The sequence below is a fragment of the Strongylocentrotus purpuratus genome, unplaced genomic scaffold (genome assembly GCF_000002235.5).
Source record: "Strongylocentrotus purpuratus isolate Spur 01 unplaced genomic scaffold, Spur_5.0 spur5_scaffold_7, whole genome shotgun sequence".
Lineage (NCBI taxonomy): Eukaryota > Metazoa > Echinodermata > Echinoidea > Camarodonta > Strongylocentrotidae > Strongylocentrotus > Strongylocentrotus purpuratus.
The window spans coordinates 11,554,150-11,698,328 of record NW_022145613.1 but is presented as its reverse complement, the minus strand read 5'-3'; the positions used below and the strand labels follow the sequence as shown (position 1 = coordinate 11,698,328).

At 37.2% G+C, this 144,179-nt stretch overlaps 3 protein-coding genes across 4 annotated transcripts; 2 read left to right on the top strand and 1 right to left on the bottom strand.

Moving 5' to 3' along the window:
- Positions 1-60,643: 60,643 nt before the first annotated feature.
- Positions 60,644-70,115, bottom strand: LOC586661 (ribose-phosphate pyrophosphokinase 4). Of its 2 annotated transcripts, XM_030974996.1 has the most exons (8): positions 69,893-70,115; positions 68,412-68,544; positions 65,167-65,239; positions 64,042-64,135; positions 62,805-62,923; positions 62,092-62,282; positions 61,377-61,453; positions 60,644-60,881 (listed from the first exon to the last, which is right to left on the bottom strand). In XM_030974996.1, the coding sequence occupies exons 1-8, from the start codon at positions 70,046-70,048 to the stop codon at positions 60,654-60,656; spliced, it is 1,071 nt and encodes a 356-aa protein (XP_030830856.1). In that variant the 5' UTR covers positions 70,049-70,115; the 3' UTR covers positions 60,644-60,653. The 2 variants fall into 2 exon arrangements, with proteins under 2 accessions (XP_030830856.1, XP_030830857.1); XM_030974997.1 differs by lacking the exons at positions 65,167-65,239; positions 69,893-70,115 and having other exon boundaries at positions 68,412-68,520.
- A 2,489-nt stretch (positions 70,116-72,604) lies between these two features.
- On the top strand, positions 72,605-118,581 carry LOC100892171. The gene is made up of 22 exons (XM_030974021.1): positions 72,605-72,702; positions 76,880-77,075; positions 92,123-92,244; positions 94,922-95,070; positions 95,972-96,180; positions 96,821-96,991; positions 97,563-97,703; positions 98,356-98,490; positions 99,399-99,525; positions 99,829-99,966; positions 100,374-100,377; positions 100,791-100,950; positions 102,009-102,265; positions 103,746-104,974; positions 105,718-105,896; positions 107,602-107,778; positions 108,421-108,546; positions 109,132-109,266; positions 109,883-110,082; positions 113,102-113,235; positions 114,278-114,418; positions 117,393-118,581. Exons 1-22 carry the CDS (start codon positions 72,683-72,685, stop codon positions 117,575-117,577), a joined length of 4,335 nt encoding a protein of 1,444 aa, XP_030829881.1. The 5' UTR covers positions 72,605-72,682; the 3' UTR covers positions 117,578-118,581.
- A 7,787-nt stretch (positions 118,582-126,368) lies between these two features.
- Positions 126,369-138,575, top strand: LOC585018 (WSC domain-containing protein 1). Its single transcript, XM_030975003.1, has 4 exons — positions 126,369-126,797; positions 134,551-134,730; positions 136,098-136,301; positions 138,112-138,575. The coding sequence occupies exons 1-4, from the start codon at positions 126,491-126,493 to the stop codon at positions 138,474-138,476; spliced, it is 1,056 nt and encodes a 351-aa protein (XP_030830863.1). The 5' UTR covers positions 126,369-126,490; the 3' UTR covers positions 138,477-138,575.
- The last annotated feature ends 5,604 nt before the right edge of the window (positions 138,576-144,179 follow it).

The following is a 144,179-nucleotide window of genomic DNA, read 5'->3' as shown; positions in this document are numbered from 1 at the left end:
AAAGGAGGTTTGTAGACAAAACCTATTGGCCCGAATTCACAAAGCAAGGTTTGAGCTCAGACCAAGGTTTGAACTCAAACCTACTTTTGTTTCGCCAAACCTCCTTTTTGTTATTTACAACCTCCTTTTGTTTCGCCAAACCTCCTTTTGTTATTTACAAAAGGAGGTTGGCAAAACAAAAGGAGGTTTGAGCTTAAACCTTGCTTTGTGAATTCGGGCCAATATGTTTATGTGCGTCATTATGACGCGTCATATGAAGCACATAAATCTAGATTTGTCGACAAACCTCCTTTGTAAATTCGGGCCAAAACCTCCATGGGTGCAATGTGACCTGTGTGGACGTTGGCTCCACCTATTTTGTGTTTTGCTCAAAAAACTATCCACAAAAAGGACAATGTATGCCCCTTTTGTGAAGCGACCTATCAATATTAATGTTCACATATCAGTCCCTTTTGGATTGTCCTCCTCCCCGTCCCCCCCCCCCCCCAAAAAAAACTTTTTTTATGACATTGTTACATGTGTGCATGTGTCAACCTTACGAAAGTGGTGTTTTCATAATGATTATTGACCTCCTTTAAATTCATATTTATATGGAAGACTTAAGAAGACAACTGTTTACAGTCCAACTAAGAGTGTAGAGCATGCCGTGTAGACTAAAATGTGCAATGTTGTTCAATTTCTGAATTCTTTGTTTAAAAAACTTGCTTGCTGTCAATAGTGGATACATTTTTTATACATTTTAAATGTCTAGTCCGGTTAAAAAATAGCACGTAATGATTTCATTATTTGACACGTACTTCACATTTATTTATCTTATCGATAAGCGAAACGATTTGCTTTAGTATCATATAACAAATATAACAGTAATGACAAGTATGGTTTTCCTGAAAATTGCATTATACAATGTACATTCATCGTTATGGAAAATGTTGTATAATATACAACAATGGGCATTAACATTTTCCAGACCAAAGATTTAATTACGTTTAATATTGAATCTGTTGCCCTTTGTATATACATGAACTTTAAATAATAAGTAGCCTTGAAAGTGTCGCAATAAATCATGTGTGAGTGAGCTTGAAGTTTGAAATCAAATCAAACTGAGTGATGTTATCGTACAACTTAAAGGGGCATGTTCCCCGTAATCCAGAGGGCGTTCAAAATACGTACCCGCTGACGGACGGTGCTAGCTGCCTATTAACACCAACAGAATACGGCTCTTACGCAGATGGCATGTTCCGAATGCCCGCACAATGCCGATTATCGCATACATGTGCCGAAGAAGTAATACAATCGCAGTTCGGCTCTAAGATTCGGCTGCTGTTTACGCCCACTTTCGTGACGTCACAATCGGCAGCGATCAGCTGGCTTGGCGAAGGCAGGCCAGGACGCGCGTACTTTGAAATAGCTGTATGCAAATAAGAAGTCGATCTTCGGAACCAAGATGGCGATGACTAGAGCAGCGATAACTACACTGGCGGGAAGCGTTATTTTTTATGCGGCACAGATTAGGGCTTTTTTTAAAAGGGGTCTTGATTTACAGACTAATACTGGTCGTGTGCGTACGAGACAGTATAAGTAGTAGAGGTCTGTTTTTACATTTAATCCACTACCGTATGGAAAATCATTACATCAACAATTAAAATCAAATTGGAAAATCTGAAGAGGAGGCAGAACGTCAATAAGGAGAACATCACAATAATTAGCAATCAAAAACTGAACTAACTTAAACGAACAGGAATGTTATCTAAACACATAGTTCGTGATGGATATACAAACTTCTTCGCAGCGCTAATGCGCTAGCTAACATGACTAGTCTCACGTACGTGCAGACACTATTCAGAAGGGAAAGAACGTACTTCCCATAGGTTTAACACGCGCCATGCCCCCAATCTGTGCCGCAAAAAAAAAACGCTGGCGGGAACGTGCCCTTTAACAATATCAATCTTCTGTTCTCCTAAATAAGCCTGGGAAACTTGAAAATTGCATTACAATGTGAATTCATGGTCAGTGAAAATGTAATACAATACACAACAATGGGCAAATAATTGTTTCCAGACCAATGATTTAAGTAAGAAGAACTTACATTTATATTGAAACTGTTGCCGTTGTATATACATCAGGCGCAGATCCAGGATTTCTTAGGGGGGGGGGGGGGGTGGCAAAATTTGAAATTATGCGAGCCAAATATTGGTTCGTAATGGTGACCAGCAGTGACGTAATTTGGGGTGGGTGGGTGCAGGGAGGGGCGAGTTTCCCCTCCCTCCTCCGCGAAACGCGGAAGCTTTGACATTTCAATAAATTATTAGAGAAAGAAGACGATTTGTTGTACCGTTCCCCAAAAAATAATCCTCGTCTGAATTTAGTTTTCCCCCTCCCACGCTAAGCGGAAGCTTACGTTTCATTAAATCAATAGAGAAAGAAGACGATTTGTTGTGTCATTATCGACTCTTAATCTTTGTCTAAATTAAGTTTTCCCCTCCCGCGCGAAGCGCGGAAGCTTTTACGTTTCAATAAATCATTAGAGAAAGAAGACGATTCTTATTACCATTCTCGACTCTTAATCCTTGTCTGAATTCAGTTCCGCCCCCCCCCCCCCTCTCCTGCGCGAAGCGCGGAAGCTTTGACGTTTTATTAAATTATTAGAGAAAGAAGACGTTTCGTTGTACCGTTCTCGACTCTTAATCCTTGTCTGAATTTCAAATTTTTTATTCGTCTACTCCCTTTTTTTCCTACGTTCTCTTCCTTCCTTTTGCCCGCCCCCCCCCCCCGCCCCCATCCACAAGTTGTTGGCGGGAAAATTGCAACTGATTTCCCCTTTTTTTTCTTTTCTTCTTCCTCTTTTTATCCTTTCCTGTATCTTCCTTTTTCTTTTCCTTTCCCTTCTTCCTTCTCTCTCTCTCTCTCTCTCTCTTTTGCGGGGGGGGGGGGGGGGGCAAGGACCGCTCGGTCCCCCTGGATCCGAGCCTAGTAGTACCGGTGCACGCTGAAGCCCAATATCTGCTGGAGCTGGAGACGATCGCGCAAGGACTCAAACATGGAGAAGTTTTTCGTTGTGAAAAGTGTGAATCCTCTGAAATCTGGTTATTCTAAAAGACCAGCAAATAATGTAACTCGACCAGTAAATCAATATTGAGAAGAAGATCACCAAAGATGTTGCAGGGGGGATCTAGGCGGTTTAGCTAGGGGGTTTAACCTCCCCCTCCCCTCCCCCTTGGGCTGCCAAGTGAAATTATGATGTGCATAGAAAAATGTTATCATGTGTCCAGACCTACATAGCATTAGTAGATATCAGTAGATGCCAGGAAATCACTAACGGGGGTTCAAAATAGCACCCCAAAAAAAAAATCGCCTCGACGCTTCGCGGCTCGTCGACGATGCTCCGCATGTTAGAATAGTAGATGCCAGGAAAACACTTACGGGGGTTCAAAATAGCACAACAAAAATCGCCTCGCCGCTACGCGGCTCGTGGACGATGCTCCACATCGTTTTTGAGTTACCCCCCCCCCCATCCTTAGCAAAAAGCTACATCCGCCCCTGTGTTTTGGATGGATATAGTAAAGACTAAAAGTAAAGAAAGAATGTAAATGAAGTTGCTCCGAATAATGAGGAGGACATAATATGTGCAGAACGGGAAGAAATGGAGAGAATGTCATCACGGGATAAAAGTCAAAAAACAGCTATGTAACAAGTAAATTTCGAAGAGGGAAAATGCCGACTTGAATAAATGATAATGATAAAATACCAAGGAATTTAGGAGTTTCATGGGTACCAATTCAAAAGAAATTTGTATTAAAATAAGAGCCCCCCCGTCAGCACTAAAAGAGCCCCCGTGAGAAGGCTCACGGGGGCTCTTTTTTGGAAGAGCCCCCGTGGACAAACAATTAATTTGAGCCCTTCGTTTCTGGGATGGGAAAGTTGCCCCCCCCCCCGACAGTTATTTGACCCAAAACAAAAAGATACCTGACATTTCATTACGTGAGGAAATTATTGCAAAATTTACCGTTAAAATTAAAGGCCTACCGCTGTTTCTTTTTTATCGTGCAGAATACCATCTCGAAATCAAAGACATAAAATTTAAAAGGTTAGAAGAGATGAAAAAGCTAGATGATCATGCAGTCGCCCTTGGCACCCACCCCCATCACTTGCGGTAAATTCTTGCTGAAATTAATGCATGGATCACAAGTGACTCGGATGTTTTGCCCTCTCCCCCCCCCCCCCCCCCCCCCCCCCCAAAGCATAGGTCCAGCTATGCCACTGTGCACCCTGCATCGCACACAACGTTTTAACCAAGCAAAGAATAATTAGACATTTCCAGTTCGTCAGAAAAGTACTTTGATTAGAAAATCAATAATCATTACATAATCTATTGAAAATGAACTGCTTGTGAATGATGACTACTAGACCACTTACTTCTTTAGTAGGCCTAGTCATGAGAAAATGGAAGTAACGTACACCTATTATGCCTCACATTTTTGTACGAAGGGGGGGGGGGGCGATACTTATCGGGATTTTCAAGAACAATGACAACTTCGGGGACATTAAAGAATAAACTACACAAGAGGCTAAAACGATGCAAAACAGAATGCATTTCTGATACGATTTGAAATATTAAAACAAAATGTTCATGTTGACTATTGATACAACGTTAAGGCCGTTTTTATTCGGAGTAGTGGGATGGGTTGTGTAATTTATCCCCCCCCCCCCAAAAAAAAAAAAAAAAAAAAATAAAAAATAAAATAAAAATAAATAAATAAATTTTTTTTTTTTTTTAAATAGACCATTATGCTTGATCAAACTTTAGAAAGAAAAAATACCCATTGTCAAGATGACATGGCAACACGTTGTAATTTTGTTATTTTTATCATAAAAGTTCTTTCATCGTCATTGCACCGCCATGAATGCCTACTGCACTGTGCGTGTCAATAGTCAAGACTTGTATCACCATTATTATCATCGGTGACGTCACCATCATAATTATTATCATCATCGTCGTCGTCACTGTCGCCATTGCCTTCATTCCCATCATCATTCTCATCCATCATCATCATCATCACCACCACCATCATTAGTATCTTTATCATCACCATCATTAGCATCATCATCACCATCATAATTATCATCATTATTATTATCATCATCCATCATCATCATCATCATCACCACCACCACTATCATCATCACCATCATCATTGGTACTGGTTCTAGAGGGGTTTAGGGGGCTCAAGCCTTCCCTACCCCCTCCCCCCAAAGAAAATTATATATATATAAGCCACAGGGCATTACAGATAATGAATGCAAGTGAACCACCAACATCATCATCATTATCGTCATCATCAAAGTTATTGTCAATGTCGGCATGGTTGTCGTCGTCGTCGTCATCTCATCATCATTGCAAGAGCCATCAAATCAGTGAAAACCAGCGTTAATATTCTACATCTTCATTCCAGATATCTCAAACGACATAATCCTCAAACCATGAATCAAACCAAACGAAAAAATATATATCAATAAAAATAGAAATTTATTAAATGTTATTAATATGATTTCTCTAAATAATGAACTATAATTTATAACATTGTTATTTTAGATTTGTATGTGTAATGTATTGCGATGTACGACATGGCCTTTATAAAATTAACAGATAACAATTTTCTTTGATGTGCAAATAAATAAAAATATGCTTAATGTACAGATTTGATTATTGGTCCCAACTTGGGTGATATCGAACAGGGTAACATTGTAATTTTCTTCAGTTTGCTAATTTACCTGTTGCTTACTTCCCAGTTGTCGCATGATCATGCGTCGTAGTAGGCCTATAAGACTATTTCGTCCCATACGTTAATATTAATAATTATAGTGGGTTCTTGTATAGCGCTCATGTCTGTCAGACTTACACCCCGGCGCTCCACAATATTATACCCCGGCTTTAACATGGCTGCCATTATGGCGCTCTAGCATTTCAAGAAATTTTTCCTGCCAGGTACCCATTTACTTCACATGGGTCGAGTGTGGAAAATGTAGATTTTAATGTCTTGTCAAAGGACATTAGTGCCGCGGCGGAACTCGAACCGCGGACCTTGTGATTCACATTCTGGTGTCGTATCCACTCGACTTTGAAACCTCTACATCGACCGACCCCATCAATAATTTGAATAACAGATAACTGTCATAAGTTAAGTTGATAGCAATGTATGGGACACGGAATAATCAATTAATCTAGACTTGTGCTTTGCGCAATATCATGTTAACAGTTTCTTCCACATTTTGTTCCTATTTTCTCTTCTTTCATTAGCGTAGGTTGACACACATGCGCTCTCTGATAGCACGCTACATACTATTCTATAAAAACAAAGTATTCATTTCAAATAGGAACCACTTTTGTACCCAATAAAAGACAATATTACAAGACAACTTTAAAAGACAATTACAAAGATAATACTAGACTTTAATTCGTCACTTTGACGAATTAGGTGATACGAATGCTAATGATTTACATAATGAAGAATGCATTTTCACGATGTCATATTGTTATGTAAAATGCTTCTCCCATTATCATCTATCCATATGTCAAGTTTCTACTGTTTAGCCTAGATCATTATGGATGTATGGAAGATATATTGAGACAATTTGACCATTGACCCTAATTAACATAATGAGACCTACACATACACATTACATATTCCGTGGTAAGAATTAAGTAAGCGAGGGAAAATGAAGGCAGTGACAAACGAGTGAGAGAGAGAATATGGCCAGGTTCAAATTAAGTGTTCTTTAATTATTAGACCCAGTACTGAGGATCTTTTTATCTGCCATGTTTTTGTTATTAGATGGCTTTTGAAGCTACATAGAAATGCCGTCTTTTGTCACCAAATATTGTTCAAATAGCATTGTAGAGACGATGAATAACTACTAACGCAAAGTAGTAAGCCATGAGAATGTCAATTTCTATCTCGTTCTGCTAAATAACCCGAACAATATAATCACCCAAGTGGAATCTACTGTTAAACGAATTTATCATGAGTTCCGAAATTTCAATTTGGTACTGCACGTCATAATAGTATTAAAGAGCAGCAATGGCGAACGATTGTCGCTAAAATTCAGAAATTGGTTCTTAGATTGCTTAAATTACCATGAGACATCAAGCTTCATAGACTTATGATCGACAGACATGATATTGTTTTGAAAACAGTCTGAAAAATTGGAGGTAGAATGAATAAGAGATAATGTGGTCATGTAAACAAGTGCATTATGTCCATGTTAATCCCCTAGTTCCAAAATCATGATTGTATTCTCTATTTATTTCTCCTATATAATTTATTTCAATTGAAAATAGAAATTCTAATGTTCCTTCTTTTGGCTTGATAATATTTCAGCAACGAATTGACAGTTTTGGGAGACATCTTGGATGTATCATAGCAATAAATTCTTGGCACATGACGTATTGTGTATACGATAATAATGATAAGAAGAAGAAGCATACAAATAACTATAAGAATAATAACAATAACACATACTTACTATAATAATGATTATAATTACGATATTTACTATAATAATAAATATAACAATGATAATAATAGTGATTATTATGATACTACTGCTATTACTACTACTACAACTACAACTACTAAGGAGAAGTAAATGAAGAAAAAGGGGTAGGAGAAGAATCATTTCAGCAATATTAGTGAGTATATTCTCAATGATTGAGGCATACAAGTGCATACACATTACATATTCCGTGGTAAGAATGAAGAAAGCGAGGGAAAATGAAGGCAATGACAAATGAGAGCGACAGAGAGAGACAGAATATGGCCGGGTTCAAATTAAGTTTCCTTTAAATCAGACCCACGGTACTGAGGATCTATTTGTGTGCCATGTTTTCGTTATTTGACGGCTTTTGACCCTACATAGAAATGCCGTCTTTTGTCACCAAATATTCTTCAAATAGCATTGTAGAGACGATGAATAACTACTACCACAAAGTTGTTAGCCATGAGAATATAATTTTCTTTCTATTTCTGCTAAATAACCCGAACAATAGAATCAACCAAGTGGAATCAACTGTTAAAGATGAAGTTGAGTTCTGGTCATGCGATTGCATTGTGAAAGAAACGGTGTGGAACCGAACAGAAAAGCTTGATCATCTAGCATATTAGAATTTGTGTGTATTGCAAGTTTCTTGGTAAAGTTACAAAGACTTGCACAGAAAGATGTATGTGGGACTACATGAACACGTGGTGTAAAAAAGCTGCCCCCCCCCCCCGATTTTTACGATGTTACATGCATATTTAGAATATGAAGGCATTTGAAGAGCCATGCTTTTCAGGGAACATGTCTTAACAGATTTTCTTCCACACTTGCATAATAAGAATGAGTAATGCTCACAAATTATTTTTCACCTCTTCCCAGAACTCAACCTTCTCTTTAAACGAATTTATCATGAGTTCTGAAATTTCAATTGTTACTGCACGTCATATTAGTATTAAAGAGCAGCAAAGGCGAACGATTGTCGCTAAAATTCAGAAATTGTTCCTTAGATTGCTTAAATTACCATGAGACATCAAGCTACATAGAACTATGATCGACAAACATGATATTGTTTTGAAAACAGTCTGAAAAATTGGAGGTAGAATGAATAAGAGATAATGTGGTCATGTAAACAAGTGCATTATGTCCATGTTAATCCCCTAGTTCCAAAATCATGATTGTATTCTCTATTTATTTCTCCTATATAATTTATTTCAATTGAAAATAGAAATTCTAATGTTCCTTCTTTTGGCTTGATAATATTTCAGCAACGAATTGACAGTTTTGGGAGACATCTTGGATGTATCATAGCAATAAATTCTTGGCACATGACGTATTGTGTATACGATAATAATGATAAGAAGAAGAAGCATACAAATAACTATAAGAATAATAACAATAACACATACTTACTATAATAATGATTATAATTACGATATTTACTATAATAATAAATATAACAATGATAATAATTGTGATTATTATGATACTACTGCTATTACTACTACTACAACTACAACTACTAAGGAGAAGTAAATGAAGAAAAAGGGGTAGGAGAAGAATCATTTCAGCAATATTAGTGAGTATATTCTCAATGATTGAGGCATACAAGTGCATACACATTACATATTCCGTGGTAAGAATGAAGAAAGCGAGGGAAAATGAAGGCAATGACAAATGAGAGCGACAGAGAGAGACAGAATATGGCCGGGTTCAAATTAAGTTTCCTTTAAATCAGACCCACGGTACTGAGGATCTATTTGTGTGCCATGTTTCGTTATTTGACGGCTTTTGACCCTACATAGAAATGCCGTCTTTTGTCACCAAATATTCTTCAAATAGCATTGTAGAGACGATGAATAACTACTACCACAAAGTTGTTAGCCATGAGAATATAATTTTCTTTCTATTTCTGCTAAATAACCCGAACAATAGAATCAACCAAGTGGAATCAACTGTTAAAGATGAAGTTGAGTTCTGGTCATGCGATTGCATTGTGAAAGAAACGGTGTGGAACCGAACAGAAAAGCTTGATCATCTAGCATATTAGAATTTGTGTGTATTGCAAGTTTCTTGGTAAAGTTACAAAGACTTGCACAGAAAGATGTATGTGGGACTACACGAACACGTGGTGTAAAAAGCTGCCCCCCCCCCCCGATTTTTACGATGTTACATGCATATTTAGAATATGAAGGCATTTGAAGAGCCATGCTTTTCAGGGAACATGTCTTAACAGATTTTCTTCACACTTGCATAATAAGAATGAGTAATGCTCACAAATTGTTTTTCACCTCTTCCCAGAACTCAACCTTCTCTTTAAACGAATTTATCATGAGTTCTGAAATTTCAATTTGTTACTGCACGTCATATTAGTATTAAAGAGCAGCAAAGGCGAACGATTGTCGCTAAAATTCAGAAATTGTTCCTTAGATTGCTTAAATTACCATGAGACATCAAGCTACATAGAACTATGATCGACAAACATGATATTGTTTTGAAAACAGTCTGAAAAATTGGAGGTAGAATGAATAAGAGATAATGTGGTCATGTAAACAAGTGCATTATGTCCATGTTAATCCCCTAGTTCCAAATCATGATTGTATTCTCTATTTATTTCTCCTATATAATTTATTTCAATTGAAAATAGAAATTCTAATGTTCCTTCTTTTGGCTTGATAATATTTCAGCAACGAATTGACAGTTTTGGTAGACATCTTGGATGTATCATAGCAATAAATTCTTGGCACATAATGATAAGAAGAAGAAGCATACAAATAACTATAAGAATAATAACAATAACACATACTTACTATAATAATGATTATAATTACGATATTTACTATAATTATAAATATAACAATGATTATTATGATACTGCTGCTATTACTACTCCAACTACTACTACTAGGAAGTAGAAGATGAAGAAGAACGGGGAGGAGGAGAATCGTTTCAGCCAAATTAGTTGTTATATTCTCTATATAATTAAGATTGAGGCATAGACTCAGATTTAAATTATAATCAAACAGGCATCTGAAGTTTTTAGATGCCTACTATTTGCTTCATGTTGTTGAGAACCGCCCCGGCTGGATCGCACCCTGCTTCCCTGAATCAACAAACAAACTTTGAGAAAAGATTTGTGTCTCCCTTTAATTTAAAGTCGTTTTACAAACTTTTGACCATCGAATAATACCCGCATTCATTCAGGCTAATTGTTTATCGTGTATTTTGTAGAAAGATACAAACCCTCGTGTAATATAAATAACGTTGGAAATTTGGAATTGAATTGGGGCCTTGAGCAAAGAATACACGTTAAGATGACCAAAAGTGCGAGGTAGTTTCCACTGCCTGTGGGATTATAAAATATGTCATCTAAATCGTTTGCCTGTAGGTCTGGAGTATCAAAGGTCGATAAATTTAAGATCAGACCTGCGAAGGGTCATTTTATCCAATTTTGATCTGACAAATTTGAAGCATAAAAAAAATCAAAAGCATTTATAGAAAAGACATCTCCAAGTCTCCAGCGGTAAGACAATTAATGACGAGCACAATTGAAGACCAATCTAAGACGCGTTTATAGTGACGGCAGACTTCTGTGGGACGTTTAAAATTTTACTGCGATCATTTGAGTTCGATCGTCATCACAAGTGCATGTACAAACTGAAGTTTGATTTGGACTCGTCGTCTTTGACTACAAATTTCGTCATGATCCCGTCAAAAAAATGGAAAATAAATGTCACAAGTAATTTAAAAAATAACCTCAGCAACAACACAATCATTTTTTTGAGAAATTCGAATAAAGATGAACGATATATGGTCCAACGTGCATTGTCATTAATTACTTAATCAATTAAAATTAAAAGCTTTGACTTGAACGAGCAATATGATGATATCGGAAAATCCGATAAGCCAAAAAGATGTATGGAATAATATATACAACTCATACTCAATCCACTTATTAAAAGAAATTGGATTATCCGGGCACTTATAGAAGTTATGACCTATTAAACATAGGCATGTTTTTGTTTTGAAATTGCAAATGTGTGCGCGCGCGTGTTATTATCTTTGACGCCCGCTTATTCCATCATTATGTGTCAAAATTGACTGAAATTAACAGGTATTGTTGAGGAAAGTATCAGAAATCCAAAAAATGCAAAAAAGGAATTTCTCCGCTCCACGTACGTTATGCGCGCAAATACGCGCGCACCGACCCGCACGCGCGGAAATTTTTGAAACGCTTAAAATTGTCTGAAACGTATAGAAAATTACTTGGTTTGGGGTTTTAAGCACTTTAAATTCTTATTTCTTTTTGACGCGCGCGTACGCGCACGTTTGAAATGGAAGGCGCATGTGTGGGCTAAAATTCTGACGCATGACCTGAGCATGATTTTATGCCAAATTTGAATTGAAATTGATATTGCATGGCTGAGGTACGACCATTAATGACATTTCACATACTGACGTCATGATGACATCACGATGACCTGGCGTCGCTGTAAAGTCAGGCAGTTCTAAGTTGGACTAAGATCTATCTTCAGGCCAAGTTTCATGACAATGGCTTGTTCCATTATTGAGATATCCTGCGAACAAGTTCATGGAAGAATAATAATAAATTATTCCATACAGACACAAAAAATACTAGACTTTAATTCGTCACTTAGACGAATTAGGTGATACGTATGATTATGGTCTACATAACGAATAATGCATTACACGATATATTATTTTGTAAAATGCTTTTCCCATTCATATGCTTCTCCCATTATGATAAATTCATATGTCAAGATTAAATTGTGTCTCCTTGATCATCATGGATCTAGGGAAGATAGATTGAAACAATATATGACCTTTGACCCTGTGCAGTAACCAGTTACACATTTGACTCTAATTTACATCATGAAGAACACCTTTTGACGATTTTTATCTTATTCAAAGAAATGAAAATGTAATTGATAAATGATTAGCATCATTATGATAATGATGATCGTGATGATCATGATCATGATCATGAGCGCGATCATGACATCTTATTGAAAAAATGAGGGTTGATTTAGATAGCATATAGTCTCAGCTACAACATACTCAAAAATCAACAAAATCCAAGCCGAAATAACGGCGATATTGCTCGCAAAAGACAGGAATGTAGACTCCAGATTTGAGAAAAAGTCATTTCCCATAGGGATTACACGCAAAAAGTAATGGATTAAGTGAAAATAGGGTAATAATAGAGTAAAAAGGGTATTTATGACATTATTTGCGAATCTACGTGTTTAAATAATCAAAGGAGATGGTACAGTGAAGGTCAAAAGGAAAAAAAAAAAGTGAAAAAAAAAAAGTGTTGGAGACACCCGGACTCGAACCAGGGATCTCGAGGTTGGAAGTCAAGTGCGTTACCGATATACCAAAACATCTCCCATAGCGATTACACGTAAACAGGAAATGGAATTCAGAAATCCTACTTTGCAAGTGAAATATGAGCATGAGCCCGGCATCTAATCGAAAAATAAAGGGCACACTTTATGATAGCTCATTGTCTCAGCTACAACATATCCGAAGCTCAGCGAAAACGAAGCTAAAACAACGGAGATTTTGCTCGCGAAAGACAGGAGTGTAGAATCCAGTTTTGAGAAAAAGTCATGTCCCATAGAGAATACACGCAAAATGCGAAAAATTGACATGCCTCCTTTAATCGCAAAAATACACCATGATACTTTTGTCAAAAATAAAAATTGTGAATATTACATTTGTAGAAAATTGTCTCAGCTAGAACATATCAAAATTAAAAAGAAATTGATCCATATTTACAGAGATACAATCAATTTTCCAAAAATATGCTGACGTCATAATATGCAAATTAAATTTGAGTTTGGAGGCCATTATGATGACGTCATGAGTAAATTGAGGATCAAATGAGACATGAAATCATATCTCCGACCATAATCTATCCAAATATGACAAATATTAGGAGTTTCTATCTATTCTAAAGAGTTACAATGAATTTTATATAGGCATGTTTTTGCCCATGTATTGTGGATAAAGATAACGCAAATCCGCGCGTGCTGTCAACTTTGACGGACGCTCATTGCGTTAATAAAAGTGACAAATTATCAAAATGCTTGGAAAATGTACCGAATATGATGACAGAAAAAAATCGGCGATTCTATGTTGCAAAATGCCAGTACGCGCGAAAACGCGCGCGCATGCGCGTGTGCGTAATTTTTTTATCAAATGCTCCATATGGCCTGAAACGTATGCAAAAAAAAATTTGGGATGATTTAGAGCATTTTTAATTTTTGCGCGCGCGTAAACGCGCGGACGAGCGCGCACGCGCGCATTTACGCACGTTTATTGACCTCAACTTGACCGGACGGATATTGATCTTAATCATGATAAATATGAATGAAAAATTACTATTCGTTATAAAGATATGATCATTAGTTGATTTTCACAAAATGGCGCCTGGATGACGTCACGATGACTTTGAGTCTTTGAAAATTCACGCAGTTCTAAGTTAGACTAAGATCTATCATCATTGAAAGATTCATAACAATGGCTTCATTCAGTCTTGAGATATCCTGCGAAAAATTCGAGGAAGAATAATAATAAATAAATAAATAAATAAATAATAATAATAAAAATCTTGACGAAATCAAAAGGTGATACGTCTACGTACGTATCACCTAATTGCTAAATATTCATAATGAAAGACACCGTCACCCAAAAGAAATAAAACAAACTTAGTGTCCCTAACTATCTTATATAAAACTTGATTTTTGAGAGGAAAAGGTTTATAATGATAACCAGCGAAAACTTTAAACATAATATTATCAAGCCCATGTCTAACTTAATTGTACTAATTTTTTCACATCAATACGAAATTATTATTGATATATTTTGGATTGAAATGGTGGTTAAAAAGGTTAGAAAGCCCTAAAATCCACCAGCTTCAGGGGGTTTCGCCCCTTTCTCCCCCTCGGGGCTTCGCCTATGGACCCGATCCTTTTGAGGCTCGGTCGCTACGCTCCCTCGCAGCACAGTCAAACATACAGGTTGGCACTTAAACCACAAATTATTTTCGTTTTAGCACTTCCAATAAACAAGTTGAGAAGGCCTAGAGTAAGCATCATTTACTGGACTCTCAAGGTACCCTTTGTTGTTTCCTAGCAAGGAATGCTACCTTTTGACGTTCAAATATTTCTTTTGCCTTTTCATATATGACTATATCACCTCGAAGAGCTTCGTACACCTTCGGGTCTTCTTGGAGTTCTCTTTTCCAGTCTAAAACGGTCTCAGTCCTGTTGACTTCTTTATTGTCTGCTAAGTTTTGGTAATTACTCACGTTGATTTCGCTCCCCGTACACGTCTTCTGAAATGGTATTTGATACACTTCTTCGAGCATGGCGAGTGTAAGGTCGTACTGATCGGTAATTCCTATGACCGAGAACCACTCTTCGAGATGCTCTACGCAGTAAGCCAGAAGGCTGTCCATTTGGGCTGGGGTCAGGGACCGATTCAGAATGACCTTCTCTCGGAACCAGCAGGGAGAACGCAAGAACGTGGTCTTTTGGGAATGAGGAATACCGATAAGGCCTAACTTGGCATATTGGGGGTTTGGTTTACAGAACCAGGCTTTCATGAGCAACTGTCGAAAGAAATAACTGCCTTGATGAACGGCCCACTCCTTGAGGGTAACGTCCCAAGGGCTTAGACCTTGGCAGGTCTGGTCCATACCGGCTCTCCTGCAGTATGTGAATGACGATAGTAGCCTTTCGTATGGATCCCTCAAAACAGTAAAATAAGAGCAATTTTCATCCCTGGCTGCATCGCATATTCCAAATGCATACCCTCCCATCAAGATATTGTACTTTGATCGATTTTCCAGCTTGCTCTGGACACGCAGTCTTGCCATGTCGTGCAAGACGACCACGGCGCCTGCAACGGAACGTTTGTGGGCCACCTTGGACAGACACGTCTTAGTCGTGGAACCAGCCGCTTTGTTGAGATGCACGTAAACGAGCATGCCATCCCTGTACCTCCGTTCATCCTCCGCAGTGTTGTCTCTCATCGTGAAGTAATTGGGTAAAGTGTTGTTTACATCGGGCAGCCATTCCTTGATGGAGTCGTCGGTGATGGCGAAAGTTGTCGGTGCAGCCGCGTGGATGTTTAAGCGAATCGTCGTCATAGCTGCTGTGCTTGTCTTAGAGATGTTGCGTGATCTGTAAAGGGGGATTCAAAAGCACAAAAACGTACATGTTAGTCGCAGCTAACTCGAAGTGTGGAGATTTGAGACTGTGACATCTTCATTTCTTGCCAATGCCATGTGTTTGACGACAATGCCTGATTCAACTTGTATTAACTACATCCAACTTAGACCTAATTTGATAGACAACAAAGCGAAAAGGGCATACTAATTTGTGTGAGAAAATACCCAGTACAAGCAAGACAGAATGCAAAATAGGTTACAACTTATTAAGCAAAAATTACTTCTATCAAACAGCCCACAAGCTGGATTTACGGGGCTAAAACGCTCCTTTCTCTTCACCCCATTATGAAGGAAAAACAAGGAGAATGGTGGTGGAAAGAATGAAGCTAAAGATATAGAATAAGAACAAAAAAACAGATGAATTTAATATTTTGGAGGGAAAAAGAAAAGAAAATTCATAACCAAAATTGTGTATAATTTGCACAGTATTCGCGACAACATTTCAGTCGGTAGGGGCTATTGGATCACCCCCCCCCCCCCCCCCCCCCCTCTTTTCACCATATTCAATTCAGGCGCATGTGTTCCGTGTCCAGCCTTCTTCCTTGTAGATCCTATTCTCTTCCTTTCCCCTCTAGTACGCTCTCTCTTTCTTTCTTTCTCTTACCCCTCCTCCTTCCTGCTCTTTCACCTTTCACCTTCTCCTTCTTCTTCGTTTATTCTATTATGTTCACTTTCCCTCACTGTCATTGCATAAAACTCATTATTTTTCCCCTTTTTTAATTTTTGAATACGAGTTATATATTTTCCATAAAAGAGGATCTATAGCTTCAGAAGCTCTGCCTCCTTTACAGAATCCTCCAATTTTTCTCTCAAATTAAGATGTAATTAAGAATGATTATATTTTCTACAATAATCTTTGATAATGATGCAATGTATTATGTTCACTAAAAAAGTAAATATATCATTCAATAATTGCAACATTATTATTGTACCGAATTTGGTAATGCACTGCTTTGTTTTGTTTTATGTTATTATATATTTAATATGAGAAAGTGGAAATGAATTTGAACCATTGTTGTACCATTGCGGATAACGATTCCAAGAATGATCTGAGATGAGCGAATGTTAGCTTTCAAGTGATATAAAAATACGATATTATTGTCTTTCCAAGCACACCTTCTATGAAACCGTGCTGAGAACTCTCATCGTTTGTCAAGGAGAAGAGCATGACATTACAATAGGCTCGAGACTTCAACGCGAAACCCTAAGGACACAGAGTGCTAATTATTTTCTGGAAGTATTCTCTGCAAATCTGGCTCCAGATATTCATTATGTAGCACTCGGCAGATTAAGTCACAACCTCTATTTCCCTTGTTACGTATACGTGAACGTGAGCTACACTAGTCTTCATGGTTCAGACCTTTTAGAGAGAGAGTTTACTGAAATAAACATTATGATACGTTGTTGACCATAATTAGAGGTGAAACAATTTTATACTCAGCCAGAAAGAAAAAAAGATTGGTAAATTTAAAATATGATTTAGAGAAAGAAATTATAGCTTTGGAGAAGGCATTGATATAAAAAACGGACAAAAATAGAGCTTTAGTCATATTAAATGAAAAGAAAGTTCAGTTAGAATCACTAAGAAAAGAAAAAATGGAAGGAATAAAGATGAGGTCTAAAATTAAATGGATGGAATATGGCGAGAAACCATCAAAATATTTTTTGAATTTAGAAAAAAGAAATGCTGTGAATAAACGTATATGCAAATTGGTCACTACTGAAAACAAGGAGATAACATCGCATGATAATATTAAATCAGAAGTTGTATTATTCTACTCTAAATTGTATAAAAATAATCCTGTTGTTGATGTAGACTTAAGTACAATATTAAATGATCCAGATATAAGTAAATTAACCGCTTCAATGTCACAGAAGCTCGAAGGAGAAATCTCCATCGATGAAGTTCATCAAGCACTTATAAATATGAAAAATAATAAATCACCTGGTCTAGATGGATACACCGTCGAATTTTTCAAACATTTTTGGAAAGAATTACACATATTTTTAGTGAGATATTTGAACTCTGCATATTCATCCGGAATGTCCTATACACAGAAGTTAGGAGTCATCCCTTTAATTCCCAAAGGAAAAAAAGATAGACATTATTTGAAAAATTGGAGACCCATATCTTTATTGAACGTGGTGTATAAATTAGGTTCCTCTTGTATAGCAAACAGATTAAAGAACGTACTTCCTTTTCTTATACATGAAAACCAGAAAGGCTTTATGTCAGGGCGCTTCATTGAAGAGAATATCCGTTTGTTATATGATTTATTATTGTATACTGATATCAATGACATTCCTGGTTTATTGTTGCTTATAGATTTTGAAAAACATTTGATTCTATTTCTCATGATTTTATTAGAAAAGTATTGCACTTTTTTAAGTTTGGTCCCTCTATTGTAAAATGGGTTAATGTATTCTATGAAAATGCTCAATCCTGTGTATTAATCAATGGACACCTGTCTCCAAGATTTTCAATAGAGCGAGGTTGTCGTCAAGGAGATCCCATGTCAGCTCTTATCTTTCTATTATGTCTAGGTCTCTTGTTTATAAATTCCAATTCCATTGTTGGTTTGAGCTTACCTGGTAGACAACTTAAAATAATTCAATATGCAGACAATACTCTTCTAACATTGAACGGGTCAGTAAGGGAATTAAACAGTGCATTAAACATTTTAGATAAATATAATGCAATGTCTGGTTTAAAAGTTAATATACAGAAGACACATGCGATTTGGATTGGAGGATTTAAAAACAAGAAAGATGGTGTTCTTTTGAATAGAAATCTAAATTGGGTGTTTGATGATTATTTCAGATATTTAGGTATAGACTTTTGTACGGATTTGCCCAAATTGATAATTCACAATTATAATGAAAAATTTAAAGAAATAAAAAAATTCAAATGACATCGTGGTTAAGACGATACTTAACTGTTCTTGGAAGAATCACTGTCGTCAAGTCATTGTTGGTATCCAAATTAAACTACCTTTTTTCCCCTCCCTAATCCTGGTGAAAATCTTTTGAAAGATATAAATGCTCACTTTTATAGATTTATATGGGGGGAGAAACCTGATAAAATAAGTAAAAATCAAATGTCACAAAGTTACTCAGACGGAGGGGTTAAAATGATAGATATATACACACATTGCCAATCATTAAAAATTTCCTGTATTAAGAGATTAGTAATTGGCTCAACAGATAGCAATATCCTCTGTCTTTTGCAATCTTTCTTGCCTGAATGGCAAGATTTAAAATTATATATGGGAAACAATTATTTTCGGGAACTGGCAGGTAAAATAAAGAACCTTTTTTGGAAAGAAACGTTCATGGCTTATAGTACGCTGTTGTCCATGCATTATGATAACATTTTCTTGCCAACCCTTATGGAATAATGATTACATTAAAATAGGCAATAGCTCAATATATAATAACAAATTGTGTCAGAAGGGAGTTCGTTTTGTTAACGATATTTTAGACAAAAATCGTCGCTGTTTTCACGAAGTGACGGTAGTGACAAAATTGCATTCACTTTGCGTTACGATTTTCCTCACTACCGTCACTTCGTGAAAACAAGGACGAAATGGTGATTTTTTTTTTCTCTCTGGAACACTTTAAAAAAAAGTATAATATTCAAATAAATTTTCTTTTTTATCGTGGATTATGCGATGCAATTAGACAAGGGTTTAACAATTGTACTATTTTTAACAAGGTGCCACAACCTCTTTTCCCAGATATAATGGCATTTCTTATGAAACGTATTAAAGGATGTTCACATATCTATGCAATTTTATTAAAGAGAAGAAAAGGACTATGTAAAAGTTTTCTTAAATGGAAATGCATTTTCGACCTGAATGATAAGAGTTGGGAATATTGTTCTATTGGATTTAATTGTACCATTGATGTGGGATTACGATGGTTTCAGTTTAAAGTCTTGCAACGCATATTATATACGAACGATCTACTGTTTAAAATGAATTTAGTCCCAAGAAAAGAATGTACATTTTGTAATGAACAGATTAAAACAGTTATACATCTGCTATGTGATTGTACGCATATTACAAATATTTGGGGTAGGTTAGAACACTGGATTAATACTGGAACCGGAAATAAATTTACATTTTCATTACAAGATAAATTATTTGGATTAAAAGGTTCAAATAATTATGCATTGAATTGTATACTGATTGTGGTGCGACAGATGGTGTATACTTGCAAAATAAAGAAACAATTGCCCGACTTTGATAATATTAGAGTTTCGATTATAAATTACTTCAAAAACGAAAAGTATATTGCAAATTCGAATTGTAGAAATAATAAATTCACAAGAAAATGGTTTCAATTCAGGAATTTGTTTACTTAAATTTATAATTTTTCTGTATTTGTTTTTCTTTCCATGAGTGTTAGAAATTAATTATTGATTTGTTAGTTTTCTGTTAACTCAACAGCTCAACAATACTTGTGTTATTATGTAAATTACCTTGAATATATATTTTTGTATGTGTTTCAAATGAAAATTAATAAAATCCCTGTGGAGGGAAAAGATATGAAAACAAAAATTATGTCAGACAGTTAAGTAAATACGATTATTAAAGAAAACTTGATTTTTTTTGTTGTTGTTCAGTGATACACGCATGCATGGAAAGAGGAGCTACGAGGGCCGCAACCCCTTGATAATTATATGCATAATATTTCAAGCATGTGATTTTGTTCATCATTATCATCGTTGTAGAAGTTGTACTGGTGGTGGTTGTGGTGGTGTTGGTGGTGGCAGTGGTAGTAGACAGGCACGTATCCACGGGTGGGGGGGCACGTGCCCCCCCAAAAAAATCCAAGATATGTTGAACTTTTTTAGACCCCTCCCCAGGACGTCGATCAATTTCATGTATGTGCCCCCCCCCCCCCCAAAAAAAAAACATTAAAAGAAAACCCATCAAATTCTGGCTACGGCCCTGGTAGTAGAAGTAGGCTACTGTAAAGAGGTGGCAGTTGCAGCAGCAGCAGTAATAGCAGTGGTAGTAGTAGTTGTAGAAGTGGTAGCTCAAGTAGTTTTGTCATTGTTATTATCATTATTATTAAGTTATATTGTTGTGGGCTCTCAGACTATGCTTGGTATAATATTGGATATCGGACAGTTAGAACATAACTTTCATAGTATTGATAACGGTAGTAGTGATGTACGGGGTGACAGATTAATTATGATTAAAAAAAATAATGATGATTAATCAATCAATTATTGACCTTCGTTTCATTGGTTAATCTACAAAGCTACTCAGCTACATACATATATTTTGTATGTCAATTCGTCCCTATTTTCACGAAGTGACGGATGAGCGCGCAATTAAAAAAAAGTTAGTTTTAAATAAATCGCTTTCAAACTTTTAAACTATAATCTCAACATCTTTAATGTAGCTGTCGCTCATATAGTTGGAATATTTTTATTTTACCCCAATTTATGGAATTATTTTAAAAATAATTTAAAATTAATAGATCTCAGATTTTATTGAATAATAATTTGACAATGTGTGTTTTGCGTGACTGCTAAAGCATGTGTATGCTAACTATGCTTATCAACTAGGGGACCTACGCCCTTAAGTCATTATTGACAGTAATGAGGTTTAATGCCCCACAAAAGGGCACTAATATAGCACATCGACACGGTTTTGATTCTGGGGCCTCACAGTTACGAGGCCATTGCTGTGCCACTGAACCATGACTGTACGCAGCGGGGGCAAGTGTAGGGGCAGTTTCCGTAAATAAAAAAGACACAACGAAAATGCAATAAATTTTCAATAATTTATTGCATTTTACCCCGGTCCCCAACATAAAAAAATCCTCTGTGTGCCCATGCCTTGAGTCATAATGCATGGCCGTCCAGAGGATTCATTGCATTTGGTACTGGATGATTTAATGGTAAAAATGAACCTGTGTCCTATTCGTTCTAGTCCTATTCGTTTGTATTAGGTTTTATTCATTCAAGTTCTAATGTTTCTGACTGTTTTCAAGACAATATCTTTTTTGTCGATCATAGTTCTATGTAGCTTGATATCTCACGGTAATTTTGAGAGAAAAGCGATCCAAGCAACGATTTCTGAATTGTAGCGACAATCGCGTTCGCCTTTGCTGCTCTTCAATAATACTTGACAAGCAGTATTAATTGATTTGTCAAGGACTCATGATAAATTCGTTTAAGAGTTGATTACGCTCGGTTGATTCTTTTGATAGGATTATTTGGCGGGGAGAGATAGAAGTGACCGGTCTCACGCTTAACGACGTTGTATTATTATTTGTTCATCGTCTCTACGATACTCTTGGAATCAAAAACAGCTTTTATTGTTATAGGCTTCCTGAAAAGCGATCCAAGCAACGATTTCTGAATTGTAGCGACAATCGCGTTCGCCTTTGCTGCTCTTCAATAATACCTGACAAGCAGTATTAATTAATTTGTCAAGGACTCATGAAAAATTCGTTTAAGAGTTGATTACGCTCGGTTGATTCTTTTGATAGGATTATTTGGCGGGGAGAGATAGAAGTGACCGGTCTCACGCTTAACGACGTTGTATTATTATTTGTTCATCGTCTCTACGATACTCTTGGAATCAAAAATAGCTTTTATTGTTATAGGCTTCCTGAAAAAAAAATTCAGTTGTTGTTAAAAAAATTTGGTTGCACTCTGTAAATTATGATGATGTGTTTGATCTTGTTTTCGATATCGATTATCGCATACATGTGCCGAAGTAATGCCAATCGCAGTTCGGCTGTAAGATTCGGCTGCTGTTTCCGCCCACTTTCGTGACGTCGCGATCGTCAGCGATCCGCTGGATTGGCGAAGGCAGGCCAGGCCGCGCGTACTTTGATTGACAGCTGTATGCAAATTAGAAGTCGACCTTCGGAACCAAGATGGCGATGACTAGAACAGCGATAACTACACTGGCGGGAACGTGCCCCTTTAAAATCAATTATGGAGGTGTATTGACTTTTTGGTTTCCTCTTTTCAAATTGATTCTAAAGGCTCATGCGTAAAATATGCATCATATGAGTAGCATCAAATAAAAGAGGAGGATCTAAGCTTTACAATTATGTGTCATTTATTAATTATAATTGTGATTTAGTTATGATAAAACATCGATAATTCTTGGTTTCGTTTTTACTGGGACGCACTGTATAGCGCAGGTACATTGTACAATAAAGCAATCGAAATCACGCGTCTTATGCAATGGGCATAAGGGTCTCGAAAAAAGACTATCCATCTATAAGTGATAGCAAAAATCATGACATGATCATCCCCGATAAAATGATGAATCGGCATAATCGGTCATGATGATATCCGATATCGCCGTCGAATATAACACGAACAAGACGTGATCGGAAAGTTGGAATGATCGTTCACGAGTGTATGCTGTAAGCAGGCCGCAGTGTTCGTATCAGTGAGTGGTTTAATGGTGCACCACCTAAAATCAAAGCTTCATATACAATAAAGTTGATAGCATATAGTTAGCAAAAATGTAGAACTAAACCGTTTTTTTTCCCTCTTATTTTGGAAACGACTTAAAATCAAAGCTTTATCTATAAGAAAGTAGGCCTACAGAGCATATGGATAATATTAATTCATAACGAAAAAAGTGGTTACGTTATCCTTTCAAGATTTTTTGAAATATGAGAATCTTTGGAATATACCGCAGGGATTGTAATGCCAGTAGGTAAAATCAGAGCCAAAATTGAGACCATTGTTGAAAAAAAGTGTTTGCTTTAGCCTTGATAATGCTGCTTCTATGTGTGTGCTAGTGTGCGTATGTGCAGTGTGTGTGGGGGTGCGTGTGTGTGTGTGGAATGCACGCTAACAAAAATTCTTTCTCAAAAGATTAATTCAACCACAACTTTGGAGTGGATTCAATCCTTAATGACTCATTAAAGAAGGAATGTTCACTCTGCATTTAAAAGAGCCTATAACTGTTGCAGTAGCGTATATACAGTCAAACCTGCGTTAGTGGCCACCTTTCTATACCAAGGCAACCTGTCTATTGTGGCCATTGCCTCCCTCTAGAAGGAAACATGTCTAGAAAGGGCACCTGTCTACGGTGGCACTGTATGGGGTTTCACTTAGTTGGTGGCAGAGTAGACAGGTTTTCTGTGTATTCCTCGTCTGGGTGATCGTTTGCAATAATTAGACTCGATTTCATTCTTCATTTTGTTGCTGGGGAAAGGAGATTCAGACTGAGATTGCAAATCACGTCCATGTTTTCATAGAGTCTACGGTGTCTCAGAAGCCTTGAGTATTCCAGCTAAGACTACAAAGGTTCAGCCGTATATCATGGGTAGATGTGAATACATTACTAGCATACTCACGTTTACTCTCTCTCTCTCTCTCTCTCTAGTTCTCCGCTCTCTTTTTCATTCTGTCATTTTCGCATTATTTCTCTCTACCTCCATCTCTCCGCTCTCTTCATAATATGATATAGTCATTCTTATTATGATATCCCGCCTTCTCTCTCTCTCTCTCTGCTCTCTGCTCTCTTCCTCATTCATTCATGCCTCCTCTCTCTCTCTCTCTCTCTCTCCTCTCTTTCTCATTCACTCACTCGTGTATTCTCTCACTCTCGATCACTCTTGCCATCTTTTTACCCCCTCTACCTCTTCTCTTCCCTATCTCTCTCTCATTTATTTATTTATTGCGAATCGTTATTAAAGGCTTGTTTTGCTTATACAGAAAACTGGTCTACCTCTACCACTCTCTCGTTCTCTCTTTGTCCTTTACTCTATTTTTTTTCTTCTCCTTACTAAACGTCCCTTTTCATCAAAATACTTTCCCATAGCATCGTAGTTGAAAGTCAATTTTTTTCAAAAGAAGGATGGATGAGAAGAAAGTCCCATATCAGCGCTTACAAAAACACGATATCAAACATGATTTTATGGGGTTTACTATGGATTATTGAAATTTCCCATGTGTTAATTCTTGAAAGTCGTGATCATGTTAAATATTCAAAGCAATGAAAATCGGGGGGATGACATGAAATTCATTTTCTCGGGTTAGACGGTGAAAAAAGATACAGCCGACGACATAATTTTGTAAATAAAACAACTCGGTCGGTTCATATCATTTTCATGAACATACTATTTCCTTTCTTAAAGGGACTTGGTAACACTGTTCAGATGAGAGAAAATGGTGCTATATACGGTAGTAACTTCAATGATAGATGTACAATAAACGATAATCTGAAAGTTTGGGTAAAAACGGACCATTATTAATGATACAAATTGGGAAAACTAACCTGATCGTTTCCTTTATTCTCCCAACTATATTATTACAATTCAATTACATTTTAGTTGAATGTAATACTTCAGAAAGCAATGAATTAGCTCTTATACCATTTCAGACATTAATTTTTTAAGTGTTGAAAGATTTATAAAAGCCTATTGTATGTCTTATTTTCATGGAATAACGGTTAGGAAAATTCAAAAATGATTGGGAGAATTTACTCTTAGAGGATAACACACAGAAAATGACACCTTCAAAGAAAACCATAAATATCTTTGTGGTTTGAGAATTTGTAAGGTATTTTATGCATGTTAGAGGGTTAGTTCAGTAGAACGAATATAATAAGTAACATTTCATTAAAAACTTACGCAGTTTTTCATCAACCGTTACCGAGTCACTTTAAGGCATCTACGCAAAGTGACCTTCCCGGTGAGATTTTCACGAGTCGTAAATTATGTAGTCCTAAACATAAAGCAAACGAACAGACAAAGTTTGTCTTATTCTTTAAAGGAAAATGCCACTCAGTTGTTCCCATGGCAATGCTCCATGCATAAAATGTAATGTTGACAATGATGTCACAAAGCTGGCGGAATCATCAGATCATTTAAAGCTTTTTCAGGATGGCGCTTGTTCGCGTGACTATCCCTAGACAAGTTTAATCTATAAGGGAACAAAGTGAGCCGTCAGATTAGAAGAGACAAGCTGGGATACTGGCAAATCACTCACAAATGATCTAAATTTCAGGCAGCAAAAATAGGATGACGGCGTGCTGTAGATATAAAACAGATTGAACAGATAACAGGAAAACAGACATAACCCGGTGCGGTAATAGTTAGTGCGGTATAATGCACATCATATCAGTAGAGAAGGAAAGAACAAAGACAAAAAAAGTGATCGTTGTTGCAGTAAAGGACAAGAGGGAGTAAAAAATACTGACTGCGTGGAGACAAAATGTAGTCTTTGGCCTAGTTAGGTGGAGTTGCTGTCTTATCTGATTGTCAAGTTCGCCAATTATTATAGCAATGCTTAACAATCTATTTCAACAAAAAGGGGAATACGTCTCGTTTTTAGGGGTCATCTTTTAAAGAATTTTAGCCATTTGTAACGGATTTGATTTCGGATTTGAATTTAGAATATGAAGGTGGCATTTTGAAGGCCAGGTGATCTAGAGAAATTTGTTAGAAGTCTGTAGCATCTAGGATAATGGAGATACGAAGGGAAAATGAAAGGCCTTAAAACGGACCAGAAACATTTAAAATGGCGCCTGGAAGGTTACGCATGAGTGAAAATTATACCTATGAAGTTTGAAAGGAATCGGGAAGGAGGAAGGGACTTGGATAGGGCTCACAAGCAATGCGTGAAAAACGAAAGGGATTTTGACAAATAGAATTAAGAAGAAGAAAAATTCAGAACGCGAACACAAACAAATATTATGTAGAAGTAGTGGTGAGTAATAGTGTGTGTTGTGGTGTGATAGCAGTAGAAGTAGTAGTTGTAATATGAATAGTAGTAGTAGTAGTAGTAGTAGTAGTAGTAGTAGAATAAGCATCGTTATTAGTAGTGTAGTAGTAGTAGTAGTAACAGTAGTAGTAGTAGTAGTAGTAGTAGAAGTGGCAGCATCAGCAGCCGCTGCAGTACGAAAGTAGTAATGCTAACGACAGCTGGAGAAGTATTTAAAGAATAGTTTGATCGAAGTATAGGATTAGGCGAATACAAAATAAATTCAAGCTTCAGTAATATCGCGATACTGATATTAACGAAGCAAATACTAAATTATGTAGAATATCAAGAGACAGAGACTGAAAAAAGATAAGAAGAGCAATTACTCTACATCTCGATTCTCTCTGCAATTATATTGCAATGGAGGTGTTGTGGTGGTGTCATGGCTTAGTGAGTCATGCACGACACCTGACTGTCAATCCTAGGTTTGAGGGTATACGAATACCATCCCGGCACTAATTAAACGTTGTTTGGCAAGGCATTAATCCATATTTGCTACCCTCTACCCAGGTGTAAATCGGTACCCGACAATTGCTGGGGTAACAATAAGTGCAGAGGCCTCAGGGTGAACAGCATATTATGCTGATGAGGCTTCAACATTTATTTTCATAGAGAAATGCGATCTTTCTAAAAGTAATAAACAGTATAGTTTTCCACATCCATCATTTTTTTTCTCAGAGAAAATTGGTGGTGTATCGGATTAGTATACAATCGCTGATACATCCAGATCTACTTAAAATTAACAAACCCCTAGCCACTAAATGTGCCTAAAACAAATATTTATAACCTCACGCGTCCCTTAAGGATAACATCGAATACGAACCCATTGCGATTTTTGTCTCTCTTTCCTTGATTTGTTTCTTCCTTCCTTAAAACCACCCATCGGATGAGGGAAGATTTATGGAAGCAATTATAAGATGTTGGTTTAGACCAGCAAACTCATCAATCTTGAGACTTTTGCTCGCTTGGGGTATTACTTGACGGTGCATGGTAACAAATTGGAGCATTGACACTTCTCAAAAATGTATGAGAGAAATGCTCAAGAACGGGTCGCTGAGATTTAGAAATCCTTAATAGTGAAAAAGAGGTTCATTTTTCGTTGTTGGTGGTGGTGAAAGCTTAGAAGTTGATTGAAGGTTAGATATACATGTATCATCTATCATCCTGATTTATGCCTAAGTTTCTAATTGTAAAAATCCCTTATCTTGATGAAATGACTTATGACTGCGAGAAAAAAATAACATTAGATGATAATAATGTTCGCAGAGACTTTTACGAAATCAACCTAAGGATATGTCAATAGACCTGTCCATCAACTATTGCGAGCAATACAATGTTCACTTTCCGATTTAAAGATAATACAATAGGGTGTTGACTCTACCCTAACATATTTTTTATTTGTTTAAAGGTAAAGACCAGTATTGGAAACGCCCCAATTTCAAAAAATGAAATGGAAGCTCTCATTACCAATCATGTGAAAGAATGTGTTTTAACTAATACATGATGATACAAAATTAGCCAGGAAACCGCCTACTAATTCATATATTTGGTAAATTTGTTTCTCTCATGGTCTGTGAGAGATATAGGGTAGTCCCATATACATCTTTCTATGTATAGTGCTTGTAACTTTACGAAGAATGGGCCAAATTTCTTATCATTTTGATGATTCCAGAACCTTGCAGATGCTAGATGCTAGATGATCAACCTTTTCTGATCGATTCCACAACGTTTCTTTCACAATGCAATCGCATGACCATAACTGGTCTTTACCTTTAAGTCTTTGTGATCGTGTTTGATACAGAATACTTGCTCATACAAGCAGGGGCGGATCCAGGACTTTGGAAATTGGGAGTGTGCCCCTTAAATCCGCCTTTGCATATAGAACCATTATAATTAATCAAACAATAAACAAACAAAACATGTCACTACTTGTTTTAATGTCCCAAATTGAAGGAATGGTCCACACTGTGGTATAATATATGATTCTATCCAAATATGCTATCAATAATTCCTTACACAATCTTTGCACTGTGAGAATATATTTGAGTACTATATAATCCGTGATGGAGGGTTCAGAGACGGTTGAAATATCCATAAATGTAACAATTTCTAATACATGTGGTGCCCCACAAATATTCGGTAAATTTGAACCAGCCGTTGAAAACAAAATAGCGCTTTATACGTTTTATTCCAGCTAATGCCAACATTGGCTTTTTGATGGCTTTTTCGTCTTGGTTATAATACGCACAACCAGCCGGCTCGTGTATTGTTGTAATTAATTAATTAATTAACGGTCACCGTATTGTTTTGAAAGTGGAGCTGAATTGGTATGACCGTATTCAATTCAAATTCACACTTTTGGGGGTCTAAAATTACCTTCATAGCAATTCTAGGTTCTATATAAAAAGGGCACTAGAATTATCATAATTAGGAATGAAAGCAATAACCATGCACTTTGAAGGCATTTGCGGTCTTAAACAAGAACTCAACTCTCAACTGCGAATACACAACGTAATCATTTCTGTTGAATAGGCATAAATAAAGCCTGTAACCTGCCATTCTCTCATCAGTGAAAAAAAAACTAACTAATCACGTCTTCTTTATCATTCAATTATTATTCAGATAGACCGTGCATGACGTCTTACGTAATCGCAACGTTATTCATTCCCTGTACACCTAATTAATTCGTATTGCAATTTCCCTTATAGAGAGCTAATGATGTTTGTAGCAAACGTCTTATATTGCTCGCTCACCATAGAAAAATACCCGTTATCTTACAGTCATACATATTAATATTCGTCGGCACAATACAAGTCCTTTTGTCAATATTGAAGTGTCATAAGATTATTTTACCGGCGAACCGATCTCATCTTTTCTTGCGATTGAACTGGAATTTCTTCTAAACCCTTAAGAGAAGACGAAAAATGATTGTTGAGAATTCTCACTATTTTATAAAATATCAGTCTGCCGGAATACCATTAATGTCCCGTGAAAGATTACTCTCCAGATGCCCTCATATTCATAATAATTATGATGAGATTTACATGAAATATGTGGGTTAAAGTAACTGTTGTGCCGCGTGAGTATGTCTACACAAATAACAGGGCTATGAATAAAACTATTCGTATTCAACCACTTCTATTTACAGTCACTTTATATCATCTTGAAGCAATTTGTGAAAAAAATGATATTGAGCAAAACAGCAACAACAACAACAATATTATTAATAATAATAATGGTTTTATTATTAATAATAACAATAATAATTATAGAAATAATAGTAATAATAGTAAAAATAATAATAATAATAATAATGATGAAGGTGATGATGATGATGATGATGATAGTAATAATTTTGAAATGAAATCATGGTGATGATGCTTCTTTAGATTTCTTGTCTAATATCATAATGATTGCCATTTCTTCGAAAATCGGCGCGCAGGAGGATCGTACAGCGTGCAGTGGGCTTAAAATGAACCTAGCTTTAAAACGGGAAGAATGTAGCTAAGCTCTTCCTGCGGGCCCTGCATAATTATAATGATCATTACCCCAGCATTTTACAAGTGGGTGGAGAGTGGCAAATGTAAATTAACGTCTTGCCAAAAGAGGTCGATGCCGGGTGGGTATCGAACCCTTAAGCCCTTGGATTTAGAGTCAAGTGAATGAGCCACTACATCGCGACACTTCCACCTTGCTTTTAAAACATGAGGAGAACGCTTTTTGATATAAACCAAACAAATAAATCGAGGGGTCAGTGACACAAAGACTTAACTCCATTTTGGCCATTTTGAGAAAAAGTGGTTTATGTGTCACTGAGCACTTGGGCCTTAAGCCTTAAGGAGTTAAGTCTATGTTTCACTAGCCATTGATTTCAATGGGGTGTTGGGTAAATAGAATTAAGTCTTTGTGTTTTCTGGAAAGCCCACATTTTTCTGAACATTTGCTATATATCAAATACTCATTTTGGCAAAATATGGAGTTACGTCTTTGTGTCAGTAAACCCTCAAAATAAACCTTTTCACGGACCACTTGTGGAGATGAATATACCTCGCACCATGAGCCATGAAATCAGCTTTCAAGACGCCTCAATGCATCAACGACGTCGGTTAAAGGTAGAGACCAGTTTTGGAAACGCCCCCTCTCACAATTAAATGGAAGCCCTTATTACCAATCATGTGAAAGAATATGTTTTGTCTAATATGTGATGATACAAATTTTGCATGGAAACCGCCTACTAATTGATATATTTAGTAAATTATCATATGTATCCGGACTGGATAGATATCGAAAAGTCCCTTATTCATCTTTCTGTGTACAGTGCTTGTAACTTAACCAAGACTGGTCCAAATTTCGTATCAGGTTGATGATTCCAGAACCTTGCAGTACACACAAATACTTACATGCTAGATGATCAACCTTTTCTGATCGATTCCACAACGTTTCTTTCACAATGCAGTCGCATGACCCAAACTACCTTTAAAATCCATAGCAGTTGGTGGTATCTTAGCTTATTGACACCGCTTGATTCAGAATGCTCTGACTTACAAATTATAAACGAGTAGAATGTACACTTAATATTGCTGCAAAATGTTGAGTCAAATCTTGTTGCAGTATTGTGCTGTTCATGAATAAGTGCAGTTGAATCGAAATAATCACTGAAGCCTCTAAAATGGCGACGCATGCATAGTGAAATTTATAATTACTATTTTGTGTACAAAATAGCAATTCTTGTTAATTTTCATTCATGATTTATTTTAATTAATTGATATTCGTTAATGACATATTTCCTTCTTTATTTTTACTAAAGAACAAGCGAGGAACATTATAAATGCATGTACACATTGTAATTGGTATCAATTTGAAGTGGAAATCTGATTCATTAAGACCTACCAGTATATAAAAAAAAAAAAAAAAAACTGCTATTCAAGCAAACCAATTTGAGACGGGGTAATATTACCAGTATAAGAGTGATATTGATAGTAGGAGGGTTGAAAGAAGCAAGAATGTAAGATGATCCAACTACCGCAAAGACTAAAAAAGAACGCTAACCTTATGTAGTTTCACTAGCCTCGTTGGTCACCCGTTGAAATGTACAACACGATCATGATCATAATGGTATATTACGCAATCCAAACATGATTTCTATAGGCAATACAAAAGGGGAATGAAACTGCACTCATGTTGATTTCTTCTAAGTCTTTGCGATGGTGTATAGTTACCTTTATATCTAAAATATTTGTTTGTTAAAAATTCTTTATTGATATTTTGAAAGCCCGTTTACAGGACGAAGATAAATAAAATAATCACTACCTAGATATAATGGATCAATATAATTTTCCTATATTCTATCTTCATATTATACTGTTTTTGTTTGCCATGCGCGGTGAAGTGTGACGTCATCCAAAAACTATACGAACCAGAGCAAATAACACTGAGTTCCAATTAGAAATCTATTTATTCAGATGGTCATATCTCAGCCAATACTTATAATGGTATAATGGTACTTTGTTCTCCTGTGATGGATATAATTTATGCGCAATATTAATGTGGCTCATGTTGCTACTGTATGGTTAAAATGATAATGTAACAGGTAAGTTAAGTTTTATGTATGCCCTTGTTAAAAATAATATTTAATTCAGTGACGGAGCCCGCGTGTTGAAATAAATTGGTGTAAATCAACATATCAATATCAAGATTATTGTGTTTTTTCACGATGACCTTTACTCGAACCACACAGCTTGATTTTTATCACATACATGTATGAATACACAATATCTATTCGTTAAACGAGTCGCTGATAATTGTTTCTCAAGCCGTGTTACTCTTATGCCATCGTAATTGAAAAAAAGTACAGACCCATACTAAATGACGACGCCGTAAGTTACCAACCAATATACTTAAAGAAGGTTCATACAACTTTGTAATTATAAAGGCCAGTGGGAAAATTAAAAAAAAAGGATAAAGTAAAGGAAATAGAGTAACCGTTAACAAAAATAGGAGAATGATTGGACAAAGTATAGGAAAAGATGAGATATCAAGGAAAGATAAAATGTGCATTGATCCGGTCATTAAGGGGCACTGGCGTCGAAGGGGGTGGGGTACAAGTTATATTGAATGCTATAGAACAAGCCTGTCGATTAAACAGGGGTGAGAGATGGCGTCACAACATTTTCTTTTTACGTTGTATCCCCGCTCTTTCTTTCTCCTTCTTTCTGTCTCCATTTTCTTTCTTCTTGTTTTCCCCCTTACTTTGCCATCGCTTCCCCTTACTTCTTCTCTTCTTATTTCCCATTTAATCCCTTTTTATTTTGCGATCTATAGGGGGACCGGGGTGTCCGAGCGCCCCCCCCCCCCTCCCACCTCTGCCATCCCCTTATACATCAGTCCCATGAGATCATTTTCTCTCGGGTTAGTGCTTTCAAAATGGAAAGTTCACGGTTCGGCAGACAGTTCACCACTATTCTCATTATAACGAAGACAGGTCTCAAAACAAACACACCACACACGCACACGTGACACCAAACCCCATCAAACGAGCAATCAAATTGTCCAAATAGACGGCCATCAAGCAAAAGACAGAGCAAGCCATCGGTAAAGTGGAAATGACTTCCAAAACGCGTTTAAAAAAAAGGGTAATCTCTGCCGGGGAATTTCGATAGAAATTGCGCCAAATTTCCCCGGGGGCTAAGCACCACAGTCTGCCTATCTGGGGGAAGGTGTGAAGTTCAACACCTTGGTCGAATGCCTATGAGCACCATAGCGTGTTAGCGGGTCCTACGAGGGCTGGGGTGACAGGGCTGTTCCCATTGCATTGTGGTCAGACGGGAACGGTTTAGTCCAATTTTCCATCTGATATTCCCGTTCCATATTTTTTAACCCTCCATGGGACATTATTATTTTGTCTTTTTCATTGCATAAAAAATGAAATAAAGAGGACACATAAAAAAAAGGAAATTGTAAGACAGTTTTTATTTTCCACTGCATATTGTTCTTTTTGTTTTGTCATTACTGTTGTATGGACAACTTCAGTTAGCTCTTGTTTTACGTATTTCATTACAATTAATTGATCTTAAATATCATGTGTTTGCATAATACATATTTCTCTTTGGGGATGGGGGAGTGTCGAGAGCAATGATTCTGTGAGTGCCTTTTTTAATGTTATTATGTAATAAACGAGGTCAAACCTACTTAACTCCTCGTTAAGCTAATGCTTTAGCGCCCACCTGTATAGTACACACACCTGTCTAAAAAAAATATTAAAAAATTGTTGTTGTTATTTTTGGTTTTCCTTTGAATGTATTCTTCTCTTAGAAACATTACTAAATGAACCTGTATATCAAGACCACCTGCATAATATAATGACCGCTTTTGTTGTTTCAAGATTCAATGGCGTCACCGTTACACAAGGTTTGCTTCTTAGGGGCTGTGCACCTCTTTCGTTCACTCATTGACGTGGCAGTGGAATCGCACTATAAGCGTTCAGTCATGCCAAAGTAGCCCTTATAAAAGATCCTCGCTAAATTAGGAGAATAAAATATTCGACATGTAATACACAGCGTCTTTGCTTGTTCAATGGATTATTGATAGTGAATCACAGATAGACAGGTTCGAGACCCACTTCATTTGTTGACTTGTGCACATGAGAGTTAAACATTTCGGGAAAATAGGAGAGGTAAATCTCGTGGATGTTCGCGAATTTGAAAAAAAAAACTATTTTTAAGCAGTAAGATTTAGGAGTACAAGGGGGGGGGGGGTAGAAGACACATGAGACCAATATCAGACTAGTACCCCATTCACAGTGGTTTTGAAATTTGTAGCGGCGTTGTAGCGGAGCGGCGACACCGCCATAACACCGGTACAAATGCATTCACAGTAGAAAAGTTATCCCGCTGCAGCAGCGGGATAAATATCATGTACCCATTCACGCTGCAGCGGGTGATTTTTATTACCTCCGTAACAAACACGTGTATGCATGGCTCATGACCCGCGAGTGACCCCGATATGACCGGAAATACTTGCTTGAAATTGCGCGGTAAACATGTCAAGTTGCTTTTTGTATCCTCGATCATATTACTTTTTAAAAAACTAGCATTTTTATTGCTTCCAGTCAGAATATTTTAATTTTTTGAAGTGTGAAATATTTTTATTTGGATAATTATAATACCTACATAATAATAAAATCAATTTGAATCCACTGGTTACTTTATTTCTATTTCACTTTATGTTCCCCATTGCTGTAGAAAAGAGGTCAGTGATAGGTAAGTAAACAAATCACACGTGTTTGTCGCGGTGTTATAGCGGAGAGCCTTCACACTGAGTAAACACCGCGACAGCAGCGGGACTGTCCCGCTGCTGTAGCTAGGCGTCCCTAGCGATAGTTTGTGTCGGCGTTATCGCTAGGCGGTGTTATCCCGCGATAGTTTATAACGGGTCCGAGCCTTCACACTGAAGACAACACCGCGACAGCAGCGGGACAGTCCCGCTGCTGTCGCGGTGTTTGAGGCCACTGTGAATGGGGTATAGGAGAAAAAATAATGTTTGGTTTACAAACAATCATGACAGAATATAACAGAGAGGGAGGGAGGAAGAGACAGACAGAGAGAGAGAGAGAGAGAGACAGACAGAGACAGACAGACAGACAGGCAGACAAACAGTCAGGCAGAGGCACAGAGAGAGCGAAAGAGAGCGAGAGAGAAAGATAGAGATGGCTCAGTGATGAGTAAATGCAATTAAAAAGCCTAGCAACAAACTCGTTTGTGGTTGTTCCGCTTAAATTAATGTATTTCAGCCTCACATCATCGTAATCCAATATCGTATTAAATAGCCGACCAAATTGTCCTTCGTGGAAAGTATGCATATTTAAAGGTACTTTGTCCTATTTGCAAGCCAACAAAAATGAAAAGGCTAATTTCCAACGGCATTTGAAAGATAATAGTAATTAGAATTTCCCTCAAAACAGAACGTTTAATTTCACAGATATAGGACATTACTTGACATATTCATATTCCCTGCAAAGTTTTGAAGAATTTGATGTTGGCTGCAAATGGGACATAGTACCTTTAATGTAGGCATGTAAGCTCTAGAGAGAGAATAATGTTTATACATATTTAATATATCTATGTCTACGCTGGTTAAAGCGCTGCAAAAAAATGCTAGAAATTTAGAAAATATCTTTCGCGTGCAAGCGGACAAAAATTCTATTCGAGAACCCTTTTAATGAATTTTCACTTATTTTGACATCTTCTATGACGGCTTTAAGTAATGGCCAAATTGTCCTCATCATATTCACACTGAGACCCTTATAACGACAGTTACCATTCAAGACATCGTCCATTTATAACCATGATAAAGATTAAGCTCACGTCCATTATGTATGCATATACTACCATAAAAGCCTGTAGAATGTGAATGGAAAACCCTCTTATAGAATGCCGAACACTAATATTAGTAGCTTATACCCCATTCACAGTGGTTTTGAAATTTGTAGCGGCGTTGTAGCGGAGCGGCGACACCGCCATAACACCGCTACAAATGCATTCACAGTAGAAAAGTTATCCCGCTGCAGCAGCGGGATAAATATCATGTACCCATTCACGCTGCAGCGGGTGATTTTTATTACCTCCGTAACAAACACGTGTATGCATGGCTCATGACCCGCGAGTGACCCCGATATGACCGGAAATACTTGCTTGAAATTGCGCGGTAAACATGTCAAGTTGCTTTTTGTATCCTCGATCATATTACTTTTTAAAAAACTAGCATTTTTATTGCTTCCAGTCAGAATATTTTAATTTTTTGAAGTGTGAAATATTTTTATTTGGATAATTATAATACCTACATAATAATAAAATCAATTGAATCCACTGGTTACTTTATTTCTATTTCACTTTATGTTCCCCATTGCTGTAGAAAAGAGGTCAGTGATAGGTAAGTAAACAAATCACACGTGTTTGTCGCGGTGTTATAGCGGAGAGCCTTCACACTGAGTAAACACCGCGACAGCAGCGGGACTGTCCCGCTGCTGTAGCTAGGCGTCCCTAGCGATAGTTTGTGTCGGCGTTATCGCTAAGCGGTGTTATCCCGCGATAGTTTATAACGGGTCCGAGCCTTCACACTGAAGACAACACCGCGACAGCAGCGGGACAGTCCCGCTGCTGTCGCGGTGTTTGAGGCCACTGTGAATGGGGTATTAGATCGATATCTAGGTCTAAATCGCTTCTGCAAGTGTTGATATTCGATTTGGAATACACGTCAAACTGTTAAGATGACTATAACAGTCATGACTCTCTTGCCATCTACAATGTATAATGTGTATATAAAAAAGTATGTTCCACTTTGGTAGCTTCTAAATAAACATTTTTAACCTATGTGACCTTGAATCATCTTTCATGGTAAACCGGGTAACAATTAATATCCGGTCCAATAATAACATATTCAGTAATAGCACATTAATGAATATGGTATGAAAACTCAAAGGTTACTAGACCCGAATGCAAGAAAAAACGCGTACGATTATAAGTGTCAGATAAATTAACAATATACTTTTTTTTATTTTAAAGAAGATAACATCCTCCCCCAGAATTATCCATTTTGTATCACTTAATGAGAAGGGTAACCTTAAACAAGGGGTGTGAATGAGGATAAGATTGTCCTCATCATGACAAAGAGAATATTATAAATTCCGCTTGTAAAAAGCACTTCCGTGTCTTTGAGTTGATATTGAAACCCTTTCTTTTCAAAATTATCGAATAGTCAATGTAAAGAAGTGCTGTCAAGAATGACTGACCAGCAGGTATTTTAAAAGAGCATTGTCTAAATCATTCTGTATCAAATTTGGGCTAAAGCAATGAATGTGTGTCAAAAACCATTTTGTGTGTTATATCGTTCCAAAATCAATTGGTTTTCTAATTAGACAAAATTAATTGATCCGACCTTAATTTGGCATTATCCCGTGGTTACCTCACAAAGCCCAAGGCCTCGTGCCTATTGTATACATGATTAATGTCTAAGCGTATATCTAATTAACTAGATTGGTGTGAGGAGAGAACAAGGGGTAAAGTCTAGAGTGATATCCTAATGATAACCCTCGTTTAAAGGTAAAGACCAGCTTTGGAAATGCCCCCTCTTAAAAATTAAATGGAAGCTCTTATTACCAATCATGTAAACGAATATGTTTTGACTAATACGTGATGATACAAATTAATTTTGCCTTGAAACCGCCTACTGATTGATATATCATTGGTAAATTATTATCTATCCGGACGGCATAGATATAGGGTAGTCCCATATACATATTTCTGTGTACAGTTCTTGTAATTTTACTAAGACTGGGCCAAATTTCTTATCATTTTGACAATTCCAGAACCTTGCCGTACACACCAACACTTATATGCTAGATGATCAACCTTTTCTGATCATTCCACAACATTTCTTTCACAATGCAATCGCATGACCAGAACCGGTATATACCTTTAACCTTGTTCAAGGAGGCGCGATAGCTCAGTTGGGGAAACGCTACCATCAATAATTTTTACTTGAAAACAAACAAAAATGGTCGAACTGAAAACACAAATGTATTTTGTATAATGTAGGTTGGTTATTACCTACCTTTAACAGCAAGAAAGGTCAATTGTTATATGAGTATCCCCAAATGGCTACTCTCCGATTTTAGGTCAATAATCAACCAATAAATACTGCTTTCCGTTTGTTCATTTTCTAGTTTCTTCGCATTTGTGTAAATCGTGTTACTAGGACTGATGTTTGGAATACTATTCATTCTCTCATTTTTTAATGGATAATTGTATAATATTAGTTATACTCTGTTTCTATACCTTGATATTCATAATTATGATGTCTTCACGTTTTCTAGTTTAAAAAAAAAATTGATGGAAATATTGTAACTGAATAAACGATGTCAACTCAAATCCAATTGATTATAAACTAAAGTGCAAGACAATCATGCAAGACTTTGCAAACACCACTCAATCAATACTCTTTGAGACTATGCAGTTGGTTTATGTTTCGTGCTCTTTTAAAGGTACTACGTCCCTTTTGCAGCCAACCTCAAATGCTGTAGAACTTTGCAGGAATTATGAATATTTCATGTATGTCCTATCTGTGAAATTTCATCTATCATATTCAAATTATGCAAGGAAACCCGTTTACTTGCTAGACTTCACTGTCAGACACTATTGAGTGACTGACTGGCTTTTTTTCTTCTTTGGTAATAACATACATTAACAGAGTTGTAAAGGGTACATGAGCATTTGTCTACATCAATAACCCACTTCTTGTGATAGCCAAGATTAAACTGATTGAATCTTTGCGCAGCATAAAACGTATGACCATTCAGTACAATTGTCTGAAAATCAAGACTATTACTTTTGGGCTCTATAGCCCAAAAGTCGATTTGACAAATAATAGTCGTTATTTCCCCACTTGACGACATGTTCAAGCCCCACCTTTTTTAGGGAAGTTCTAAATTAGTATTATCTTTCAAATGCAGTTGGAATTTAACTTTTTCATTTTTTGGGCCTGCAAATGGGACATAGTACCTTTAAGAGCATGTTATTGACTTACAAATAATTCCCTTACTCGATATACCGGAGAGGTAATTTTGCTTTTCATTGACAAATAAATTATTTATATTATAATGGAACTAAGTGGCTGCATGTTTCCTTTCTCATCTTTGCGTTCTCATTGACTAATTAATGACTTATTTTTGTGATGAAACTGTGATGAAGTGGCTGCATTTTACCTTGGCCGAGATCTCATGAATGTGCATATTTTCCCGTTCCCCTCCACTAAATACGCTATAATATACTAGCATATCATGACTGTCGAATGACATTTGAACGCAGCAACAACTAAACCGACCGTGTGCCCACTTACGGCAATATAAATTCAGGGCCTGCATGATATGATACACGTTATATCTCCATATTTATCGTTACTAGTAATATTACACAATGATAATTATAATCAGATAAGAAACGTCTTACGTTATTGATTAACAAATAGGTAAACAGTTCAATTCAAGCGAGTTATTTACCGCAATTCTCTCAGTTAATGAAACAGGCAGGTGGATTTCTGACAGAAAGTGACAGGGGAAATAGTAAACAGATAATGAGAGAGAGAGAGAGAGAGAGAGAGAGAGATAGGGAGAGAGATAGAGGGAGAGAGGGGAGAACGAGAGACAGGAGAGGGACAGAGACAAAGAGAGATGGAGAGAGAGAGAGAGAGAGAGAACGAGAGACAAGGAGAAGGACAGAGACAAAGAGAGACAGAGAGAGAGATGGGAGAGAGAGAAAGAGAGAGAGAGGGAGGGGGGGGGGGAGACGGGTAAGGTACACCTGACACAATGAGTTAACGTTAGTGAAATGAAGAGAAATTCAGATGAGAGGGAAGGAGGGGAAAAGAAAGGGATAGAGAAGGAAGGAGAGAGAGTGAGAGAGAAAGAGGGAGACGGGAAAAGGCAGAGAGAGGAATAAAGAGAGAAGGAGGAAGAGACTTAGAGAGAGAAAAAGATATAGTGGGGGAGGAGGGATGGTTTTTGTCATTTATGGTGGCAGTCATTGACAGATAATGATGAACGCATGTATAGGTCTATTATGTATTTCGCTGGAAGGTCTCTGATTGTCACGAATCGACGTACAATCAGACGTTTTTTTTTTAAGGTTTGAAGAAACTGCAAAATCGAGCAAGTATGATATTGCTGGAAATTACTCCACTTGAATCTTGAGATCATAAAATAAGTGAACTATGAATAAATTTGAATAAAGAGAGGTCCATGCATAAAGATTTCAGATGTACATGTATGTTGCTATTTGATTAGCAAACAGCACTATACCATATAATTGGTACATATATGACGTAATACTATCCCATTGTAAATGCATTGTTGTCAATTTGTTTGAGAAACGATTTAACTGATCTTGTTTGTTCGACTTCTTTATAGCGTCTCTATGCTGCCCCTATTAAGGAAGATATACCCTTCACATTCGATGTGTTAACGTATTACCTCTCAATTAATATACATGTAGTTGATCAGATAGCCTTAAAGAGAAGGATGAGTTCCGGGAAAGGTGAGAAATAAATTACGCAAGACTTTTATGAGACTATGAATGCAATGTAGCATGGCAAAAAAAAGGCAGGGTTCAAAAGACCCTTGACATTAAGAAGAAGGACTTAATTGTACATGATGTAAGGATGAATATCAAATTAGCATTAACAAGTGGATTAGTTGCAGTATTAAGATTGATGTGCACAATGCCATTTCAACATTTCACGAATTAAGGCGGCTCCTGTTCAAACCAGCAACGATGCAGAGACTACCCCCCCCCCCCTTCCGTGATGGCAAACAATAATGTTGTGAGATCCCTCAACAATGGCATATCCAGATCTTGGTCTACGGAGGGGCAATATTCCTCAACTCAATGGCCCGAATTCACAAAAGAGGTTTGTCGACAAACCTAGGTTTATGTGCGTCATATTGACGCTTTTTTACAAACCTTGACCTTCTTTGTGCATTCGGGCCAATGTGTTCTAAATAATTTTGGTGAAGAATTCATCTTTTTTGGGGCCTTGGTTTTCGTTACGGGGGGTAGGGGGATGCTATCATCCAAATGACCTTATTGATAATATGAATATGATCACGGTGACTCTATTTCTTGCATTCTCCACTTATAATCACTCTAACCGAATAACTATTTGGGTAATTAAACTGAGTTTCTGCATTTCTTTTTCTTGGTTGAAATCTGTCATGAGGGGGAAACTGCCCCTCTCCCTCCTTGCCCCTTATTCAAATACGCTAAGTAAAGCGAACGTAAATTTGATCGAGAGAACCGAGTGTTTGGGGAAAGATTTTACGCATGCCCCATACAAACATTCCATTATTGCTCAGGTTGTTACCCCCTGCAACGCTTACCATAATTAAACATCTCTGTAGTCTCTATAGTTACTAAAGAACTTCGTTCCACAATTTAATAGTCCACCCTCCACCACCTCCAGTCAAAACTCTTCTTCGGAGTATTTAGGAGGAAATGAATCCAAGATCCAAGATCCCCACCCCCTCCCCCTGCCGGCTCGGTGTAAAAATGTCAGAGGTAAAAATGTCAGAGGTAAAAATGTCAGAGGTAAGAATGTCAGGAAAAATGTCAGAGGTAAAAATGTCAGAGGTAAAAATGTCAGAGGAAAAATGTCAGAGGTAAAAATGTCAGAGGAAAAAATGTCAGAGGTAAAAATGTCAGAGGTAAAAAAAATGTCAGAGGAAAAAATGTCAGAGGAAAAATGTCAGAGGTAAAAATGTCAGAGGTAAAAATGTCAGAGGTAAAAATGTTAGAGGTAAAATATATTAAAAAAAGCATGTTACAGGTTGAATATTGGTAATGTTTGTATATTAGGCTTATCGAAAAGATATAACGAAGGATGCTCTGCAGTCAATAATTTCAGCGCTGCTTTATTTTCTTCTTTCTGTAACTTTTATTTATCTTTCTGCCCGAAATTGGGACTTTTTGCCCGATTATTTCCGAGGGGAGACGAGGGGGGGGGGGGGGTGTATCCTTCTTTTGGGGGCATAGTGACCCGGCTGCCTCCCCCTCATATGCCTTTGTCTAAGCAAGTAAACTGGTACACTGAGCAAACTTCTGGGTCAAAAGAATGTCTAAAATCGAGTAGTTTGGCGATGAATAATTATAGGCCGAGTTGTGGCTCGATGGTGTAATCATTACATAAAAAGAAAATTCATCACAGCCCCCCCCCCCAAAAAAAAGAGGATTAGATATCACGCTGTGAGTCTTCCCCCCCCCCCCCGTCCCCTCCGCCCCCACTTCACCGTCCCTTCTGAAGATTGATGGACATTTTAAACGTGGCAATGACTACTATAAAATGTAATTTCCTACAAAAGCATATTTCCAACAATTTCACTTTCTTGTGGGCTTGATACTTTGAAACCTTGATACAAAGCAGAAAGCCGCCCATGTTACATCTAATGCTAACCGCACCATCACATTCCAGAGAAGCGCGCGCTTTGCAAAGAGTTGATCGTCGATCACTATTGCGGTATAAATAGTCTGGGAGAACATCAATAAGCAGCTTTGATACTCTGATATAAAGCAGAAAGCCGCCAATGTTACATCAAATGCTAACCGCACCATCACATTCCAGATACGCGAGCGCTCTGCAAAGGTTCTGTTTAAACTACATCGTTCTATAATTATTTGCTGTGAGAGATCAAACTCTGAATTGACAAATATTTATTCATGAGTAATAAATCAGAAACATAGTTTAACTGTACACATTTATAGCATCATGATCAAGGGCGTCAATCCGAGTTTGAGCATGGGGGGGGGGGGGGGGTGGGGGGGGGACACAATTACATGTCACCTTTACAGTTACTTTCAAAATTATAGCACGTTATGTTGCTACACACACACTCTCTCTAGTTATTCTGTTTCACGGCATGTACCTTCATTGGTGACCGGTTCATTTATTGTCTTTTTTATCTTTGATATTTCATTACATTTTTAGAGAAAGAAGACGATTCGTTGTATACCGTTCTCGACTCTCAATCCCTGTTTGAATTCAGTTCCCCCCCCCCCCCCAGTAACGTGTGACGTTTCATTTAATTATTAGAGAAAGAAGACGATTTGCAGTACCATTCTCGACTCTTATCCTTGCCTGAATTCAGTTTCCACCCTCTCGCGCATAGCGCGGAAGCTTTGACGTTTCATTAAACTATTAGAGAACGAAGACGATTTGTTGGACCGTTCTCGACTCTTAAGCCCTGTTTCATTAAATTTTTAGAAAGAAGACGTTGAGTAGTATCGTTGTCGACTATTAATTCTTGTTTGAATAAAGCCCCCCCCCCCCCTCCCCCCTCTCCAGCGCAAAGCGCGGAACCTGTGACGTTTCATTTGATTATCAGAGAAAGAAGACGATTCGTTGTACCGTTCTCGACTCTTAATCCTTGTTTGCGCGGAAGATTTCACCACCCTGAAATTCGTGCCCCCCCCCCCCCCAGGATTGACGCCCCTGAACATGATACTGCTTGTATACAAGATAATATTGTTTGAAGGATATTTGGTGCAGGATGTATAAAAGGTGTGCTGGCATACACTGTTTACGACAGTTATCAGCAGGTACATATTCGTACAAGTCTACACATCAAACAAAATGCATCATAAATTTATTGGCAGAACAAAAACAGTTGAAATTGAGGGACTTATACTGTATTTCTCCCACGTTTCTTAATCACAAACAAGATTTTTTTTTTTTATATAAGATACGCAGTGTTATGGTCAAACTCGAAAGCACATGACAAAATACCTGGGTTGATATTCTCAACGTTTACCACTTGTAGGCCTACTATCTGACATTCTTCAAGCGAAGCTTTGATATTGTTTGTTAAACTTTTGTAATAAAGTATTGATGAGGGGGACAAAGCATCCGTGTCTTTTTATTAATGTTTTCTTGTCATAACAGTCTTTGCTGGGATGGACATGAAGATGGGTCTGATTACCGAATTTGTGGAACTTCTGTGCGATCTTTTTAACTGATTCCCTGTTGTATCTCATTCAATTTCAATATTCTATGTACTTAGGCCTACTTCCTCAAAACAAATAAACATTAAAACATCAACAAATTTAAAATATCGAAAAATGATAGAAATTAATATTTGCAAACCTGATCACAAAATATAAGTTTCAAATTATTTTCCACATTGTATTATCCTCAGGACATGTACGAAGTCCAATACACAGTAATTTATAATAATAATAGACTAGCCCAGTACCTTACATCTTGACATTTTGTGTGATAAAGTGCTGAGATATTATGACATTATGGCATCTCTGACATTTTTTACCTCTGACATTTTTTCCTCTGACATTTTTTCCTCTGACATTTTTTCCTCTGACATTTTTTCCTTGACATTTTTTCCTCTGACATTTTTTCCTCTGACATTTTTTCCTCTGACTTTTTTCCTCTGACATTTTTACCTCTGAACATTTTTCCTCTGACATTTTTTCCTCAGACATTTTTACCTCTGACATTTTTACCCCTGACATTTTTTCCTCTGACATTTTTCCTCTGACATTTTTACCTCTGACATTTTTACTGGCCTGGCCCCCCTGCCTTCAACCCCGCCCCCTCCACCACCTCCGATCCTTAAAAAATTGTTATCATATGCCTAATATCTATAAGAGATTTTTCAGTACCAAAAACATACCAATTCAATGGTAACGAAAACTATACAGATGGATACATGGGAAATGATTAGTCAGTAAAAGATGGGAAATATCAACATCAAAAACATTTTGAGAATGGAATTAATGTTAAATTAAAAAAAGGGGTCATAACACTGATCATATTCACATTCATAGATTAGATTTAAAAAACTGGTGGTGTAAAGTACATGTACGTGAAAACATGTACATAATATTAATTAGGCTATGTGCATAAAGATTAATTAGGCTAAAAAAATATCAGATGTTTGCATGGGTGGGTGGGCGGTATGCAGAATGAAAGAGATACATTTCTATATACAACCCGGGGAAAAAAGTATCAGAACCAGTTCCTTTTTATATAGGGGTATTTTATTACGCATGTACATCTATAAATACAAAAAAAGAAAGATTATCTGTTTATTTTTTTTAATGAATGATAGGAAAGCATGGGCAAATTGATTGCACATCGCTGTTATCTATTTTAGATATTATTTTTACCACGGAAATAACTTTATAAGTATCATTTCTCTCTTCTTCTTATCTCTCCATGGTTTAATAATTCTTTCACGGCTTTTCACATCCTTACTCAGGTTATTAGTTGCAATGTGTTGAAATAAGTAATATATACACACACTCGCATACGGACATTGAATGGGAAAGATCTATTGTCGTATATAATAAGATAATATGACATTTATATAGATAGCAAAAGAATCGAAACGACTGCGATAAACATGTAAATAGAAAAGTATACTCTGGACCTATTCATATCCTATCCTACCCCTTATCAGCATTATACTGAAAATGAAACTATATTCAATCTATACTGCTTCCATTTCGTATGATGAATGGATAAGTCGTCTTCAGTACCTCATGCGATATTTGGTGCATGTGTTTATCTCCATTATCAAATTTTAAAGCGATTTTAACAGATGACCAAAGAAGTGTATACATGTTTGGTAGTACATCGCCCCTAAAAACGAGAATGTATTTGCAGCCGATATCTACTTTTCCATATGATGCAGCAAATGTTCGGAATTATGAACCCTATTCCATTTTCAGAATTATGAACCCTGGAAAAAACGAGTAATTCCCTAAATGCAACGAATTATACGTCGGATACAAGGTATTTTAAGCCCTCAATTTCATTTTGGCAAGATTTCAATTATTCATAACCCCCCCCCCCCCCCCGAATACATGTCATTGACGTAAACATTTTATGGAAGTAGGCCGACATGCATTTAACTAATTAGGACACATAAAATGCCAATGAATATTCATGAGTCTTTCAGCTAGCCCTCATCCCCGCTTCTTTCATGGAGCTAATAAAGGCTGTTCGATTTCAAACGAAATGCCACAAAAACAGATCAGTTCTCACTGTACGAGCAATTATTTTTATATCTAATATGCAGTTTTCGTCATGTAACCAAATGTAAGACACGAATTGTGTACGCCTTAGTGAAGTGCCTCGATATTTCGTTAACCTTCAAACATGGCTTGCCCTAACCTCACAACACATAATATATTTGTATTTTCCTGCGGTACAACGTATAGCAGGAAAATGTTGTATATGCGGATCCGTTTAATGATTACGTAATAGGAGTGGCGAGAACAGGGTATGTGAGTTGGTTAGAATAACTTAGGCAGGTGAAAATTATTGTATTGAGATGGAAAGGAATGCTCAGAAAGGCATAATAAGAGAGGGAAATGGGTATGGTAGCCATTCTAGCTTTGTCAGACACTAGATACACGACACAAATTTTAATTGAAAATTTTAATACAGAGTAATAGTTTGGTGTTATTGTTGGTGGTATAGAGATTCGAATAAATCATTTTTATTGATTAGGTTTTTCCTTATTTAGTTTATCTCTGTTTTTTTTCAACCTAGGGAATCGGTCCGGGCTTGGGGCAAAAAGGCAAAGCCCCATGCAGGTTACGGATCAAAGCAGATCAAATTTTATATTTTGCGATGTTTTATACAACGTTAGTATATGTGAACGTTGACGATTGAGATTGAAATTATGCAATGTTAAGAATATTTACATTTGATATTTTTATTTTGAAAATCAAGAATGAGCTTAAAAACTGAAATTATTTTGATGTTCAAATTTATATAACAAGATTGTTCAAGATTGTTCAAGAAGATACAATTCGAATAAAAGCTGGCTTGGTCGGTCTGGCAAGCTTTCCCATAAAGTTTGATATTGATGTAATCTGTGAGTCATTAATGAAGGATGAGAATATACGCATTCTGACTATTGAAATACAATTATTCGCAACAGGTGAATGAAATAATTTGTAACATATGGCATGTAACAATATGTGTGCATTATCGTTGTATTACATTACGAAAACGACCTTAGAGGATTATGTTATAGTTTGATCTTAATTAAGGGTATCTTCTTGGATCTTATTTGTTTACAAACCGTGATCATTGTTGAAGTATACTGATCGACTGAGAAGCAATGAATTCGCAAAGAGCATAGTAACGGATACATGTCTACATTACCAACGACTTTGCTACTCGTTAATGATTACCACCGTAACATCGGCTAAACCGTCCGCTTTTTTGTCTAAACTTAAATAGAGTACTTGAAGGTAGGATAAGGGGTAGGCAATTTGCCGCATTCTGATCGGTTTCCACCCAACACAAAGAAATGCAGCCTCACAAGTAATAAGCAGATTGGGTAAAAGTCAATAATCGCATGATATACTTTCGACAGAGTTATTTTTCTTCTACATATAGGAAATTTAGGGTGAGTGATGTTTCAACCCTTGTAATGCAAAGCAACCAGGGACCGCTCTTACTTAAAGTATTATGGGTCACGATAAGTTTAGATGTCCCCCCCCCCCCCTGAGCCAAGATGTGGATATACATCACTGCTAGTAAAATCCACGTCATCTGCATAATTCCTTAGGCCAATAAGCCGTCTCGGTTGAAGTATGTTGACAACCACTTTGTCGTTGAAAAGATAGGTCTGTAAGATCGAGTTCTTCGACCGGGTTCCAATTAAAAGGAAAAACACCAATTGTATTAAGTGTTCTCGAACATATTTACTGGATCAATACTTTTTACGCTTCTGAATCCGGGAATAGTTTGCTTTTATTCGACTGAGTGCTAAACTAAACGAACATAATTTTTTTTAATAAACCAAAACGACAGGGCTTTTTTAAATTTTCTGTTTTTCCCATTTCTACTTTGCGCATCAGCTTTACATGTCATAAACATGGAACCTCAAGGTAAAACGTTTATGATGTTTGTTCCTGTCAAGTTAATGAAGAAAACGCGTTATATCTCAGCAGAACGAGTATTCACTTTACACAATGTCCTCCTCAGTTTCAGCATTGTATTACATTGGCAGGTATTCAAATATGGGCCTATATTCCTGAAACGTACAGCAATTGGAGAAAGAATTTGATGGGCAGAGTGGAAACATGGAAATTGCTTTCTTTTTTTGTTGTTGCTGGATTTTAGTTGTGATTTTGTTCCAGAGCAGGTCTACTCAACATTGGACTCAGGGGCGGATCTAGGGGGGGGGGGGGGGGTCGGCGGTTTACCCCCCCCCCCCTTGGGTGGTCAAGTGAGAGGAAAAAAAAGGATTTTTGGAAAATCCTGGATCCGCCACTGGGTCATGTAAAAACGCGTCGAAACGCGTCTTATGATGTACGAAAACCAAGGTTTGTCGACAAACCTCCTTTGTGAATTCGGGCCATTGCGTTCAGGCATGACATTGGGTCTGAGACTAATTCAGTACTCAGCATTGTATCTTCATGTCTTGTGTCCCTATTAGTGTACTACCCCGAGGATGAATGTAATTGGGATCCTTGAAATACGCGAGTCTCCAACGTTAGAAACCTTCAAGAGTAAACTTAAAACTCATCTTTTAATATGTAATGTAATCATATATTGTTTGTTAAATTATAATGCGTTATCTAAATAACCTAGTAAGTATTATCATTATGATTGTCAATGGGAATGTTTTATTAGAATTATGTATCATGCATTATATTGTTGTAATTTGTAGGTTAACATTACTTTGTATTTTTGTTAAGCGCTTTATTTGAAACATTATATAAAGCGCTTTATAAATGTAATATATTAATATTATATTATTTTTAGACTAAAAATTCCTTGCACTGAAAAGCATGATGATAGAAATGAAGTTTAAATTCATAATCGACAAAGACATAGATTAATACAAATAAGACGATGATGTACCTAGGCAAAGAATGTACCAAAGCAGGGAGTAACAGATAAACACAAAACATATATAGTAATGTGTAATGGATGAAGAAGAAGAATAAGGAGGACGACGACGACGACAACAAGAAGATTTGTAAAAAAAAAAAAAAAAGAAGATGATGACAATTACGATGACGATGATAAAGAAGTAAAGAGAAGAAAACAAAGAAGAAGAAGAAGAGTTTTCCCAAACCTTTCTGAATCTGCGAAGAACAGTTGCCAGGGATCTCCACCCTCCATCTGTCCGTACCCATCCCCGGCGATCCAGGCAGATTGAGAGCGGAAGAACAGTAGAAACACGCCAGCACTAAAAGCTACTCCAACAACAAACCTTTTCGGGTGAAACCTCATATTTGACGATATAAATCAACAATTTATGCATTCCGAATCTTGAGACATTTGATGTAGTCCCCGAAAAATGGAAGAAACACTTAAAAACGAGATCTTTTAGATAGATGTCGTCTGCTCGCAAGCATCACCGTTGCGAATTGTGCTCCATCGATTTGGGGCCAGCTGACTTCCCGTTTAACAATCATGATAGTACGCCGTATACTTATCAGATGGCGGTGAAGCAAAGTGTGAACGCACCGTCCTCAATTCGTGTACTATTATTTGATTTTGATAAGAAGGCTTTGGATGTCCTCGTTTCCCTATTAGAACACAAAAGAGCGAAACAAATGCCCATTCTTCTCCAATTTCATTCCGGATCTTTGGATGTACAGAAAAGAGAAAATAAAAAATCTTCCTTGTACGCTGTGTTAAGTAATTACGATGACATTGTGGGCGTGGCACCTCGAGAGTGGGCGGGGCTACTCGACAGAGGCAAACGACATGGTTGTGTTTTATGTTGTTTCAGGAACATGTTTTCGATGCACTGATTGAGGTATTCCAAACAGAGCCATCTATACATAGAGTTTGGTCAACTTGGTTCCAGTTGGTCTCATCATGGTGTGTATATACATGCACTTTAGATTTGAGCTTGCCCAACAAAACAATATTCGCCAGAATTATTGTGCCAACTCGAACCGGGTTGGCCAAACTCTCCTAACAAATGGCTCGATTCGAGAGATATTATAAACTTAACATAAATCATAGAGTATGAGAAAGAGAGAGAGAGAGAGAGAGAGAAGGAAAATTACATAATGATTATTACATTAATCATATGTGATAACAGTATAGATCATGTAGGCCTAGATGTATCGTGGTTGCACGGCTACGTCACCAGACTGTGGATCAAAATAATGTTTCGCGGTTCGAGTTTTTCGTTTACTCTATCAAATAATCTACCTAAATTTCATGTTTATACGAGCTCAAAATTTGGGGGAAATACTTCTTAAGTTGTCCTGAAATAGCCTCCAAACCACATTTAGCATATGGGAATCGTTCCTCAACGCCAATCTATACTCTTTGATTTTCTAACCCATTTTTTTGTCTTCATGAATGTAGACATGATTGTAGTATGTATGTCTGACATTGGCATGTATGTTTGTGTATTTTAGAAATGGGATGAATAAACTGAACGTTATGTTACCTATACTTGCTCTGATGAAAAAACGAACATCGCCCTCTTTTGGAAGACACAGTACATGGCAGAGCCAGCTGTAGATGCAGCGATTTCTGAGGCAGCGAGTTCGGTTTTCACACCGACGAGACGGACGATAGACCGACGATAGACAGCACACACAAAAAACCCGAATGACCCCAAATTTGTCGGTCTGTTGCGTCAGTGAGCAGTTTTCAGATTTTAGTTTTGTAAATACAGCGGATAAGCTCCCATAATGATGAAAATTGTGCACTTTTAGAGAAAAGCATGAAACTTCTAGCATAGTTAGTTTAGACCATAAGATTTATTTCAGATGTGGAGGGAAGTCAGATTTGACCTCTGATGACCCTGAGAGGTCAAATCCATAATGGCCGCCAGTCTTCATGGTCTAATGTACAAACACGCTTAACTTTTGAACCAAATAGTCCAGAAAAACGTCTAAGGAGTCATTTCCAACTAAATAGGGGATGCCAATTCATTTGTTAATAATTTTGAGATCACCAGAACTCAGGATTTTGGATTTAGGTCAAGGTCAAGGTCAAAATTGACTAACAAAATAGCAAGTTTTGAATGGTTACAAAAAGTTTTCCCATTTATTTGTCATTATTTTGTTCTCCCCTATGTTCTCAAATTTCTTTAGGAATGGTTTCCCTGCATAGTCCCCCACCTTAATCCTTTTCAGAAAGTTTATTTCACAGTTTGATTTGAACTGTGATGACCCTTAGAGGTCGAATCCAAAATGGCCGCCAGTCTTCATGGTCTATATGATTAATCACGGTACATGGTAGGCAGGGGCGGCGATCCCAGGGGGACGGGGGACACGTCCCCACGGAAAATTCGAAAAAGTGCAAAAAATAAATAGCAAATACTGACTAAAGACTGCAACACAAAGCTCTGGAGGGCCCAAGAATGCAGCGTTTAGACTAATACAAATGCAAAATATCTTCTTCCTCGTTCGCTAGCATCTCTCGCATAATATCTTTCAAAACATACAAGTAAAAATTGTAGAAAATCTACATTCCATTGGTATCACGTAAGCACAGTTTACACTGTATGTTTACAAGATTAATAGTTATAGAAATAGATCAGTGCTACAAAAATGAAAAATTCCGCTTGCTCTTTTCAGTAAGGAGTAACTACAACATATTGGCCCGAATTCACAAAGCAAGGTTTGAGCTCAAACCTCCTTTTGTTTCGCCAAACCTCCTTTTGTTATATACAAACCTGGTTTGTAAATAACAAAAGGAGGTTTGGCGAAACAAAAGGAGGTTTGACCTCAAACCTTGGTCTGAGCTCAAACCTTGCTTTGTGAATTCGGGCCATTAAGTGTATATATTTGACAGGCTGATATTTTTAACATCGGTAGAGCAGTGGTCTTGTAATCCGGTGACCCGGGTTCGAAACCAAGTCAAGGCGCTTGAGTAACATATAAGTGTGGCGGTGATGCGGATTTTTTTCTTCTGCCCGATCAAAAATGATCTGATCGATTTCTTAGTTCTCCCAACTCTATTATTACAATTTAAGTACAATTTTGGTGAATGAAAATTGTCACAAAGCAATGCATCGGCTTTATTTACCATCCTATAGACATTTAAGTTATAAACGATTTTTAAAAGCCTGTTATATGTCTTATTTTCTTGGGAAAACGGTTGGAAAAATTCAAAAAAGGTTGGGAGAGTTTAATGTTAGAGGGTGTCGCACAGTGGATTTTTTTCAGTTTGTTTTGCATGTTAAAAAGTTAGTACAGTAGAAGGAATGTAATAAGTAACATTTTATGCAAAAGAAATACGCATTTTTTCATCAACCTTCATCAATGTTACTGAGTCACTTTAAGCCAGATTGATATTGTTAAGTAAAAGTTGTACCATAGCATCATTCAGTTTGATTTGATTGGAGTTATATCTCATTAATGAAACAGTGTAAAGGCTATTTAGTCTCAAACAAACCTACACCATTAAACTTCAAGCTCACTTACACATGATATATTGCGACACTTTCAAGGCTACTTATTATTTCAAGTTCATGTATATACAAACGGCAACAGTTTCAATATAAAATGTAAGTTCTCACTTAAATCATTGGTCTGGAAACAATTATATGCCCATTGTTGTATTGTATTACATTTTTACTAACGATGAATTTACATTGTAATGCAATTTTCAAGTTTCCCAGGTTCATTTAGGAGAATAGAAGATTGATATTGTTAGGTTGTTCGATAACATCACTCAGCTTTGATTTGATTGGAGATATATCTCAGTGAAGGATATATAGTCTCAAACAAATCTACACCATTAAACTTCAAGCTCACTCACACATGATATATTGCGACACTTTCAAGGTTACTTATTATTTCAAGTTCATGTATATACAAACGGCAACAGCTGCAATATTAAATGTAAGTTCTTCTCACTTAAAGGGATCCGGTAACTTTGTCTCAGATTGAATATAAAAATTTACCGATGCTCCCGGTAAATTTTGATACATTTCAAATTGCGCCTACGGCCGTACAATGGTAGCTGCGACCATGAATATTTCAGAATATGTAGTTGTATATGTATATTATTTCCAAACGGGAATAGCTAATTGGTCGATTTTAGACAAGAAACATTGTTTTAAAGCTTCATTAATATCTTGACCTCGAGAGGGAGCTATACAACATAAAGAGTTTATTATTTACAATTTCATAACTTTAGACTTAGATTTTAACCACGACAACGATCACTGAATATTGTAGGATCGCATATGTGCTTCCAATAATGTTCATTTGAACCAAATTCATGATCCAATACCGAAACTTTGTAATACCTTTAACTTTGAAATTTGTTATCCAATGAATACAAAAGATATATCATGAGTGCTTTTACATGAACCCTTTTTTAATAAATATATTATGCTGGATTCTGATCCAGATTGCACAACCTAAAATGATAAGATGGTCATCCCAAATACGCTTGCAGTTCTCAATTATGTGCACCCCTTCCTCCTTATTCCCTCATCTATCGTTACCGTCACTGCCATTGACGTATATGGCCGGCCCCCTCTTCAATAAAGGCTCCCAAGACTTCTGGAATAACCCAACATGTTCTGATCACCATACTGCCGCTCTTTGGAGGGGCCGGGCGCGGCCTTTTCAGAAGTATTTTTTACTAACCTTTTTAGGCACTACGGCTTAAAATAAACAAGCATGCTTAAAATTTTTTGAAAATAAGCTGAATTCCGACTCAGATTTGCACAACCTAAAAATTAGCCCCCCCCCCCCTCCATGCGCGCGCATTTCACACGCACATACCCCCCCCCCCCCCCGTTTTTCCCGTTTTCGTCTTTACTGTCACTAAGTGTCATTTCCTGGTCTTTCTTCCTTTCTCACCCGGCTTCTAGCTCTCTTTCTCTTTCTCTTTCTTTTCTTTTCTTCTCTTTTCTCTTCACTTCTCATTTTTTCTTCTTCTTTTCCTCCTTTTTTTCAGCGCCGCCAATAGGGGGGGGGGGGCGGCCGTTTCGGCCCCCCCCCCCCCTCCTTGGATCCCGCCACTGTCATTGTAGGTTAACATTACTTTCTATTTTTGTAAAGCGCTTTATTTGAAACATTATATAAAGCGCTTTATAAACGTAATATAATATTATATTATTTTTAGACGGGAGATTCCTTGCACTGAAAAGCATGATGATAGAAATGAATTTTAAATTCATAATCGACAAAGACATAGATTAATACAAATAAGACGATGATGTACCTAGTCAAAGAATGTACCAAAGCAGGGAAACCTCATATTTGACGATATAAATCGACAATTTATACATTCCGAATCTTGAGACATTTTATGTAGTCCTCGAAAAATGGAAGAAACACTTAAAGGTATTACAAAGTTTTGGTATGGGGTCATGAATTTGGTTCAAATGAACATATTGGAAGCATATGCGTTCCTACGATATCCATTGATCGTTGTCGCGGTTGAAATCGAGTCTAAAGTTATGAAATAATATAAATAATAAACTCTTTATGTTGTATAGCTCCCTCTCAAGGTCAAGATATTAATTTAGCAATGAAACGATGTTTCTTGACTAAAATCGACAGATTAGCTATTCTCGTTTGGAAATTGTATATCACAACAACATATTCTGAGATTTTCATGGTCGCAGCTACCATTCAGCTATCTGAAATTTATCAAAATTTACCGGGAGCACCGGTAAATTTTTATATTCAATTTTTCTCGAAAACAGAAGTGTTTTGGGGGCTAATTTTTTTAGTGCTTATAATAAATCAACAGGGGCATCCAAATATATAAAATTGTAAAGATTCACTTTCCACCCAATTTTCAAAATTTCCCAAAACTTTGTATTACTTTTAAAAACGAGATCTTTCAGATAGAGGTCGTCTGCTCGCAAGCATCACCGCTGCGAATTGCGCTCCATCGATTTGGGGCCAGCTGACTTCCCGTTTAACAATCATGATTGTACGCCGTATACTTATCAGATGGCGGTGAAGCGAAGTGTGAACATACCTTTTCATGAATAGGATATGATAATGACCACGAAGTGCCTGAACGGTATAGTTTGGGGAAAATCTGAAAATCCATTCACAGAAACAATTATAAATGTCAATGTAACAGCGGACTCTAAATTTGTTCATCCCTATACCCGCTGCCCCTAGCTCTCCCGGCCCTCCTTGCCACTTCCCCTGCCCTCCCACCATCTCCAATGAATGACCTTACGGTTATGTTGAGAATATGGTACTTGGTTTAACACGATCGCAGAGACTTTCGAGGAATCAAGTCAAGGGCCTCTAGAGTAGTGAAGGGTGACGTCATCAAAAATCTATTTTTAGAATTTCTCAATTTTGTCTTCATTTTCCGAAAGAGCATCAAAAATAATGTCCGAATGTCGAAAACCGATTGAATATATTAAGTATTGGCTGAGATATGACCATCTGAATAAATAGATGTCCTTTGGGAACTAAGTGTTATAGTGCTCTGGTTCATAACATTAGGAACCAGAGCGAAAGAAGCAGCGAAAGAAGCAGCAAAGAGAAACCCGCAAGCCACATGGATTGTTATTCCGGTTGCTACAGAATTCTTTGACTCTAAGAACAGGTATAAAATTATATACAAATTAATGCTTTAGGTAACTGATTTAACGGGAAAATTAAGCCCAAGTTTTTTTAAGGGTCAAAAATTCTTTTTATTCCCATTTGGAGGGAAACCATATCATGAAATGGATCTCCCTTGAAATAAATGCTTGTCATTTTAAATACCACTATACAAAAATTATACAAATTGCATTAAACTGTTACAAATAATTGTATTTCAATAGTCAGAATGCAAATTGCATACATTACATGTTATGTAACCTAGCAACTATTACTGTATGCAAATCATATTCTAGCTATTTAAATACAATTATTTGTAACAGGCGAATGAAATAATTGTGACATGGCAATTAACAAAGATTCATGCATTCAATTTTATCACACAGTTTAAAGTTTACCAAATTTATTGTGATTGTCATCAGGCTGTGTTAAAGTATAGCTAGTTTTTCTCATTCATGATTAAGTACAATTTCTATCTCATGGAACCAATGGGCCATTTTTGTAATTTATCCAATTTAATAAATTGTATTCAATAGTACATGTTGTTAACTAGGGCAAGCCATGATGTCTGTTGTTAATTCATAACAAGTGAATAGAATACATGTAATTCGTTTTTGAGGCACTTCACTAAGACAAATGCAGTAAAATGTGGTTACTTTACAAAAATGCCCTATTATGTTTTCAAAAAATGGCTTTCTTTGTGACGATAGGCTTATTCAATGCTTAAAGAGTTTTTTCTTCTAGAATTTATTCTACATGTCACACACTAGTAGATGTACATATTTCAACTAATTCTAAAAATCTACCTTGCACAACAACCTTAACCAGGCATACAAAGTAAGCATTCTCTAATTTAGTACATGAACTAATTACAAGAAACAATAATCCTCAGTATCATGAAAGATTTCTTTTAAAAAAAGGTAGAAAAGATTGCAAGAATATATCTAATTAATTGATTAAATATCAAGGTACTCAGCATAAAATCAATCAAAATGTCAACACTTGTATTATACATTGATTCTTCATAAAACTAGGTGCATGAATGATGAATATATTTCCACTAGAATTGACATGATTTTACCAGGTGTGTTCTACACTAATGCCATGTTATTACACAATATCATATACTAATAATACTTGCACATAGCAGTTTCATATCACAAGCAATAATTTCAAACATAAAGATGATTGTATGAAAAGTAAAAGATATATCATGATTATACCATACAGTTGTTTAACATGAATTTTCATGATATTGAATTGAATTGAATTGCCATTTATTGTCCCTTCCCAGAAATTCTTTTTTTTCACTGGTTTAACAGTTATTGTACATAATACATAATACAAGAAGAAATACACAGTACAATAATAGCAAATGTACAACGTCACAAACATAAGAACATTCTGAAAATGATTGTTACATTGGAAACGGAACTATATATACATTGATTGCAATATGATCATAAACTGCATCTATGTTACCATTTCAAGTATACACTGATCAGTTATACATCAAAGTGTAAATGTACATACACATAAATGGTTATGTGTAAACTAAAAGGTAAATTATTACTATACCTAATATTAAGCCTAATCAAGATACATGTACTACACTGTATATGTATTTACAAGTTCCAGATCCTAACGATGCAGTTTTACCTCTGTGTGATAAAATAATAGTTTTCCACAATAATGCATTTTGCATTCTGGATGTGTCATTTTCGAGCCCTTACATTTCGCTAAGCTACCCTAAGTATGCTCTGCATTTATATCATGCATCAAGTAAAATGTTTATACTTGTAAAACCACATTTAATGTTCAGACACAGATTTTACTGTATAAATAAAAATAAATATAATAAATCAAAAGTAAACCTTTACCACATAGTGTTCATATAGAAGTGTGTGTGTGTAATGATGTGTATGTAATTGGGTTTTTACAGACATGTATCAATCAGATATGAATATTTACATCTGGGGACCGACCTTTAACATCACCATCCGAAAGACACACTAATAACATGATTATTACACGCTAATTACATGATTATTTATTACATAATTGTGTATCAACAGTAAAATATCTACACACAACTGATGCACCACACATTTGAAAAGTCAATGAGCACAGATAATTTACAATAGTTTCATAGAGTATACCATGATAAAATCAGGATATATCCAGATCTTGATTCTTTAACTTACCTCCATACTTTCAAGTTTTCAATTATATATTTATGCATTTTCATGTATTTCAGTTGTCACTCTTTATGCAAATAAATTATATTTATATACTATTATTGTTATTTGGATGTTTTGATTGCATTTTTATTTGTGTGTATTTCAGATGTCAATCTTTATGTAAATAAATTATATTATATACTATCATTGTTACTCTGAATGTTTTGTATTTGATTTATCAATAAATGCAGAAACATCTGCATACAAAAATGTATGTCCTGTATTGGTTACATTAGATTGTCTGTTTAAATGGAGTTAACGCCTCTCTGGTTCTCAGCACATGATATTATAGAGTACCTAAAGTTGAAGAAGGTTACATTAGTAAATTTCATTTACACATAAATCTTCTGTTTGGAGCCAGTAGGGCAGTAACCCTTCTACTATTATATACCATGATGGACCATCAGGGTTTTCCACTCTATATATACCATATATATATATATGTTACAGAATTAATGCCCTTTTGGCTCTGGGACCCGTTTCACAAAGCCTTTTTTCAATGACAAATCTGCTGATAACCAATCAGAAGCAAGGATTTCAGTAGCTTATAACAAAAACTGTCAATTGTCACTGATGACAAGTTTTGTGAAACAGGACCCTGAACAGTGAAAATATTTAAACAAACTGTTCATAGTCAAGCATTCACTGATCATCAATCAATGTTCTTAAAATTGAAAAGACATTAAAAGTCTTCTGGTGAGAACCAGAGAGGTGTTAACTCGTATACTCCCACACAGAGCTAAAACCCTTCTGGCTCTCAGTATAGATGATGTAACAAAAGATTTTATTATATTTGCAAATGTGTAATTGCAAGAAATTATTCTTATGCATGATACGTCCTCCTTGAAATTAGAGATGATTTTGAAATGAAATTCCAACCAATAACCTTTATAATCAATATGCAATGCATAATATAACACTTTCAATCATATTTTCAACAACAAATTATTTCATTAATATTTTAGATAAAGATTTCTATTCAGTTATAAGCCATGGCAAGGGGGAATGAACATGGTGTTTTCTTGAAATACATGCTATATTGCAGTATTTTATTGATTTTATAACGTAGGGGGCCAGTTTCTCCAAACTGTCGTTAGTCTATGTTCATGATCATCCTATTGACACACATGTGTATTATGAAACACATGCTTCTATTGAATGTCCAAGAACTTAGATTTATGACGGTTTTGTGAAACTGGCCCCTGAATATCAAATAATCCTGTATGATCATCTGCCCTCTCTGTTTTGTTTCATCAATCTTCTACAATAATACATGATGTAGCTCCATGATCCGCGGTTATTGACTGACCTTTATCAGCTTTTATATTTTGATAAATCTAATATATAAATATCTCATTCCCACCATTCTAGAACAAATAATGAATATTGCAAAACTTTGATAAATCCTTCATTTGAAATATTGCACTGAATAATAATAGGCCTGCATGTAATTAAGCCAGTATTGACAAAAGTTTACCAACTTGAAGTACTATTGGGTAGTCTTAGTCCACTATTTATGGAATTTTAAGCGTCAACCTCTCCACAGGGATGCCAGTTAGAATTGATCAGAGGGCCTGAAAATCACCTAGAATTAGCTATTTTGTATACAAAAAAAGCCTAAACTATGGCCTGAAAATAATTAGCCAGGGACTGAAAACTGGCATCCCTGTCTCCATTACCAGATATTATTTTACAGTAACTATAATTCTGTAACTAAACAATCACACAATTTGTCATTATGAAATTGATTCATCGTTTTCATTTTATGACAGGTTAAAGATAAAGTTGAGTTCTGGGCATGCCAGTGCATTGTGAAAGAAACATTGTGGAATCGATCAGAAAAGGTTGATCATCAAGCATATAACTATTGGTGTGTATTGTAACGTTCTGGAATCATCAAAATGATAAGAAATTTGGCCCAGTCTTGATAAAGTTACCAGCACTGTATACAGAAAAATGTATATGGGCATAAAAATCCATCCCAATTTTATGATGTATCATGCTATATGTAGAATATTAAGGCATTTGAAGAGCCATGCTTTTCAGGGAACATTTTTAAGCTGATGTTCTTCCACACTTGCAAAATAACAATGAAACGCTCACAAATTATTTTTCACCTCTTCCCAGAACTCAACGTTCTCTTTAAATTTTTTGAGGTTGATTTTATACATTCTAGCTGTACACAAGTTTCTTCAGACGATTGGTACACTTTGATTTTGATTATTCCTTATGTCACAGACGGAATTAAGCTGATTTATACAAAATAGAGAGGTTGACACTTGGTGCTTCATACATCAGTGGAATCAGTAAAACCAGGTTTTAAACAAAAATACTTAACAAGATAAGTGATTTTTGCTGATGAGTTAACTATAACACCAGATTTTACTATAAATTCTGTCTATAAGAACATGTAATTATTATTATGTATGAGAGTTGTTTCAATAAATAATTTTAAATAATATTATTAAAAACGGGTTAAATCATCCTTAGATACCGGTGTGTTGGCTCAGTCAGTATAGCGTCCGCCTCACAACCGGGAGGTCGTGGGTTCGAACCCCGGCCGCGTCATACCAAAAGACGTTAAAAGACGGGAGTTGCTGCTACCTTGTTTGGCGTTCAACAATAAGGGATAGAGCAACGTCTATCTAGCGCTGCTCAGTGGCTGCCGGGCTCACGATCAATTTGGCAAAAAGAATTTCCATTTTCGGTTTACCTTAATAAAATTTGGAGTGGATTTTAAAAGATTATTATTATTATTATTATTAGATGATTCACTCCTTGAGGTCATAGCTGAGCAGTGTCTCTGAGATGGCATCCCCCAACGAGAGGAGCTTGAACGGAGGATGCTGGGCGATATGCTTGGCATGAGGGATAGAGTCCGTGATCCAGAACGTGTCCAATTTGACGTCGCCCTCTGTGAACCTCTTCCAGGAATGCTCAGGAAAGACCGCATGGGTCACAAAGGCGTTCACAGAGAGAGCTCTATGCTTCTGTAAAACCTGGAAGTCAAATCAGAAAGCAGAAAGAATAATTGGGTCCCTGTTTGATAAAATTTTTTATCAATAACAAATTATAATAACAGTTTAAAACTACTAAAACAGTCAAATCTGCTTTAGCAACCACCTGCATAGAAATACCACCTGTGTCTATAGAAACTGAATTTTATGAGGAGCATATGCGCCTCCCCCTCCCCCCCCCCCCCCCTCCCCCTCCCAACTAGTTCCTATCTGACAACAAAATTAAATGATATCAAAATGGGCCCAAGTCCATAGCAACATTTCTTGAATTATCCATGCAAAAAAAAACCAAAAAAAAAACAGTAAAAAAAAGATAATAATTATATTTGAAGATTGAGAGACAGATTGTTTTCATCTTCATGTATTGACTTATCCATCATCGTGTATCAATGGTTCCATAAGGATGAAATCACTTTTTTCCTTCTATCATCCTCTCAAATTGTTATCTATTTAACGTTTTGAAGGACTAATTCTTACCTTGGCACAGTTTATCAGTGTACCACCAGTCTGTATCAGATCATCTATGATGATGACATGACGACCGAACGTTTCACCTGGATTTAATAAACAAAGGAAATTTGAGCATTTTTAGTACATGGAAGGATTGTATGAATAAGTTGCCTGGTAGTAAAAGAAGAAGAGAAAATTAAAAGAAAGAAGAAAATGGCGTAGAAGAAAAATGTGAAAAAGAAATAAATGATGATAATGATGATGATTTTAAAAATGAATGAAGTAGAAGCAGAGGAGAAAAAACAAGAAAAATGGAAAACAAGAAGCCAGAAGATGTGACTTAAAAGAAAAGAAGAAGATTTTTTTTTTAAAGACTAGGAAGGACAAGAAGATAAAGAAAAGACGATGAAAAATGAAATGAAGAAGGAAATGAAAAGAAAAAGACAAAGAAACCGAAGAAAATGCAACTGAAAATGAAGAAGAATGAGAAGAAGAAGAGGAGGAGGATGATGATGATGATGATGATGATGATGATGACGAGGAAGAAGAGGAAGACGAAGAGGAAGAGGAAGAGGAAGAAAAAGAGGGAGAGGAAGAGGAAGAGGGAGAGGAAGAGGAAGAGGGAGAGGGAGAAGAAGGAGAAGGAGAAGAAGGAGAAGAAGGAGAAGGAGAAGAAGGAGAAGAAGGAGAAGAAGGAGAAGAAGGAGAAGAAGGAGAAGAAAACGGAAGAGAGGATACTGACCCTCCTTGATGGAGACAATCCTCTGATCTCCATCTCGTATCTTGGTACAGAGGATGCTCGGGAAGCCTTCAAACATATGATTGAATCTCTTAAAGGCACCTTCATCTGGGTATGCAACGCTGAGGTTTGCCTGAACATCGTCAGGCATGTTAAAGATCTCCTTCACCAGCAAGGGAATGGCCGATTCCAGTCTAGTAAGGATTGAAAATATTCATGTTAACTCTTTAGAAGCTTTAGAATGGGACAAACAGGGAATTGCTGCATTTCACTTTCTTTGCTCTATCAAACCTACAGTGTACAACATTCTCAATAATGTGGCAGCCCATGACCAGCAAGGGAATGTTTGAACCAAGAATTGCAATGCCTTTTTCCCCGAAATAGAATCGGTTAGTCTCAGAGTAAAGTTTTGAAATGAATAATTTAATGCTCACATCTACATGTACAGTATTCATAAAATGTAGGCCTCCTTTGGCACTAATACAAGTACTAGGGCAGTATTCTGAAAACAATGTTATCTGTCATGTTAAGGAAAACAGTGCTAATTTTCATAACAAACTGAAATTAGTGAACTTAATACTTATCATGTCTCTTTCAACCTTGTGCCAACAGCTTCGCACAGACATTAAATTGTTTTGTTTTGTTTTTACTAACATAAAAAATAGCATTGTTTTCAGAATACCACCCCCGGGCTAATGAACAGTGTAAGGGATCACCTTGGAATGACCTGATCAGAGAAGTAGAATCTCTCTGGCAGAGCATGGATGTCAAACATGACAATCTGAGCCGGTCCCCGAGCTGTTGAAGGGATAGCAGAAAGCAGCATTGCCAGAACCTGTACATGGTAAAACACCCAATTAAAAAGCAAAAAACTATTAGAAGAAAATATTTTTTCAAAATTTGAGCTCATTTATGTTTATAAGGCCGCCATCCATCTCCAGCCTAACCGCTCACGATGGTGGTCTCCTGCGTTACGAATTACCTCTCTAATTTATTGAAAATATTTCATATTTCTTATGTTATTGTATGCTTCGTACATGTTTATCGAATGATATAATTGTACATGATTTTTCATTTAATTACTTTTGTAAACATTGTATTCATTGTATTTGTTATTGTTCGAAATTTTGTACTTTGACTTTGAATTTGTATATTTTTGAACGCAGAAATAAAATCAATCAAACAAACAAAATAATTCCACCATACTGGATAACATTATAGATTACCAAAATGATCATGTACATGTACTACCTACTGAAATGACTTGAATATTACTAAAAATTTGGATGCCATGTTGTAAACTAAGTTGCTGATTTAACTTCTGTTCTTTATTATATTTGTTTACATAGCGGTGCCATGATTAGGTCAATTTTATATAAACTACGAAGTTAAGTTGTGGTTTCCTTTAATACCATCAACCTTTTTTAAATACATTTGGTAGACTGCTGTATTGCATGGTTTCCACAAGATAATATAGGTAGTTTCAAGAAACACTTTCTAGAGTTTCTGCTATCATGATATGGGAGAAGAATTTCCAATTTACCACAAACTACTGTCTCTTGGCTGATGCCAAAGAAAGTTTGAATGAAAACAGACAAAAAAGATGAAATGTAATCGGTACACTTATGAGATTCAACTTGGCGGAATAAGTAATGTAACTGCGTTGTAGTGTTGGACACCTTTCTCAATTGTTCCAAAACACAAAATGACTACATTGTACATTTTTCAAAATATTGCTTAGGAGCTTTTTGTTATGTTATAGAGGACTTACAGTATTATACATTTTGAGTAGTGCCCCAAGGGAGGAGGCACTTTGGAGAAGACAGTTGTACACAACAAATGGGAAAATTGTCCATGATTACATCGTGACCGTATTGCCAATTTGAGATCCGCATAGAATAGTGATCTCATATATGTAAACGAGGCTTAACGAGAGGAGAAAGAAATGGTTACCTTTGCTGTAGCTACTTGGCCTTCTGTATCTATCCTTTCCATAGTACCAGTAGGAAAGTAAGGTAGGATAAACTTGAATGATCTCGCTAGATACCTAAAAGAAATAGAGAGCCATGAATGAATCCTGAGAATCCAAGTAAAATGCCAAAAATTGAAAAATATCTCAGATGTTTATAATATTCTTTAGAATAACCACTCTTTTTAGGGAAAGTAAACTTGGATTTTTACAGATTGCTCCTTGATTCAAAATGATATACCCAACCTGTTAGGTAGGATTTAACTGAATTTTGTAGATATTTCTTGCTTTAATCTTTTCTAGGTCTATTTAAAAGTCAGTACATAGTGAGCTGACTTTCTTTAGAAAGAATGACACCAATGAGAATGATGATGCTGATGAGTTTGATGGGGATTGTGTTGATAATGTAAACAATGATGATTATGATGATAATCATGATAGAAAAATAACAAAACCAAAACAAACAACAAAAATGTACATGTATGAAATACCAGGCAAGAGAAAGAGGGAATGTAAACTTTAAGGAAAACTTGACAAATAGGCGATTGTCTTTATGAAGTGCCTCTGTACGAATTATTTATTTCTCCTCCTTTCAATAAGGCCTAAAAAAAGAAGATGTTGTATTGCCCTTTAGGTCGGAAATCTTTTTAAACAAATTTTAATTCCCTCTTTGGGCTGATATTTCTCAGTTTTGAATCCTTTAGTACATTTTTTCTTTTTCTAAAAAAACGGTTAAAAAAAAAACTTTTTTAAAAAGCCGACCCAAGATTTCAAAATTGTTGGGTCAGTCTCACAAAGGGCAATACAACATCTTTTGTTTAGGCCTAATAACTGTATCTCAATAGTCAAATCGCAAGTAGCATACATTAGTTGGCTTGCCCCACCTAGCAACAAGTAATACATGCGATTTGCATTCTGACTATTGAAAATTTGAAATACAATTATTATTTTTTTTGTAACAGGTGAATGAAATGATTCATATCAATTGAGGCACTTTTAATTTGGTTCTATTTATAAAAAAAATTGCTGATTGCATACATGTACTTGAATGCATAGATGGAAAGTGCGTTCAGGGGTCAAGACAAATGCAAAAGTAGAATTAAATATACCTTGGCATATGGTAAATTATTGAGAGTTGCTCAAAGACCACCTCTGGAGAATGGAAACTTCCCAGAAATATGACTGTATGGTGACAAAAAAGTATGATGACATTGATCACTTCAAAAATACACAAGTCATAATGAAGAAAACTAATAATACTGATGATTTGGAATAATAAAAGAAGTAATGAACATTAAAAGTCACAAGACAGAGTCACAAGATGCATCACTGAAAGTTTTGAATTTTCTCTTGGGTTTTGCTTATTTATAAATTTCATTTAACAAATCTCTAAAACTGATTGATTTATCAGAGAGGTGTCATGCAGGTAGCTGTATAATTATGTGGAATAAAAAGTATAAGGAATAATTCTTTTGTTTTGTGATATCTGGGGGAACACCCCCCCCCCCCCCCCAACACCACCAACAAAAAGCAGAAAACACCCATGTCAGAATTGACATGATAATTAGAATAAATACATGCCACCGGATGAATATAATAAATAAAACAAAAATAAAATAAATACAATGTTTCTGAAAATTATGAATATAAACACTTTAAGGTACTATGTCCCATTTGCACTTTACAGGCCAAAAATGAAAAAGTTAAAATTCCAACAGCATTTGAAAGACAATACTAATTTAGAACTTCCCTCAAAACGAAAGGGCTTGAAAATGGCTTTTAGTGGGAAAATAACGACCTTTAGTTGTAAAATTGACTTAAGTGATTGCAATCACCTAAGTAATAGTCTGATTTTCAGACCCTTTTACCAAACGGTCGTATTTATTGTGCTTCACAAAGATTTAATCAGGTTGATTTTGGCTATTACAGGTACGATAGTGGGTTATTGATGTAGACAAATGCTCATGTACCTGTTGCAGCTCATTTTAAGTATATTATTACCAAAGAAAGAAAAAAAGTCAGCCAGTCACTCAATAGTGTCTGAGAGTGAAGTCTAGAAGGTAAACAGGTTTCGTCGCATAATTTGAATACTAGGACACTGCTAATGTTTAAATTTTCCAGATAGGACATGTACATGACATATTCATAATTCCTGCAAAGTTCTACAGAATTTGATGTTGCTGCAAAAGGGACTTAGTATCTTTAAAGACTTTGTAGGAGATGTGTAATAGATTCTTAAAACACAGATGAGATAAAATGTCAATAATCATCTAATGAGTGTAAGGAGGGTGTAAAATCATAAAAACTTGTACATACAGTTGATTTCTTTTGGCTCACATCAGATAATACCTGTGTTTGTCGTCCCCCCCCCCCCCCCCCCCACCCCTAGACCATGACAGAGAAATTGATTTTTTAACAAACTTAAAGGTATTATAAAGTTTTGGGAAATTTTGAAAAATGAGCTGATAGTGATTCTTTACAATTTTGATATATTTAGATGCCCCTATGGATGTATTAAAAACACCAGAAATTTTAGCCTCTAAAACACTTCTGCTTTCGAGAAAAATTGAATATAAAGATTTACCAGTGCTCCTGGTAAATTGTGATAAATTTCAAATAGCTCCTACGGCTGTACAATGGTAGCTGCGACCATGAAAATTTCAGAGTATGTAGTTGTGGTATATAATTTCCGAACGAGAATAGCTAATCGGTCGATTTTAGTCAATAAACATTGTTTTATAGCTTAATTAATATCTTGACCTTGAGAGGGAGCTATTCAACATAAAGTGTTTATTATTTACAATTTCATAACTTTAGAGTCAATTTCGACAGGGACAACGATCACTGAATATTGTAGGATCGTATATGCTTCCAATATGTTCATTTGAACCAAATTCATGACCCCTTACTAAAACTTTGTATTACCTTTAAGAACAACCAAATCACTTCACAACATATCGTCTGTTTAGAGCAAGAAAGGCTCAACTCATATCATATATTACACAGAACCAACGCCCTTCTGGTTCCAAACAGACAAATTGACTTGATCCTGACGTGTTACTTCAAATTCAAAACAACAATGTATGATTATTAGCCGCTCAAGTTGGAGATGCCCCCTATTTCGCAACGCCATTCTTTCAAGAACATTGTCTACAGAATGTGACACCCTGTTGCATACTACAAATACAAAATGTACTCTGAACATCACCCTTTTGGGGGCTAATACTAGTTTTATAGTAAACATTCACAAAAGAATCCTATTTTTGTAAAAACAGGTCTAATATTATAGTATTAATGACTGCTTTGAGAGAAATAGTTGTTTTATTACGCTCAAGGGAAGGTTAGAATTGTGCTATTCCCCGAGGCTTGCCGAGGGGAATAGCCCAATTGTAACCTTCCCGAGAGCGTATGAAAACAACTATTTCTCGAATATTAAAGCAGTCATTAATACTTTTATATGCCAAAAAAAAATAGACTAAAAAATAAAAAATAAAAAATAATTTACATTTTTGTCGAAGACGGGATTCGAACTCTTGCGTACAACAAGAGGTGTATCGAAAACCAACGCTTAGACCACTCGGCTATCGCGCGCCGTTAACATGCTTTGCAGTTTTCTCCAATATACATGTATACATTAAAATGGATTGAAAACGGCTCCGCGTGAGGGATGCTTCGCAAAAGCTCCATGAAACGGACCCTTCTTTTACTTTTGCAATGCATATTGGCACGAACTTAGATCAAGATCTATCGGCAGATGTTGTTTTTTTGTTTTTGAGAGTTTATTTTCGTCTTCATGTCAACAATGCAAGATAAAATTGTCGGTAAGATCGATCGAGATTCAATTGTATTGAAATTGCCGACCAATTTTTCGCACACGTATGGTATCCTCCATCGCTCAAACCATTTTTTAACATGTAAACCTATGGGGTAACCATGGAGACTGACCTATTTTTTTAAAACCATGGTTATTAAAAATATTGAAATGTTTTAAGCATGGTTACCGGGAATTTTACAGGAACAGTTGAAGTTTATGAATGCAATTCGACCAATCAGATGGCTGGATTTCTTAAGTGAGGTATATAATAATTGATATGTTTGTCAACATCAGGATATATCTAGTATAGTAACCCTTTTTATTGTGTTTTTTGCCCTTTCATAAGACATACCCCTTTTGGAGGGCTATTACCCTTTACATGTGATTTTTTTTTTTTTAATTTAATTTTTTTTTTTTTTTTTTTTAATTATAAAAAAACAAAACTAGCATGGCTACAAAAATTCAGCATAAAATATGAATTGATAGCTCTTAGTGAACAAGATAAATGAAAATGAAAAGGAAACAAAGAGAATTTCTCACCGTCCCTTCCCGCACATTCTCTCACTTTGTCGATGAAAAGATTTGGCCATCCATCTTTAAACTTGTCCCACTGAATCGTCTTGACAAACTGAACCTGCTGGAACTTCTTCACACGTCTTTGTTCAGCTGCAGACTGCAGATATAGTATCAGAAGTTAAAGTTTAAGTTCAAGTTCAAGTTTATATTGTTCCGCATTTTACAAAATAAAATAAAATAGAGTAATATTTTTTAATTTTTTTAAATACAATACATGTAGTATAAATTAGCACGTCTCAATGATTCTCAATTCATATAATAGATTAAGTAGCATGTGAGGAACCTATTAAAAAGCAGTGCTTGCATATTATAGGTTCCTGGAAAAAATAAGTATTGTAGATGAAAAAACTGTAGCAGTATAGAGAAAGACCTAATTTAGAGGGGAGAATTTAAAACAGAATGAAATAAGGAAATTTGTAAACATAATTTGTAAACAAAATAATGCATTAGCACCAATACCCAGAGTCACCCGATTAAAGATAGCACACAGATCATGAATTTGTGGCTTGTAGGATTCAAGGCAGAAATTGGGGGATTTGACGGGTGCACACAAAAAATGTGAAGGGTTCTCTGGAGAAATTGTTCAAGTTTGGTACTTATTTTGTGAATTGACCGTCTTCATTATCAATTATCCATCATCAACAATTTCAACATCATCAACAAATTCATACACCATCATCCTCATATCTATCACAATTAACAGATAACCATCAATACTATTATCATCATCAACATCGCCATAAATAAGATACTAGTCTCATCCACACATAGGAGCATCACTATCCTGGCTGTGTAGTAAAAGCTGTGCTTTTGATTCTCAACATTTCAAACACCACTGTACAAAACTCAACTGATTTCACTCAAAATTGGTACTTTAGTGACAATTGATGACACCTAAATAGCAGTAAAATACATTTTTTTCAACTTACTGATGTTAAAAAGAATAATTTAAAAATTCAAATTGTACACTGTAAGTCTAAGTGTTAAACTTTGCTTACAGCTGCATCGACATGATTGTGTACAGTCTATGCGATATTGTGTGGTGTGTATATATGTGTATAGACTTTTAAGTCCCTGCCTCACAGCATGTATGCAGTGCTAGAGGTCAATACGCTTTAGCATTGACTCTCTATGCTTTGCTGGAGTGGTCTCATCACAATCACCATCAGTAATCATCATTATCATCATCATTCCATCTCATTATGCTCATCATCACTTTCTTAAAAAAAAATGTTGATAATCAATTCACCAGAATCTTAATCATCTCTCTTTATCAACACATAATAAGTCGCATCAAACACTTCGCTAATAACACGCACATGGAAAATATAAACAGTTCATGCTTTTATGGACGTAAACAAAAACTATCGATATTTTAATACAGAAGAAATTTAGGTAACGCAATTACTGACAGGTGGGACTACTGGTAAAGGATAGGCACGAACCTCGGCAAATGAAAAGGGTGAAACAGGAGTTACAAGCGGGATAAACGTCTCAGAATTTGCTGCACAGCATTTCTTTGCAATATGTTCAGCCAATCCTTCCATAGATGGGTGGCAAAACAATAAAGCTGACCTCACATTAGAGCTAGAAGATGCCATTTCACTTTCAGCAGTAGGCCAAATGATGAAAAGTTAATTAGATTGCTGAAATAATCGACTGTATTCGTAGTTGCCCGTACTGCACTCTACTCCAAAAAAGGGCGTGGCAATTATTTCTATGGGCAAATCCGACTATCGCGTTCGGCGTCACGCTCTTAAAATTTGACAGCTTTCGAGCCCGGGGGGGGGGGGGGGGGTCTCAGTCATGTAGCAATACTGTAAGCATACGTGACCACATGTTTTTCAGACACCCCCTAAACGATGATTTCTTCTGAAATCAAAATACACCCCTAAATGAGAATTTTGCGTGGTTGTTTTCCCGAATTCACACCCTAACGAGTATTTCAAAAAAGTGTACTCCTAAACAAGTATTGTAAATTGTAATTAACCCCCTTGAACATTCTGAAGTACGATATGGATTATCATTTAAGTTGATGACAATATGAAATAAATCAAATTGCGCTTTTGATGTAAAATTTACGATGTAAACATTTATTTCAATAGAGAAGCAATAACATCAACCTACACTTCCAGACAGACTTCCAAACAGGTTTAATGCACAGCCATCATCAAAAAAAGAATTACATTTCAAATTTGATCTATTTTATATAATATATGTATACATATTCAGATTTAGACTTAATTTTTTATCAAAGATATAAGACCATGTAAATTTGGATTAGAATCTGGTACACAATAGTAAGAAATTTATACATATTGAATTTTGATAGACATTCTTTCAAAATTAGAGTTTAGAGAATTTTGTTGTTGTAAACAATAGTTTCTCTTTTAAGAATTCGAATGGATCTCCATTATCATTCGACCACAATCTATGCATAGGAATTGCCATAATAATGTTTTTCTTCTTTTATCACCAAATGGTATGTCAAACTATAATAGTACTAGTAACTCAAACAATTCTTTGAAACTTGTTCCATCGTAAAGCAAATCCTGTATTGTTCTAATTCCCCTTTCATACCAAGCAGGGTAGTAAAACAACCTTTTTATTTTCAAGCAGAGCTTTTTGTTGAACCATAACCTATCTAATCTGTGCATTTCCACCAGATTAAAATCAGACCCTCATGTTGCAGACCCTTATTATATCTGCGAGTTGCATAATATATTCAACCCTTTCAAAATCTTTTTAATGGCATGGGCTCTAAATAGAATGTCTGGATCTGAATGAAATTTATAGGCCTATCAATACGAGAGACGAATGATTTTAAACGGTATTTTGAAAAGCATCGTCACAAATTTCAAAATATCAATATCACAATCTTGATCCATGACTGGAATTAAATTAATTAAGCATGAATCGGATGACTGGAGTAATATTGTAAAAATGCTCTTTTGAGAGAGATATATTGACGGTCTGATTAATAAGGGCTAGACGGGCATTAGACAGAAATGACCGTCTGGTATATGGGTCATCATCAATAGTGATCTGTCAGTTTATGACAGGTTCATTGACCCAATCAGAATTCTATATCAAGTGTCTCTCCAAGCATAGACCTACTATAGGTCCACGCTCCAAGCACCTCGGTCTTGAGCCATCCGTTCCAGTGAGCCATCCGTTTCAGTGTGGGTCATTCTTTAATAAAAACTGACATTTGTCAACCTTATAGAGGCGGTCAGAGGAACCAAATAATCTCAGCGGAACAACCGCCGATATCAGAGAGTGAAGCTTTTATAAACCCATATACTGTTGTGTTGTTGTTATATCATTTTAATTATCATTATTATTATTATTATCATTATGAAGGAGCGTATTATTTTTATCATCGTTATTTTCAATTTCAATTTTAAGGGAAACATTTAAGTGGCCACTGTAGACAAATGGCCCTTTTAAACAGGTTCTATGACATCATAAGGCATTCATGCCTATTCGCCTGCAAGTATGCACGGTACACGAGAGGCCGGTCCGATTAGCTAGGGATGGACCCTCTATTTGCCAGTGGGTCATGCTATGAAAGGGCGTCAACCCGAGCTTGAGCATGGGAGGGACACAATAACTACTTTTTGGGGGCCCAATTCGTGAGGAAATATTTAGCGGCGAATCAGCCAGCCAGTGAATAAGAGGGGGGGGGGGGGGGGGGGGGGAGGCACTAATTTTTTTTTTCTCCAATTCGTGAGATTTTGTATACAAAATCGTTGCTCCCTGATGGTTCCTCTTATTATCTGACAAAACATGGGGTACATTTGATATGATTTCCACCTTAGGAAAAATCTTGGGGGGGGGGGGGCGTGTCCCCCTGCCCCCCCCCCGGAATTGACGCTCTTGCTATGAATCATTATGTTATAACTGGATCGGTATGTCATAATCCTTTGCAATTTCAAACCATGCTTAACTTGAACTGACGTTATAAATTACACAATTAAATATTGCAGACAACCGGGCATTGGAACTTGGAAGCATTCACTTGCTGGCCTGCACAAAGCAGATTGCATCGTTGCAGGCTTCCAGCATCCAAAACTGTGTGATGAAAAGGAGCTGCAATATTGTAGGAGGCACCTATGATGTGTATCGAGGGTCCACGAAAGTCCGACTTATTCATTTCAGTCGATAAGTTCAGTTTGACGGTTGCATAGCGTTGATACGAACGCTGTGCATAATTTTGTGCGGAGAATTCGAAAATGGCTGAAGAATTAAACAGGTAAGGAACTATTACAGTAAGATCGAAACCCCTTCATTTTGTTTGTTGTAAGCTTATAAGTGTATATTACGTGCGTATTTATCTTTTTATAGGTGGGAAGTATTTGTGTGCTTATTCGAAGAACCGACACTCGTTACATTGTTGTGCGAGACTGAAGAGCCGGTGGTGAACGGCATGCCATCTATTTTTACCCCGAAACGTCGGGGTACAGTGAAAGAGATGCACCCCCTATTCTAGGTAGCGCTGCCCGGCGATCATTGCGCTGCGCGCTAACAGTTAGGAGTGCACTGCCATGTTATATCGTTAGAAAAATTGCTTGTAAACTTCTTTAAATTACTGTTTGAAGTCAACTGTCCGGATACACAACCTTTCCGGGCACATGGTGTGTAATAATACCAACTAGAACTTAGATTAGAAGTATTAATTTTGGATGCAAATTTTGAAACTTTCTAACTTTCTTTGCCTTCAAAATTAATTAAAGTTACAATAGACTAATAGACCTCTAAAGTTAGAGTCTAGATCTAGATCTACGTACTTTTACAAAGCATGTAAACCGGGAAACGATTCAAACAGCGGGTTTGGTCCTATTTTTTGGAAATCTAAAAAAGTAGGGGTCTAGTCTAGTAATTAAAAGTTAGACTTAATTGCAAAGTTTTTCGACTCCTCTGATGGGCATCCGGTTAACCACTTGAAATTATAATTTGAAGATGTCTTTGATTGGAAAAAGGGTGATTCCTTGTCCTAAACCAATTCATCTATGTTGTATCGTCGATTCAACAAGTGAAAAAACGCATGCGCGGTAGCAGTGCAGCACATATGGATAGATCTAACATGTTGTATACGTACTTTCTCTTCGATGTTGATGTTGAATATAGATCTACAACATGTACATGTATCATACCTTGAATACCTTGAATACCAAAGCTTCTGGAAGAAAGCCGTCTCCAGCTGCCAAGCTTCCAGGTCTAACTTCAAGGGGGGGGGGGGGGGATGTCCCAGCTTCCGGGTCTTGCACCATAGTCGTTTTACATGTACATCTGTATCTTGCTTGCTGGGTCATATCAGGATTGTCATAATTGGAGTGTCAACTGGGAGAAGGGTGAATGATATTGCTCTTTCTTCCAGTGTTTGTCAAGTCTGGCTTTAAAGCTGTTTAGGACAAGGAATCACCTGATTAAAAATAAGTGATTTTAGGAAAATAGTACAGGGAATTAGATTTGGATTAAGAGATGCAAACTACTTCAAAATTTGTGTAGAATATACCATAGAATTACTTTAAAATACAATTGTGATTATTTCATTTCATGACTGAAGAATCAGTTTCAAGCAGATGAAATGGAAGTATACATACTGTACATGTAGTTGAAAAGGTTTCAGTAGTGCACTATAAATTTAGTTTATATTTGCTTTTTCCTTGGAATGTTTAATAGACCTATGTGAAAGTAGGCTGGTTTGTTTTCCACATACCGCATGTACATGTATTCTTTTAAGGAGATTTGACACTGACCAGGATAGTTCAGAAATTTAGACCTTGAGTACATGTGAAATTCTCGAGTTTGATCATTATTTTTTTTTTTTCAGAAAAAAAATGCAGGAAATGTCTCTTCCTGTTACATGTACATGTAGGTCTTTCCTGACAATTGTGTGGTCTTTTTCTCTCCTTCAAACCAGGATATTGCTCTAGACAGGTGTCTGTGGTTGTAATTAAGGTCTGAACTGACTGTACAGTTATACAAGCTTTCTCTTTTACCATAAAAGTTATGTTAATCAGGACCAGGTTGGATCAATTAATTTTATGAAAGGGGGGGGGGGGATGAGTATGTTGGTGTTTGAAATAACAGAAGTCCTTTATCCTGACATTTTGACCTTTAATTTCCTGAGTTCTATATGATTATGTACAATTATGTATGAATATCGTTAAACACCAGAATTGCTAACTGCCGAGTTGATTCATTGGAGGAGGAGTATAGTAGGACCTCCCCCCCCCCCCCCCCCCAAGAAAAAATAATATTGGAATATTGTTACAAAACTCTGGTCAGCATACATTGTAGATGTACATGTATCAGAGAGGGAGGAGAAGCAATTTGTTTCCCTTACAATTTTTTCCTATTTCCATTTTTTCTTAAAGGCATTGTTAAACCATGTTAAATCTGAGATGCATGGCCCTAAGTGTTATCAGTGTCTGTGATATGGTGGGAGTGAAACCCTAACAAAATTGCGCTTCAAAATGATAATGAAGTGCCTCAAAAAAGTAACAATCGTTGAGTGACCAGTTTTACCATACTCATTTTCCCCAATACTGTAGACCGTTAGGAAAATGACAAATTAAATTTTGATTTTCAATCATAAATATGTTGATAATCAGACAGGCGATTAGCTTGTAAAAGTCAAGGGATTCCTGACTGACCTAAAGGTTTATTAAAATTATGATTGCAGCATGAGCTAAATCTAGAATTTTGTTTCAGAATCTGAGGCAATGTTACTGAGTAACTTTAAACCCTCTCTAAAGTGTTGGGAGCCCCAAAATTTTGATGGCAAAATTTCACTTTATTTGTACAATCAAGTGAAAGAGGATGACATTTATCACTGAATACTGCAAGGATTCTCAAAATGAATTTGTTTGAATCCGGAAATTAATCAAAAATGAGGTTTTCGGCGTGCAAAAAAAACCTAAATTCTGTATTCTTTCATCAATATTGGATTCAAACACATTCATTTTGAAATAAACAACATCCTCTTTCACATTATTACAACACTTACGTGAAATGTTGTCGTCAATTTTGTTGCAATTTTTGGGGCCCCAACACTTTAAAGGGGCTTTAAGAGGTAAGGCAGTATAAAAAAAAGTATCTCAATCATGGTTTGTGAAGAGAAAAACTTGATATTCTCCCTTTTTCCTAATTCCTTTTAATGCCCCTTGAGCAGAATGATTTGAAGGAAGATATAATGGCCATTCAATAAAGCTTTCACCTGGTACTACTGCAAAAAAACCTTTGTGAATGCTCACCCAACATGTACAGAGAGTAAGGGCGTTTACATTGCAGGCAAAAATTGTCAGTTTTCCTCAGATTTCAGTTGAAAGTTGCTAGGCAACTACAGTCATGTACCCATAAACACAAAAAAAAAAAATCACAATCGAATAACCCACCTCCTGTGCTTTTTTAATTGGTGGCAGAAACTCAGAAACTCCACCGTGTAAATGCTCGCTCTCAAAACAACGGTGATTTATTCTGGTTTTTGGTGTAAAAGAGACTCTTCACTTCCGTGCTAACGCATACAGAAACTTGCCACAATTTTTTTTTTTTGTCAAACACCATCCTTTTTTTTTTTTGGTTTTACCTGGGGCCCGTTTCATAAAACTTTTTATCTATAACAAATGACGAATTTCTATGATAAATTTGCTCTCAGCCAATCAGATGCCTTGATTTCAGTAGCTTATAACACTAGCTTATAACACTAGCTTGTAACTTGTTATTGATATCAAGTTTTATGAAACAGGGCCCAGTAGTGTAAATGGTACATGTAGTTCAAATAAAGCAATGGTTCTTCAAATTGGTCTTTCTGCAATGTACCGGTGATTTGGCCTACTACGGTGCTTTTAGCAGTAGTAGTTGGCCCCAAGTACTACTACAAGGCATAATATTATTGTGTAGAGAAAATGACGGTCCCGTTGATACAGGTATGTCACTGGACTGTGGATCTAAAGATATGGGGGTTCGAACCATTTATGTAATACTGTTTTTATCATTATTATTATTATTATTCGTTGTTCTTCTCTTCTTTTCTTCTTCTTCTTCTTCTTCTTCTTCTTCTTCTTCTTCTTCTTCCTCTTCTTCTTCTTCTTCTTCTTCTTCTTCTTCTTCTTCTTCTTCTCCTTCTATTTTTCTTCTATTTCTTTTTTCTTCTTTTCCTCCTTTTTTCTTCTTCTTTTTTCTTCTCCTTGTTTCTTCTTTTTTTTTCTTCTTCTCCATTTTTCTTCTTCTTCTCCTTTTTTCTTCTTCTTCTCCTTTTTTCTCATTCTTCTCCTTTTTTTCATTCTTTTTGCTTCTAATTTTTCTTTCTCAATCTTCCTATTTATTTCTTCTTCTTGACTTCTCAGTTATTCATTATTATTAATATTGCTGTTATTCAACAAATAGCATTCTTCATCTCAATTTTTGTTATGACATCATCTTAGATCTACTGCCTCCAACCTGACAGCAGGAGAAGCCCTTGCCATGGCAACCAAAGATGCTGCAGGTGCGTCCGTCTCTCCTCTGCGGATGCAGGCGCTCAAGTCTCCAATCCCACGCCAGAGCTCACTTCCCGTCAGAGCAAATTCACCTGCTGCCAGAATGCATCAGCTCATCAATAGAAACATCCTCTCTTTCCCTGTGAGTACTCTACATTTTTGTGGTATTACATTATATGTAGGCCTTCAAATCAATAAGTGTTCTTTCTCTCATTTGCCCACCCCCGACTTATCATAGACTTTCTCCTTCGAGTACATTTGTGTAGAATTATATACTATACATATAGGTTATTAGGTTCATAACAAAGATAATTTTTTTCCCTAAAAAAACCCTGGGGACGGTAAACATCCTTCTTTTTTTCTCCATGCACTGGGAATGAGGAGGGTTTGAGGGTTCAGCCAGCAAGCACCCCCCCCCCCCAAGGAATTTACAATTACAAACTCCTGCAATTAATATTGTTTATTTCGCTGTTATGTAAAACAAACAAACACGGGGGGGGGGGGGGGGGTCATTAAGAGCCACTCCCCTTCCTTTATTCCTTCAAATAATGTTAACATTTTGAATTTTTGATATAATTTGTTCAAATATCAGACTTTTCATAATGGAGACAAATAAGATTCTGTGAATTAATCCAGTTTGACAATATATGTAGTGTACAGTGTGTGGAAATCTGTACTAAATTGCAAACAGTATCTTTCCTATTATCTGAATATTGGTTGATAGATAAGACTCCCAACAAATCCTGAATTACTTTTTTTTTCAACACAGAAAAAAATCAAAAAGTTTAATATAGAAATTTGAATAAAAGAAGATAAAAATATGTTTTCTTAAAAATCTTTTTTTGTAACTTAACCTCTGACACCTTCAGAAGAAAATTGACACAATAGTTGCTTAAAAGTTTAATATTTTAATTTAATGAATTCTTATAAGAAAGTAACATTGCTATTTTTCCTGATAAATGTTGAGGTCTGTGATATAAATGGTATGATAAGCAGGGGGGGGGGGGGTCGGAAGACTGACCCCTGCCCTACACGTACTTGTGTATTGCAGGCTTAATCATCTCAATGAATTTCTGCATGCAGTATTTATTTGTCAGACATGACACATTGACAATACCCACTCTCTCCATATATATATATACACTGTCCTGTTATAAATAAATAGATAAATCCTAAATAGAGAAAGGGGTTGTTGCTTTCCAATTTCCATGCTAATGATTTGTGCATTAACAGCAATGGTGCTAATGAGATCCTAATGACTTCCACAAACCAGTCCAGACACCACGCTAACTACACGTACATCTGTACATATCATGTATGACATATATTGGATATACATGTGTGGTTGTCTAGCTTGTTGCTATGTGGCATAATTAAAAAAAAAGTATGTTCCTTTAAATGTTTGCTTTTTGTTAAAACATTCAAATTAGTTAGCCACTGCTAATCTAATAAAATCCTCGCTGAATAAAATTGGAGATGTCTTCTTTTTTATAAAACCAAAGACTACATGTACATATGTGTACATATAAATGCATTACCCCTTTTGTTTGACTGAAATTTTCATTAAATTATGTCATGTTGATTTGCTGATATATATGTTAATGTAAAGTTGTGTATTCAAAACAAGTTCGCTTTTTAGGTCTTTGTGATTTAATTCTACAGAGCTGTAGATTGATGACAAAATATATTAATTCTATCCTTAGAGATTCTTGCTGTTTTTTGTGTTTGTATACCGTCTCTCTCTCTAGACTCTCTCTCTCTCTCTCTCTCTAGACTCTCTCTCTCTCTCTCTCTAGACTCTCTTAGTCTCTCTCTCTCTCTCTAGACTCTCTCAGTCTCTCTCTCTCTCCTCCCCTCTCTCTCTTTCTCTCTCTCTGTCTCTCTCTCCTCCCCTCTCTTTCTCTCTCTCTCTCTCTCTCTCTCTCTCCTCTCCTGTCTCTTTCTGCTTTCCTTAATTATTTTCTCTTTCAAAATCATATCCAATATCGAAGGCTTAAATGAGATGGGATTCATTGGCTTAAATGAGATGGGATTCATTGGCTTAAATGAGATGGGATTCATTGACCATCTTGAGCTGCTGACAATTTATAAAAGTCATATTTTACCTAACAATTTTCAATCAGCTATGTTACTTATAATGAAATGAAATCTAGAGCAAGGACGACTCCCCATAATAGTGACTGAGCTGTTACTCATATTGCAACATTTACTTGTACCAAATTTGTCTTAATATATGAAACATATTTCTTGTATGATTCTTATTATCATCAGAAATGAGTAGACCATTTCAGAGATGCCACTAGTACAATTAAATCGTATTTAGTACGATAATAAGAGTGAAACCCCGCAGCCCCAACAAAAACTTTGCTTTACAATTTTCTCATTAAATTTTTATGAAAGAGCAAACATTTTTCTGAAATTTTACTGGCCCGGGGCCGAGTGTCGAGTTTTCTTGAAAATCTGATTTTTCTCTCCAAAATCTGATTTTTTTAGGATGCTCAGTCTGTTTTGTTTTTTTGTGTCAAGAGGTTGGCATATCTGCCATGTGTATATATTACATATCTAAGCTTCATGTATGTCAGGACATAATGGGTTTTCTCTTTTGAAATCATATACAATTACAATGTTTGAGGTTTAAATGAGATTGGATTCAATGATCACCTTGAACATGAACCCTGCCTCCAGTAGAGTGTGAATACCTTCAGTCTGAAAATTAGGACACTGCAGCTACACCTCTAATCTACAACAAAGAATCGATCTATCAGCTTTTCACTTTGAAAAAAGGTAATCCTTGACCTTAGACTAGAAGGCAATACCTCTGTCACTTCTATAAATTCATGTTCCTGAGGGTCACATTTCTGGTAGTTTTATAAAGAGAAAATCTCAAAAACGAAATACAACTGACTGTTTAATTATGCCATGTATCGTAAAGGTCATGTACTTGTAGATATTGGTAGCTTAAGGGGAATTGCTCTTGCCTGGCAGTTTTTTTCTCCCTGTTCAAGCGGCTTCTTGGTTGCTTGATTGGATCCATATGAACACATTTATACGATAATGCCCCTCAGGGATAATTTATGCGCAGATGCAGCTGCCTGATACCCCTTTAGCAAAACATCATCAAGGACACTATAGATGACACCAGAGTGTATTGATCCATTACCATATATCACCGTGATTCATACTTTTATTAACCCCCTTACTCCTGTAGTGCTCCATGAACATTTGAACTTAAAAGCAGAGGTGTTGTCGTCAAAGTCGTTTAATACTTTAATCTTTTGACAGGGAATGCATTTAGGTTGTGGGTTCAGACCCCGGCACAGCATTTACAATGAAGGTCTTTGAGGCGAGGCATTATATCTACATTGCCCTTCTCCACCCAGGTGTGTTTAGGGGTTCCAATGTCACTGTGGCGCGATTATAAACATCGGGGTGCTTGCAAACAGGCAATTTGCTGGTCCACTCCCCATGGGAGTGGAGAATGTGCACTGTAAAGTGCAGAATCGTTACTGAATCCAGTGACCGGCAACATAATGCTCTTTAGTGCTTTGTTCAGTTATGGTGTAAAAGGTTGTTTTTGTTATTATCATTTATAGTACCTGTAGTAGTGGGTAGTGCAAGTGGTATTAGTAGTAGTAGTAGTAGTAGTATTAGTATATTACTAGCAGGACCCGTGGAAAATCCACGGGATTCTAGGGGAGGGGGCCAAATAGATAGATAGATAGAGGCCTATGTGCTATCCAAAAAAAAAATAGATTATCTTTATATAGAGAATTTTTATATATATGCTGTTTGACCATAAATGGCGCATCGTAAAACAAACTATGTCAGATAGGATCTCGATAATTACGATTTATTTGCATTATTAATGTTGTGATTTCAATGTAGTTTCATGAAAAGACTACATATGCAGAGGCTTGGATTATGATTATGTTGGCATTGTTCACAAAATGTGTACAATTATTTTCAAAGTAAAGATTTTACGCGAAAAATCGGACGGTTTGTGCACAAATTGACTCGACTGTGTGTGGGACTGTGAGCGTAGAATCCAGTGAAAGATTTTTTTTTCGGGGACTCGATCTATATCAAATTTTGGGAAAATTTGGGGGGGCTACTTTTTTATCTTTCGGGGGCTCATTTTTCTTGGGCTAATTTTTCATTAATTCATTTAAAGATGCAGTTTGTTTAGTTTAGTAGCGTAGTGTAACGTAAAAAAAGGCGTACTTTCTGCGTCAAGTTTCTACGCCGAAAGTACGCGAATTTTGTTAAACATATTAAATTGTTTGCGTCCATCTTGCGTACTTTTTTGTGTTCCTCAGGGTATGGTAACGTAGGCCAGCGTACTCTCAGCTCAGCGTAGTTGGTACGCAACTCTACTATGGACCCTACGCCAATTAGTGATCGACCTGCCAGTGTCACAAATAAGGTATTAAAAATATGCTCATCTGACCGTAATTAAATGCCCAAAACCCCCGAGCTTTCGGGGGTTCAGCCCTTTGTACCCGTGGACACCACGCCTGCACTCAAATCGCTTTGAGTTACCTGACCCCCCCCCCCATACTTTAAAAATTGATTTGATGCAAGAACTGTATCATACTAAAAGTATTATCATGTTTTTAAACGACCATGACGACCGTCTGATTTTCTTGTGAAAACTTTACTTTGCTTGTGAAAACTTTACTTTGAAAAATGATTATCGAAATTCAGTATACAACTATACATGGCCAGAATAATCACAACCTAAGCCCAGGTTTCATACATCTATTCACGAAACTATATTGAAATCGGGGCAATAATAGCAATTTCAAAGTGTTGTTTAGACTCTCCTCACACCACGGACAGGCCTGGCTACTCAGGTCACCGCTACTCCATGCTCACACACTCAGCTCCGACGGCAGCGCTCAGCTGCGGTGGCAATACACTGTGGAAACTTTACTTTGAAAAATGATTATCGAAATTCAGAATACAACTATACATGGACAGAATAATCACAATCTAAGCTCAGGTTTCATACCTCTATAGTCACGAAACTATATTGAAATAGGGGCAATAAGAGCAATTTCAAAATGTTGTCGAGTCTACTCTATAGCTCAGCTCACCTCACCTCACCTCACACACAGTCACAGTTCCGACAGTGATCGGCAGCAGTGGCGCACTGCACTGCCCGTGCCTCACGGCAGCTAGCTTGCAACTGAACTGTCAGTTACGATACGATGAATTTCTTGTGAAAACTTTACTTTGAAGAATGATTTTCAAAATTCAGTAAACATGGACAGATTAATACCAAAGTAACCCTGCTTGCATACCTCTATTCACGTAAACTATATACAAATCACGGCAATCATCATAGAATCAGAGTCGAACCGACTGAGCTGTGCGTGTGACGGTGAGCGTAGAATCATCGCAAACATTATACACGTACGTTCGTACACACAGCAGGTCCGCCTAGCCTACAAAGCATATCCTATAGAAAGACGCATAGCACGGGTAAGCTCAACCCGTTGAGGATACATATTGGCTACATCCCCTCACCCGGGTGAGTCGTCTGTTGATGTGTATTTCTCTTACATGCTACAAATCGAACCCTATAGCAAGAGGTCTTACTCGGGATACGCCGCAGCTTTCTCAATGAGACTTGCTACGCCCGTTGACGCGAGTGGATTCTCGTCCATCGTGTGTCTCTTCGTCTCTCTTTGATAATTAGACAGAGGGCGGGTGCACGCCTTGCCGACTCGCTCTCGCGGGTTCGTCGCCTCCTCGCAATCCACGACGCCCGCCGTGCTCTCGTCCGCCCGTCCTCCCCGGCACCCCGAAACCGCGTTTAACGGCGTGGACGTCGATCGCGGGGTCGACGTGGCACGCGGGTTACGGGAGACAGACCTCGTGGAATTGTGCCGCCCTCCCCGCGCCACGGTGGAGGCGGGCGGGGTCGGGGAAAGACGTTTTTGAGGAACCGTTTTGTACCCGTTTGGACCCCCCGCGGCGATTAGTGGTATTAGTAATATAGATTATTACATGTAGTAGTATATTATTATTGATAGTCAATGACATTTTAAAGTCTTAAATGATTGCAAGAAGGTTAAAGAAAACCATTTGGGAAATCAAACTGCCATCAAGATTCGATAGGGTCTAATCCTCTTACTAATCCTGATGAATTCAGAATACAGTTTATAGGGCGTGCCAGTATTAAAAGGTAGTACCGGTATTCAAGTTCTTTTTAAATGGTTTTGGGGATTAAAAGTGAAAATGGAAGCATTTTAGATGTGCATTATTATATCATAACAATGGAGCAAAATAAATTAGATGTTTTGCATGCAAAGTAATTCCAAGTTACTTTCTTAAAAAGGAGATAAATCTGCCCTTGTTGTAGGTAACATTTCAGATAATGCACAGAAGCTTTTGAATATAGAATACACAGATACATGTACCTCCTTGGCGGACATGATGTACATGTGTATGTAAATTCCTCTACCGGAGCTCTTAGTGAGAGTCTGTTTCGGCATATTGAACAATTTTTGTAAAATGTTTGGTGACGCAATTGTACACATCTTGCAAGTTAAATATTAATAAAAAGGTCATTAAATGTCTCTTCAATGCTGTCTTGCCTAAAAATGTATAAAATAAACTCTAAAAAAATCAAGAGAGATCTTTTCAAAAGAAAGAAATACATTTTCATAATATAACACTTTCTACATGTACTTCAAAATCTCAAGTTTTCTGTTCAAAGGATCCAAAAGGGGCTCCGGTGAATAAAACAAGTTTCTGTTTCGGCACTGTTCTATCGAATGCTGTTAGTATGATGTATGTGTACAACATACTCTCTGCTACAGACCGTCCCTACACTAAGGACACATTGTGAAATTTATGAGTAGTATTTTCACTTATAAATTGGCAATTTGTTTGTAAAAAATTTCCATTTACAAATCATTGGTGCCAATTTGAGGAATAAAAGCTGATTCCTTTAAACCTTTAGAAAATTCTGAATTTGCATGGTTCCTCAAAAGCATGAAGAACATCATCCAGAATAGGTTTTGTAAAGACACACATAGATGCACATTGTATTTTAAGTGTTCTTCATCACACCAATCAGAGAAAGTAATTTAATCACACCTCAATACCCCTGTCACATACTACTTTCTATAGATGCATCTTCTGTCGAGAGCCAGAAGGGCATTAACCGTGTGAAAATCTTGAGTTAACATCCTTCTTGCTCTCAGCAGACGTCAAAGAAAGTGTGTTGGCATTGTGCAACCTCTTGTTGCCATGGATACAGTGCAGATGTTTATTCACGCCTCATTTGATGTGGAGAACTGGTAATGGAGCTCTCCCTATTAATGTATCAGCTGTATAGAGATACCGGCCTTGATCATACTACAATTTAACACATCAAGAAAGAAGAGAACAAATTAGATTTTTCTATTTTTTCATAAGGACTGATTGAGCCTGCTCATCCTCTTGGACATTTGTTGTATGCCAATGTTTCTTTCCCTGCCCACATTCTCCATACAAGATCTCGCATATCATCTCATATGAAAGTTTGGTTTGATTTGATTTGGTTTATTTATTTCTGTTTGATTTATTTTGATTTTCTTTTGCATTTTTACAAATATATAACTAACAAACATTGCAAATTTACACTTGACAAAAGAATATATGTAGAATAAAGTAAGGCTGGCTGTAACTAATCAAAAACATCAATTTGGAGGGTTGACAAAGTAAGCAAAGCTTGATAGTATGACTAACCTCAAAGGATACATAATAATACAAATATGGAGGAAAAAAATATTGGTAAAAGGGGAAAAAGACAGAAAAAAGAAAGAAAAAAAGAAAGAGGGGATGCACATCAAGATTTACAGATGTACGTGGTATTTGGAAGAGTATGTATATTACAAAATAGAAATAGATGCTGTGTTCTGTGTTTCCCATTTTAAGATTTATATATCTTTATCTTCCTCAAAATATTTGATTTATTGAGTGATCCATCTGCTATGACTGCATAGGCCTTATATGAAGAAGAAGAAAAAATAGTAATAATGTATGAGTTTTTTATTTGGCTGTTCTATGTGTCACATACATACAAAACAATTTTGTTGTATTTTATTTTTTATTATTTATTTAGTTTCCATCTCTGGGTGAAATAGCAAGTGCATAATTTAATATAAAGGCAAAAGAGAAGTGACTCTTGCCAGAGATATTTTAGACGTATTAAGTATTTATTGGGTTCAAAAACTTCAAATATTAACAATGAAAAGAAATTGATTGAATTCTGGTGTGGAAATGTTGGAAGATGATGTAAATTTGATCATATTTTTCTTCTTCTGTATATATCCTCAATAAATACATTTATGTAAACCACTTTTAAATAGAAGAAAAAGCACCATATATATATACGTAGTACGGACTGTGCTTGAAGAGGCTAGTAGGAAAATGTGCAATATGCCAATATGTGCCTCTCATCCAATTAAGAATTTTATCGCCATTGGCTGGGCTGACAGCGAAATAGGCCATTTATGACACGTCTAATAAATTATTGCGGCGTAACAAACAGGCTGGATTTAAAGCTTAATTCACTGATGGCTAAATTGCGCAGTTCCAGTCTGGCAATTTGTTAGTTTCCTTTATATTGAAATAGATATGTGTCCAGATTTTTTTTGAAGGCACAATACTGGTACCTTTTTTTTCTTCACACAGTGCAGATATAGCTATTGCATATAACATATCTACTTGGACCATGTACTTTTGAAGAAGAAAATCACCCGAAGGCCAACTGAAAAAGGTTCCCAGTTCCTATGCTTTGTTCTTGCTCATATTCATTTTTCCACCAACCTCTTTAAATTCTGTATCATCCTCTCATGCCGATGTAAAGCAAAAAATATACAAAAGTAAGCATTGCATTTATAATCAGAATTCTATTAATATTACAATTCTTTGATCAAGCTCTTTGGATACTTGTGGCTGTCGTCTGAGAGACAGAAGGGTTTAACTCTGTATCAAAATTTTTGAGTTACCACCCTTCTGGCTTTAAACAGACAATATTGCAAAGTAGAAACAGATATTAAAATCATCCTTTTCCCTCATTTTTGATGGAGTGACCTGGGTGAAAAACTGGGAATTTTTCTTCAATAGAGCTACGCTCTCGGTTTGTGTTCACTTGTCTTTTCTTCCAAAGAGATATGAAATACTTGTATCATGTGTTGAGCGCAAGAAGGGCATCATAACTCTGTGTTGAAGTATAACCAGAGTAGAACCATATCACTCATCACACAATAAGAAACAGGCAAATACAATTGTCGGTCACATATACAGAAAGGATAATCTAATAGAAAAAAAACACAATATTATCAGAGGAGCAGGGGAAGGCTATGCTTTATATTTTGCAAATATAAATATATATAAATCAGCCGAGGACACAGGTTCAACACTGAGTCACGTCTTTCGGATGGTGACATTTAAAGGTCGGTCCCCAGACGTAAATAAACATATCTGATTGATACACGTCCGTTAAAACCCAATACACACACACACACACACACACACAAAGCCTGAACAAATGGGCAACCAAAAATGAATTCAGCAATACCAGCTTTTTGAAAATAGCAGATAATAAACAGAAATGGAAGACCATGACCGCTGATCTCTGTAACAGACCTGGCAATTGATGATGATGATGATGATGATGATGATGATAAGAAGTTAATCAAGTGTCAATGAGTAGTTTAAAAAAATAAAAAAAACTCTTGGCATTTAATATGTAGGATAGTTTCTTTTCCTCCTAAATTGGTAGCATAATTTTGTGGAGGGGTGTACTGTAGATAAGCTCATGCAAGTTCATAGATGAACTCAAGACCTGGGAGAGAAAATTATATTCCTGATTACACTTAAGAAGTTGAAATAACTTTGTGACATATAAATGTAAAAATCAATCCATCAAAAATTCAAAATCTACCTGGGATTCTGTAGGTTAACGTTTAAGGAGGAAAGAAAACAAATGATTACTGTACATAAAACACTGGGCACAGAGCCCAAATGTGACTGGCATGAGCCCTTGTCTATGTGTGCGTTTGTTGACAAGTCTACTCTAAAATTTGTTTATATGTGTTTATGTTTGAGAGTATATTTAAGTCACAATATCTCTTTATAGAAGTGCTATTGGAAGCTCAGATTTTAAATCTAGTACAGCGACATTATAGAACTCCTTACATACAAACCAAAATATTTTGTGTTCATTAGTACGCTTTAAATGAACATGAATTTTTCATGTTCAGTTAATTGAACTGGTTTTTGTGGTTTCTTTGTACATGAATGTGCATTTATCACCATGGCAGGCTTACTTCGTCTAAGCATATGCAGTTTTTATTGACTTTTTCTCTGAAAGAAGCATGATGTTTCCATGGAAACGATGCATGATGGAAGTCTTAGCAAGCACATGTTCATTGTATTTGAGTGCACTTACTGTAAGTCTGAACAATTGATTAGATTTCATGGAACTCCTCTAATATTTCACTTGTGTCATCCTCAGCTTGCCCTTATGTGGAGATACAATTTACATGCAAAAGATATAGTCAGTGAATACCCAAAACTCCCACCCCCCCCCCCAAGCTCTCTCTCTCTCTCTCTCTCTCTCTCTCTCTCTCCTCTCTCTCTCTCTCATCTCTCTCTCTCTCTCTCTCTTGCTCTGTCTCTCACACACATGTTCTCCTGTGTTTATACATGTACAATTAAATATCTTTATCTTTCTGTCTGTACCCAGCTACATGTACATCTCTCTCTCTCTCTCTGTCGCACCTGTATTTTTCTCTTCTTTTTTTAACCTCAAGAAAGATTTTTTTTTAAAGGACGGTGCCCTAATAAAACTGTTAATTTTCTTGCAGACATGCCTCAAATTCATTTTTTGTCAGTGTCTAAATAAAATACTTTGGGTTTCTTAAATACATTTATTATGTACAGTACATGTACATTGCCTACAGTATATAGGCTACATAAATTTTGCAAAATGTGCCTTTGTGAATATTTTACGGTGTTTGTAATGAACTGAATTGAATTAACCTTTAAGCCTATCCTTTATCCTGCTACAAAGGTACATACATGTACATGTATATCTCCCCATACAAGGAGACCTTTACCGTGTGTAATACATCATTTTGACAGTTAGAAGCCAGGAGGGCAGTAATTCATATCATTTTACAGAGTTAAAGATGAAGTTGAGTTCTGGTCATGCGATTGCATTGTGAAAGAAACGGTGTGGAATGGATCAGAAACAGTTGATCATCTAGCATATAAGAATTTGTGTGTATTGCAAGGTTCTGGAATCATCAAAATGATAAGAAATTTGGCCAAGTCTTGGTAAAGTTACAAACACTTGCACAGAAAGATGTATATGGGACTACACGAACACGTGGCGTAAAAAGCCGCCCCCCCCCCCCCCCCCCCGATTTTTACGATGTTACATGTACATGCATATTTAGAATATGAAGGCATTTGAAGAGCCATGCTTTTCAGGGAACATGTCTTAACTGATGGTCTTCCACACTTGCATAATAAGAATCAGTAATGCTCACAAATTATTTTTCACCTCTTCCCAGAACTCAACCTTCTCTTTAAAGGTAATACAAAGCTTTAGTATGGGGTCATGAATTTGGTTCAAATGAACATATTGGAAGCATTTGCGAATTTACAATGCCGGAATATTTCAGTGATCAATGTCGCGGTTGAAATCGAGTCTAAAGTGATGAAATTGTAAATAATAAACTCTTTATGTTGTATAGCTCCCTCTTAAAACTGATATTACTCTAGCTTTAAAACAATGTTTCTTGTCTGCAATCGACCCGTTTTCTCTTCCTGTTAGGAAATTATATAGTAGAACTGCATATTCTGAGATATTCATGGTCGCAGCTACCATGAAATGGCCTTACAGTAGGCGCTATTCAAAATATTTGAAATTTACCAGGAGCACCAGTAAATTTTGATTTATTCAATTTCTTGAAAGCAGAAGCGTTTAAGGGGCCACATTTTCCAGTGCTTTTAATACATCCACAGAGGCATCCAAATATATCAAAATTTAAAAAATTACTATTTATCCAATTTTTAAAAATTTCCCAAATCTTTGTATTACCTTTAACACCCTTCTGGCTCTAGACAGACAATTCCTAGTGATACAAAAATGCAATCAGCTAGCATACAAAGGAAGCAACTCAAGTGCCTGCAGACTCTGTCAATGCCAGACTCGACGTGAGAATTTTATTGCATTAAAAAGATTAAATGGCCTTCATCTCTGCCAGTAGTCGATTTATAGCTCAGAATGTGATTAATTATGCATGAGGATTTTTTTTTGTGCACATGGAAACCAAACAGACTTTAGACAATGTAGCTGTACATGGATGTATCTGTATTAGATGATGTAGGTATTTATGCAAAATATTGCTGTTGAGGAAAAAATTGAACATTTTTTTTCCTGACATGTTGGAATGTTACAATTAAAGCCCCTCCAAAGTGTTGGGAGCCCCACAAATTTGATGACAAAATTTCACTTAAACTGTATCATAAAGTGAAAGAGGATGTCATTTAAGACACCTTTTTTTAAAAGAAAAACATAGAATATTTGAAGAAATTTTCATTTTTTAAAGTTTTCTGGGTAAAATAGAAAATCAAAATTATGTTTTCTTTTATCAATATTTGTCTTCAAAGTTTCAAACACATTTTTTTTTTTTTTTGGGGGGGGGGGGGGGGGGAATCTTTGCAGAAGTGCATCTTAAATTACATCCTCTTTTACATTATGGTACAATTTAAATGAAATTTGCCATTAAATTTTTGGCGAATTTGGGACTCCCAACACTTTGGAGGGGCTTTAATCATGATTAGATATGAAACCACTACATGTACAGTATAACAAGAGCAAATAACTGAAGACGCATCAGACTTCTGCACATCATTTCACTTTTGATGTGATATCTAGAAGCTGGTTTAGATAAACATCAGAACATTCCCAATAGGCCTGTTTTCATCAGCTCGAGATTGCCAAATAGCCCGCTATTTCTGATTTGGGAAATAATCCCGAAGTTACAAATCGCGTCTTCATCAGCTCGAGACTTGACCTCAAAGCTTGAGCATGAGAAATTAGCTAGAGATATTTTGCTCAGTGTTCGCTCATAGTGCGAGTTTTCAGGCTGGTGAAGACGCACCGGACAGTTAGTGGGATATTTTGCAAACTAGCCCAAGATATTTTGGGATGATTATCTCGACCGAATATCCCGCTAATTGCAACTTTGGGCTGATGAAGACGCAAATTAACTGGATAATTTGCAATCGGGATAGTTCAAATAGCGGGATATTTGGCAATCGCGAGGTGATGAAAACAGGCCTTATGTGTTTCTTTCCCCTCCTGCTAAAATCACCATGCTCAACATTTAAAAAAAATTCAATTCAATCATCAAATTTGTTAGGTATCTTATTAGGTTTTAATGCCTCATATGCTGCCATAATTTAGCATGCATAATCTGCATTCCTGTCACTCCCCATTTATAGCCATAACAAGAACTTGAAATACCCTCTAAGGGGCTGTTCAGATATGACACGCTTAACCGCCGCAAAAAAGCAGCCATTTTTTTCCTACGTGTAAAATTAATGACAACTGCACGCTTGAAAGGACTTGAGCGTATCTACTGAACTCTGTTTTATAAGATACAGAAATGTGAAGGGTATTACACTTAACGTCATCATAAAAGACTCTGAACGAGCCTTAATGAACCGTGTTTTAGAGCATATTTGTTTAAACTCCTCCAGAAGACAGTAAAACTAATTTATGTTCATTTCAGACTGCTAGTTTCACACAGTAGTACACACCTGTATATGTAAGAGCAGCATCTGTTTGATCGATGATTTGTTTGCAGTCGTCTTCCAGCAAAATTATGACCGTCTCCCCACTCTTTAAACATCTTTCCCCCATTCATTGCTTTTCTTGACTGACGTACAAACATTCCCTTTATATTTATCCAAGAAATTTTGTATTTACTCCTCTTGAAAACCCTAAGTATAATTTATGTTCATTAAAAACTGCTAGATTCACATGACGTGTAGGAGCAGCGTCTGTTTGGTTGATGATTTATTTGCAGTAGGTTCTCTTCCGGCAAAAAGTGTGACTGTCTTCCGCTGCTTAATCATTTTGTCTACCAATCGTTGCTGTTATGAGAGCTTGGGTATGACTATGAAGTACATTGTATAGGGATGTGAGGCTGCATACATTACCATGGCAACAGCACAGGGAACAGATGGTGGAGGAGGGATTTTTTTTCTTCATTTTAGATTTAAGCACTCGTATTTAGTTTGAGTTTGTATAGTATTCCTGTTTAACATATAACATTATTTGTTTATCCTTGTTGATGGTTAAATCAATTGATGCATGTAGTTTGTATCAATTTGCAAATGTTAAAATTGAAAAAAAGGGTCTATTATCAGTGAGCACCATAATCACAAATATTTGGTAGTTGGTTGGTTTTGGAAGCGTAAAAGCACAATGTACATGTAGTGGCGTTGAAAGATGTGTCTGGAACCCAAAGGGCTTAAATTTTGGTGATGTCGAGGAATCAAGAGTTGCACTTTCACATACTGTGTATATCAAATTGACATTTACGATGTCATTGAGCTTGATAAAGGTCATGGACGTACGTTTATTATATAAGCTCCATGTTCTAATCAAGTGGTTTTATTGCTATTCCATGAAATTATGACTGTTTCACAATATCATACATGTATTTTGTGTTTCAGATGTCTTTGAATGCCACTATGTTCCGCTGAGTTACCTAATGTAGATATAGTTTTAGTTTGAATTAAATTATTAGATGTATTATTCTCTTTCCCAATTGTTCTGTCACTGAATATCTCTCCCTTTTGCCCTTCTTTCTATTTACCGGGTATATTCTTTTCCCATCTCACTGTATCTCTTTTTCTACATGTTTGTTTACCCTACTCCCTCTTTTCTCATCCTCTCCCTAGCTCTCTCTCCTCTCTCTTGCTTTCTTTCTTTCTCTCCCCTCTCTCTCTCTCTCTCTCTCTCTCTCTCTCTCTCTCTCTCTCTTGTTTCTTAATTATTACTGTTTATCTGTTGATACATGTAAATGTATATCACTCTTTTACTAATATGCATTTCTCATAAATGTTATCTCTATTTTTTATTGTTTTTTGTAAATCTTGATTCAGGGCAAGATCCCCTCCGGACCTCAGAGTTGTTCCCAGTCTTTTGGAGGCACGATGAGGAAGAAAGATCAGTTTGGTTCACCCTCCTATCCATCTCCCCTCGACAGGATTAGGACAGGAAAAAGGTAAGGATAGATATATACAGTTAAAGGCAGGGGCGTACGCAGGGGGGGGGGGTTTTGGGGGTTAAAACCCCCCCCCCCCTTGGTATTTTTATGTGTGTAAACCCCCCTAAAAAAACTTAAAACCCCCCCCCCCCCCCCTAGTGTTTTTTTTTTTTTTTAAATTAAAAAAAAAAAAAAAAAAAAAAAAATTATGCCCACGGCTAACGTAAAGTGACCTTACCACCCCCCCCCCCCCCAAGAAAAAAAAATTCAAATTTTCAAATTTCGAGACCAAAAAAAAAAAAAAAAAAAGTGTCCGCTTACCCCCCACTGAGCGACTTTTCGGCCGGCGCGATTTTCAAATTTTCGGGAGCAAAATATTTTGGGCCAGATTTAAAAAAAACCCCCCCCCCCCCCCCCCCCCCTTGAAAAAATCCTGCGTACGCCCCTGGTTAAAGGTATAGACCAGTTCTGGTCAGGCGATTGCATTGTGAAAGAAATGTTGTGGAATCGATCAGAAAAGGTTGATTATATAGCATATAAGTATTGGTGTGTACTGCAAGGTTCTGGAATCATCAAAATGATAAGAAGTTTGGCCCAGTCTTGGTAAAGTAACAAGCACTGTACGCAGAAAGATATATATTGGACTACGCGATATCTATCCAGGCCGGATCGATATAATAATTTACACGTAATCATTACGTATTAGTCAAAACATATTCTTTCACATTATTGGTATAAGAGCTTCCATTTCATTTTTTGAGAGGGGGGGGGGGGGCGTTTCCAAAACTGGTCTATACCTTTAACAACTTAGTTATTCATACCCCTTGTTAATGTTTATGTTTTTATGTTTTTATAACTCAAGAATGAAAGATGGAATGGTTGAATTAAGGCATTTGTTGAATACTCTTAGATGTAAGCTTTAATGTATTACATTCTTAAGAAACATAAATCAGGACAAACAAATTTTTCACATACTCACAAAATTACAAAAGTTGGTAAGGGTATGAATAATTTAGTTGTTAACTGTAGATAGATAAAAGATAGGTAGATAGATGCAGGGAGGAAGGGTTTGGATATGACCATCTTAGAAAGAAAGAATATAGCAAGAGAGAAATAAACTGAATGGTAATAAGGAAGATAACACTTGGCTAAATTAGCTAAGTAAAAATTGAGCCAGTGTACAATGTATCTGCATAGGGTGAAATAAATTATTCAAGGCTGCAGATTATATGAAAATTAATTCTATGGATGTAGAATATACAGTGTATGTTGATCGGTTTTGACAAGTACATGTACATTGAAAGTGTAACAGATGGATGTACGGATATCCCCACTTTTGCTTTTTGTATGGGATAAACAAATTTTCTCCTCAACAATTCCCATGCCCATTAAATATTCCAATTATACTTGATTTATATTTACACGTATATGTTATGTGTGCTGTGTAGCATTGGTAGAGATTCAATCATTATGGTAATTGCTTGAAGACAGAATCTCTTTTGTAACAACCCTCAATTTTCTCTCCTCTCTCTCTCTCTCTCTCTCTCTCTCTCTGTCTCTCTCTCTCTCTCTCTCTCTCTCTGTCTCTCTGTCTCTATATCTTTTTTATCTGTCTCTCTCTTACTCACTCTCTCTCTCTCTACCTCTTTATCTCTCTTTCTCTCTCTTTCTCTCACTATATATATCTCTCTCTCTCTGTATTTATCTCTTTTTATCTGTCTCTGCTCTCTCACTCACTCTATTTATCTCTTTATCCCCCCCCCCCCCCCCCTCTCTCTCTCTTTCTATCTCTCTCTTTGTAACAAACTTATGGGCCCTGCTTTCAGCTTGACAGTTTAATTCATACACGTTCATGTTGCAATCTCGGCCAGCAAATGGACAGTTCTATCCCAGTGGGTGTGAAGAGAGATTTTGATATTAAACACTTTGATTCCCTCTCCAATTACACTGCATACCCATGTCTCCACGAGTCGTATTGAAATTGCCAATTTGCTCACAGATTCATTTTCTCTATTTTAATCTCGGAACTCATTTGCTGTGTAGCAAATTCGATTGCATTGAGCTCCATTACCGGTAGTCTAACCAGTCATGCCATTATTATGTTAATGAATAGGAGAGAGAGAGAGAGAGAGAGAGAGAGAGAGAGAAATAGAAACAAAGTGAACGCAAGAGAAAGGATAGAAGGGAAGAAAAATAATGATGAAAGTCAATTTTATTTGAGGATTGAGAGAATTTTGAATTAAAATATATTTTTAAAAATTGAGAGAGGGATGGAGTAACGGAGGGAGAGAGAGAGAGAGAGAGCATAGAAAGTGAAAGAAATAGAAACAAAATAAATGCAAGAGAAAAGGAAGGAAGGAGAATTATTTGAGGATTTTTAATTTTATGCATTGATTGAGAGAGAAAGAGGGAGGAATGATGAGAAGGGAAGAGAGAGAGAGAGAGAGAGAGAATGAGCGGAATAGAAAGAAGGATAGGACGGTTTTGTGAAAAGCTGCCCCGCTGACTGTTTTTTTGTTAATTTTTTTGTTAATTTCAGAAAACGAGTGGCACAGCATAGTTTGCGTTTATTTTTATTCTTTAATACGTCATTAGACATAATGTAAACCAGGCTCTCCCACTCTCAACGGATGATATTTAACCTCCTGGATGATTTTTCTTTTAATTATCTTATTTTTTAAAATTTTGATTTCAGAGAGCGAGCAGCCCAGCTTGGTTTAAGTGCATCCTTCAATACATCACTAGACATAAACCAGACCTTCCCATTCACCGAGCTACCAGCCGCCAAGTCAGACATCACATCGATTGAACCCACCGCAGGATGCACACTCGACAAGTTCAAAGGTCATTGATTTTCACTATATGCTTTAAATAATAATATAAGATTTAGAAAGGCGCCAAACTTGAATTGAAATGCTCAAGGTGCACTAGTGCAAAAGATGAAATCACTTTATAAAGGGGTCTGCATTGTACACACAAGAACAATGGGAGTAAGATATAACATACAGAAATGAAAGAAAACAATTGATTTTATGCCAAATAAAGTAGATACCTGTTTAGAATATTTTTCAACACTTAAACTGATCTGCTGATTTGAAGGAACTTTGATGAATTTGCCCAGATAACAAACAGTGATGGTCTGCATAGTTTTATACAATGGAGGCACGTATTAGATTTTTCTATGCTTTGACCAAGTTTGAGTACTTTGTATTTGATTATAAAACACTTTCGACAGATCAGACCTTATCCTCTCCCTCATGATCACTTTATTTGTGCAGTATTAAACTTAATATTCTAATGCATTATTGGTATTTTAAGTCCATATTAATTTGGGGAAAATGTAATTATATGTCTATTTGCCTATTTCTTTCAAACTTTGGAGAGGACAAACATATTCTCCTTCTAGTTAGACTACTATTGGGCTATGAAAACTCCATCTGAACCGACATTATTATTATTATTCCAATTATTTTGAGAGCACCAACAAGTCTATCGTTATGTTACTGAAATCACACACAACAAATTCAAACCATTTACAATACTCAAAATATGAAATGAAATAAAATCAATCAATCAACAACAACAACAACAACAAAAATTTAAAAAAATATAAATAAATAAATAAATAAATAAATAAATAAATAAATAAATAAATAAATAAATAAATAAATAAATAAATAAATAAATAAATAAATAAATAAATAAATAAATAAATAAATAAATAAATAAACCTTTCCACATGCAGGAGACGAGCTGAACTCCCTCAGCTTCACTGGAGGACTATCAAAGGGGTCCTTCGCCCCCGCCCCGACCCCGCCCCCACTAAACATGTCCCTGGGGAGGTCCTGGTCCTTCTACAACTTTGTGGGCGGGGCACAGACGGGCGTGGCCCTTCCTACCACCGTGCGTAACCCCAACAAGGCCATGCTGACCATTGAGGCACGCAGTACCAAGGTAGGTTGGCGGTGATGATTATGAGCAGCATGAAAAGCATCATGTGGGACTGAAGGAAATATTGAACATTTCATGCTCAATTATGCAAATCTGTTTAAAATCATGCTTTTTGTGTCTCAAGTGTCTGTTAAAATTTCTGAGAAATACCTCAAAATACTCGAAACTAAATCTTGCTCTCTTTCTCAGCCAAACATATTACCTGAACTTTTTTATATCTTTTTGAAATATATTTACATTTAGTTAACCAGTTCCTAGAGATAACTTTTCAAAAGTGATTCTTTCCTTTGAAAGGTAGATATGTTTTTCCATGAAGAAACATTAGAAGCTCATTGAAGAAACAGTTTGATCCATGGCTATGGTTTTTGTTTTGAATTGTTTCAAGATGAAATATAATATGTTGCAGATCTGTTACCTGTAGATGGCTGGAAAACCCAGGAGAGTTGGGGGGGGGGGTGGGGAATTTCAATAACACATTTAACTTTTTAACTGTCTAAAAGTACAATTTTTCAAAAGCTATTTTCTTCCAGATCCTGTATGAAGGCTCAAGAAATGTTTGTGTACTTCCCTGATATGTGGGGAGGGAAGAAAAGGTTTTTGTGCTCATCAAAAACATCTGATTTTGAAATTTATTTTCTTGCAGATTTTGTTAGCAAGTAAGATGGCCGGAGAACTGTTTGGGTACGACCCTGGAGAGCTGGTGGGAAAGAAGATGACCGATCTCCTGTCCCTCCCTGACCGGAACAGACCACATGCTCTCATGGAGGAACATCTAGAATCCACAGGACAAGTGGTCATGGTCTCAGGACATGTGGTGAGTGAGTGGGACAGAGGTTCAAGTCTTAGGCCATATGTTGATTACCTACTCATGATTCAAACTGGCTCATAACTGTTTTCTTAATAATTGGAGTAGCAATGATGAGATGTGAAGATTTCTGAGAAGTTCTTCCCTGTTTGTGCTTGAGATGTTCAAACAAATCATAAATCGCTTGAATTGTCATGCTAAGTTCTGATGATGAAAAATCAAGAATTGTTTTGAAGCTTGTTTGAAAGAGCAATATTCATCGTTATGGAAGTGGTTTGTAATTTGTATACTATGTCAGGGACCTCAATACCTGAAGGATACAATGGTTAGATTTGCTCTTTCCAACCATGTCAAATTTTCTGCATTGTAGTTTTTGTTGAGATGACAGATAAAATCATGTTAAAATAGACAAGTCTCTTGTGCTTCTTTTGAGAATTTGTCCTAATTTAAGAAGAAAAAAAAAATTACCATAAAAGCTATGCTTTACACCACTGAGTTATTGACTTTAATATGTTTTGGATGTATTAATTGGTAACAAACATAAAGTGTCTGAATATAATATTTTATTTTGGTTTCTCAGTTTGACATTTTAGATTCGTGTGGCCTGGTCATTCCCGTCTCTCTCTGGATGAAGAAACTGACCGACGAGGAGAACCCAAAATGTCTGGTCGTCATGGAACCCGTTGAGAGGACGTCGGGAAAAATCGTCTTTGACGTCACAGTAAGCAATGCTTAGTTCACAGACCAGAGACCTTTAACAGAGATTACCAATTTGATTCTGAGTACTCATTTGAAAATATGAATCCTACTCCAAGACCCTTGCTTCGACGGGAATTGCTTAACAGAGCAATTCCCGTCAATTTCCTAACCAACCTAATTCCTAATTTCAACCCTGGTTCAAACACTGTATCTAACCGTAACTATATCCCTAACCCTACACCTAACTTCATTGAACTCAAAAGAACATTGTGCACTTAAGCTCATATGTGGTACGTAATGAAGCCTTAAAACAATTGTTGGATAACCAAAAACCCACAAAATGATTTAGCAGTCATCCCAAGTATTTTTCAAAGTATAATGTAATTCCAGTGCAAAATGTAAGTCAGAGTCCGCTGTAAATTAAATTTAATATTTGTCTCACACATCTAAAGAATTATCTTATTATCATTATACATTATGGACAAAAAATTCTTTGTTTATGTAGATGAATTCATAGAAAAAGACAAAGTTGTTAAGTCCTGAGGTGTAAGATGATCTTAACATTTTTAAACACATTTTAATTTTGCTATATAGAGGGATCAAGTAGCTACAAGTAGTGCAGACAGGCTTTAAGAAATGATTTTGAAAGTTTTGTTGTTTTATCTTATCCTCAGGGAGCCATTGTGAGAGCGAGCCACGAGATCGTCTACCTGCATGGCTTCACGTCGGAGAATGAGGTGATGGGGATGAGTGTCAAACAACTCATGCCTCACCTCAATCTGCCCTCTATCAATGGAAATATTGATGCTGTAAGTATCATTCCTACAACATATGCTGCAAAAAAACATATAGTTTTTGTATATGTGGGTGTAAATGAAGAGCAAATGGAATGAGAAGAAAGATATCTGCATATAGCAAAGATTCTATTAAAGTGTACTGGACTTATCAGCTTGTTATAAGAAACAGAAATGTGAGGAGCATTAAATGTTGTGGTATACTGCGTCATATGTGAATAAGCCTTTAAGTTTATCCTATTTTTTTTTTCTTTTTTGGGGGATGGTTATTTTGCACCTCCCTTTCTCTAACCTCTTCCAAACTAATAGAAGGTGATGCTATGAGTACATCATCACCTCCCCCCCCCCCCCCCCCCCCCCCCAAGAAAGAAAAAAAACAATCAAAATGAAATTGTTTTTTCTTTTAATAAATGAATAAAAACAAATAAATAGATTTAATTTTTAAAAAATTATAATGATGAATAAAAGATATAGATGTTTTTTTTTGGATTTTTTTTAAAATCAAACTTATTTGTCCCCTTTTTAATCTACATATACCATCAATGAATGGAAGTATTGATGCTGTATGAAGTGAAATGCCTGCCCCTTATTGACTCCTTCCTCCTCCCTCCTCCTTTACCCCTCCCATCCCTTGAACTTGATTATGAAAATGGAACAGATCTGATCTTTTTTGCACACATTTATGATGCTGGTTTCCTCAATGTTTTGATTCAAGTGAAATTGATAACAACCCAATATATACTACTAATCCTGTAAATGTGATTACCGGTATGTCCTGGCAGAAATTAATTCTTTGAAATGCTAGAGCACTGCAATGGCAACACAGCTAAAGGCGGGGTAATAATCTCCAAGTTTGGAAGCGCTTAGTGATTGTAATAAGTGCTATATAAAACTGAGTATTATTATTATTATTCTATTTTCAGTCTGTGAAGAAGCAGCAGGTGACTGGTAGAACCAAAGATGGCTCCTCCTTCCCTGCAAGTGTTAAAATCAGATCTGTAAAACCTCAAGAACTGGTGGATAATACCTCCCTCAACGACACTGGACAAGGTGAAAGATTTTTTAAACTTAAAATTCAGTTCTGGGCCTCGTTTTATACAGAGTTGATATTAATCGGAACATATTTGTGATTGATATCAATCACAATTATGTACATAAGAGATACAGGACTGCAAACTTGCGATTGATTTGGATCAATCGCAACTCTTGTTAAGACGAGGCCCAGGTCATGTGATTGCTTTGTGAATAAAAATTTCTAGAATCAATATTTAGGAGATTATTGGACTAGTTTTCAACATTTCTTTTCTAGAATATATGACTAACATGGATTGAATCACTTTCCCTTTTTTTCAGCCTCGAGTTTATCCACGTCTAACTTCTCCACCGCTAATTTCTCCACCACCACCAATCACGCTGACACTCTTGACCTTCTGTCGACCGCTGGGTCATCAGCAGATTATGAACTCTGTCCTCCAAATGAAAACCAAGACGGTAAGTTGTAGTAGTGATTGGCATGTCAGATAGTTGGTTGAACAAAATGACCCTCTTTTGTAAAGGGATTTGGTCCTTCTAGTCTTTTGGCCCCTATGTAAGAAATGTATGATTGCTCGTGCCCCATCGGTTCTTTGGTAGGAATCTGTCTGTTTTTCTCGTCCAAATTGAGTAAAATAATAATAATAATATGGATATTTATGTAGCGCGGTATCCCCCAGACTCTGACGCTCATGGCGCTTTACACATATTACCCTGGTTATAGCCGTGCTGCCAAAGTAACTAGCGCTCAAGGATATCAGGTACCTATTTACACCTGGGTGGAGAGTGGCAAATGTAGATTAATGTCTTGCCAAAGGACATTAGTGCCGAGGCAGGACTTGAACCCTGTACCTTGTGATCTGCAGTCAGGTGACTTATCTAGTAGACTACAACACCCTTCTATGTGGCCATGTTGTATCGAAGAAAGATTGTTAGAGAGGACTGACACAATGTTGCACCATGCTTGGTGTGAACATCAAATGTGTTATGCACTGACAAAATCGAGGAGCTAGGACATCTTTAAATACCAACCAATTTAGTGAAAACTGAGCCTTCTGGTTTGAGTTGATGTAAAACAGTGAAGTCTCACTCAAACTACAAAATTGAGAAAATGTTGCCTTGCCATACAGTTTTTCATCAAGGGTGATGGCGAAATTGGATTTATCATACTGCATATTCTATGAGGTATAATCGCCTAGTAGCATAAGCTACACAATCTACAGTCAAGTTATGAAATGCATCCATTGTGATTTTGTATCGATTCTTTCACCCTATATTGTCAGGTGCTATTGGTCTTGGGACCAATTATTTTGCGCGAGTGTGTGGGTCTTTGCTAACATCAGTGGTATGGTCAGCATTCTGCCAGACGGTACTATCCACAGTATCAACTCGACCTTCTCCGTCATGCTCTTTGGTCAAGTACACGATGACCTCGTGGGCAAGGTCAGTAGATCACTAAGGTTATAATATCAATAGTACGTACCACTTATATAGCACAATTCCTGAAAAGTTCAAGTTCAAGTTCAAGTTCAAGTTTTATTTCCACATGTGGTTCATAAAAAACAAGTATACATACATGTTCAGACATATGAAAACTGCAAAGTAATACAAAATTAACAAACACTAATATTAAAGGGACTTGGTAACATTGTTCAGATGAGAGATAGTGGTGCTAAGGTAGTGACTTCAATGCTACATGTACAATTAAAGATAATCTGAAAGTTTGAGTGAAAACGGACCATTATTAACGATAAAAATTGGGAAAAACTGATCAGATCGATTCCTCAATTCTCCCAACTATATTATTACAATTTAATTACATTTTAGGTGAATGTAAATTGTTACAAAGCAATGAATTAGCTCTATATATCATTCCAACATGTAAGTGTTGACAGATTTTTTATAGCCCGTTTTATGACTTATTTTCAAGGAAAAACGGTTGGGAAAATTCAAAAATGGTTGGGAGAATTTACTGTTAATCCTGTTGGAAGGTGTCGTACAGAAAACCATAAATATCTTTGTGGTTTGAGAAATTTCTCAATTTTTTGCCTGTTAGAGGGTAAGTACAGTAGAAGGAATATAATAAGTAACATTTCATACAAAAATTACACAATTTTTTCATCAATCTTCAACAATGTTACCGAGTCACTTTAAGTGTTAGAACAGAAATTAAATTAAATCATTCCCCCAGGACTATAGGGTTTCAGGCTTACAAGAACTACAGTAATGGGAAGTGTGACCCCTTTTTCGTTTTTTATCGTAGACATCTTTCAAAATATCACTCTCTCAGAAGAGACTGTGAAAGGGTGACAAAATCAGATGGTTTACTAAATAATGGGAACTAAATAAGACAAAGAATCCATCTTTTGTTAACATATCGTGGTATGGCTCTACTCTAGATTATCTAATGAGTGGCAATAGTTGGTTGAATGTGCACTTGTTTATGAGGACTGTGACGTGGCAACAAATGTTCATGTTTGAATACCCGTCCATCCATCCAGCACATCACCGCCATCGTTCCCAACTTCTACGACAACCTGGACATACTGGATGACAGCTCCATGCCCCTGCCTCCCCTGGACGATGACAGCCTGGAGGAGGAGGAGTTGTCCGATGAGTCTGATTCCTTCAACCTGCCGACCAGCAGACCGGCCTCCAGGGCACCCGACCACGCCCTACCCAAGCAGGGGATTCCCCATGGTGGGGGCGGTGGTGATGTTGTCGCCATCCATGATGCAGACAGAAGTGCAGCAGAGAGGTAGGTTAAAGCCACACTGTCCTACTTGTAGCTACTTGCTCTCTCTATATAGCAAACAATGCCTAATCAGTGACCATTGGTCCCCCATGATCCTCTTTTTCTTATGTTAATTGAGAGCTGAGTTGATGAGAAAACCACCTGCCCAGTGACCTTGCGGAGCGGTCTAATCCCTCTTATAAACTAGTAAACTAGTACAGTTAAGCTTTAAGAGCTAGTAGAGGATAGAGAGTTGTGACACGTGAACACCTGCATCCTCAAAGGTCGATCCACGGAGAGCAAAAGATTTCCCTCCCACATGCAATGTCTATGCGAGGGAACTGTTCTGTGCTCTACCAATTTGACCTATGATTGAGTGTGTCACGACTATCTCTCATATGGGTAGGTTCACACAAATGGAGCATCTTAGTGTAGTGGTTCATTCACTTAAAGGTAATACAAAGTTTTGGTATGGGGTCATGAATTTGGTTCAAATGAACATATTGGAAGCATATGCGATCCTACAATATTGAGTGATCGTTGTCGCGGTTGAAATAGAGTCTTGAGTTATGAAATTGTAAACAATTAACTCTTTATGTTGTATAGTTCCCTCTTGAGGTCAAGATATTAATTAAGACAAAAATCGACCGATTGGCTATTCCTGTTTGGAAATTATATATCACAACTGCATTTTCTGAGATTGTCATGGTCGCAGCTACCATTGTATGGCCGTAGGCGCTATTTAAAATTGATCAAAATTCACTGGGAGCACTGGTAAATTTCTATATTCAATTTTTCTCAAAAGCAGAAGTGTTTTAGGGGCTAAATTTTTTAGTGCTTATAATATATCCACAGGGGTATCCAAATATATCAAAATTGTAAAGAATCACTATCCGTCCAATTTTCAAAATTTCCCAGAACTTTGTATTACCTTTAACTCCCACTTAAAAGTTTGAGGGTTCAAAACTCAGTCTGGTGCATAAGTCGACAAGGCATTATCTTCAGCTGTCTGTCTTGACCCTTCTATAACAGGGGTACCTCGCTGGATTAATTCTTGAAATGCGCTGTGCACTGATTGCACCTGCCAGAGCTGAAGGTAGGGCAATAATATCCAAACTTTGGAAGTGTACATGTACATGGCACTTATGTCACAATGTGATATGCATCTCACAAAAGTGTTCATGGTTTATGATAGTAAATGCCTTTTTTGCCATGCTGCATATATCTTAAGATGTTAAGCTGAAATCGTGCACTGCTAAACCTGATTACAAGCAAATTTGCCCAGGATCCTTCTGTTTGGCTTTGATAATTGAGATCTCATGATTCTGTCTCATGGATATATGAATGTAATATTTTGACAGATTTATAGTAATTTGTGGAGGATCTTATAAAGAATTGTGTTTTTATACCTTGTTAAAACACACTTTGGGTATATAATTAGTTGTGTATGTAGGAGAATTTCAAAGCAAACTCTAACAGAGCATCTCCTTATATCTCCCCCAAGACCTGATACAGCTGATCTGATCCAAGCGGCCAGCGAGATAGCTTCGGGGTTGGAGACGCCCGACTTGCCGCTTCGCCCAGAGAGCACCACCACCGATGAACTCCTGCAATCCTCAGGTGGAAGAATAGACGTTCCATCCCGTCTCCTTGCTCTCCCATCGTCCATCGAGCCGAGCAGCAGGCACGAGAGCACAGAGGTCATCATCGGGAACGCAAGCACGCTGGGACGGGTGAGTGAGCTAGACATGGAAGGCTCCCTCTCAGCCCAGATATCTACAGTCAGCGACGGTGGGAAGCTTCCGGACGAGGGGTCCTCCAACCTCCTTGGACTTCCTCTCTCTGGTAGGCATGTGAGTACTGAAGTTCAGATTGGCAACGAGAGCGAACTAGGGAGGGTCAGCGAGTTGGGACTTCATTCCATCTCTCATGGAGGCAATACAGACTTGATCCGGGAAGAGATGGCCAAGGTCGAACAGTTCTCCATGGATGCAGAAGAGGACGAAGGAAAACTGAGCGAGAGCACGAGTAGCATCAGGAGTGTGAAGGAGGAAATAGCTCGATTAGAAAGACTCTCTTTAGGAGGTGGTGGTGGTGACAGTTCTGCTAGATCTCCAAGGACAGAAGGTAACTTGATAAAGTGTGATTCTGGTGACCAGAACCGAGGGGACGGTGAGAAGGGAGAAGAACCTGCTGAACGGATAAGTGCAAATATAACCGGTGAGGATGGAGATCGAGGAGAGTCGGGGAAGGAGGGAATCCAGCTGGATCTGAATTCTGTTGACAGCGAAGAGAACGAGGTAGTAACGGCAAGGGAAGTCACTCAGGATGCTGAAGAGGAAAGGAAGGGTGAGGATGGGGTAGATGAAGGTCAGGACAAGGTCAGACGGACTTGCTGGACGGAAGGCAACCAAGCCTCCGAGCTCGCCCAATGTAAGGTTTCCGCGATGACTCCAGAATCGAATAACAATCTCCCCACTAACAAAACAAGGGAGGAGGCACTTCAAGCTAGGAGTGAGGACTCATCGGTCATTGGTCAAGACTCATCGGTCAAGAGCTCCGACATCACGCCTGAGGTTGACGGCGGAGGGATGCATCCCGGGAAGGTTTTATTTACATCGACACCAGCAGCCAGCAGGAAGGTTGGTCGACAGTTCTCCTTGTTATCATCAGGACCTATACCAGAAGGAGGATTTGTGGGTTTGGCGAAACATCGGGATGGCAACTTGCTTGGTGAGAAGCAAAAAAAATTCCCTTTTTTACCCACTCCATCTAGTAGATGATTTTATTGTGTGTAGCGTCTCTTGTCTATTTCTGTGCTACTTAACCATTATTTTATCGCTCACTAGGAATGGAGAATTTAAAAAATCCTGAATTGTCTATAAAATTTTGTTAGAGAATGTTCAATTTTGTTTAAAATCACTTGTAACGGTAAATCTTCTAAATAATAAGGTGCAGTCATTAAGTTTATGAAGGAATCATGTTGCATTTAAAATAGAATTCAAAGTTTTTCTTATGTGCTAGTGTGTTTAACTATTAGTTTCATTTTTTTTAATTTCCATTTTCATACTATTCTGATCTTGTATTCAGTGTTATATACTCGTTAGGATCCCATGTCTTTGTTTAGGGAAGTTTTTAGCCTATTCTGATTGATTGATTGATTGATTTGAATTTATTCCATCATATATCTCAATTGTTTGCACAATAAAGAACATAGTTGACAAAGTAAGTTCAAAATTATGAAATGAAACAAGAACCTACTGGAAAGAATAGCTTGTTTTTGTAGGCTCCCAAGAATAAATATAATATGAACATTATTTTCATAAATCATTTCAAATTGTCTTAATAATCACAGTAAAATAGATAAAATTTAATAATTCTACATTGCTTAGCTGAAAAGTCAGATTATCAGTATATCTTTTAAATTATCTTTTTTCTTCAAATTCCCTCTTTCTGTCTCCTTTCACACACTCAAGGCATCTTGTTCCAGGTGAAGAGGGTCGACTTAGACGATGGAGAGACGCTGTACTGTATATGGATGTCACGTGACCCAGCTGAGCCTACAGACGCTGGTCACATGACCTCGAGCATGGCCAATGCATCAAGTTTCGACAGCACTTTCAATCAGTCGAACCACACCAAGAGCATGTCAGAGGTAAAACATTGTTATGGTTATTATTATCATTAAGTATTTGTTGTCGTCTGTGCCTGGGAGAGGAGAAGGGAACTGAATCACTGTAACCCTCTGGTCTCTCTTCCAAATATTTCTGATTGTGGATGTACAGGTGCACCACTACATCCGTGGTTTCCCCCTACTTTTATTTGAATAGTCCAGTGGGTTCGTAATTTGCCAAGGTGGTGAATCTCCCCTAGATGGGGCCGCCATTTTAAAGGGATCTGGTAACTTTGTCTCAGATTCTGAAACAAAATCCTGAATTTAGCTCATACTGCAGTGATAACTATAAACCTTTAGGTCAGTCAGAAACCCCATGACTTTTACAAGCTGATCGTCTGTCTGATTATCAAGATATTTATGATTGGAATTACAAATTTTAAAAACCGTTTGCCAAACGGTTTTCATAACACTACAGCCTATTGGGGAAAACGAGTATGGTAAAACCGGTCACTCAAAGATTTTTACTTTTTTGAGGCACTTCTTGATCATTTTGAAGCGCAATTTTTTTAGGGCTTCAATATTACACCATATCACAGACACCGATAACACATAGGGCCGTGCATCTCAGATTTAACATTGTTAAATGATGCCTTTAACATCCTATCTGAGGGATGGAGTGTTGTTAGCTGTGAACTAGCCTGCATCTATGAAACGGGAGTGGAGCGTAACAAACAACGCAGACTTCAGTGATTTTCAAAATGGAGCCAAATTACCAAGTTTGTTTTATGTTTGTGTTATTGGGGTTTTCCACTGGCCTCCCATGTTCAAAAATCTGCTTCCAAGATAATATTTGTAAAGAGCTATCATCATCAGCGTTTAAAGTCAATTTGTCCCACTTTGTGGGGTTGTACATTTAATTTCCTTAATGGCTGCTTTACAAGCTTTCCTGTCTGTGGGATCCATATGACTGATGCCAGATGTTTTGGCATCTTCTCCTATGGTTTCCCTCCAGTTTAATTACCATTTTGCTTTCGAAATCAAGGTAAAGGCAATTTGTCAGTAGACTACGCTGCGAACACGCATAAATATACAGAGTAAATATTAGATTTATTATTATTAGGCATTTAGCTACGCTATTCATAGTACACTGTATCACAGTGCTTACAATAATATGCAATATAACATTATAACCACAAATCTTAACATAACATTGAACAAAAAATAATAATAGCGAATCAAGTAGGAAATAAGTAGGTTTTAAGGAGTTTCTTAAAAACATCCACTGATGGAGCAGCTTTTATACTGGAGGGAAGTTTATTCCACTCCTTAGCTGCTGTAACAGTGAATGTGCGATCTCCTGCCTTACTACGAGCCACATGAAATGTCAATCAAAATGAGTCTGCATTGGAGCGAAGGTTTGTACGTACAGGTCGATACAACTCAAGACAGTCACTAAAATACTCTGGCGCCTGATCATGAAAAAATTTGTATACAAATAAAAGAATCTTAAAAACAATCCTCTGTTTGATTGGCAACCAATGAAGGGATGTTAGTAGAGGCATGGCATTGTGACGACGGTCTAAACAAAAAATAATACGAGCAGCCCAGTTCTGTAAACTTTAAAGTCTTATTATATATGTTTGAGGGACTTCTGTAAGCAGCCCGTTACAATAATCCAACCGGGAAAGAACATGGCTGCGAATCACATGATTTGAGCTATTATCCCTTTCTCTCTTGCCGTTAGATTGTAGCAAACAATGGAGCTCAGAAGATCAACCTTGATTCGTCACTTTCAATGGAACAAGATGATCAGAGGTTAGGGGAAGGGGAGTACCAGAGGCACTACAAGACCCTCCAGTCAATAGGCAAGGGAGCTTTTGGATTCGTCAAGATGGCCATGACTATAGCAGATAATAAGATGGTGAGTACGGGTAGTCAGACAGATGGATAGATGGAGGGTGAAAGAGAGAGATAGTGAGGGGGGGAGGGTGAGGGGGAGATAATGAATGATCGGGGAAGGGAAATGTGAGAGGCACTTCAAGAGCCTCCAGTCCACGAGTATAGCCGATAATAAGATGGTGAGTTCAGACGGACGGACAGACAGACAGACAGGTGGATGGAGGATACATAGATGGAGGTATAGAGAGAGAGAGGGGAAGGGGGCAAGGGCAGGGCAAAGAAAGAGAAAGAGAAAAGGGAAGACTGAGAACAAAGAGAAAAAAAGAGGTAAGGAGAGACAGAAAAATATTAATTATCTCCCTAGAAAATAAAAAGATATGTGTCATGTGTTTTTACTTCGCCTGGCGTGTGCTATTCATTAGTAGATATACAACATTTTGAATATACATGTATCTGAGCACTGTATTGCTTAGCATTACAGATGAAACTCTTTGAACCTGCAGGCAGTTTCTTGTAACTGTCAAAATTCTAACCTTGTGTAAATCCCATTGAAACATGGGTTATTTAATTATAAATGCACCTTCTCTGAGATGTCTATGAACTTAGACTTGTGACGGTTTTGGTTAACTGGCCCCTGATTCCCATTGATATCTTGTCTATGTAGGTTGTGGTGAAGTTCATCCGGAGAGCGAAGGTTTTGAAGGAGAACTGGGTGGACGATCCCAAACTTGGCTGTATTCCTCTTGAAGTGGCTTACCTCACTAAACTGGACCATCCAAACATTGTCAAGGTGAGAGTTTGTACCTCCTCAGTGAACCGAATTACCAAAATGCAGGGAAATTTGCAGATTCGTTGCCGTTCTCTGTGTACTTATTGTGTTAACAACAGATACATATAACTCGCTGTTTTAAACTGCTATGAAATGGCAATAAAACAGGATTTAAGTGACAATACGGCGAGGCTATTGTCCTTCCTGAAAAGCAGTAAAAAAAAAAAATAAGGAAGATTTTAGCTCACTATCTATTAAACCCATTTCGCAACTGCCTGCATAGAAGACCACTTGTATAAAAATGCCACTTCTCTATGATGACTTTATATTTGTTTGTTTCTCTAGGGCAGATTCTTTCGTTGAAAACTGAATTGAATACTGTATATAAAGATCATTTGCCTATAAAGACCGCTGTTCTTGTACTGTCTTTATGCACAGGTTTCATTTTAGTAACTATGTCACAACTATAGGAAGGTTTGCTGGGTCTATTTGAAACCATCTTTACTGGCAATCACATCCAAGTTGTAGTTGCCAATTTAATGTATGTGTTGATATTCCTGATCCCTAGAGTGTAATAGAAGTCAACATATCTTTTTCTATTTCTAGGCTGTGGACAGCTTTCAAAACGATGAATTCTTTCAGCTAGTGATGGAGAAGCATGGATCCGGCATCGATCTCTTTGAGTTCATCGACCGTCAGCCTAACTTTGACGAGGCCCTCGCCAGCTATATGTTTAGACAGGTAAATAAATATCTAGTGACCCTACATTTTGCTCCTTCGAGAATCGCTCTGGGCTTAATTTCGTCAAAGGTAAAGGGTTACTAGCAGATTTGATAGATAATTTTGCTTGAGATTTTAATTTTTTATACACATTACAGGCCTGATAATTACCTGATTTAAATTGGATTCCCGATTTAAAAAAAATAAAAAATTTCCCCGATTTTTTTTCTTCTCCCAAATCCTTTTTCTTTTCTTTTTTACGCAAGGAGGGGGAGGGGGAAATTATTAAGGAAATTTATAATGAGATCAATATTATTTATAATATCAAACATGTCTTATGATATATTGATCAGAAATTGTTTGCGCTGGAGGGAAATAATACTCATACATGTGTAATAATCGGGAACGCCAGGAGGTCAAATCTGACTGACATGAGCGCTATACAAGAACCCACTATTATTATTATTATTATTATTATTATTATATGAAAATTGGTGGGAGGGGGATCAAATAGAAATTGCAGCTAATCAACGTATCTTCTGTTTTGTAATGTATCTCCTGCTTTTGTTTGTTTTTAAAGTGGATATAAACTTAAACTTGAACTAAAACCTGAAAACTTTTTTTGGCTTGTTATCAGGTTGTAGCAGCAGTAAAGTACCTTCATGAACACGGCATTGTACATCGTGATATCAAGGACGAAAACGTGATTTTGGACGAGAAGTTCCAAATCAAACTGATTGACTTTGGTTCGGCAGCATACATGCAGCCAGGCAAGAAGTTCTCCACGTTCTGTGGAACACTGGAATACTGCTCCCCTGAAGTCCTGCTTGGAAATAGGTAAGGATAGATCAATGTCTTAATCATCATCATCATCATCATCATCATCCTCATCATGGTGATCATCATCATCATCGTTATCATCATCATCGTCGTCGTCGTCGTCGTCGTCGTCATCATCATCATCTACATCACCATCATCATCATCATAGATAGATAAATGGATTTTATTGACATCTTCGTGTCTGGCAGTTAAAAACTGAAATGAACATGAATAACATAACAAATTTCAAAGAACATTCACATAATAATATGAGATACCAATAGGTCACTTCCGCAATGCACTCAAATGCAGTCAAATGGAAATACCAACAAGCTTTCACACTCATCATCATCATCATCGTCGTTGTCGTCGTCGTTGTCGTCGTCATCATCATCATTATCAACATCAACATCGTCACCATCATCATCACCATCATCACCATCACCATCATCATCATCTTCATCTTCATCATCATCATCGTCATCATCATCATATCATCATCATCATTATCATCATCTTCATTTTTATCATCATCCTCATCATCGTGATCATCATCATCATCATCATCATCTTCATCATCATCTTCATCATCATCATCATCATATCATTTTCATCATCATCATCATTATCATATCATCATCATCAACATCATCCTCATCAACATCATCCTCATCAACATCATTATTATCTTTATTATCATCATCATCATCATCATGATCGAAAGTTATAGTTACCGCTTTACGAAGAGATACATTTGTACAAGAGACCAATTACTCCTAGTGTCTGACCATAGACGTAATAGAATGGACTATCGACGAAGCAGTTTCTTTGATCCTATGAGTTCCACCGGCAAGGTTTAAATTTCGCGCCGATGCAAAAACCCAGCGGTGGTCCCACCGCAACCCGACAGCTGGATGCAATCACTTGCGCAATCTTTCATAATCGCAACAGCAAGCTCGCGATTTGGGGTTGTTCGCTGCTCCTTCAAATCGTTGAGAACCTAGTGTTAAATAGTATGAGCACTCTCCGCCATGCGGTCGTAGCGAACATGTTTTCGTCTTTGTGCCTGACGATATTATTGTTATTGTTTTCAGCGTTGTATTTATACTAACAATTATTATTTATTTCGATGTGTGTATTGTTCCATAATACATATTTTTCTCGTACTCATGAGTCATGTGTTGTTTATAAAGTAATTAGAAGGGCAGGATTATCATTAGATGACATAAATAAGGAAGAACTTTATGATTATGATGGGCAGTCCATATATCGACATAGCAGACGACGGAAATGTTGAATATTTTGCAATGGTCAATTCCCAAATTTACGGACACAGATATTTATCCTAATTCCTAGATTCTCAAAAAAAACGTACACATATAGTAGGCCTACATCAAGATAAAATAAGATAAAATCTGAGGGAAGAAAAAAAAAAGCAGTCACTCTCGGATTAACAAGTCCAAAATATAACTTGAAAAAAACATGCACCCGCCGATCTCTATCAATGGGACTACGTGTGCAATTTGGATTAGACAAAGGCACGGCAATTTAATGGTCATGATGCGAAGAAGTCACGCATTACCACAGATTTTCTGAGCACTCACGAAAACAACCCCATTCTTCCAATGCCTATAAAAAAAACGCACGCAAACGCAACAAATAACGAATGATTGTATTCGACAAACGAAGGATTTGTGATCACCACAACGTCGTTGGTTTCACAGAGAAATTAACGGAAACAGGAGAAAAAAACACTTTTTAAACCGTATTTTGTAAGCTCTTGTGGTGACTTTCCTTGCTTATATGATGAGTTTGCTACACACCAACACAAATTCGTAAAAAATCGAAGAAATCACCGATTTCAACGGCTTTTTTTACAGATTGGCGAGCATGAACAGGACGTAAACCTCATGTTTACATCCGGGGCACTATTGACGTAGTATTTAGCTGCGCATGGGCAGAAGGCTCTCCTGTCACGATTCATTCATGAAATGAGAAGCGCAAATCGTGGGAAGCATTGGTCAGTGCGAAGCGACTTGGCCGATAGAGGTCGGCAAAATCCCGGTGGATCTCATAGGACCAAAGGACCCTTATCGGAGCTTATCAAAACATGCCCGCAGCGTTGCGGTCAGACTAAAAACATAGAAGAAAGTAAGACATAAGAACAGGTGGTAGCTATCATTACTTTTACTACTCTTGCCGTCGAAAGTCCATTTCTATTACGTCTATGGTCTGACAAATGTATAATATGAACTCCCCCTGCTCTTTAGTACAAGTGAAACAAAAATTGTTATTCAGATAGGAAAGAAATATTTTTCAACATGGACAGATTACTGGTTGGCAAGTCGCTTGTAAAGGAATTGCTTTCAAAGGACATGGACAGTTTGTGTGTAGCACATATGTACTGCATAAGAAGTGTTAAAAGGCTCCTTACATGAATAAAAGATATATTCAGCCACCTACATGTATGTATTGCTTTTATTTTATTTTTATTGTGTCCATAAGCAGATTCACAGCTTTAGACTACAGTACAGTTTTGAAGTGTACTAATATACTTCAGCCAAGTATTATGTAAAAAATAATTATATTCCCTTATTTCCCTGCATGTATACATGACTGAAAAAAGAAAGAAAAGAAATATATGATTCTACCCATTATTTAAAGTATTTCTTTTCCTTCTTTTTCTTCTTTCTGTCTAACTCTGTCTCGCTCTTTATCTCTCTGTCTCTTTCCCTCTATTGGTCCTATTTTTCATTCTATCTGTCTCTCCTTTTCTTGTTCCTTCAATATTTCTACCTGTCTATCTCTCCCCCCCCCCCTCCTTCTCTCTCTCTCTCTCTACTTCTCTCTTTTTCTTCTTTTTCTCCTCTCCTCTCTCCTTTACCCGCTCTCCATCCCCCTTTCTTCCGACTCTCTTCTTCCCATCTCTCTCTCTCTCTCTTTCTCTCTCTCTCTCCTCTCCTTCACCGGCTCTCCATCCCCCTCTCTCATCCCCCTCCCCCTTCCTCCATCTTTCTGTATCTCTTAAATCCCCAGATATGAAGGGCCACAACTGGAGCTCTGGTCTCTAGGAGTAATGCTCTATACACTAGTGTTTGGAGAGAACCCTTTCTATGACGTAGAAGAGACCATCGAAGCCATCCTGAAGCCGCCCTTCGCTGTATCTACAAGTGAGTTGTGTCCTCTGCAGGTTGAACCACCTGCTAAAGTTTCTCCAGGGTAATTTCCTACACTAAGTGCAGCCCTGGACTCAAAACTATACTTAACCCTAACCTTAAACCCTTACCCCAAACCTATCCTGAACTAAATTGTAACCTGAACCCAAACCCTAAATCCAAACCCCAACCCTACGTCTACCTTAACACCGATTATAATACTAACCCTAACCCCAAACCTACCCTCAACCTGATTGTCCCCCTAGCCCAAACCCTAAACATAACCCTGATCACCAACCCTAACCCCAAACCTACCCTGAACCCAATTTCAACCCTATACCTGCGTCTACTTTTAAACCAATTATAACACTAACCCTAAACCCTAATTACAAACCTAACCTGAACCAAATTGTCACGCTAACCCAACCCTAACCCTGCATCTATCCTCAAACCAATTTTAACCCTAACCCTAAACCACAAACTCCAAACCTTCCCTCAACCCAATTGTCACCCTAACCCTATCCTTGTGACCAAATAAAACCTGGAGCAGTAGTCGCTAGAGCAAATGTTTGAGCACATCAATATTGTGACTGGGCTTTGAGATCAGAGATTATTTTCAAAATATCTAATAGGATAATGTCCAGGGTTAACATCGAGAATAGACACATTTTCAAAAACACTTTTTCATTGTTTCCAAACTGAGTAAGATGGCTCACAAATTAAGTTTCTGCCTTTTGCTGGGATCGACTAATCGCTAACACATTATAAAGCCTAGAAAAAATATTTTGTATTGCCCTTTAGGTGCCAAAACATGGTTCGGTTGGTCGGAAATCTTTTTTCTTTTTTCTTTTTTAAAACTTTTTCTTTTCTTTTTTTTTCTCCCTCTTTGGGCTGATGTTTCTTAGTTTTGAGTGCTTTAATTTTTTTCTTTCTCTAAAAAGCGGTAAAAAAAAAGCTATTTTAAAAAGCCGACCATAGATTTCAAGATTTTGGGGTCGGCGATACAACATCTTTTCTTTTAGGCCTAACTGTGATTTTATGAAATGTTTATTAACAGCTCTGATGCAGCTTGTCTCCTGGCTTCTTCACCCTGAGCCCGAGTTCAGATGTACCCTTACACAGCTCCATGGCAGTGGCTGGCTGCAGCAACCCATGGACATCAGCATCTACAAATGGAACGAGGTCATGCCGCCTGAAGGTCAGTAAAGGATTGTTTTAACTCCCCTCAGGCTCTAAACAAATGATATATATACACATGGACTTAATGCGGCACTCGGACATTGTGCTAAAAAGTTATCCAGTAAATCTACTGTTACTTCTTTATACTCTCTCTCCACAGTTCCTTTGAAATCATGAACTTTTCTCAAGCACATTTTCAAAATACATTAAATGTAATTGACCTACTAGCGATCTTGAGCCCCATCAGGCTGCATAGAGCATGCCGTGCATGCTGCAGCAATCTGCTGTCTTAATACATTAATTGACCAACATTATGCTTGCAAAGTGTGTGGCTTCCACAGTGCCAGCAGAATTGTACTATGGAGTCTATCGTTAATGATAGACTGCCAATGAATGATGACCTACTAGGCATCTGAAGCACAAATAGTCCTTTTCAGGAAGACTCCAAAGACGGAGAGAAAACCTAAGAATACATCTCAACAGTTCCCACTTTGCATTTAATTTCTTCCCCCATGCTTCACACACACATACCCTACACGTAGACAAAGGAGTGGGACTAGCGAACTTTGACCCGAGCCCACCTCCCAGCGAGCGAGAGGAATGGAGTGACGGTGATGAAGATGAAGCATTGGCTAAGCTGTGTAGGAGAGAGTATGAGAGGCAGTTGTCTCTGACTGCTTGAAGTAAGACGTTGTCGTCGTCTGCATGCGTTGAGAACTTGCCATTGCAAGCTTTAACGATCGAGCATGAAATTTTGTCACCCCAGCCATTAAGTACAAGCTATATCGCCCCTCCATATAGTAGTGCTGTTTCTATACATTTACAAATAACACACTAATTCATTTGATGTTAATGTGCCCAGACTTAGTACTAGAGATGTCTCTTGGTGCCATCACTCTAACCCTTTATGTATGTTATTATTTATTTTCTTCATACCTAATTTTTTGTTAACCCATAAAATCCCAATTCTTTTCTTTTTTTAGGTTGATTTTATACATTTTTGCTATACACAGATTATTTTAGGAGGTGATTAATGCTCTTAGATCACTTAACAAATAATGTTAGTATGATCTCATTGGCCAGAGAAAATTTGAATCCTACTTTTTAACAAATAACACACTGATTAATTTGATGCAAATTTGCACAGACATAGTACTAGAGATGTTTCTTGGCACTCTAACATGTTAGCGGTATCTATGTTATTAGTAATTGTTTTCTTTACGGTATACCTCATTTTTTGTTAAATAGAATGCCAATTCTTTTCCTGTTTTAGGTTGATTTTATACATTTTTGCTAGACACTGATTATTTTAGGAGGTAATGCTCTTCGAATTAACAAATAATGTATAGTATGATCTTGTTGGCCAGAAAAAATAAGAATCCTACTAGATCCGCATGGTTTCTCGAAAATGAGAATAGTTAATTTAGTTATGCTCTGGGCACTCCAAGATCGCATAATTAAAACAAATGAGCATCATTGAAAAGGGCAGTTTTTAAATATGTTTATAAATGATAATAATGAAATATAGTTTAAGACTTGAGATTTTGTTGTTGTGATTTTATGTTTTCTATCATTTTTTTTAAGTTCAGCATTTTGTAACATCAACATTACATGCATGTACATGTACCAATATGTTGATATGTGAATGTATTGAAGGCATGCAAAATATACATGAAGCATTATATTTCTTGTAAAAAACTATGTCAGTGTACCTTCTAGAATGGATTTTCATGTTTCATTTTACGCCATTTATGACTTCATAACATACATGTATCACCCAGGCTACTGGTATGCAGGCCATATAGCTGCTAGAGAGATGTAGTTGCACCACATGCATGGGTGCGCACTCAAAGGTCAATTCCTGGAGGTCCAAAAAAGTTCTCTCCCACATGCGATAGCTATGTGAGGGAACCATTTCGGTGCTCCATTACTTTGACCTGGTTATGAATTATAACCCCGGTGATATCAATTCACATTCAAAAGTGTAATGCATGATCATTCCCTGGGGAGTATTCCAGTCATTTTACAGGCCCTGAAAATGCTGAGCGAAACTACAATGACTTTACATCCTATCAAAAACCCATTTAACACCTGGGTGGAGAGTAAGAAAATTAACAAACCTGGATTGCCAAAGGACGTTAGTGCCGGGCTTTGATTTGAACCCTCAACCCATGGCTTTATAGTCAAGTGAATGAACCGCTTTACCTGGGCTCCGTCTTACAAAGAGTTGGGATAGATCCTAATCAATTGCAAGTCCTTCAGTCAATCGCAAGTTTGTAGTCTTTCTCTTATGTACATAATTGCGATTGATATCAATCGCAAATAAATTGTGATTGATTTCAACTCTGTAAGATGGGCACAGGACAGCTCCACAAAGGAATCTATTTTATTGATCATATGGGATCACTATAGTATATTTATTTGTAAAGGCTCTTGATTCCCATATGAAGAGTCCCAGGTTCGATCCTTGCTCGATGCCTACATCCTTGGACAAGGTTCATGTATTTTACCCACATCTGTCTCTCTCCACCCGGGTGTAGATGGTTACCTGGCTATGCCGGGGAAATAATGTTTTCAGGGGAGTGTTTTACAAAGACTAAGATCGACTTTAAGTTGAACTTAACTTTGGCAGGCCGTTCATGCCACTTTTTGGACTCATCATTATGATCTTTAGATAATATCTTTTCCTTCAATAATGAACTATAAAAAAATGTAAATTCTGTAGATTTGTGACCATGATTTGTACGTCCCTTGAGCGACCAATGCCAGTAAATGGTTATAGCAAACAGTGGCATGAATGGTCTGCCATAGTTTAGTCCAACTTAAAGTTGATCTTAGTCTTTGTTGAAACATGCCTCAGGACGCTCAGAAAGAACAGCATTGATACTGATGAGGCTACCTTGGGCAAACAAGACCAAACTATCCTACATTATCTGCTGCTAAACTAGAATAATATCACATTCATTTGCTGTTCTTCTTCTTGATGATTTCAGGCGCAAGGGATACCAGTGACGTACCAGACTGCACCGATCCGACAGAAGACTCTGGAGACATCCTGGGAGACTCTGGCGGCTCGGCTGAAGCGGACCAACTCAGGAGAGAGTTTGAGAGATGTCTGGCTCTGGATGAGGAGTACGATGATCTGGTTAGATTAAGAGGGCTTAACGCGAGTATCTGAGGAAGGATCATGGTACTGTTGAGAGCCAGAAGGGGTCTTTGATTGGCTGAAAGGTGTCACATGGCACGACTGTGCAATATAAAAAACTTGTTTGCACTGTAAAATGCATACCTATTGTTTGTATTGCCTTAATAATATTGGATATTTATATAGCGCACATATCCACCCTGCAAGGTACTCAGAGCGCTCCAATATTACCCGGCTCTGCTAGGCTACCGATTTCGGTGCTCACAGCATTCAAGGAATTCCTTCCTACCTTAGCTTCACGCATCTGAAGCCAAGCCAAGCCAACCTGAATGTAGTTGAGAGGGTCTCGTCCTTCAAGGGATTGCAAATTCCCTCCATTTTATGTAACAAAATTGCACGCATTTTGTTGTTAAATATGATATACACTCCAAATGCAGAATTTCCTTGTGCCATTATATTTCAACCTCGGCTTGCGGCCTAAGTGTAATATAACCTCACTCTGAGGAAATCTGAATTATTAACACCAGAACATGCAATATTTGTATAGTTTAAATATAACTTGTCACATTCTGTTCAGTTTGTAACATATCAACGTACAAACTGAAATGCTTAGTATTCATTTATTTATTTATTTATTTACATATAACACATACATTTGTATTGATATGGAAGTTGTAAAGTAAGGGGGTTGGATCTTTTTCTTTTATTTTTGTGTTAGAAGATGTAAAATATTTTACCATGAATGAATAAATGATATAAGCTCGTGTGTACACTGGTTATTTCCATTATCATGAGACCAAAGTATTACTTCACCTTGACAACATCAAAATTCCACAGTAAACCCTGAAACTCTCTCAAAATGTTAATCTGTTAACAGACCTCAAAGTAGGTTATCTTCATGTCAAGTTAGCTATTGTAGCAGATTTGTTTGTCTTAATACAAGGGAATTACGATGAGTTGATTTTATTGGACAATGCAGGAACAATGTTGTTGAATGCCAAAATTGATTTATTGATGCGTGAGTATTTCAGGCAATAGGATTGATGAAAGATATAGCAATAGGTGAAGGGTTTTTTTGTAGATTCATTTTTCAAAATCCATATGATATTATTTATTGTTTTGACAGATTATTTACCTCTGGTACAGGAGAAATAAAAAAGATTTGAGAGGTTTAAAGATAAAGTTGAGTTCTGGTCATGCGATTGCATTGTGAAAGAAACAGTGTGGAATCGATCAGAAAAGGTTGATCATGTAGCATATAAGTATTGTGTGTCCTGCAAGGTTCTGGAATCATCAAAATGATAAGAAATTTAGCCCAGTCTTGGTAAAGTTACAAGCACTGTACACAAAAAGATGTATATGGGACTACACGAAAATGTGGCGTAAAAATGCGTCCTGATTTTTATTGCTGTTACATGCCATATTTAGAATATTAAGGCATTTGAAGAGCCATGCTTTTCAGGGAACATTTTTAATCTTATGTTCTTCCACACTTGCATAATAACAATGATTATGCTCACAAATTATTGTTCACCTCTTCCCAGAACTCAATCTTCTCTTTAAAGAGTAATACCTCTTTAGACAGCACTTGTATATGATGAAAAGTATTTTGTTTGTTTTTTTTATATTCTGAAATGCACCTTATTGTTCAAAGTTTGTTGTTTGAGTGTGTGGATTTACATCATTTTTTAATATACCCCCAAACTTGTAAAAAGGTTAGAAATTACTTAAGGGTAAACTTTACTACACAGGTAATGTACTTAATACTTCAATGTATTTTATGCACTTACAGATGATGGTTCTAGAGGTCACAAAATATGTTTGTTTGATGTTTTTTTGTTGTGGATTTACACAGAAGAGAAAATGAAGCATGTCAAAGGTCAACAATGACCCTGTCCATTGTAGAAAAGGGACTGAACATGCATTGATTTCCAAATCATGATGTAAATCGTAAGTGCCTATAGAATAACAATTTGTTTTATCATATCACTTGTTGTGCTTGTAGCTGGTTCTACAATAACTACTACTTCTATGTCGATAAATGTTTGTATTTTGTACGAAAGTACATTTTGTAATGAAAGTGAATTGTTGTGCGGGTATTAATATATAAGTAATGGCAATACAGTTATGTATTTTCAGTGTGTGTATTGCTTTATGATACAATGATGTAATATAGAAGTTTTTCACTGACTAAATGTACTCTGTTTTTCTTGAAGTCCTGAACGATATTATTGAATAAATACTAGTAAATAGTGAATATCACATTTACTGCCGATGTAATGATTGTACTATTCTAAATACACTGTAGACCTTTCAGGGGTATCGGAAGGTATGTACATATGAATTTCATCAGAACTCCGTCTGTTTATGATTATGAAGATAACTATGAATGTGACAATACAACTTTGTATTAAAGGCTCCTATAGCAAGCTCATAGCTGGAGTGCATAATGATATGATCACTTTAGAATACTCATAGAGAGCGCCAATATGGAGTATCTTTATATAAAAATGCTTTCCTGATTAAATGGATTTTAAATTTGAATCCAAGGTCAAAATCAGTTTAGGGCTTATGGCTGAAGAAATATGAAATAGAGCAGTAAAGCATTTGTGTAGTGGAAACAAATCTTTTAATTTAAATATTGATGACCAAATATAACTATGAAAAGATTATATTTACGGTATGTTGTATAGAATATTTTTAGTAATTTATGGTCAGAATTACCAAGGTTTAGGAAGAAGAAAAACATCAGAATAAGTTGGCATCTTTGCACCTAGCTTCACTTGTATACTGCTGCACATTGTGTTCTTAAAAGTCCTTGGATAGTACTGGAAACTATCGCTATCGTTTTGATATCGTTTTGATTGACAAAAACATAGGATAGTCGCAGTAAACAAATTGCAATCATTTGATTGGGTTCTATAGGAGTGAGCTGTATAAATGGAAATAACTGCTTTTATGTATGTGTTTGAATTTTAAATCCGTTCAGAGTCAATGTGTGAAAATATATAGGTGCAACAAATAATGCAAAGTGCCCCATTAATACATTCCTGAATGAATGAATTTGTCTAATTGTTGCATTTCATTTATACCTTTTATTTGTCATGTAAACAGCCAGTGAAATTTCCTATGGTTTGATTCTTGATGGTGAAAAATTAAAAATTGTTACGAGTGATTGTCTGTTTCTAAGGGTACCTATAGTGAAAGACGTCTAAAAAATGAGACGAATCATCAGAGGAATTTGGCTTCCGAACCTCTGACCGAGGTCTATGTTTACATTCACATTAATCTTTAATGCATTATCTTTTGTTGATATGAATGGTGTAAGGCTTATACCTGTTGCTTTTCTTTTGTGAATTTTGCAAGGAACATGGAAATGTTTTTCCAGCGGTGCTAATCATTTTGAAGGATGCATTAATTTGTGTAAACTAGAAGGCTTTTACCATGTAGGATAGTTTGGGGAGGGCAGTTGTAAGACTAGGCACCCCCTCCCACAAACACACATACGCACGCTCTCCAGCTGGAAGTGACACACATAAGTACATATCTCTCACAGGCAAGATGTACAAAATAATTCAATTGACATTATCGTAATTATTTGATCCACTTTTGTTTATGTGATATTTCATCTGCTCAGTCAAGCCAGAAGGGGATTAACTTTTTGTTAAAGTTCATGAGTTAACGCCCTGGCTACAAACAAAAGTTTTACAAAATTTCTGCTGAGACAAAAAAAATGATGACAAATGCCCTATCAAGGGAAAGCTTAAAAATTACATTTCGTCTTGAGTTATTAAGCATTTGGGGTGAAACTTTTGGCAGCTTATTCCTTCTGAGTCTGTGTTGTGTTTCTTCATTATATTTTGTTTTGTTTCTAAATGTCATGTAGGTTATTTACTTCAGAATTTTTTATTGCAAAAGTCTTTTTAATTCTGCGTGAAAGTTGGAAACTTTCCGCACATGTACAAAATTATGGCAGACTTCATGCTTTGTGATGAAAATGCTTTGCTGTGCTCAAGTTATTTTTTTTTGTGCTGCATAGAAAATGATATAGAAAATAAAAATGGTGTGCTTTTTTTTTTTTTTGCGACCAAGTCACACTTCACTGTACAATGCATTAATCAGTGCATTTTCTTTTCTTTTTGAGAGAGAGAGAGAGAGAGAGAGAGAGAGAGAAGAGAAGATAGAGGAAGGATGTGGTGGAGAGAAAGAGGGAGAAAGATAGAGAGGAAGGGAGAGAAGGAAGAAAGGGATGGGGAACAAGGGTGAGATAGGGATCGAGGGAGGTTACGAAATGTGGAGGGAAAAAAAAAAGTTACAAGCTCAGCGACAGAAATCTTGTTAAATTACTCTAGATGAAAACAGTACTAGGTTATTGCTACCGGTACTTGATTAATATAACATTGTGCTGAAAAGATTGTAATTTTTGCATTTCGTTATCATTCGATGTAACTACATTTGCATTACTTTCATGAACTGAATTTAATTGAAGGATTAAATATATAGTTTCGTTGCAACCAGTATCTGATTTTTTTTAATACTGATTTTAAAAAAATATATCAAATTATGAAAATGGACATTACAATGAACTACATGTAGTTTTAATAGTACAACATGAAAATAATTAATTTACATAATTCAGCATATTGTGCATAAGTTCATATAACTAACATGACTAGTAGGCCTACTGAGATGGACACCAAACCTTGATAGCAAAGTACATACTGTACTCTATAGAATCCTATAGAGTACAGTATGTACTTTGCTATCATTAAAGCGGGAAAATCAGAGAACTGAGTAGACTATAGTAGACTTTGAAAGTTGTAAATAGTTGGCACTAATTCAAAGTTGGCTGAATCAGTCATATAATTCAGGTATTTGCCCTAAAAAGTGACTCGGTAACATTGATGTAAGTTGATGAAAAACTGTAATTTTTGTATAAATTACTACTGTACTAAACCCCTTAACATGCAAACGGTCCTAAAATAATTTTCAAACCACAAAGATATCAATGGTTTCCTTTGAAGGCGTCACAGCGACTACCTCTTACAGAGAGAGAGAGAGAGAGAGAAAGGCCATTTTGAATTTTCCCAACCGTTTTCCCATGAAATAAGACATAAAACTGGCTTTAAAAATGTCTTTCAACTCTTAAATGCTTGGGATGGTATAAAGAGCCATTAATTGCTTTGTGACGATTTTCAATCACCTAAAATGTAATTGAATGTACAGTATAGTTGGGAAAATTAAGCAATCGATCAGATCGGTTTTCCCAATTTGTATCATTAATGATGATCTGTTTCCACTCAAACTCTCAGTTTATCTTTAATTGTACATTTACCGTTGAAGTCACCTTAGCACCATTTCTCTCATCTGAACAATGTTACCAAGTCCCTTTAAACACTGATTCTTTGCAGTTAGAAGAAAATAAAGAAATATAAAGCTATACCAACCAGATTCCTTTTCAAACTTTAATCATAATCAACCAATAGCCTGCCTGTATAAGGAAAAAGTGTGCAAGATAGATCTCTACAGCCGGGGTCGCGAAAATATACGATAGATAGGAAAGAAACTGATTTTAAAAATAAAAAAGATTTTAGAAAATGTTCTAGTGGTTAAGGCATTGGGGCTCTGCCCCCTTGACCCCACCAAGGGCCTGTGGATGCTCATCTGATCGTAATTAAATGTCTAAAACCCCAGAGCTAACGGGGGCTCCGCCCTCGGACCCCATTAAGGGCCCTAAGGCGGGGCCCTGGGTGCTCATCTGACTGTAATTAAATGTCTAAAACCCCAGAGTTTACGGGGGCTCAGCCCCTTGACCCCCTACCGGGGCTCAGGCCCTGGACCCTACGCCATTTTACGCTCTACCTGATCGTTAATAGTCCACTTTGAAAACGTTCCGCGGGGCCTGCCCTGCATGTAACTTGTAAGAGTGATGGTGTTGCAGATTTTTCTTCTGCCCCCCCCCCCTTCCAAACGTTTTTGCTCGTTACGTCACTGCCCCTGGAAGGTGAGCCCCTGGAATGTTTGCCCCCCTCCCCCTCCAATCCCAAACTGCTTCCGGCGCGCCTGACCAGCACACCTTTGGTACAATGTGAACAAAATTTTACTTATACAAAATGTAATCAGATAGGAGAAAAGGTGGCCTGCCCCCAGTCACTTTGTCAGGGGCGGCGATTTCTCTTGATGACCGGGGGGGGGGGACGAAATCCGAGGGACGGGGGAGCAGTGGCGTAATGAGCAAAATCTTCTTTTTTTTTAGGAGGGGGGGGGGGGAGATAAAAATCCGCACCCCCACTCTTACATGGTACATGCAGGCCCCGCGGAACGTTTTTTAAAGTGGGGGGGGGGGGCTAAAGTATTTCCGATCAGGTAGAGCAAAGCGAACGAAGCGAGTGGAGTGTAAATTGGCGTGGGGTCCAGGGGCGTAGCCCCATGAAGCTCAGGGGTTTTAGGTATTTTATAACGGTCAGATGAGCATCTAGGGGTCCGCTTTAGGGGCCCTTGTTACTTCTCAGGGGGTGGAGCGCCCGGAAGCTCGGTGGTTTTAGGCATTTAATAACGGTCAGATGAGTATCCAGGGGCCTGCCTTAGGGCGGAGCGCCCGGAAGCTCAGGGTTTTTAGGCATTTAATTATGGTCAGATGAGCAACCAGGGGCCAGTCTTAGGGCCTTTGGTGGGGTACAGGGGGCAGAGCCCCCGGAAGCTCAGGGAAAAACCATGCCATTTCAGCAACATTTGTAAATCACTGGTATCAAATTAGAAATAAACCACGTTTGAATGTTATTAGGAGGGAAACTGCCACCAACCCCCCCCCCCCCCCGTCATTACGCCAGTGCGAGGGAGCATAGTGAACGAGAGGGGTGAAGGTAACGGAAGTGACTACCCCCTTACAGGTTTTTGAAGTTTTGTTGTATTAACAAATAACATTCCTTAGCAAAACAATAGTATAAAAACAAGCAATATACCTTTTTCACACTTCACTTTTCTACAATGATTTACTTGTTTGAAGAATATTATGCGAGGGAGCGTAGCGAGAATATTTTTGCACTTTTATTCGTCTAAACGCTGCACTCACGTGCCGTCCAGTGCCGTCCAGAGCCTTAAAGTTTATTGCAGTCTTTAGTCAGTATTTGCTATACACTTTTTTTTTGCACTTTCTCAAATTTTGAGGGGGGGGGGGGACGATCCCTCCCTAAAAAAAATGAGGGGGGACGTGTCCCCCCCCCCCCCCCCCCCCTCCCCCCCCCCCCCCCCCCCCCCGGGATCGCCGCCCCTGCACTTTGTGGACCACCACCGCTAAACCCCACATGTAATTATTGTTCGTATTAAAGGTAATACAAGATTTTGGGAAATTTTGAAATTTGGGTGGATAGTGATTCTTTACAATTTTGATATACTTGGATGCCCCTGTGGATGTATTATAAGCATTATGAAATTTAGCCCCTAAAACACTTCTGCTTTCGAGAAAAGTTGAATATAAAAATTTACCGGTGCTCCCGGTAAATCTTGATAAATTTCAAATAGCGCCTACGGCCGTACAATGGTAGCTGCGACCATGAAAATCTCAGAATATGTAGTTGTGATATATAATTTCCGAATGGGAATAGCGAATCGGTCGATTTTAGTCAAGAAATATTGTTTTATAGCTTAATTCATATTTTGACCTTTAGAGGGAGCTTTACAACAAAAAGAGTTTATTATTTACAATTTCATAACTTTAGACTCGATTTCAACCGCGACAACGATCACTGAATATTGTAGGAGCGCACATGCTTTCAATATATTCATTTGAACCTTATTCATGACCCCATACCAAAACTTTGTATTACCTTTAAACTATGTTTTCTGTACGTTTAGAGTCTATATAGCTCCCTCTTTTGTACAGTTTTGTAGAAATTACATATATGCCAACACTCACTCTTGTAACAACTAGACCCGGTCTCCCTATCAATTTTTTTTTTTTTTTTAATATTTATCCAACAGAATCTTGGATCCGCTTGTGGGCTTAATCAACTTTGCCTCTTTCCTGGATAAGTATAAGCCCACAGACAAGAAGCGTGCATGCATGTAGTTTCTTATTACATACCTCTTTTCTAATTTCTTTATTATGGGCTAGTATAAAGTACGTGACAAGAGTAAACAGAGAGGCCTATATCCAGCGGACAATGGATTTGATAGTGAGTGAGAGAGATAGAGAGAGAGAGAAGGAGAGAGAGAGAGGGGAGAGGGAGAGAGAGAGAGAGGGGGGGGGGCAGCAACAGAGGGCAAGAAGTTTTACCATGGTCATCACACAGGTTTATGACCATTCTTCTGAAAGAGACGAGAGTAATAGAGTGGTGAAGTGTGACGTCATCAACAAATCTATTTTTTTAAATTTCGCAATTTTTTTCTTCATATTCCGAAAGAGCATCAAAAATAAAGTCCAATTGTCGAAAATCAATATGTTAAGTATTGGCTGAGATATGACCATCTGAATAAATATACAGGAACTCAAGTGTTATTTGCTCTGGCTCCTAACCATTATAACACCGAGTTCCTAATTGGAAATATATTTATTCAGATGGTCGTATCTCAGCCAATACTTAACATATTCAATTGATTTTCGACATTTGAACATTATTTTGTATGCTCTTTCGGAAAATGAAGAATTTTTTTTAGAAATTCTAAAAATTGATTTTCATGACGTCACAGCTTCGGTACTCTATAGAGAGAGAGAGAGAGAGAGAGAGAGAGAAAGAGAGCGAAAGAGAGAGAGAGGGAGAGAGCGAAAGAGAGAGAGAGAGAGAGAGAGAGAGAGAGAGAGAGAGAGAGAGAGAGAGGAATAGCAACAGAGCGCGCGAGGTTTACCATGGTCATCATACGGGTTTATAACTATTCTTCTCAATCCTTTATTTATAGATCGCTCCCTATCATGTCTTAATATTTCCTCCGTCAAATATCTACCTTAGGATGAAGGTGTTCATCCGACGTTGGAAGCAAAGAGTCTTTTGGATAGCATCAGTTGCAGGACTCGTGTTGCTTATATATAACTATAGTCCGATTCCGACAGAAGTGTTTCTGCAACGGGGTCGACTTTGGAACGGCGACGAACGTGGAGTCAGAGAGCCGGGCAACAACCTGGGCTTGGTGTCTGCCGGGCATAACAAACAGCCATTCGTCAACGCGGCAAACATCTCGGCTCTCTTAATTCAAAAGGATGCCAACACGACAATAGATCGTCGAAGGGACAACTTAACAGAGAGCACTAACGAGAAAGGTAAACACTTAACTGTTATACTTCATTGGAAACAACCATTTGGGTCCGTATTCTGCTAAGTGAGTTAAAACCCGGCCCTGGATCTGAGATCACGTTTAAATGAAAACTCAGACTCAGACTCAGTCAAACTTCCTTTATAGTTAAACTCGCGTCTAAACAAAATCTGAAGCCCATCGTTATGTTTACATTTTAGTGGAATACGGCGGGCTTTTATGTATATTTTACCTGATCAATTCAATTTCAATTCGATTTTAATTGATTTATGTTTCCAACAAAACATTACAAATCAATTATAAACATTTCCAAGAAAATAATGTAGGAATACATATTGGTAACAGAGGGGTCCACTATAAAAAGCAATGCTTGTACAAGTGTGAACACCTCAAACGATTCTTAGGAATAAAGAGTAATTAAATTAGCAAGTCCGTAACTACAAAAGGAGGTACAATAAAATGGGGAAACGGGGGGGGGGGTGCCAACAGAGACGAGAACGGGACAAGGAAGAACTTATCATGACCAGATCGAAAGAACACGGTTATAACAAAGAGTTGCTGGTATCTCTTTGGTCATAATCAGGCGCGGATCCAGGATTTCTTAGGGGGGGGGGCCCAAATTTGAAATTTTGCGAGCCAAATATTGGTACGTAATGGTGACCAACAGTGACGTAATGCGGGGGGGGGGGTCGGTGCAGGGAGGGGCGATTTTCCCCCTCCCTCCTCCGCGAAACGCGGAAGCTTTGACGTTTCATTAAATTATTAGAGAAAAAAGACGATTCGTTGTCGAGTTCTCGACTCTTTATCCTCGTCTGAATTTAGGTTCCCCCCTCCCGTGCGAAGCGCGGAAGCTTTTACGATTAATTAAATTATTAGAGAAAGGAGACGATTTGTTGTCGAGTTCTCGACTCTTAATCCTCGTCTGAATTTAGGTTCCCCCCTCCCGTGCGAAGCGCGGAAGCTTTTAAATTTCCTTAAATCATTAGAGAAAGAAGACGATTCGTTGTACCGTTTTCGAAAATAATCCTCGTCTGAATTTAGATTCTCCCCCAACCCCCTCCTCCCGCGCGATTAGAGAAAATAGACGATTCGTTGTACCGTTCTCGAAAATAATCCTCATCGGAATTTAGTTCCCCCTCCATCCCGCGCGAAGCGCGGAAGCTTTTACCTTTCATTAAATCATTAAAGATTCGTATTACCGTTCTCGCCTCTGAATCCTCGTCTGAATTCAGGTTCCCCCCCTCACGCGCGAAGCGCGGAAGCTTTGACGTTTCATAAGATTATGAGAGAAAGAAGACGATTCGTTGTACCGTTCTCGATTCTTAATCCTTGTCTGAATTCAGTCCCCCCCCCCTCCCCTCCTGCGCGAAGCTTTGACGTTTCATTATATTATTAGAGAAAGAAGACGATGCGTTGTATCATTCTCTATACTCTTAATCCTTGTCTGAATCAGGGGCCGTCTTAGGGCCCCTGGGGGGGGGGGGGGGGGGGGGGGGGGGGGGTCGAGGCGGCGGAGCCGGCCCCGGAAGCTCAGGGGTTTTAGGCGTTTAATTAAGGTCAGATGAGCATTTTTTGTATACCTTATTATTTTGTGAGACTGGCACGTCACTATTTGGCGTGGGGTCCAGGGGGCGGAGCCCCAAAATATCAGGGGTTTTAGGCATTAAATTACCGTCAGATGAGCATCTAAGGGCCCGCCGTAGGGCCCTAGGTGAAATCCAGGGGGCAGAGCCCCTGGAAGCTTAGGGGTTTTAGGCATTAATCACGGTCAGATGAGCATATTTTGATGCCTCATTATTTTTCAACACTGGCAGTTAACTATTCTTTCTTTCTTGCTCTCATTCTATTTTATTTCTCTTTAATATACTTTTTCAAAAAAGTAGGGGGGGGGCTCGGGGCTCCCGATCCCCGCCGTACCTCGGGCCCTGACAAGTAGGAATCAACTAAAAAGTGAGGAAAAATCTCGGAAATTATGTCATTTCAGCATTATTTGTAATCCACCGTTGTGGAATTAGAAATAAACCACGTTTGAATTTGATTTCCCCCAAGCCCCCCCCCCCCTTTCAGTACGCCAGTATCTCCTCTTTTCCTTTTTTCTTTCCCTTTCCTTCCTTCTCTCTTATTTTTTTTGATGGGGGGGGGGGGGGTCAACAGCCTGGGAGGCAAGGCCCTTTCGCCTTCCCCAATCTCCTTCTTCCCCCTTTTCTTTTCTTCTTCCTCTTCTTTCTTTCCCTTTCTCTCTTCTTTCTCTTTCCCTTCTTTTCCTTTCTTCTCTCTCTTTTTTTTTTTTTTTTTGCGGGGGGGGGGGGGGGGCCAAGGCCCGCTCGGCCCCCCCCTGGATCCGCGCCTGGTCATAATACAAAGAGTAGACAATGCCAAGAAAAGGGGAGAGATCGGGGGTACAGAAAATAATACAAAATGATGAGCTGCATATACTTATGTGGGGTTGAGAAAAAGAGCAGGAAAGAGAAATCCGCATAAAAAAGGAGATAAGCATGAAAAGGCATAATTAAGAACATATGTTTTGTTTTTGACAGTGTTTATGGTTGAAAAGGCTCAGGATGAAATCCTTTTTTCTTTGCTTTTTTGTTGTTTGTTTCGTTTTTCTATTATTCTGCACTAACATAAAACGAAATGTAATAGTAATTGCCATTCTCAAATACAGTTTATATGAAATTTTGTCGATGATTAAAATGAATTAAAGATGACAATATGATAATAAGTGAAATTTAGTTACAGTCCTCAGTTTCAACTTTTATTAAATGAGTTAATGTTCACCATTATTTTTTTTTTAAAGTTCAGCATTCTGTAACATTACAAGCATGTACATGTACCAGTATGTTGATATGTGAACAAAAACAATTATGTGAGCGCTATAGAGCAATCTTTTTGATGTGACATCGTTTTTGTAATAATCCTTTCAGTCAGTAAAAAGAGAGGCAAGACAACTTAAAAATTATCCATACCACTACCAGTAATACACGGTCTTTTTAACGTAGGGCGAATAGCAGTATATAGGCGTTGAAGGCGGGGGAGGGGTGGGTGTAGGTATGGGCTGTAGCCCCCACTATTTGGGCAGCCGTCACTTCTGTTTTGGGTTACTAAATAAAATTGTATTTCAGTGTGTTAATTTTTTTTTATCTCATCAAGTGAATTTGTTATGACGAAATAACTCGTTCACTTTGGTAAAGTGTTAAAACGTTTGCTCGCTCGCTTCTCTCCCTCCCCACATATTAGAAACTACCCCTTTGGAGAAAAAATACATATTCGCCCTTGACAAATAATGACCTTTTTAAACATCATGCCAACATTCAATAAGTTGTGTATTGAGGCGAATCGAGTTGGTTGTAATTTGATATATTATATTGTGCCTTCTCATGCTTATCTCCTGTCTAATGTGCATTTCTCTTTCCTCATCTTTTTCTCAACCCAACATGCAACTCATCATTTTGTTTTATTTTCTGTACCCCCGATCTCTCACTTCTTTTTTGGCATTGTGTACTCTTTGTATTATGACCATGTTCTTCTATCTTTGTCACGTAAATTACTGTCTTGTCCCGTTCTCGTCTCTGTTGGTACCCCCCCCCCCCCTTTCCCCTATTTTGTTGTTCCTTTTTTAGTTAAGAACTTGTTAATTTAATTAATCATTCCTAAGATCATTTCAGGTGTTCATACTTGTACGAGCATTGCTTTTTAGTGGACCCCTCTGTTTCAAATCTGTATTTCTATATTGTTGTAAATGTTTGTATATGATTGATTTGTAATGTTTCGTTGGAAAAATAAATAAATAGAAATTGAAATTGAAATTGATTACTATGCCCTTGACGATGTCGGATCCAGGTGGGGGTAGGGGGAGCTAGAGGCATGCACCCTCTTAATGTTGACCTTCAATTCCATTAGAATGCACGTTTAAGATTTGATTTGATTTGATTTGAATTTATTTCCGTATAAAAAGAAGTACCAGTATAGAAACATTACACAATATGTACACATACTATACAATTATAAGAGATAGACTGCTGGGTGGTCCTACTCAGCATCCACTAACATGGTGGCGCTGTTCCACCGAGGGGTTAAAATCACTATACGCAAATGCATAATTAAACAAAGAGACACGTGCATATTCATTTAAACAAATTTAAAAAAGAAACTCCCTAAATACACCCTTAAAATGTATTAATAAACAACACCCTAAAATTACACACTAAAAGTAACACCCTTATAGTAGGCAAGCATCGGCAAGAAAGAGAAAGCCAGGAATAAAAAAGTTCTGTTTGTTTAAAGTAATGCTTGCATTTCCATAATTTTATTAAACGAATTTCGTTTCATTGGCTGCCTGCCGTAGCAACAAACAGAGTTTCGTTGACGATCAGACATGGATGAAGTCTTTCTTTGTTTGTTGTTAGGGCAGGCAGCCATTAAAAACGATTTCGTTTGATAAAATTATGGAAATTCAAGCATTACTTTAAATAAACAGAACTTTTTTTATTTTTTTATTCCTGGCTCATTTTTCCTGATTAAGGTGTCATAATCATATGAAAAGGGCAAAAAATGAACTTTCTAGAAATAGGATTTTTCTCTTTGAAATTCAGATACCGTTCGCCAAATGACTTTTTGGTATCCTTTCTTCAAATTGTTTTTAATCACTCATGCGTGAAATATGCAACATAATGAGTTAATGGAATTAATAAAAGAGGAGGATCTAAGCTTTACAAATAAAATGTGTCATTTATTAATTATAGTTGCGATTAAGTTGATCAAACATCGATAGTTCTCGATTTCGTTTTTTTCTGGGACGCACTGTTTTGGTGAGTCGGTGTATAGCGGTGTAACTGAGGTGATTGACATTGTAGGTTAACTCACCTGCTAGCCTAGCGAGTGCACCCTCCCTCCAGGGATCGAGGTGAGACATACTCCTCCTCCCTCTAAGTAACCTAATCAATCTAATCAAATTCCAAAACGTTGTCTGGTATACATGAGGCTTTGGTCCCGAATTTTACCGACGCTGGAATTATGTGAATAGGCCTACTACTGAAACGGGATATAGACATAGCATGATATCGTTATATATCATTGTAAGATAATTTAAATAAGAGAATAATGGTGCGTATATCTATTAAAGTTCCCCGTAATTTATATAGCTGTCCTTCTTTTTAAATTTTTGCAAAGATTGAAAAATAATGTCTCCGCCGGGAATCGAACCCGGTTCCCAGGTTTAGAGCACCAATGCCTTATAACAATTTCAAAGGTCTTATACTTGGTGTCTGATGATCTTGGTTTTATTGCTGGCTAGATTTTTTTGCGTCCCAGAGTCTCCTTAAAGCCTTACCTTTCACAAAAGGCCTTTAATTTTACACCGCTTATAGCTTTACTGTCTTTTGCACCATCAGCATCCTTCATACTACCTTCCGTCTGTCTGTCTTACACCTGCGTAAGGAATCAAACTCGAGAGATAAATAAACCTATTTTGCTATCCAATTCTGCTGACTAAACTATTATGCATATAATATAACAAGGAACAACAGCGCAACAAGCTTGAACCTCCCGTTCCCATGGTGATTGTCTGACAGCGTGGGCCGCATCCAGTGACCCCATCTGAGATGTCAAGATGACGTTACCCTCGCTTTAAACGAAGCGTATAACTACACTTGTATTCCGCAGGGGGTCTTTCAAACGGGAATAAAACATGTCCTTATTCAAGACGCTACACCCACTTCCTTTGAATATATACTTGTAATTCAAAATGGGGATAACAAAACAGAGAGTGAGAAGTGAGGGATGATATTAAGAAGGAGAAGAAAAAGGGAAGAAGAAGGATGAGGATGGAAGAAAAAGAAGTCGAAGAATATAAAAGAGGAGGATAAGGAATAGAAGAATATGAATATGATGATGTTGATGAAGATGATGGTGATTAAGATGATAATGGTTATAATGATGGTGATGGTGGATGTGGTGGTGGTGATGATGAAGATGATGATGATAATGATGATGGCGGTGGAGGTGGTGATGGTGGTGACGATGATGAGGATGAAAACAATGATGAAGACGATAAAAGATAATGGATCTCATAATGGAGAGACATGGAATCACGTAATAATTATGAAATCCAACCTTATACGCCCATAATAATTATAACGAAATGCTTTCACGCGTTTATATAGTGAACCAATTCCATCACATCGCCACTTTTTTTTTTTTTTATTGATAACGATATTGAATTTCTTAACTTTCTTGTTTAAAGCGATTGACTGTTTAGCCGACCAAAGCGCTTCCAGTTATCATTACTCCGGTCCGTGTCGGGGTTCGAACCTTGTACACTCTCTTTTACGCTTGCGTGTCATGTAACCTCGTTTTACTCATTTTTCTACCTTCCTCTATTTAGTTTGTTTAAAGACCTTGTCCAAGTCCTTTCTTTGTTATTCTAAAAGGTTATCCTCGGCCTCGATACTCCTATTTTAACCCCTTTACTCATCTCATTTTCTATATCGTTATGAAGACCTGCTTGGAATGGAGACGTGGATATTCCCGAACTGTGAACCACAAGGTACGGGGTTCGAGTCCTTGCCTCAACAGTAGGTTTCTTTGGCAAGACAGTAATCTATATTAGCTACACTCGACTCGGGTGTAATAAATGGGTACCTGGTAGGGTTAATTCATTGAATCTATCGACTACGTGCGACATTTGCAGGAACTAAATCAAGGGTTTTTGTTTTTCTTCTTCTTCTTCTTTTCCTTCTTCTTCTTCTTCGTCTTTATCATTTTCTTCTTCTTCTTCTTCTTCTTCTTCTTCTTCTTCTTCTTCTTCTTCTTCTTCTTCTTCTTCTTCTTCTTCTTTTCCTTCTTCTCCTTCTTCTTCTTCTTCTTCTTCTTCTTCTTTTCTTCTTCTTCTTTTCCTTCTTTTCCTTCTTCTTCTTCTTCTTCTTCTTCTTCTTCTTCTTCTTCTTTCTTCTTCTTCTTCTTCTTCTTCTTCTTCTTCTTCTTCTTCTTCTTCTTCTTCTTTCCTTCTTCTCCTTCTTCTTCTTCTTCTTCTTCTCCTTCTTCTTCTTCTTCTTCTTCTTCTTCTTCTTCTTCTTCTTCTTTTTCTTTTCTTCTTCTTCTTCTTCTTCTTCTTCTTCTTCTTCTTCTTCTTCTTCTTCTTCTTCTTCTTCTTCTTCTTCTTCTTCTTCTTCTTCTCCCCCGGCCCCCCCCCACTCAGTGTTATTTAGGGTACGCATATGCTCGTTCCCTCTTTTTGAAAGCACCCCCTATCTGAGGACTGCCAACATTTCCGAACCCCCCTTTCGCGGGCTTTTCGCGGGCTTTTCCTGCCTTGGAGACCCCCCTAAATCAGGAAAAATGCTCAATGTACCCCCCTAAATTCGGAATAATTTCTCAGGAGTCCAAAGAGATGAGAGAAAAAAAGAAAAAACACCCCCTTTTTAAAGAAATCTCCGGGTGAAAAGTCAAATACACCCCTTTTTTACAATTCTCGGGCCGGACTTTGTCGCACGAAAAGTACCCCTTTACCGGACATTTTGGCAACACGCATGCGGTCATTTCGAAACCTGAGTGGGGGGGGGGGGGCGGGTCTTCTCCTTCTCCTTCTTTTTCTTCTTCTTTGTCATCTTTTTCTTCTTCTACTTCTTCTTCTTCTTCTTTATTATTATTATTACTATTCCCCCCCCCCCAAAAAAAAGAGAACATTATTATTAGTATTCATACTATCATTACTATTATAATTCTCATTATTATTAATATCGTTATCATTATTTCTACTTCAGTCCCAGATGTTTCATTCGATGTGTGTAAGGACGCCCGTTTTTCAAAAGCCCATACCCATCCACTGATTGCCCTCACTGGTGTGCCTGGGTCTGGGAATACCTGGTTACGATACCTAATTGAGAGAGCGTCTGGATTCTACACTGGCAGTGTCTACCGAGACCAAAGGCTTCACGATGGAGGTTAGTTTTATGCCATAATAATATGCAATTCTAAAAAGCTAAACAGTGGGGGGGGGGGGGGGGGGGGGGTCCATTTTGATGGAAGCCGGGGGCGGCCAGGAGATCAAAGGTATCCACTTCTAAAGGGGGTGGTATCTGACTGAGCGGCGAATGCTTGCGAACGTAGCGAATTTGGGGTTTCGCCAGGGTTCGTAAAAGGTTGCAAAAGGTTCATAAAAGGTTGCAAGAAAGTTCGCGAACAGTTTTTCTCGTCGCATCTTTGCTTATTTATGTTTCCGCAAACAGTTGCAAGCATTTTCAAACTGACAGTCGTAAGCCTTTGCAAACGGTTGTAAGACGGTGTCTCTGAAGTTCTGTTTTGATTCGCCAATGCTAGCGACCACATTTCCATATGGTTTCTATATAAAATCAGCCCATTGAATACCAGGAGTTAGCAAAAGGTCCCAAACATTCACAAATAGTGGCAAAGGATTGGCAAATAGTTGCTATTTTTCGCAATAACTGTCACTGACATAATATTTTGCTTACACTCGCTAATAGTCGCCGACTGACTTTTGAAAACACTTTCGCAAACATTCGCTCAAAATAATATTGCTCATTGTCGCTAAACTTCACTTTATAGCAACAAGTCGAGCGCGCAAAAAGGAAGGAAGAAAAGAAATATACTCCCATATTTGTGAATAACCATCAGTTAATCACGGTTTAGAGGGACAAAGCATTTTCTGTATGCAGATATTTTCATGTTCTTTAAGATGAAGGAGTACATACATTATTTTTATACAGGGGTTAGGTGGATGGGAAAAGGGCTTTTGTGCTATGATATAAATTCAAACTCCCTGATTATTCAGCGTGTTTCTATAAGAAAGGGAATTGGATTCGGTACCGGATTCATCCGCTGCAATAGGACACCAAAATATGTTATGAATTGATGTTGTCATGCATTAATGAATTTGAAGGGTCTTAATGATAACGATAATGATAGTGATAATTATAATGATAATAATAATAACAAATTATTACTATAATTACTACTACTACTACTACTACTACTACTACAACAACAACAACAACAACTACTACTACTACTACTACTACTACAACTACTACTACTACTACTACTACTGTTACTACTACTACTACTACTACTATTACTACTACTACTACTACTACTACTACTACTACTACTGTTACTACTACTACTACTACTACTACTACTACTACTACTACTGTTACTACTACTACTACTACTACTACTACTACTACTACTACTACTACAACTACTGATCATAACAATAATATTGTGCTATGTTTTCTTTATTTTTAACATATTTCCCCCTACCCCCTAACCTTCTGTGTATTCTGATAAGGTTTCAAAGGGGAACTTGTGAATCACAGAAGTGGGAAGACGGTCATCATAAAGACCCATGACATGGGATCGTCGGAAACCACGAGGATATTTGAGGGAGCAGTAGTTATTGTACGGAACCCCTACGACACTTTACTTTCTTATGCTAACTTGGTCGCCAAAGGGCATACGGGATGGGCTTCACGGCAGTACTTCAATTCTCAGGGTGAGTATTGTACTATACAAATAATACACATCAGTAAGGGTATTAGCCACGCGAGTATTACGTCTATGGTCTAACACTGCCGAGGGCGTTTGGACTATTTTGAAGGTACCACGTGTGGGTAATTTTACTAATGCCCGAAACAAATGATGTGTATTATTTGTTTTGTAAGATTTTTTTTTTTTTTTTTAATAAAATGATGTTTCAATATGATTTTGATAATGACCGGTCATTACCATTGGATAATGACCGGTCATTATCCAAAATACGCGTTAGGCAAAATTAATGCCTGGTCACGTATACGCTTTCAACCAATCAGGGTTCGCATGTAGAGAGAGTCCATGCAGCTGTGTCATATTAGAGCATTGTAATGGTTGGTTGGTTGGTTGGTTGGTTTTATTTTCCGTATAAAAATTCAAATACATACAAGAATACAATTTACAAATATAATACAAATCAAGAATTTAGAACGGCTGGAAAGCTCTATTCAGAGCCATTATCAAAATGGCTCTGTTCTTCCTAGAGGTCCAGAAATAATCAAACCTAGAAATAAAACACAAAATATTACGAAAAAATATAACATTACAAACGTACTATCTACAACCCCCTCCCAAACCCTCTATAACACATTATGAATACGACTGTTACCATCCCTCCCCCTCCCCGTTTACACCAAAAGTTTATACATCAAAATCTAGTATCCATTCATTTAGGCCATGCCGAAATAGATTGAGTGTGTTCGGTCTACGTAAGTTAATCGGTAATTCATTATATAATTTAGATCCGCGATAAAAGAATGTTCGTTTACAATAATTAGTTTTAGGTTTGGGCAAGACTAAGTTACCGACATTTCTTAGAGCATAATTGGTTTCTTTGTAAAAGAGATTATTCTGCATATAATCTGGAGTTAAATTGTTGAAAATCTTATACAGCCTTATTTACATGTGCTTTTTAAGTCTGGTTTTTAGGGTTTCCCATTTTAAGAGGTCGTGAATCTGATATGTTGAAGGACGATTATGAGGGTTTATCCTACCTGCCCTATTTTGAAGTTTTTGAAGTTGGTCCAGATAGTAAAGTACTACAGAGGGGGATGGAGTGGTCGGACCATATTACTTGGCAGTTGTGCTGGTGATCGAGTATATCATATTCTTTTCCTCCTTCTGTCACCTTCTCTTTCTTCTTTGATTCTTCATCCTGTTCTTTTCATTTATTCATCGACAATAATTGTTGAACAATTTTGAACACGTACCGTGAGTACTCAATGTACATTATTTTCTTGTATTGTATAACATTTACTGCAACCACACTATCTCTCTTTCTTTATTCTCACCCTTCCACCCCACCAACTCTATCTCTCTCTCTCCTTTTTCTCTCCAATCCTTCTAATCGATCTCTCTTTCTCTCTTATCTCTTCACTTCATCTTGCTCTTATCTCTCTATTATATTGTGTGTTTTTTCTATTAAAATGTCGTATCTCATCCCTCTTCCACACTGACTCACTTCCCCTTCTCTCCTCCTCTTTCTTCACATTCCCCCCCCCCCTCTCTCTCTCTCTCTCTCTCTCTCTCTCTCTCTCTATCTATCTCTCTCCCTCCCCCTCTCGCTCTCTCTCTCTCTCTCTCTCTCTCTCTCTCTATCTATCTCTCTCCCTCCCCCTCTCGCTCTCTCTCTCTCTCTATCTATCTCTCCCCCTCTCTCTCTATATATATATATATATATCTCCCCCTCTCTCTCTCTCTCTCTCTCTCTCTCTCTCTCTCTCTCTCTCTCTCTCCTCTCTCCTCTCTCTCTCTCTCTCCCCTGCATCCAACAGAATGGGACACCTTCGTCGAGAGCGCGTCCATAGCGTGGAAAGATCGCATCACAACGTGGGTCACTCGGGACAACGTCATGGCGGTCTTCTACGAGCGCCTGAAATCTGATCTCCGCCGACAGATCACGAACATTCTCGAGTTCCTGGACGTCCCCATCGACGACGCCAGACTAGACTGTACGGTAGCCCACCCTGAGGGCAGCTTCCATCGTCAAAAGGGCGAATCTAATCGGACCTTTGACCCCTACACAGATAAACACAAATCAATAGTTAAAATGCATATCAAAGCAGTTTCGAAAGTACTACGCGAAACTGGGTATATAGATAACGATTTATCATACGTAGGTTTATCAAAATTGATATGAAATTATATGAAGTTATCAACATGTACAAATGCAATCTGCTTTGCCACTTTTATTAACAGGATCATTTTTATACAGTGCGTCCCAGAAAAAACGAAACCGAGAAGTATCGATGTTTTATCATAACTTAATCACAACCATGCTGCATAATTGATGAATGATACATAATTTGGAAAGCTTAGAGTCTCCTCTTTCAGTTGATGCTACTCACGTGATGCATATTTTACGCATGAGTGATTAAAAGCAATTTGAAGGAAGGAAACCGAAAAGAAATTTGGCGGGTGGTATCTGAATTTCAAAGAAAAATTCATATTTCCAGAAAGTTCATTTTCTGCTCTTTCATATGACACCTCAATCAAGAAAAATGAGCCAGGAATAACAAAGTTTTGTTTGTTTAAAGTAGCCCTTACATTTTCATAATTTTAACAAACGAATTCGTTTTCACTGGGTGCCTGCCGTAGCAAAAAGCAGATTTGACAAAAGACTTAACTCCGTTTCGTTGACAATCAGCCGTCGACAAGAGTCTTCATGCAAGGATGATTGTCAACGAAACGGAGTTAAGTCTTTTGTTAATTTCGTTTATTAATACGACAGGCAGCCAGTGAAAACGAATTCGTTTATGGAAATGCAAGCAATACTTTAAACAAACAGAACTTTGTCATTCCTGGCTCATTTTTCCTGATTGAGGTGTCATAAAAATTATGAAAGGGCAGAAACTCAACTTTCTAGAAATGTGAATTTTTCTTCGAAATTCAGATAAGGCCCGCCAAATGTCTTTTTGGTTTCCTTCCTTCAAATTGCTTTTAATCACTCATGCGTAAAATATGCATTATATGAGTAGCATCAACTGAAAGAGGAGACTCTAAGCTTTCCAAATATGTATCATTCATTAATTATAGTTTTGATTAAGTTATGATAGAACATCGATACTTCTCGGTTTCGTTTTTTCTGGGACGCACTGTATAATGAAATGGTATTTAGATTTACACTTCATTATTTAAGAGTTCACGGATAATCTCGGGATTTATTAATTCGATTTCAATGATTCTTTTCTAATTATCTTCTTCAGTTGAACGATAGTTTTATGATGACATTGTTCGATTCTCTCTCCGCTCCAGACAATGGCGCCGCCGCATGCAGGGGGCGTCGGGAGAGGGACAGATCCTATATAATTCTGAAAAATTAGTAGGCGACATACAGGCGGCGATCACTGTGGGCAGTGATGTGATCTATTTGTAATTTTCATATCTGATATTATATTTTGATGACGAATTTGATACGCCGTAACCTTGAGAAAGTGACAATTTTTCTTTCACTCACAAATTCTACACATCGATTTTTTTTTTTTGGGGGGGGGGGTCAGTGTTTTTGGTGTTAGCGGGGTCAATTTAATCAATGGACGAACAGGACATCTGTTTGTTATTAATTCTTTCTATTTTTCTAATGGAGTCTTGTTTGAATTATCTCTTATCCAATTTATTAGTTCATACAAGTGTGTAATTCTAAAATGTGCTTTGACACTGTTGCCCACAATGTTGGAATACTTTATTTTACCTCTTTCCATGAAATTATTGTGACTCTGTGATTATGCTTGATAGATAAAGTATATATTGTAGATACCTCGTATCTATTTCTGTGTCAACTCTTTCTTATGGTAATCGCTTCTTTCGCAAAGCTTCTGCTGAACTTTGGAACGGATTACCTTTGTAAAAAAAACTGTCAAACCGTTAACCTATTCAAAACTAGTCTCAAGACAAATTTATTCAAAATTGCGTTCGATGATTAATTAACTCTGTTCACTTTGACGTGTATTCCACATGTATTGTAATGTGTATGTCTATTTGCATTTTTAGTTTTGTATAAGATGTAATCGTATATCAGTCTATTTTGTGTGTATAGCGCTTAGAGACTTCGGTGGTAAGCGCTTTATACGTAAGTAACGTTTTTATTATCATTATTATTATTTGTTCAGAAGTTTATTGATCAAATTTTATTATCAGTCTTTATTGATCAGAACATTTCTGAGAAGATTATAAACTTTACCTATTAAGAATTTATTGTCGCAATCAAGTAATGAACCGTGAAGTAAGGAAAGTTATTCCAACTTGATTAGAGGTGTCGTGGTCTTTGGCAAGACATTAATCTACGTTTGCCACACTCGACCCAGGTGAGGTAAATGGGTACCTGGCAGGAATCAATTCCTTGAAATGCTAGAGTGCCGTAATGGCAGCCAATCTAAAGCCGGGGTAATATATTTTCCAAATTTGGAAGCGCATAGAGACGTTTAAATTGATATGCGCTTTACAAGAGCCGACTATCATTATTGGCAAACAGTGTGATTTAAAAAAAAAATTGTATCATAATTAGAGTCCAATAATTTTCGAGTTACTTCTTTGATCTTATGTGCCGATAAATATATCGCTGCAATAACAATAGCAAATATTGTAAACAGGGTTTGTACATAATATTTATAGAGTCAATAAAGTATATATGTATTTCAGTACATCGGAGACTGATAAGACATAGCCTATACAATTTTGCGTCGATATGTACTGCTTTTTACGTTGCACATGGACAGGTTTTATCAATCATTTTCTCATTGTAATAAATAAGTTTTTTTTTTGTTTTTTCATAACAATTTGCAACTTTTTACCGCTATAATTATGAAGCACAATGCGTATAATAGGGCGAAAGATGAATTCAACTTGTTAAAAATGCTCATATATTTCGTTTGCAACATCTAACTACCATAAGTAGAATCGATAATATAAATTTGCTTCTGTTGGTCACCATCCACTCATAACAATTCCACTAACAAACAGATGGTACCAAATAGTTTTGATTTTAAAAACAAATTGGATAAATTGCAAAGCATAGAAATGAAACCGAAAAGCATGTCAGCTGCTTTGTTTCTGCAACCTGGTTTAGAGATGGCGCTATTCCTTTCCCTCAATAATGCGTATTGCCTCAGAGCGTATCAGGACAATAACCCCCTGGACAATCACCCCGGAAAATCTAATCCCGGAAAACTACCCCTAAGGTCAATACCCCCCCCCCCCGGAAAATTACCCCAAGGACAACCACCATCCCCTCACCCCCCCCCCCCAAGGACAATTTCCCCCACCCCTGAAGATTACTCCCTAGGATAATTACCCCCTGTTTGTTAAAGGGGAAGGGGGAAGTCTACCCTGATAATAAGTTGTTTTTTTAATAAAAGCATAATTTTTTTCGGAGGTGGGGATTGTCCTCTGGGGGGGGGGGGGATTGTACATGGGGATCATTTTCCAGGGGTAATTGTCCTCGGGGGTGGTTGTTCTTGGGGGTAATTTTCCGGGTGTAATATTTTCCTTGGGTGATTGTCCAGGGGGCATTTGTCCTAGAACCGCTTCAGAGAAGTAAAGACCCGTTTACTAATGCTGTGCATACTTTTGTGAACAAAAGTCGTCAAGTTTCGTTTGACGACTGAAAAGCTTATCAGATGCTTGCCCGACATAGCATCCAATAATGATTGCAAAGCGGATTCCATCCACAGAGATGTCTTTATTCATATTGGGTGAATGATATCGCTGGTAATGTTAGGGAGAGAAAAATACATGAATTGAAATAGTAAACAGGTCTATTTGTAAAAAAATTGGCGAAAGCCATGGAATAAATGAGATCGTATTCGTCAAATGATTTTATCGAAAGTTATCTTATGGACGGACACACAAGACCATGTTTCCTTCACTTTAGACCTAAGGTAAACACATTTCTATCTTGAAGCCTGATGGACACTTTAACAAAAAGAGGAAGAAAGAAAATATTTATTAAAAAAACATAATGCTGAACCTAAATCCGGCAAGGGGATGGGGTCGAGAAACATGGGCATTGTTTATCTACTGGTCTTTAAAGGGAAAAAGATTTGCTGAAAGTCTTCACATTTTGGGTGAGCATTTCAACTCCAAAACTGGCCGATAGCATCCCCTGCTCCCTGCAGCCCCCCCCCCTCCCCCACGGGACCAGTTCCCTGCATATAATGAGAAGAGAGGGAGAGAGAGAGAGAGAGAGAGAGAGAGACAGAGAGAGGGAGAGAGACAGAGTAGAGAGAGAGAGAGAGAGAGAGAGAGAGAGAGAAATTGAGAGAGAGACTGAGGAGGAAGAGGAGGGAGTGGAAAAAGGGGCGAGTTAGACTGAAAAGGGAGTGGGGGAGATAAAGAAGGTAAAATAAAGAGATACAAAGACAAACTGGAAAAAAAAAGAAGTGAGGGAGCCAGGGAGGTAGTTGCCCTTCTGTCTGGTGCCTGAAAGCAAAATCAGTTTGGGTTTATTCAGAGATTCCTTTAAAGAGATAGTCGAGTCCTGTTTTTAAACCGCAAATGCCTTCAAAGTGCATGGTTATTGCTAAATCTATGACGTTTCTAGTGCCCTTTTAGAACCTAAAATTGCTATGAAGGTAATTTTAGACCCCAAAATGTGTGAAATTTAGCTAATACGATCATACCAATTCAGCTCCACTTAAAAAAAAAAAGACATGGTGATCGTTAATTAATTATTTGATTAAAAATAACAATACATGGGCCGGCTGGTTGTGCGTATAAGCAACACGAAAATGCCAACAAAAAAAGCCAACATCGGCATTGACATAAACACGAGGTAAAAGGCTTGATTTCGTTTTTTTTCAACGATTTTTTCAAATTTGTCAAAATATCTAATATTTGTGGTGGTACAAAAGTATTTGAAATCGTTATATGTCAGCCGTCTCTGAACCGATTTTGATCAAACAAAGATGATTTTGTCATTTAAATATTATGTTCTTTCAAATTTAACACTCAGTTTTTCAATATCTCACAAAAAAATTATTTTGTGAAGCGCCCTCTGCAACAGAACTCAACTATCCCTTTAAGTACATTGGACAACCAGCTCAAACACGATCGCAATTGTTTTCGAAAAATCAATTCCAGGCCTATTTCAATACCCTATCGGACATCCCATAGAAATAATGTGCGGATTACACAACACCCTTTTCCCATGTTTGCAACATTTCAATAAGTGATGCACAAGGCTATTAAAATTGCCTAAGGTTGATAGCTTTAAAGGGCAATACAACCCTCGGAATAAGGTCTTGTGTATGAAAGCAGAAAAAAAAGTTCGAAATAAATCCGACCAAAAATAAAGTTGTGTTTTAAATATGGCATCACTAAGTCTGTGTGAATTTCAAATTGGAAGTTTGGTCAGTGGATATTGTGACATAGTCGCTGATAATTCTCCAAGTTGTAGTTTTTTGTTACAAAAATACTGATTTCTAGGCTTTTTTCGATACTGTCTTTGGGCACTACTCAAAATATATTGTGGATAGCATATTATGATAGGTCCTCTAAAGAAAAATGAGCCTCCCGAGACATATATAGAAAAATTGAAATTTTAGTCATTTTGTGTTTTGGAACCAATGAGAATGTTGTCCGTCACTACATCACAGAGACATGACCTATTCAGCCAAATTAGAGAGCCCATACCTACAGTGATTAAAACTTTCATACATTCATAACTTTCTCACTTTTTGTCCGATTTCATTCAAAATTTCACCAGTTTACTTCTCTTATTGATTGCTCTTGAAAGTAGTTGCGATCGTGTTATTTTCTTGATCAAAAGGAATGAACTCGACAGCACTCTCTTTTGTTTTTGTTTTTGTTTTTGAACATTTTGTAGATTTATTCCATATATGAATTA

Coding starts and splice junctions, on each gene's coding strand:
- LOC586661 (XM_030974996.1), bottom strand. CDS start 70,048: ATGGCATCTTCTAGCTCTAATGTGAGGTCAGCTTTATTGTTTTGCCAC. Junction 64,136..65,166: donor ATAATTTACCATATGCCAAG/GTATATTTAATT, acceptor TATTTCTTTTAG/GTATCTAGCGAGATCATTCA. Junction 62,283..62,804: donor TCTGATCAGGTCATTCCAAG/GTGATCCCTTAC, acceptor AATCCTTACTAG/ACTGGAATCGGCCATTCCCT.
- LOC100892171 (XM_030974021.1), top strand. CDS start 72,683: ATGGCTGAAGAATTAAACAG. Junction 72,703..76,879: donor ATGGCTGAAGAATTAAACAG/GTAAGGAACTAT, acceptor ACATCATCTTAG/ATCTACTGCCTCCAACCTGA. Junction 114,419..117,392: donor CGAGGTCATGCCGCCTGAAG/GTCAGTAAAGGA, acceptor TGATGATTTCAG/GCGCAAGGGATACCAGTGAC.
- LOC585018 (XM_030975003.1), top strand. CDS start 126,491: ATGAAGGTGTTCATCCGACGTTGGAAGCAAAGAGTCTTTTGGATAGCA. Junction 126,798..134,550: donor AGAGAGCACTAACGAGAAAG/GTAAACACTTAA, acceptor TTTCTACTTCAG/TCCCAGATGTTTCATTCGAT. Junction 134,731..136,097: donor CCAAAGGCTTCACGATGGAG/GTTAGTTTTATG, acceptor TATTCTGATAAG/GTTTCAAAGGGGAACTTGTG.